At 42.0% G+C, this 144179-nt stretch overlaps 2 protein-coding genes across 3 annotated transcripts; both read left to right on the forward strand.

Annotated features, from left to right (window-relative positions):
* Nucleotides 1-9112: 9112 nt before the first annotated feature.
* On the forward strand, nucleotides 9113-19670 carry ARGLU1 (arginine and glutamate rich 1). 2 transcript variants are annotated; one of them, XR_008234908.1, is made up of 4 exons: nucleotides 9113-9750; nucleotides 13698-13923; nucleotides 15813-16381; nucleotides 17641-17878. XR_008234908.1 is itself a non-coding variant. In XM_052785664.1 (4 exons), the coding sequence occupies exons 1-4, from the start codon at nucleotides 9395-9397 to the stop codon at nucleotides 17803-17805; spliced, it is 831 nt and encodes a 276-aa protein (XP_052641624.1). In that variant the 5' UTR covers nucleotides 9120-9394; the 3' UTR covers nucleotides 17806-19670. The 2 variants fall into 2 exon arrangements, 1 of the variants encoding a protein (XP_052641624.1); XM_052785664.1 differs by having other exon boundaries at nucleotides 9120-9750; nucleotides 16298-16381; nucleotides 17641-19670.
* A 7062-nt stretch (nucleotides 19671-26732) lies between these two features.
* Nucleotides 26733-71496, forward strand: EFNB2 (ephrin B2). Its single transcript, XM_052785784.1, has 5 exons — nucleotides 26733-27001; nucleotides 48298-48581; nucleotides 65069-65161; nucleotides 65920-66033; nucleotides 67654-71496. The coding sequence occupies exons 1-5, from the start codon at nucleotides 26874-26876 to the stop codon at nucleotides 68034-68036; spliced, it is 1002 nt and encodes a 333-aa protein (XP_052641744.1). The 5' UTR covers nucleotides 26733-26873; the 3' UTR covers nucleotides 68037-71496.
* Nucleotides 71497-144179: the final 72683 nt, after the last annotated feature.

The following is a 144179-nucleotide window of genomic DNA, read 5'->3' on the forward strand; positions in this document are numbered from 1 at the left end:
TTTGTTTCCCACACTAATGAGATTATATCCCAAGAATTCATAAAGCTGCAATTAGCATCTGTTGTAGAAACCAGAAAACAACTTTATCAAACTTGTACACTATCAATGACTGGTAACCACATACACATTGATGATGTCAGCTATATCTCTAGAGAAGAAGTACATATAGGCATCAGGTATTCCATGCATTTAGAAGCCTATCCTGCTCTAACACATTGCCGCCTTAGACCCAGACCCAAATGAACCAGGCCCCAAGCCCATTTTGAAAACAACGCACAGCAGGGCTGATGGCAGATTAAATACACCGTGCACAGACTCTACAGGGTGCACAGCTGTGTACAGCACGACACTACACGACGTAAGCAGTGGGTTAGATGGCTGTGTGTGCTGAGGGTGCCCAGCGTTCAGAGCTTTGTGATCAATCAAGACAGCCCTGTTCTAACATTGCTGAAGTCATGGCTATAGCTCTGTGGCAGATCAGCTGGGACAACAAAGCCAGCCAGATCACTCACGAAAATACAATTCAGTTTGACCAGCACAATTGCTATCACTGCGGTTTAAAAGTTATCAAACCATCTGCAGACAAGTACTACTGATATAATTTAGGAATAAAAGACATGAGGAACAATAATAGAGTCAAACAACACATGCCACGATGCTTTCAATGCCTTCCAAAAAGAGTGAAGAGACATTCTAATGAAAATTCCCAGAAGGATGGACTTCAAAATGTCCCTTTTTCTCTAGTATTTTGTTTCTCTTCAGATCATTAGGGAAGACCTCTGCAAGTATAGTCTCTCAGCTTTTGCCATTTTAATGAGATTTTCACAAAAACTTCAAAAAAAAAGTTTAAAAGCTTCTGTTAAAATTAAACTATATAATAAAATTGCATCATGCCCAAATGCTTTATTCCTTCAACCTTTAACCTAGCTAGTCAGGGAAATGAATTAATGAATCTACTTGCAAAATGAAGCGCTACTTTTGTGAATACAGGAGGCAGGATCTGGCACACGGAAGACTTCCTGCTAAACTGGCTTGCCCATATAGACAGCATATTTGTCTTATACTTTTTAAAAAAACATTTTAGGAAAGTAGTAACTCCTATTTTCTGCCCGTTAATATGTGCAAATTTTAATTTTAAAGTTCATCAATTTGCATGGTGGTAAGAAAAAAAAGGTTTCATTCAACCTTTTTTTGATAAAATTTTAACAGAATAGCTGTTAACATTCAAAAATGCTTCAGGGTCAATTCTCATTAATTGTGGTAGCATTGATTTAATTATTAAGTGTAGGTAGGATGCTTTTCCCATACCTGCAACCCTATTTTTATCATAAACAAGTTACTTCTTGACTGCTTTTCAAAAAAAAAAAAAAAGTAACCGCTCCCAGTCATTTTCATATTCACATGGAAAAAAGTGGTACTGCTAGACATATTAGTGTGTTTAAAGAAATTGGGGGGAAAAAAACCAGGAAAAATTCTGCTTACAAATAAACTATGCAAAACATTCTGGATATAAAATTTCCACAGCCAGTACTTCATCCAAATAGTTTTTCAAAATTAAACAAGGATTAGGAACTCATAAAATACACATGCTAACTAGGAGTCACCAAGCCAAGCGGAAATGCTGCACAGGGAGGCATGGCTGTTGCCCCATTAAAGCCAAGGTGTCTGAGTCAGCACCGCAACAGTGGCATCTTCATCTATGTAGGAGCCAAAAACTGGAGTCCTCTCCTGAGGGCAGTGCCTACAGTAGCCTTTGAAGAACTGAGCACAGCTCACCCCTTTGGAAACGCAGCTGCCATGGGAGGGGGCATGTTATGCAAGACCCAGGCAGTTACAGCACCTGCCAAGTTTTGTGCTCTAGCTCTCAAGATTAGCCCTGTTTCTTTTCTCATGATTATTTAACAAAATTCAAACCCAGTATTTTGAATAGACTTCAAACCAGGACAACTTGCTCCCCCCTCTTCCAGAGTACCACAGTGTGGTGGGTTGACCCTGACTGGACACCAGGTGCCCACCAAAGCTGTTCTATCACTCCCCCCCTCAGCTAGACAGGGGAAAGAAAATACAACAAAAAGCTCGTGGGTCAACATAAGGACAGGGAGAGATCACTCAACCAATTACTGTCACAGGCGAAACAGACTCCACTTGGGGAAAATTAACTTAATTTATTGCCAATCAAACCAGAGTAGGGTAATGAGAAATAAAACCAAATCTCAGAACACCTTCCCTCCACCCCTCCCTTCTTCCCGCGCACAACTTCACTCCCGGATTCTCTACCTAACCCCCCCCAGCAGCGCAGGGGGACAGGAGACGGGGAATGGGGATTATGATCAGTTCATCACACATTGTCTCTGCTGGTTCATCCTCTTCAGGGGCAGGACTCCTCATACTCTTCCCCTGCTGCAGCATGGGGTCCCTCCCACAGGAAAGAGTTCTCCACAAACTCCTCCAATGTGGGTCCTTCCCACGGGCTGCAGTTCTTCGCAAACTGCTCCAGCGTGGGTCCCTTCCACAGGCTACAGTCCTTCACGCACAGACTGCTCCAATGTGGGTCCCCCATGGGGTCACAAGTCCTGCCAGAAAACCTGCTCCGTGGGCTCCTCTCTCCACAGATCCACAGGTCCTGCCAGGAGCCTGCTCCAGCGCGGGGTTCCCACGGGGTCACAGCCTCCTTCAGGAACCCACCTGCTCCGGCATGGGGTCCTCCCCGGGCTGCAGGTGGAGATCTGCTCCCCCGTGGACCTCCATGGACTGCAGGGGGACAGCCTGCCTCACCATGGTCTTCCCCACGGGCTGCAGGGGAATCTCTGCTCCGGCGCCTGGAGCACCTCCTCCCCCTCCTTCTTCAGTGACCTGGGGGTCTGCAGGGCTGTTTCTCTTACATGTTCTCACTCCTCTCTCTGGCTGCTGTTTCTGTGTCCGCCACAACTTTTTTTCCTTCTTAAATATGTTATCACAGAGGCGCTACCACTATCACTGATGGGCCCGGCCTTGGCCGGCGGCGGGTCCATCTTAGAGCCGGCTGGTATGGGCTCTGTCGGACACGGGGGAAGCTTCTAGCAGCTTCTCACAGAAGCCACCCCTGTAACGCCCCTGCTACCAAAACCTTGCCACGCAAACCCTATACACACAGTCATTACATTACAACCACATTGCCTCCTGCATCTGAACATGTCTATTTTGTATTTTGTGAAATCCACTTGGTTTCAACTGAGGAAGCAGAGGGGGACTTTGCCCCTAACTCCCTTCTCACCTTCCTCTAGCCTAGACACTGGCCTGGTGATTAACATACTGTCATGGGAAGGAAGAGACATTGATATGAATGAGGACACACCTGAATCCAATTTTCTCACTTGTCCAACTAGTCTAACCACTATGCTAACCACTGGATCATGAGCAACCTGGTTTTGAATAACAGTGTATGTTGCTACTCTGGTTTGTTTTGTTGTTGTTTTTTTTAAAGGAATTATCCAAGTATTCACATTGCATCAGTCCCTCATGAGGCTTAGATGACACTTCAACTCATTTCTGATTGGCTTAAGTCCCTAGTTACACATACCAAACACTACAATTGCTATGAAGTCTTTCAGATAAATCAGAATATGCGTACACAGTTAAAAGTAGCTCCATGATTATACAGCTGCTGAAGAAGGTTGGCTGGATTTTTATTAGTCAGTCTTCAATGAACCACTCTTAGGTCCAGATATAAATACTTATATGTGATATTAAATCTGCATACTCCATATAATGATTTTTAAAACGTATTCACTATGAGAAGAAGGCATATGGATACACAGCTTGTAGATCAGTGTTGCAAGTTGTGATCAAAACTTATATTCACCACTTCTAATAGTATTTGAGAGCTTTTGTTTAGGACCTAAATGGACTAGGCAATGTGAACAAAGCAAGCAAATGAATGTTCTTTTTCCCTTCTTCCATGTAGAAAGTAGTCCAAACATTAAAAAACTGGTAAGTGGATTCACGTAAAATAAAAATCGTAAAATGTCCTCTGACATTGATAATTAATGTTATTTTAAAATTCCCACTAAACTAAATCCACATAGGAATGAAAACAGATATTGTTTTAAATTAATTTGATTATCATATATCCACACACTAGTCCTGATTACTCAAGCTGTGCCTTTTTTCATATCCAAATTACAAAACACTTCCAACAGCATTCTGTACAGTATTGCTCATTTTCCAATGATATGATTATCATCTGAACATATGGAAAATAGGAGTACTTTGGCTAATAACTATACTTATGTATACAATCTACCCAGCCTTTCTGTGTAGGTACAATGCAAAAACCCTTTCCATTTATTTAATTTCTCATTGTATAGGGTTTCCCCTCCATTCTTTCAATTAAACTTCCCCCCCCCCCCTTTCAATAGAGTCCTTTGCAGCAGCAGTTTTAATGGCTTACTGTCTCAATTTTTAGAAAAGATACTTCCCTTTATGCCAACCGTTCCATGCTCCTTGCATGCCTTCCTCACAGCTGTTCTGCCGGTCTCCCAGATGCTTCATCTCCCCCTACCTCTACAGCTTAGCAGCTTGGAACTCCATAGCACTGCTAAAAGAGAAACAAAGCAGCTGACAGAAAAATGCATAAGCAAAACAAGCAACCTTGGCATCAGGTGTAAAAAAAAAAAAAGGCGATTAAGTAATACAACTTCTACACCTGCATGGCTTCTGTGATCACTGACTCATACTTTAAAAAAAAAAACCAAACCCAAACCTTGTACACGTAGTTTCTGACCTTGTAATAAACTCAGGCTGAAGTAGCTACTTTGAAAGAACCAACAGGCACACATTTAAACCCCTTTTTTTTTTTCCCTTCCAAGAACTTAGCTCTTCAGTGCTATTCCTGCCCTCTTACTGTTGTCAGCCAGACTACACCAGATCACAGTAAATTATATACCAAACACCTTATCCTAGTATGCTCTTGCTTTCCTTCTCTGCCTACCCTCCAGAGTTCTTTCATTTTAGACCCATTACAAAAATCTTGCATCCAGCTGTGCCACACTAACACAAACCAAAGTAAACAACCTTTAACGTCCCAAGATTCCTCTTGACCCAGCTAATGACAAAAGTGATGGTGTGAGACCAGGTATGATCTGGAGTTTATCTGAACACAGTATCTCCACAAGGCTACCCCCAAATGCCTACAGGTTGAGAGATTTCATGTGATGATAGTAGCCAAAGTAAAGAAGGGTGAGGTGCTTTAATTATGCCACCATTTGGCTGTCAAATAAGGTGTTTTCCAACTCTAAGGCAACCAGTTTAAGAAGCAAATTATGCATTTTAATATACTGAGATATATTAAAATGGAGAAAAATAATGCAAAAACACACGAGTGCATAGAAATGAAGTATGGCTACCAAACGATGAATAATACATGGATTTAAATGTGATTAAAAACTCAATAAATCTAATTTATTTAATCCAGAAAAAATTACACGAGTTTAATCAATTATTGAAAATTTTGAAATGGAACTGACATGGGAAATGACCATCTTTTCCAATTAACTGAAAACAAGAAATGAAATCATATAATGAAACAAGGTTCTTAAATCTAGAATTTATTAAAACTTCCTTTTGGCACTGTAATTCTGTATCAATTGTAATTACACTGGGGGGGGGAACCTAAATATTAATATTTTATTACTATTAACCTGGGAAAAATAAGGTGATACGATAAAAAAAAAAACAACCAAACTTCAAAGTAAAAAAGAAACCACAGATACAATGTTCTTCTACCAATTTGTCAGCTCTCAGGAATGTATCTTTTAAGAGGAAAAGAAGCTTTTTCCAGAATTAGCAGAGTTTAGTTCTCATAAATAACAAAGTAAATGGACTAATGACCTTAACCTAGTATAGGTAATAAAAATCTTGTGCTCTTATTAATTCAGGAGTTTTAAAAAAACTGAGATGGAGCAATACAATAATGGATTAGGGAAAGTTATTTCATTATAACGTATTATATAATTTCTTAATTCCACACAACCTATCATCATGAATTGTTCTCATAAAATATTGTATATGGCATTTTATACCTCTAATGAATCAATATTACTAAATAGGGATAGAATTCTGCAGTCCAAATTTATATTTCTTCAGACAAGCAAGGTGCTAAATATAGGTTCTGTTAATAGCGGCTTACCAAGGAGAAAACTCAGCTTATAGTGAATATTTTAAAACTCATTTATACTTATAACTGACTGCAAAACAATTCTCGATGTCCCTCTTTTTTTTTCCCCCTCCATTCCAGGTCAGGTTTGGTACATCCAATATGGAATGTAGTACTAATAAAATTATGATAGACCTTTTAACCAGAACCTGTTGCATCATATGAATTTAAAAGCTCTGGTACTCAATTGTAGCCAAGTTGCTGTAGAAATTATGCCAGCTGGAAACTCACCTACCCAGTCTGGAGCTAAAAGGTCTGATTGTCAACTTCCTTAGTTACCTCTTACCTGTTGCATGCACTTCCAGAAGCACTAGAGACAAACAAGTGCGCCCAGGGTCTGTAACTCTCAAACTCCTGCCATGCAAGTTTCACAATGTCCATTACTCTGCTGTTACTTGCAAAGTGGTGTGTCAGAAAGATGCTTCCATTTTATTTATTTTTCGTACTAATTAGAGTAAGTTTGAATTTCAAAATAAGGAAGTCCTCCCTTCAAGAAAAAAAGAGACAAGTCAGTCAGACAAAAGAATTAGATGACAAGACCTTAAGATGAGATTGGATTTTGTCCAGTGATCAAAGGAATGTTTTGCAAAGTTGTATTGGCTTTGTGTGGCAAGGCTTTGGTAGCGGGAGGCTGAAGGTGGGGGTATTTAAGAAGGAAAAAAAAGTTGCTGGGACAAACAAAACTGGCAGCCGGAGAGAGGAGTGAGAACATGTAAGAGAAACAGCCCTGCAGACCCCCAGGTCACTGAAGAAGGCGGGGGAGGAGACGCTCCAGGCGCCGGAGCAGAGATTCCCCTGCAGCCCGTGGGGAAGACCATGGTGAGGCAGGCTGTCCCCCTGCAGCCCAGGGAGGTCCACGGGGGAGCAGATCTCCACCTGCAGCCCAGGGAGGACCCCACACCGGAGCAGGTGGGTTCCCGAAGGAGGCTGTGACCCCATGGGAACCCCGCGCTGGAGCAGGCTCCTGGCAGGACCTGTGGATCTGTGGAGAGAAGAGCCCACAGAGCAGGTTTTCTGGCAGGACTTGTGACCCCGTGGGGGGCCCACGGTGGAGCAGTCTGTGCCTGAAGGACTGCACACCGTGGAAGGGACCCATGCTGGAGCAGTTCATGAAGAACTGCAGCCCGTGGGAAGGACCCACATTGGAGAAGTTTGTGGAGGACTGTCTCCTGTGGGAGGGACCCCACGCTGGAGCAGGGGAAGAGTGTGATGAGTCCTGCCCCTGAGGAGGATGAAGCAGCAGAAATAATGTGATGAACTGACCGTAAACCCCACTCCCCTGCACCGCGGGGGGGCGGGGGGGGGGTAGGCAGAGAATCCAGGGGTGAAGTTGTGCCCAGGAAGGAGGGGTGGAGGGAAGGTGTTCTGAGATTTGGTTTTATTTCTCATTACCCTACTCTGGTTGATTTGTAATAAATTGAGTTAATTTTCCCCAAGCTGAGTCTGTTTTGCCCATGACGGTAATTGGTGAGTGATCTCTCCTGTCCTTATCTCAGCCCATGATCCCTTTGTTATATTTTCTCTCCCTTGTCAGGCTGAGGGGGGAGGGGGAGTGATAGAACAGCTTTGGTGGGCACCTGGTGTTCAGCCAGGGTCAACCCGCCACAGAATTGTACTTAAAACTTACTAAAAATGTAGACCTATTTAAAAAAAAGAAACCACACACCACCAATTGTGAAAGATATCAAGGAGCTGATTTCCACTGAAAGTAGAGAGCAAGCTTAACTATCTATAGCTTGCACCAGTCCACCTGAAATCAAGAATAACATCAGTTGCAAATTTTGTTATGGCAGAAAAGACTAACAATTACATGGCAGAACAGGGACAAAAAAAAACTCATACAGAGATGCCTAGTGAACCACTAGTTCATACTCTCCGCTTGACCTGAGGCTGCTTGCTTTGCCTACATACCTGTTGTTAACGATAGTAACGTGTACAGGCAAACTCACCCTACATACAGTCCAAACTCACCCTACATACAGTCCAAACTCACCCTACATACAGTCCAAACTCACCCTACATACAGTCCAAACAGCCATTCACTGTGCCACGTTAGAGATTAGCTACAACAAAATAGACCCCGGTGCCTATGTGGTTCGACAGAGGACTCAGAAAAATTAATTTCCACAATTTATTGGGGGCTTTGTTTTTCGTAACTTCCCTTAAAATCTGCAGCGATAGATTCCCTCTCCCTCCTACATCAAAACAAAAAACCCAAACCCCAAAACCAATCAAAGCTTGAAAAAACTTCAGTTAAAGAAAGACACGGTAAGTTCTCCTCTGCGGGGCACCGGACACCGCTCAGGCAGGCTGCAGCTCCCCGGACAGCGCACCCCGGGGAAGCCGGCCGGGGTGGGGGGGGACCCCGCGGGCAGACCCTGCCCTGCAAACGGGCTGGGGGGGCGGGAGGGGAGAGCCGGGCAACACCCGCAGGCCCTTACACGCTTCCCGTCCTCGGCCGCTTCCCGAGGCGGCCCCCCTTACCTTTCCCTCCTCAGCGCCTCACACACACCCCCGCCCTCTCCCGCCCTGACTCCTGAGGAGCCTGCCCTCACCGCGGCCCAGCCGCCGCCCGACCGGCCCCGCGGCACTAACGGCAAGGACAGCACGGCTGCCGGGGACACCGGCGAGCGAAGCAGCTCCCCAGCGCACCGGCTGACCCCCGACGGCCCGGCCCCGCCGCCCTTAACCACCCCGGCCCGGCCCGGCCCCGCGTAACCTCCCGAACCGCCTCCTCCGCCGGCGGCAACGGCGGCGGCAACGCCGAGACTGGGCTGCGCGCATGCGCGGGGACACACGGTCTGCCTGAAGTGGGGGGGGGCGTTCCCTCCTGGAGCGACGCTCGCCATTGGTCGCCGAAGATTACCGAGTGCGTTCGTGCTCCTCCGGCGCGACGCCGAAGGCGGGGGAGCGAACGGCTCGGGCGCGGCGCAGCGCATTGTGGGGCGGAAGAGGAGAGTCACCGCTCTGCTAGGGCCGCCATCTTGCCTGCGTCCGGACTTGCTCCCGCTTTCGGGGCCTCCTCCTCCTCCTCCTCGCAGCGCGGAGCAGCGGGAAGGGAGAGGACGAGGGGCCCGCCCGGGCGGCGCCGATGCGTGCGGAGCCTCCCCGCACCTCTCCCGGGCGCCGCTAGCGGAAGGGGACGGGGGCGGCCGGGCGGTCGCCGGCGCGGCCTCTCCTCTCCTCCCCTCCTCTGCCGGGATGGGCCGGTCTCGCAGCCGGAGCTCGTCCCGCTCCAAGCACACCAAGAGCTCCAAGCACAACAAGAAGAACCGGAGCCGATCGCGGTCCCGCTCCCGGGAGAAGGAGCGGGCGCGGAAACGCTCCAAGTCCCGGGAGAGCAAGCGGAACCGGCGCCGGGAGTCGCGCTCCCGCTCCCGCTCCAACACGGCCCCCTCCTCCCGCCGCGACCGGGAGCGAGAGCGCGACCGCGCCTCCTCCCCGCCCGACCGCATCGACATCTTCGGGCGCACGGTGAGCAAGCGCAGCAGCCTGGACGAGAAGCAGAAGCGGGAGGAGGAGGAGAAAAAAGCGGAGTTCGAGCGGCAGCGGAAAATGTGAGCCCGGGGGCGGCCGCGGAGGGGGGGGGGGAGGGGGGAAGGGGGAAGGGGGGGTGCCCCGGCGCCCGTGCTCTGCGCGCCGTCCTCCCCCAGCCCGGGGCCGCCTGCGGCCGGGGTGACGGCCTTCAGGCCCTCGCCGAGGCCCGGCTTCTGCCCGCGCTCCCGCCGTCCCGCCTCCGCTTCCTAGAGGCCCGGTGCGGGAGAAGCCAGCCGCCGCCGCCGCTCTCCCACCCTGCGCGGAAACCGCGCTCCGCGGCAGCGGCCCCCGCGCCCCGCGGGCTTTGTGCCCCGGCCCCGGCCCCTCCCCTTGGCTGCGTGGAGCCGGTTCTGCGTCGAGCGGAGGCGGCCCGAGTTCCTCGGCGTGGGGTTTGGGGGACTACTGGGCGACGGTTGTCTTAACGGCTAGGGTTATCTTGTTTCTTTTGTTTTGTTTTCTTTCCATTTTCTTGCCAAACGGGGCGGTGAGATCCGGTGACTTGTTTCGTCTGAAACCTTTTTCCAGTTTTCCTTGTGGGGAATGTGGCTATTTATAAAGTCTACAGAGATAGATGAATTCTATTTTAATGAGCATTGGGTGCGCGTTAAGACGTTTAGCAATACTGTCGAGTTATGAAAGAGGCCTTTATGCAGCAGAGATAACGATGGTTTTAACAGTTGTGATAAAGTGGTTCTTGTTCTTTGACTGTTACCCTTGCTCGTTGGAGCACTGAATCCACAAATAGCACTACAGCCAAGTAGTTCTGTTAATTCTCAGGTGGAGCTTTGAGTTTTATTTCAGCGATGTTATTCTAATGAAATATTGATTGTAGTTCAGAAGGCTTGGTCACCCCGAGTTGTCGCTTTCGTTTTTGTTTGTCCATAATCTTCTTTGCTAACTTCGGAATGTGGCAGCGATGCCATCAAAAACTTGGCTAGTAACACAAACACACGTGAAAATGTTGAAGGCTTTTTGAGTTACTGATCCTAATTTTGTGGTTTATAATTTTAATCAGTACCTAAATTAGTAAAAAATACTCCATGCATGTCTGTGATGAAAAATTGGAACATGCTTAACAATTTGAGAATACAGTGAATTGTTTATCTTAGTCTTCTGGACTCGTGTGAGTTCATATGCAAGTACGTTTTCTATATAAGTTAGCTTTGAAATTTTAAAATGCTCCGTAAGTCTGTATAGGAGGAATATGACATTTGAGCGATATTGGCAACAGAATAGTAAACTTTTGAGGGTGAAACAATATTGGAAAAGATTGGGTATAGAATTTGGATGCTTCTAGAATACGCTTTAAATTTCAAAAAGATGAAGTAACAAAACTCAATAGAGTAGAAAACTATGGTATTTGAGTAAGTCATCTGTAAATCGTGTCATAGATGTTAGTATATACTCATGTTAAGGAAGGACGTACTTTCTTCCTGACTGAATTAACTAGTGGACAGTTCATGTATTGAAAATGACCTTCTTCTCGTGTCTGTTCAAATCTTAATACATAGCCTAACTTCTGCTTTTTCCTATAATGCTAGTCTTCTGTAAAGGCCTTGCAAGTACAACATTTTTTTTCCTCAGAAATCTGCTGAAATGTAAGCAGTTTCTTTTCTGCAGATTTTATAAAATTAGTCTTTTTAGAAGTAAGTGGAGCATACGAAAAAAACTTATCTGTTGCTCTCAAGTCGTGGCTCAGTAGGTCTGGATGATAAACTTGCACCTGTTCATAAAATACTGTAAGTTCATGCAATGTTAAAAAAATAATTAATGGTTGGTATTAACTACAGAACAAATCCTTGATATTTATATCTGTGTTTATAATTTGATTTTCTTGATAAACTCAAAGCCATTATATATATTATTATATATTTGTAATAATGTCATAGTCTATGATGTGAAAAGATATATTTGCTTGGTTTAATGAAATTCGAATGGAATTTGTTGGGGCGAGAAGAATGAAACGTGTGTGAGCACAGCGCTTAATTTGAGTACATCATCAGTTGCTGAGCATATTTGAAAACTTACTTGAGACATGAGTGTCAGGGGTTTTTTGGTAACTATGTACTATCTTTATTCAATTAGCTAACTTTTATTCTAGATTTCCCTGATGTTAAACGTAAAGTTAAAATAGTTCAATAAAACACGTGAATATGAGCTTTCTGAAAAATTATTTCTGTAGAACAGCCTCTTATGTATGCTAACCTGTATCAGTACAGGACAGTGAGAGTACTTGCAGCTGAATAAATACTCATAAGAGGGAAGAAAAGCCTTTAAAAATAAAAGGGTATTTGGTATACAAAGGATGTTTAAAAATCTGTCCAGAAAGGATTGTAGGTAGTGGCTTGGCAGCGACACGCTAACAGAATGGGGTTGATGCGTTTTTTCTGGATGGTGGTGGTGGTGGTCTAGTTTTTTTTGTTTTTCTGAAAAGACCACCTCAAGATCTTTTGTGTCGCTTTAGGAAAAGTGAATGCTGGCCTAATGCACCACGGGATAAGTTTGCTATCTGCCGAGGAACGTAAGAATAAAGTTTGTCTTCTGGGGCTGAATGTTTAAGTTGAGGGTTCCAGAACTTCTTACTGAAGGAGATAGACTATCCGTTTGGTTCAGTACACTTTTGAAAAGAAGATACATGAACAGGGGAAAGTGGGAGCCTTTCACCTCAGTATTTCACTTGTTTATCTAGGTCAGTAATCCTTACTTCATTATCTCCTATTGCATGTTTGCAAATTGTACCCTGGGAAATCTAAAAGTTAGTAAATCCTGTGACTTTTTTTTAAATGCGGCTTTTTTATGTCTCTCAATATAAATAAGAAAATGCAAACATTATGAAAATGACAGGATATTAGGATATTATAACAGTAGTTGCTATTCTAAATCGTGGATTTCTGGTGCTGACAGGCCAGAAGATATGTTTATAAAATTGTTCCGTTCTTCACAGAATACTTAAAATGAAAGTTCAGTTTCAAGGTTAAAAAGAACAACCTTCTCCCCAAAGCCCATAATGATTCTAAATAAACAGTACTATATGAACCATAGCTATACACTATTCACTTTTATTGGTCTTTGGATGTCTAATTGCGATATTGTACTAGTAATTAAGACCTGGAAGATTTTTTTTTCCTTCATTTGGTAATAAACCTGCGAATTGACCTAATCTTTTTGTATCCTTTTTAATGAAAACTTAAAACAGTGATCAGGCTAAGTGGTAATGCTGCTGCTAAACAAAAATAAAGAGAAGATGACATTTGAAAATGCTCCCAGAATTCGGAACATGGAAAACTGTAAAGTTTGCAAGGATTTATTTGGCGCTTGGTATTGGTATATTTTATTTTGGATAATTACAGTAGAAACAGAGTGCTGCAATAAATAAGTTAAGGAGAGCTGAGGTATTTGAAATTTGATAAGGTAAATGATTGGATAACTATATTACAGATACAACACCTGGAATTCTTGTTAAAATATTCAAATCACAAATTTTATTGCTTCTGTCTTCTATTTTAGTTATTAGAGATAAGTTTGATGCATCTGAGGTGGTGGCTTTAAGACAAGGTTTTGCAAAACATTATTGGTACATGTGGCTTAAAATTGAGAGTATTTAAATTCCTGAAGGGTGAAGGATGGCCAAAGTTGACTGGGGTCTCCCCCCCCCCCCCCCCCAAATGATGAAGAAGAAGTATGATAAGCAGTATTCTTAATCATCGTCTCTTGAGATATGGAGAGATGCTAAATATGGTACAGTTTGAATGGGTTCCTTGTGGCAGGAACACTGATTGCCTGAATATTCACTTTCCTTAAATGTAGGGCAAAACATTCTTTAAGTGTACGATCTGTGTGTATGAGGTGTAAAACTGTTTAAAAGTGATTCAGTAGCGTGGCTGATGCTGTGTATTTGAAAGAGTTTGTTTCAGTGCAACCATTTCTTATTGATTAAAAAGGTAATCCTTGTGTTTGCATTTCGTAGTCGTCAACAAGAAATTGAAGAGAAACTCATAGAGGAAGAAACTGCTCGAAGAGTGGAAGAGCTTGTGGCTAAACGTGTAGAAGAAGAGTTGGAGAAAAGGAAGGATGAGATTGAGCGAGAGGTTCTCCGCAGGGTGGAGGAGGCTAAGCGCATCATGGAAAAACAGTTGCTCGAAGAACTCGAGCGACAGCGACAAGCTGAACTTGCAGCACAAAAAGCCAGAGAGGTAACGCTCGGTCGTTTGGAAAGTAGAGACAGTCCATGGCAAAACTTTCAGTGTCGGTTTGTGCCTCCTGTTCGGTTCAGAAAGAGATGGAATACAGCAAATCTAATTCCCTTCTCGTATAAACTTGCATTGCTGCGAAACTTAATTTCTAGCCTATTCAGAGGAGCTCACTGATACTTAAACAGTTATTCTCCTAAAACCTGAACAAGGATACTTGATTTTTAATGGAACTGACCTACATATTTCAGAATTGTTTGAAACTTTTGCCATGGCTGCAGGATTTATCAGCGGTCCTTTCATTTTTGGGGAAGGGTATTGAAAATCTGTAATTATGTATCCTTCATTTGTTTCATTTTGTTTACATAGACTGTAAGAGGCTTTTGCCTTCAGTCAGGCAAAAAGCAGGGTCCAGCAGTGAGCTGCAGTACCTGTCTTTAACAAATAGGTTTCTTACTCTTCATTTAAAATGAACATTTTCCTTGAGCATACATTGGACTAATTCTGGGACTTCGAGCATAAGCCCATCCACGTCTTCACGAAGGATCTATGTCCAAATCATTATATCCATTTTTAATAACTACTAACAACTTTTTTTTTCCCTAGAAGTTATAAAAGAGCAGGTTGCCCTTGTCTGAAGTCAAGCTGAACATGTGACTTGGGTTTTTGTGGGGTTTTTTCCGTTTTGTTTTTTTTTTTTTTTTAATCAGCAGCTGGAGCAGAAGCTGAAAATGTCTTTCTGTGAGACAGTAATTTGCTACTAAAGGCTTTGACGCCTGCCTGCACCAATCATTCCAGGATCCAGAAAATTCAAGACAAACTTTAAACTGTAAAGGAAGTTTGTGCTAAATAGTCATAAGTCTCAAATGCCTTTTTCACTCTATACTTCCTGCACAATTTATTTTCAATTAATGTATTGATTGGCTTACAAAAGGAAAGACAGTAGCAATGAAGCTTTCCCCTTCATACTAGAAGTGACTTGTCTGTCACATAGTATCTTTAAATTAATAAAAAAAAACAAACAAAAAAACCACGGGAACACTGAGTTACAACAAATATTAAGAATATACATTACACTTGTCTTGCAAATTCAGACTTTACTATGAAAGAATTTAAGTTGAATTTAGACATCTGTAGTCAGCAAATGCTTCATGTATAGAGGTTTTCATTTGTTCAGATGGATGACTTTTTTTTTTTTTTTAAAAAGTATTTTTGCTATTGTCAGTGTGATGTGGAGAAGTCCCATCAGTTCTTTATAACGCAGAATAAACTTCCATGCCTGGAGTGAACTGTGCTAGCTAGTAGCTGGTTACTAGTCATAGTAAGAAGTTTTCTCTTCATATGCTTGCTTTGTTCGTATTAACTTTTTTTTCTTACACAGACACAAACCTCTGGCTAACTTTAAATCTTCCAAATACTAAAATAATTCGGATATATATATTACGTGAACTGAAACACCTCAAAAGCTTTCACGCAGTCTTCATATTTATGACTTGCATAACAGAGTTCCATAAAATTCACCAAGAAAACAACAATTACAAGGCTTTATTTCCTGATCTTGCCTTCCCTGGACTCCTGAATTCCAAGTTCAGACTGCAAATGACAGTTTCAGCTGTCTTAAAATTGTCAAAATATTGAATGTTAAGTCCATTCTCCCCATGAAAGAAGCCCATAGCTCCATGAAGTATGGATTACCATTTGTATTTTTCACTAACAGTAAATGTATTTTTCTTATTAATTGTTTGCCTTAGGAATGATTTACATATTTTTGTTCCTTCTTATCATAAACATCTGCATTCCTCAGCTCAGCCTTCCTTGTATGTTGTTTCTTTATAAATGGTTGAGCTGCTGATGCAGGTATTGCCAAGCTAACAGTACAAATCATTTTAAAGAGGAAGCTGGCGCGTATGGCAGCCGAGGAGCACACTCTGCAGGACACTGGACAAGACAGTAAATATTCAACTTTTAATGCTGATTAAAGGAGTATAGGTAAAGAATACGTAGGTATACTTAATTGGTGAGACAAACTATTCACTTTATTTATATTTTCTATTTTACTTTTTAATTTGGTAAATACTATCCAGTTTTTGTAGTTGTCCTTGTTGATTTGTGTGATATTAAAATTCTAGTAATAAATTGTCAGGATTCTATGATTAGGGAGGGTTTAGTTGGTTGCTGTTTGGACTGGGCGGGGTGATTTAAATTGAGTACTAGAAACCAGTTTTAGTGGCTGCACAATTTACCGTTGTGAGACAAAATAGGTGGCTGTAAAGCTGCCACTTTAAGTCAGTTCACAGAAGAATTCTGAGAAAGATTAGTGAACATGCAGAAATGAGTATTCTACTTTACTAACATCTTGCCCTGTCCTCCCCTTTAGGAAGAAGAGCGTGCAAAGCGTGAGGAACTAGAGCGAATACTAGAAGAGAATAACCGAAAAATTGCAGAAGCACAAGCTAAACTGGTATGTGAAGATGTAGTTAACCGTTCTGTAGGGGAATACAGGTCCCTCTGCCTGATTTGCAACACAATTAAACAAATTGACCCTTTCTAGAGTTGAACTCGGCTGTTGCCGGTTATGTCAGTACTGTTGCTCTCCTTCCCTTCAGCATGAGAGACCAGATCCTTAGCAATAAGACTAGTCTGAAAAAATAGTTCAGGAGCAGTTCATTTAGAGGAAGGTAGTTGCGTTCAGAACTTAGAAAGTACATTCATAAATGTATCTCACAGGGAAGGTTGAAGAAAGTTTGCAAACTCGTTCAGCTTCTAGAGCAGAAGTGACCAATTCTGTTTTGTTGAGCAGGACAAGTACAAACTGGATTTGAGACTAGTACAATGGTGATGTACAAGTGCTGAAAGGGGCTTTCAGCATAAGCTTAAGGTGTCTAACTTATGACAGTCTAGCTTGCGTTGGTACTCCAATCCTATTTAAGCAGGTGCCTGTCTCATGAGAACATTCAATATGATTTAGCCGATTCTAATCAATTAATGATAAGCCAAACAAAGCTGCTTCTAAATCCTGATTGAACTCTTATCAGCTTCAATTACCCAAGTAATTACACCATTTTCAGGTAAAGATGATGCTTCTTAAAACTGTTTGCTTGAACGACATCTGCTTTAGATCTCTTTCTGTTTTACCCTTTTCTCAACTTCGTATGGTGGAAATGGAACAAATAGAAACTGTAAAGTATTAACTGACGTAATGAACAAAATAAGCAGCTTTAGAAGACCACTGGAAGAGCTGTAAGAACCATAAGTCAATGTAAGAATTGACTTGTTACAAATCAAGTAAAGATGGTTTTGAATTAAGAGGGGTTTTTAGGTGGGTTTTGGAGTGGGGAGACCTCTGTTTGAAGGTCTGTTACTTCATTATATTGTGCCTTCATCTGACACATGACAGGTGTCGGGAATTTCTCTCTATACACTGACTTCCTTAATTAAAATGTAATGTGGTGTTTGCAAGGCAATGCTGAAAAACATTGCATGTGAGCACTCAAGATCTTGATACATTAGCTGTAGGAAGTTTTCAGTGTTTCTTCTAAACTCAATTCAAATAACCATTTTCTAAATAGCTTCCCTGAAACCAGCTATGGCATCTAGCTCAGGTAGGACTGCTTACATACCTGTGCAGGATTGGACGTGTTTGGAAGTTAATATGGACTTGTAAATTGCTTTTATGACTACAAAATATGCTGGCCTAAATTCTACCATTTTCATATATAGGCTGAAGAACAATTGAAAATTGTTGAAGAACAAAGAAAGATTCATGAGGAGAGGATGAAACTAGAACAAGAGAGACAACGTCAGCAAAAGGAAGAGCAAAAAATTATCCTGGGCAAAGGAAAGTCTAGGCCAAAACTGTCCTTCTCACTAAAAAGCCAGGATTAAATTGCAACTCTGAACTCTTAAAAGAAAAAAAAGAAACAAAAAAACCCAACAAAAAAGGAAAACAAAAAGAAACTTTGTATGGTAGCTTCATGTTGAAGTGTTTTTTGGTTTTTTTTTCTCTCAAAATTTTTTTTTTTGTCTTTTTTGAAAGTCTGGAAAGTTAGCTTGTTCTAATAGGGGCTGTGCTCTGCAATTCTTAATTTTTTTTAAACTTCCATTAAGTTAAACCCTTATCAGATCATTGTTGCCTTTTAGAGGGTAATCTGTTCTCATCAATTTTGTTTCCGTATTAGTGGTCTGAAGCAGATCAGGTCACTTTATGAATCGTGGATGATCTGATAAGGTTTTACTGACCTACGCATCAGAGTTTGACTCTGATAATTGACAGAAATTTATACTGGGTATTGCTGACTTTTAATTTTTTTTTTTTTTTAAAGTCAGTAAATACATGAGTAAATTGCCATAGTATTACTGGACCTCTGTGGTTTATTGTTAAATCAGTGTCCTATGATACTGTCCCATTGTTGCGCTTGATGTTCCTGATACAGGTAAGGAAATAGTTTGTCACTTCTGCTATGAATACATAGAGAGAGTTCAGTATTGTCTCTGTTAGATTTGTTTTTATTACATTGACAGCATTCAACCAGCGTTCCCCATTGTGTAAATAAACCAATTTGCTGAATAAAGTGAAAGTCTTAAATTCATATGTTTAAGTAAATTTTTTTAGTACACTTCTATAAACGGCTATAAGAGTGACAGTTCACATTATTAAATTCAAAACTATAGTGGTATTTTTTAAATTTTGCTTTAAACTATTGTGGCTTCTCCTACTTATAATGCAAAATTACACATAGTAAAAAAATCCCTGCAGTTGTGAATGTTTTTGATGGCTGCTGCTGTTTTCATGAATGTTGGTTTTTATTCTGACAGAGACTTACTTCAGCTGTAGTATCATGTTCAAGCAGCTGTTTGGCTTACTGCACCCAGACCAATACTTCCATATCTAATCCCCTTCAGTTCACCTCATAATATAGTATATTGTATAAATTAAGGTCGTTACCACATAATGAATCTGATGGATCCTAAAGGATTTAAAAATGGAACTTTTTTCCCAAAGGACTGGACCGGCTAGCATACTCGAAGTGAAAAACAGGAAGTGAAATTCTGTCTAAATGTATTGTTTTAGCCAGAAAGCAACTGTTATTCATATACAGATCTTGAATGTTATCCATTTATATATACAGGTTTTATTTTGAAAAATGAAACTACAGATTGAAAACTATATATAAAAGTCCCCTTTTGTATATAATTCTTCTAACAAAACCTGGATTACTATAGCTTGTCCAGTTCTAAAACTTTCTTTTTCCTGTCAGCGTGCAACATCTCTAGTAACCGTAAAATGAAAGTTACCGGTAGTTGCCTGAGCATTTGAATGTCACTGGACAAAGGTGGAAATAATTCCTGATATTCCCAAAGGATCTGTTTCTGTAGATTTGGCAAATTAAATGTGGGAGCAAGTTAAGTGTGCCACTGCAAGCAGTGTTCAACATGCTTTGTATGAAACCCGGGCTTGGGGGCCGACCGATATGTATTGCTTTGTCCAGTATGTCAAGAAAAATGTGAAGACAGTAAAATACCTACACTATTACTGTACTTAAATTTGTCTATATATTGTATTACAAAAGAAGGTTGAAGGTTGCTTAACGCATAGAAGCAAAAACTGAAGCCAAGTAAATCATGTACATGACCTGTTGGCAGGAGCAGGCTGTATTTAAAGCTCAACTGATACCTGTATTTCTAAAACAGAAAACATCCCCTGTTCCCTTATGAGAAACAAGCTATTAAAAGTCAATACTCAAAACAGACCTATGCATTTTTGTTTCCTCTCCTCTTCAAAAAGCAAGAAGCTAAGTTCTCATACACGCAGCTATGGTACCCAGCATTTTGTTCTACCTCACTCATTTGCTGCTAAATAATAACATTTGTTCTTTACGCTTAACATTGCGTAGGCTTAGACCCCGAGAGGTTTTTTTCAATCGCACCTTTAGGACTACTGTGTGGACAAAATCACAATTAGATGGCCCTTTCTGCCGTTCCACACCTCCCTACCTGTGTGTCCTTCCCTGCTGCCCTCGTAAAAGGAAAAGCAGCTAATATTATTTTTCTGTTGGGCAGAAGTTCAGTTGGTGGAAACCACTGCCTCTTTACTGTCCTAAAGCATGCTGCGTTTGTTCCATAGCTTTTTGTAGACCCGGTGCGGGTCGATGTCACATTTGCATTATTCTGGGCTTTGCTTTCTTTTTAAAATTACTGTAGGACTTCAGGGATACTATTGATTCCTAGGAAAATAGAGGTGCGTGCGGTTTGGGAGGGGGGTAAATGGACATTTGGTGGTAAGAACTTGAGATGTTCTTATATTCCCTTAGAACTTGATACCCGTCTAACGCAAAGCAGGTTAGAACATTGGCTGATGTTTAGGTAGTGATTAAACTGAATATGAGCTTGGGGGGGGGGGTGTCTACATGAGGATATTGACTTAACTAAAAAAATTGCTGTTAGAAATTGTGTTGGCTGTTTTAATTTTTCTTTCAGTACAGAGTTTGGAGTTTCAACTTCAAATTTTGGTTAGACAATTTTTGGATTGTTTTGGGGTTTTGTGTTGTGTGTTGGGTTTTTTTTCTTCCCCCTTCCCTCCCCAAGGAGGCAGGTAGGCATTTTTTGTTGCCACCTACCTCGAGCAGTATTCATTTCCCTTACGTCATGACAGAAGAGATCTTCGTTTTCCCAACCCCTGTTCATAAATGCCCTGGAGACTTGTTTTAATACTGAACAATGCATCTCTCCGGCAGAGGCAGGAGCGAGCGGAAGGCCTTAACGGCAGTATCCTAGCAGTGTGCTGTTACTTTGGAGATTTGTTAAACTGCCCTTTGAACTTCCCGTGTTCGTTACCATCATTTTTCCAAGCACAAGTGGAAAGCTGACTGCTGTGAAATGTATTGGAGAGCTGATGTCCTTGAAGCTTAGCAAAGCAGAGGCAATTAGGTTGGCGAGATGTCTGAGGTGCCAAGCAACTGCATACCTACGTATAGACAGATATGTCAGTCTTATCTTACTAAAGTATCAATACTTTATTCGCTCCTATCTTGTCTTGAAAAAGAAGGATCTATCTTCGTTGTCTCTCCTTTTCTCTTAAGCTTTGTGTCACCTCAGACACCTCAGCCTGCCTATCGCCCTTGCTGACGCAAAGATGGTAAAGCCCTCTTTCTGATGCTATCAACGTGCCCTCTTACCGTCATTTCGAGTTTCTGTGCTGTTTTCCGCACTTTCACCAAATGTGAAGGCACTGGTTGTGATTCACTCTTAACTGCGTGGAGGGTCTCGTTAAACATTTTCAGAGTATTTGGGGATGTGTTGTCCCTTTGGCAAGCAGGAGGAAAATGATTAGCTCTGTTGTTGCAGGGTCTCAACTCGGTGCAAGTTCAGGTGAAATTCAAGTTGATAAACACTCTTCAGTTCGCATTGCAGAGGTGATTTCTTTCTGAAGAGAACGGCGGAGCTGCCTGCGTGCCCGAGGCTCATTCCAAGGCAGGAGGATATGGTCCAAATGCCTGGGCTGGTACAGTTTCGGACCAACAGGCCCGTCCAGCTGGAGCAGAACCGCGGCTTTCACGCACCTCTGTTCCGATTCCATGCCAGCACCACCAAATGCGTCCACGTCAGGGTTATCCCCCTCTTCCCATCCCACTGTTTTGTTAGCCAACTGAAGAGTGCTGAGCCTCTGTTGACATTTCCGTCCTGAACAACCTAATGCTTCCGATCGTCTTTCCTGGACTGACATGTTGAAGCGAGGGTTACGCTGGCTCAGCAGTTAGCTCTGCATGGGGGGGACACAAACCCTTCTAAAGGTCGGTCGTGTAGCAGAAGTTTGATCCCCGGTCTTGTTTCCCATCCCATGTATCTCGTTGTAGACCACAAAATAACGCAAGAATTTTTGTTTTCACGGAGTGAAACTGAGGATCAGTATAAAAATAAGTCAAACAGAGTTAAAATGCACGGTTAGGCGGTACCAACTTTTTTTCTGATTTTGATTACAAGGCTGCTTGAATTTTGTGGCTGTATTTAGGAGGAGCCAAGCTCATTTTCTACGAAGCTACGGTTAACCAAAATTGCAGTTATAAAACAGACATGGAAGAGACCAGTTAACGTCTAGATAAATGCTCACTCTACCTGTAAGTGCAGAAAACGCATTGTTATATTGTGAATGGTATTTTAGGAGCTGTTTCAAGTATCCGGCATACTTGGCCTTTTGTACAAACAACAAAATCCCTTTAAATCAGTAAGTGTCAATCATGCAATCATTTGTCTTTATAAAATTTAGCAATAATTGTATCTATTGAGTTATCTCTTTTCAACTTCCAACATTGGTAAATTTTCCAGTAACGATGAACGATGGTGAGCTTTTCCACTTCACACAAAATTTCACGTGCCATGTATTCTCGTTGCGGCTGTTCAGGCTGATGTTTAAAAGAGAATTGGGGGTTGTGGGCCCAATCCTGATCCCGTTCAGATTAGCTGCCTTTTTGTTACAGATTCCGTAGGATCAGAGCCAATATCCATGTCCTTATTGCCCGCATCGCTGTCGGAAAGAAGCCGAAAGGGGTCATTCAGCGAGAAACCCGATTTTGGCCGTAAGGCCGGCTGGAGGACCAGAAATAAAAAAGGTTTCCGCGGTGCCGATGGCAGAGCCCCGTTTTTTTTCCCCTGAAGGGAAAGACGGGTCTCACCTGCTCGCTGGCCCCGCTCATCCACCCACGCACCCCCCACCCACGCCCGGGCGCAGGGGACGGCGGCCCCGCTCCCACGGCCCCGCGGCAGGATTTCCTCTCCCCCGGAGCCTGTCCCACGCGAGTTTGTCTGCCAGGAAACCGCGTTCTCCGCGGAACCCGAAATATCTGCCGGGCCCCTCCTCCCGAAGCACCCCCCCGAGAAGCCGCCGCTTCCTCGCTTCCTACTACTTGGGAGCTTTTCTTGGTTTTAAAGCCCCCGGCCCCGAGGCGTACCCTCACGTTTCCTCCGTGTCCGGGGCGATTCCCGCTGCTCCTCGGAAGGGAGACGGGAAAGTTGGAGGCCGATGGAGCGGGGGGACGGGGACGGGGACGGGGATGGGATGGGGATGGGGATGGGGATGGGGATGGGGAGGGACCGCGACCGCACCGCGGCTGCCCAGGGTCTCCGCGCTCCCGGTCCCGACCCCTTCTCGGACCCGCAAATAACTCCGCGGCGCAAAAAAAATAAATACATAAAAAAAAAAAAAAATAAAAAGAAAGCGGCCCCCAGCCCAGCCGCGGGGATCGGCCCCTCCGGCAGAAGAGGGTGACCGGAGCGGGGCGGTCACCGCGCCCGCGTTTCTTTGGCTGCCTTAACCTTTGTGGCTGGGGTTATCTCGGAGATAAGTTCCCGGGTTTCTCTAGGTTCTTGCTTAAAAAGTGACTTTATTAACGCGGGTTTCTGTACACCTACAGCGTGCATCAATAGGATGCTGGAGAGTAAACAGCTGTATTTACGTAAAATGATTAGCCGCTGGACAATAGAAGTCGAGCGATATATTTAGCTACAGGAGGATATTTTCAGACAATACCAGGGCTCTTCATTTCCTCTGGTTTACTTAAAGCAAGGATACGGGGAGTTAGAGGTCACAGTTTACTCACAGCTTTTACAAAACACCGCTCGTAACCTTTTGCTTCAAAACAAACAGCAGAAGCAGCAGCGCAAAATTGAGGTAAACCTATTTTACACGTCTCCGTCGCCAGAAGCGTTTATCAGGCTCGGTGTTTACACTGGCTCGCGACTGGATACCCAGCGTACATTTGCTTAAAAGTTTAATAATTAAGTGATTTCCTCCCCTCACGGGCGGAGCTCCCCTTTGATGCCCCTCGATGTGCATAGATACCCCAGCGCTGGCTCCCACTCGAGTGCTAAGTTTCCGTCCTGGGAATCGGATCCTTTTCCACCAAATTGCGTCGCCGGATCTGCAATTCCTTCCTCACTGCAAATTAAATTTAATTAAGCAGTTTACTTAAAACGTATTCGATGTTTTGTGTGGAAAAGCAAACTGATTTCCTCGTTTCCTTGAGCGGTAGATTTCATTAGAGAACTACCAAACACAATTAACACAAAATCTATGGGGCATCGAGCGCGCCTCAAATCTCCTTTTCCCTTCTGTAGCGAGGGAGAGGAGCGGGGGCGGGGGGGGGCTCAAACACCGGGTTAGTTAAAAAAAAAAAAAAAGAGGGTGGTGGGGGGGAAGCAATCATTTTCTTCCAAATTGATCAGGGAAATAAATTAAATAGATTACGGTGCCAGTCCTTTTCCTTATAAGGGCTTCTTCGCCTTCGTCCGAAAGCCGGAGGAGCACCACCACTGACCCGGTTTTTAAGTAATTTATTCCCGTACTTCTTCGGGAATAAAACTCTGCGAAACCGGCTTTTTTACGCTCTGCTGCAGCGTGCTCGGTGCGTGCCTCAGCTGAGGGGCAGGGAAACGGGGGAGCGCCGTCATTTCCTGGGATTTCGCTTTTAATCCCTTCTGCAGGTACGAGCTTGGCAAGAAATCCCCGCTGGAAGAAATTCGGTAATACCCCCCCCCCCTTCGTTTTACAGCAGCCGCTCCGACATCACACCCACCAGCCTTTAAGCCGGGGCACAGCTCTCGGCGCGGACCGTGTGCGTCCCGTCACCCCCCCGGGGCCACCCACCCGTGACCGGCCGGCATTCTTTCGGCGCGGGGAGGGGGGGGGGAACCGGCTGGGCAGTGCGGGAGGCGCGGGGGTGGCGGGGGGGGACACACACAGGGACGGGACAGCCGAGGGGGGACCGCTCCCCCCCCCCCACGCCCACGCCCCGCCGTGTGCTGCCGCCGGCCGCTAGTGGGAGCTGTGGCCCCGTGGAAGTGCCGCGGGAGCTGCCGTGCGCCGGGCACCCAGCGGCGACCCCCCCCCCCCCCCCCCGGGGGAAGCATCTCCAGCGCTACCCGCGGGTTGCTCCCCCCGGCCAGAGATGCACTAAAAGAGCCAGGGGCCGGTTTGATACGCGGGGTCCGGAAAAGAACGGGGTCCTAAAACTGACACCCCCCCCCCCGGAAAAAAAAAAAAAAAAAAAAAAAAAAGGTAAGGGACCCCGCAGCCGCCCCCAGTGCCGCTCCGCGTCCCCCTGAGGGGGCTCCGCGCCCCCGGCCCGGTGTCGCGCAGCCGGATGAACTGTGAAACCCGGGCGAAGCTGCGGGAAGGGCCAGGCGGGACCGAGCCGGGACACACACACACACGGAGCCCCCTTCCCCCGGCGGGACGCCCGCGGAAAGTTGCGCGGGGAGCTCCGCGCCCGCGGAGGGCCGGCAGGCGGGTTCTCCCGGGGGGGGGCCGCGCCCCGGGCGAGCGGGGAGGGTGCGGGAGAGCCCCGCGGCCCCGCCGCTCCCCCCCCCCCCCCCCCGGCTCTTCCAACAGCGGCGTGCTTGAAAACCGCTCAGGTTTAGCGAAGACGGGTGTTGGGGTGGGTTTTATTTCATTTTATCCCCCCCCCCCCCCCCGATTTCTCCCCGCGTGGGCCAGCCGCGCTCTCCCGCACAGCCCCAGCGGGACAAAGAGCGAGCGGGCTCTCCCCCACCACCCCGCCGGGGCCGGGGCCGGGTCCCGGGGTTCGGCTCCCGGGGTTCGGCTCCCGGTGCCGGTGCCGGTCCGGGGGGGTGTTACCTGCCGGCCCTGCTCGGCCGGCCCCGGCGCGGCCCCGCCCGCCCGCCGCGGCGGTTAAGTGACACACGCGGCGCCCAACCAGCGCGGCGGCCCGGCGGCGGCCCTATGAGCGGCGGCGGCGGGGCGGCGGGGCCGCGCTTATATGGCTACGGCGGCGCGCTGCCGCCGGCCGCGCTCCTGCGCCGGGGACTGGCCGCGGCGGCGGCAACAGCGGCGGCAACGGAGGCATCGCGGGTGGAAGGCGCCGCGGAGGGAACGGAACGGACCGGACCGGAGCGGAGCGGGCCGGCCGCGGCTGGTGTGCCGCTCCTCCTTCCGTCCTGCTCCTCCGCGCCGGGCTGCGCGGCGGCGCAAGTCCCACGCCCGGCTCTCCTCCTCATCCTCCTCCTCCTGCCGCGGCGCGCACTGCGGATCTCGCAAGGGGAGAGAGAGAGAGAGAGGGGGGGACGTTTTGGCGCTGCGACCCCCCCCCCCCCCCGCGTTTTGTTGGCTTTGTGTTGTTTTTTTTTTTTTTCCTAATTTTTTTTTAATTATTATTTTTCGCCCCCTCTTTCTTGCCCTGTTCCGCTCCGGGGGCTTTGCCGGAGACAAGGACAGCAGTGCCCCCCGGGGAAGCCGGAGCCCCGCCGATGCGCCTCCCCGGGACCGGGGGAGCTGACTCTCGGAGTGGATTTATTGACTCGCGGTTGGTTCCGAGCTCCCCGAAACAGCCCGGGCTGGTGCCTGTGCGGATTGCAAACTGCGGGGAGCAGTGAGAGACACGCAGGAGGAGCCTCCTGCCGAGGCTGTGTGCCTTTCCCCACCACCCCCCCCCCCGACCCCTCTCATTTCTCTCCCCGCCGCTTCTGTCCTTTTACCTTTTTTCACTCCTTTCCACGCGAGCCGTAGACACTGTGACCGCGTATGGCGCACTGGATCCAAATGGGAGTTGGCAGTTTGAGTGGCATCTTCCAAGGCAGCCGGGAGACCCCCGGTCAGAGGAAGGACTGAGGCGGCTGCGATTTTTTTGTCGTTCTTGCTGTTGTTACTTCGGAGGTAGCTTGGATCTTACCTCGCGGGAGAGTTTCCTACGTGCGAGTGGCAGACGTGACTCAGTAAATCTGCTTGCGGCTCTCACCGAGTGCATCGCCGACCCTTCGCGTGTGATTTTTAACTGTTTTTATTTTGTTGATTCTTTTATTTTTCGTTCTTTCTTCCCTACCGATCGTCCCGGCTGTTGGGATACCGCCCCCCCCCCCCCCCCCACGCCCCGCCGTTGCCGCTCAGGTGCCGGGGCAGCGGCGTTGGCGAGGCTCCGGGGAGGGACCCGGTGCCGCCCGCCACCATGGCAGCGCGGCGGCGCGACGCCTCCGCCTGGAAGTACTGCTGGGGAGTCGCGATGGTGTTGTGCAGAACCGCGCTGGCCAGGTCCATCGTTTTGGACCCCATCTACTGGAATTCCTCCAACCCCAAGTAAGTTCCCATCCCGCTCCCGCCCGCCGCCTCCCCCGGGGGCCGGCGGTGCGCGGAGTTGGGGCGGCGGGGGGGGGGGGGGGGGGCCGGTGCCGCGGCCGCCGGGAGCCGCGGGGACGGGGCGGGGGAAGGCTGCGAGCGGCGGCCACCGGGGACTTGGGCCCGGGCTTCCCGGGGCGGCTGGTCGGTGTCACGGCGGAGCTGCCCCGGGAGGGGGGGGGGGGGGGGGGCGGCGGCGGGCTGCCAGGGAAGGGGGGTGATCCTCTTCGACTTGTCCGTCTGCGGGTGCAGGCTCGTCCCGTTGACTCCCGCGAAGTTACATCTGCTTCTAGCAGGGCTAAATTTGGTTGTGGAGTTGATGGTATGGAGGCACATGGCAGTGAGTAATGAAGTAAGCATTACCCGTCACACAACCATTTAGTGTCATTCTTCATTAACAAACCCAGGCGAAAAAGTACATGCGTTCCCAGGACTTCACTCGCAAAGCACACTCTTAAAACAGAAGCGTATCCTTTAAAAAACTTCTTTACTTAAACATACAAAATTCTTGCTGTGGGGAAGAGGAACTCTTTGGGAAGTGGCCCGTCTTTCTAAAGAGAAATCCGAGTCGGTGACGAAAAAGTATTCCTACTTCTCTTTTTGTCCCCTTTCATTTTTGACACGCAAAATAAAAGTTGGCTTCGTTCAGTTGTGAAATCCTCTGAACTTCTGTGATTAGAACCACTGTTTTAGAGAACGCAGATCACGGGGGGGGGGGAAGAAGTGGTCTGTAATGAGTTTAGGGCGTTTTACACCAGAAATGGGTTAAAATAACTTCTTTTAACTCGTGCTGTGTCTTCACTTCTGTGTATTTGAAAGCAAACCGTATGCATTGTGTTCGCTGAATTTCGAATTTCCGATTAAACCCACGCCTTGTTTTCCCGGGGGACTTTTTAGAGGCAATGTTGGGTGGCGATGAGGCAAGGCGAGCAGAGTGAGTGTTTCCTGGCTCGGGGGGGTTAACGCTGGGGTGGGTGGCAGGGTCTGCGGGAGTGGGGTGGAGATTTCAAAGTTCGGAGCAGCATCTCCAGTTTATCAATGACGGCTGGAAAGCGAGACTAGTTACCTACCCTTGCTCCCACTGAAGGAAGAACTCACTGCAGATTTCTGCCAGTGTTTTTTCAATAATGGACGTATTTTCTGTAAAGAATCTTACAGAGATGCAGCAGTTTTCTGATCTCTTTTAAAAGAAAAAAAAAAAAAAAAATTCGTATGGAAACCGACAGGACTGCTGCGGACTGCTCAGTCCGGTGGTTTTATTCCTAGCACTGTGTGACAGATGATCGTTTTTATCTCTGCGCCAGGCGGGAAGCCAGTTAAAATAAAGTTTAGCTCCAGCCCCTGGCTCGGCGCTTTGCTGCTGCCGCCCAGCCAAAGCCTTCCTTTGCCGTGAGAACGGTACGACGGAGCGACCTGGCCGCTGCGTTCTCCACAGTCGGAGGCTGCGAGCCGGGGTCGCGTCGCCCGGGTCCGTGGGCCTGCCGGGCCGGCGGTCAAGGAGGAAGGAAGGAAGGAAGGGTCCCGGCGGGGAAAAGAAGGAGGAAGGGTCCCGGCGGGCGCCCGCCGCCGTCCCCGGCCCGGCCGGTGCCTCCAGAGGTCACTGTGCCAACGCGGGAGAGCCAGCCCGGGCTGCGCCGGGCGCTCCGGCGGCAGCTCGGCCGGTGGCTCTCGTCAGCCGGCAGGGAGGGGAGCCCGGCCGGCCGAGCCGCCGCGTTCAGCCCTCCGCGCGGGGCCCGGGGATATGCTTCCCGCATCAACTGCGAGCGGTGTTTGCATTTGGCTTAATTTTGAACGGCTTGATTACAAAAACGGGTTTGGATGTTGTTAATGGTAGATCTAATGATAGTACCTAATTACTTTTTCAACTTAAACGCGCGCTTAAAAATGGGCTGTGCTGTTGATGTAATTGAGTTTTCTTGAGTGATTCATCGAGGCTTAATCACCACGGTGAAGAAGTACACTATTAAAATTAGTCTTTTCAATTGCTGGGGCTAGTGATTTATAGGGCACTCGCAGGCCCGGAGTTCGAGGAAGCTTACAGACGCATTACTGATATTGCTGCCGGTGAGACGGCTCCGCTTCTGGGAGCAGGATTTCTTACTAATTCTCGTCACAACTGTTCGCCTGAAGGATACTGAATAATTTCCTCTTAGACGAGGTTGTCCTCGCTCTGGATTCAGGCTGGATGTTAGCTCGAGAAGTAAGCTGCTGAATGGGTCTTGGCGTAGTATAATAATAAAGCTCCTTCCTCAGTTTGAAGTAATAACTATCTTCGGTGCCAGTTAATTTATTCAGGGAAGTTGTGCATTTAACTCTATTGAAAGCCTCAACGCATAAATCTGCTGAACAGGTAGGCAATTAAATGCTGGGAGAAGTTGTTAGTCAGGTTAATATAAAGTATGAAATAATAAATTTTAGGTGAAGGTGAACGTATAAACTGAATTGGTTTTGCACAGAAGTTTAGAGGTTATAATTTCTAGCAGGTGGCTGGGATGGAGCGCACGCGGTAGCCATTTGAACACAGAGCTCCCTCCCCCTTTCCACCCCCACTCCCCCTTCCCTTCATAGAGATCTGCTTTTATTGCCTCAACCAAATCGTAAGATTTAAGTGACATACATAAAATAATTATACCTGCGACTTTATTGCTCGGGAGGTTGAACATCAGTGTTGCAGGATGGTTTTGGCAGACTTTACAGACTTGGCCTCTGAAGAACCTTAGATCTCATGATCCTGAAAACACAAGAGAAAAATTGCTCTGAGGACTTAACTCCTGTTGACACTTTTTAATGGGGGACTTTCTGCCTGTGTTGTTTCTGCCAAGACAAACGATGTATATAGATAGCACGGCTTACTTCAGTTTCACCTCACAAGGCCTCAGCACCGCCTTTGGCACACAGGACCGCGCACAGGGGTATATGGGGTGCCTTTTAGTCAGCCGGTGGAGAAATCTCATTGAAAAAACCATTGCTTGTGTCCCAGTGTCGCTACTCACTGCGTGCTATAGGCCGGTGAGCAAAGCGGTTCCCCTTGGTGACATGTGGAAGGTTATCCTCACAATTGGTGCCTTTGACACTGATTAAGTTAGATTATATAGCTGTTTTTCTCTCCCTCTGATAACCAGTTATATATGGGACATTTCACAGCCCGCCTCTGAATGAATGCTAACATGTCAGAAACTGATAAAATAAACTACAATTGATGACCCTGTTAAATGTTCTATTCAGTAGCATATAGACTAGTCTGCTTCTCATTGTATCTGAAATTCTTATTTTTGTAGGTAAACAAATGCGCATTCACTGCGGATTGAATAGCCCCTTGAACTATGCACTGCAGTCTGCATTTGGGTTAATCTTGTCGGTTTTAATATAGAGAGGGGGGAAAAAAGGAGAAAGCACCAGGGGTGGAATTGTTAGTGCTTTCACATCCACATTCCTCACATTTTGTCAGGATGATAAACTGTAGGTAATGGACAGCCGTTGTTTCACAGGACAGGCGAGCCAGCCGGAGCACAAAGAGCTTGCTGAAACGATATCTCACAACATGTTTGGGAGCCTCTCAGCTAGACGAGAATTTATTTGGGAGCCCTGTGTCGTGGGACCGCACTTTCTAACCTCGGCAATTACAGCTTCAAGCTGGAGAAACAGGAGTGGAAGGTTAAAATGATTTAAACACATGCTCCTAAATTGTACCCAAAACATAGCTGTTGACACTTGGCATGCTAATACAAGGAGTGAGTGGTGGCTTCCAGGCCATTTGATATCTCTGGCATTCGTAGCCAGGTCTCCGAAGCACAAATGAATTAGCAAAATGAATTCAGAACAAACTGAAGGCTGAATTCTTCAGCTGGTTATTTTCCTCTGCCATTTATACGTGGAGCGTAATTGCTATATTATTTATAGTAATTATCTTAAGGCATGTTATCTGTAAGCTGTGCTATGTTATTTCACTTTGTTTAATGAACTAATTGCCTTTAGAAAGGCAGTGACTAAAAGTCAAGTAAAATCACTCAAGTTCTCCCTCTTCCCACCCGCAAGAATGCCTCCCTCTTCCCCCCCCCTCCCTTTTTCCCCCCTTTTCCGGTTTCATTTTGAGCAAGTCCCATCACTTTAGGTGTGAGGGATGCTCTCGAATTCAGCCCAGGCTCCTGTATAATGGGAAGTCAGGGGAGGACCCGAGGTGGCTGCCCTGACATGCTGGCACAGAGAGAGACCTGCGCAGCAGCCAGGGCCAGGGTTGCTTTTGGGGCTTTTTTTTTTTTTTTTTTTTGAGGATCTGATCTTCGTGTGTTGCGCAACCTGCAGTACTTGAAATTGCTTGTTGCAAATGAGAAGAAAGTGTTCTTCTGAAAAAAAAAATAGTGATTAAAATGTTATTCATGTGTGGCTAATGTCTGCCTGCCTTGGCTGCTGACATAAAGAAACCTGTTTTTCTGGTCATTTATCATACATCTACATGGATTTGCTTATGAGCTCATTCTTTGCGAGGCGTTGTGGAAACTTAAATAGGAATGTTAAACTGCTCGAAATATTTTGATTAAAATACGCAGTGCCACAGAATACAGGCTTTTAAGTGGAACACTGTTGTCTTGAGTGAGGGGAGGATTTTTTGGGGGGGTGGGGAGGGAGTGGCAAGGGAGAAGAGTTTTGGGGGGGAGTTGCATGAAAAGCAGAGGAAGGGAGAGATGGCAAATGGACAGTGTCAGAAGAGCTTGGAAAAACTCCTGTGGCTTCATTGTCTCTTTAAAGCCAGAGAACACAAAGACAAACGCAGTTCAGCCTTTCTCCCATGATGGAAAATGTAAACCGTTGACACAGCTCCCATGTTTAACTTGTTTAATTCTCATTTTAAATTCAGTACTATACCAGCCGTGTGAACTCTGAAGATTTCTTTAGTAATCCATTTTGTAGTTCCGAATCAAAAACAAAGTGAAAAGGTCTGACACAATTTGCTTTTATTTTTAGGCAAATCAACCCTGGTCATAGTTAATAAGGGGATTACAACCCAGACTAGGTCTTTACAGATGTAATGTAAATCAAGGGCAGAGTATAAAGAAACTGATCCCTTTTGATTGAAGTATGGTAAAAAGGCATAGAGAAACTAGCAGCAGTAATCTGATTGTATGGCAATAAAACCACCATTTTCTGTCTTTCAGATAAAAATAATGTGGTAAATCCATGCAGTTCATAAGATGTAAAGGCAGATAAAGGGTGATGCCATGGCAACATATAGATTAGCTTGATGTTAGAAATGACACGTCTCTGAAAGGGGTGTTGGAGACGAAGGACCTTGCTCCGGGCTGTAAGGTATTATGTGAGAACCACACAAAACTTGGGGGCCGGGATTAGAAAGTATGAAAGGCCTACTTGTGGCTTGGGATGGTTAAAGCAGTAAAGAAAAGCTGCTCAGTTCTTGCTCATTGGTGGCGTATAATATGGTAAAGATAGATTTCATTTACTGCTTTCTGCCGAGATGGGGACCGATTAAAACTTGAGATGGCTGCAATTGTTAGGTGTGGAAGATTTTCCTTTTTAACTCCTGCCCTAGCAGCAGCCTTTCTGAAGAATTAGCTGCACTTGGGGTTTGTTGCCTTAATCTGTTTGGGCTTTGGGCAGGGGCATGCTGGCAAGGAACAGAGAGCAGAGGGGATAGGTAGGACCGGGGTTATCTGGAAAGAAAACAGACCTTTTGATTTCAGCTGTGTTTCAGGCTGGGGTCTCCATCTCGCACTCCACGGGAGCAGCAAAGATAAACATGCTGCATTGTCTCTGCCTTGGCCAGGTGATACTTCAGCATCTCTTGTGTTTCCCTTCCTGCAAAAATACAAAAGAAAAAAAAAACAACCAAAACCCAAACCACAAGCAAACCAGCATCCATTCCTATTTACCAATAAAGCTGCAGATAACCAAATTGATCTGGCTTAGTCTCTAGGTGGTATTTATTTCCGAAAGGCAGGCTGAAATCTAGAAATGAATGAGATAAGCATCTGCCTACCCCTCCGCCCCAACTTAAAATCATTGGGATGAGTTTGCCGTCAGCCCCTGGAGTTCAGCCGGCAGACAATTTAGCCATTGTTTTGTCATTTACTTAAGCGATCTGCGGCTGTAAAGGTAGTAAAATACCTCTCCTAGTGCAGCTGCTTGGATTTTTTTTTTCCCTTGCCTTTTCTCTTCAAGAGCCTTCTAAATAGTTAAGACTTGCTTTTCCACCCACCTGACAACCGTGAACAGCCACAACTTAAAGTCAGCATTACATTGCAAATCAGGGGCGCGATTCAAATGAGAGATATTTACTTTATTGCCTGCTCATTTCTCTGCTAAGGGGGGAAGGAAAGCACTCTGCATTTGTTAGGCAGAGTCTAGACATAAGGGGAAAAAACACCGAAGCCTACAATAACAGTTGTGTCTTTCTTTAGTGGGAATGAGCCTGGGATGAGCTCGGCAAAATGGAATTCATGCTGTTTCTTTGGCAGTGGCTCGGACACTTTTTAAGTTTGGGGTTTTTTTTTTTCTTCATTTTCTGGATTTTTTTTATAAAGATGTTGATTACATGCTTGAATTTGTCATTCTTAGCCTACCCTGTAGTAAGCTGGAAAGCTTCACAATTCTGACTGAAAAGGGAACCAGAACCAAAACTGTCAAGCTGCTGGTGCCGAACAAATGCAAAATAAACAAGTGCATATAGGGAGCCGAACAGATTGGCAGAATATACGGGGCCTGAAGAGCTGAGATACGTCTCCTCTCTTGCAGCTTAACCTTCACAAACGTATATCAAAAGACCCGATTCATTTGCTGAAATTCTCCAAAGCGCAGGGGCACTCTCATCTAATTTACAGGCCGGTCACATCCAAGCACCTTGCATTCTGCATTTGACAATGATTGCTAATGGGCCATTCAACTAAAGTATTTGCTTGTTAACAGGGAACAGAGCATGATAAATGTCCAGCAAGCTTGCGGCCTCCTTCAGCTTTTCAAATGCAGACTGGTGCATATTTATGGCAGGCAAATGACAAAGGGAGAAGCTGAATTACTCTGGCCTTATGCTTTCTGTTCGAACAAGGGTTAAAGTAATTAAAGAAATAATGCAAAAACCGATGTCCTTTGTTTGCCCACCATTATCCAACGTTTAGCTTTCGAACCTGCCTGTCACGTCACATTTCGGAGAGGTACCGGGTCGGGCTCGGTGGGTTTGGGAGAGCCAGAGCGGGGGTCGGGGGGTAATTCTTCTTCACGGGGCCCATCCCGGGCAGAGCAGGCCCGGGCTCCGTGGGCCCCTGCGGACGCCTCCGCAGGCTCCCCTCGCCTGACGCACACGTTTTTCACTGACATACATCAGCTCCGAGATGTACTTAAAACACAGAGGCTTTGCCACTTAAGCTCCTGTTCCCTAACTGGGGGGGAAAAAGACCCCAGCGCCAGCCCCAGAGCAGCGGAGGGGCTCTGGGGAAACAGGCCTCTGAGGGCCAGGCCTGCAGCCAAAATGGCGGAGCAGACCCCTCCGCCCCCGAGGGCAGCTGGACCTTCAAAACCGAAACTGGAAAGCGGGCGCACACAAGTTCCCCAAACCTGAAGTGTCTTCGGGGTCACTCTGAATTATTTGTTACTTTTTGTCATTTTTTTTGGTGCTGGTAAATGCGCGCCTTTAATCTTAGCCTGATTTTCGACAGTCTGCGAGCAGACTTAGATGCAGCGTTACAAGAGATAATTTTAAATTCCGTATTCAAACGTGTCATTTAGTACTTCATGTTTCTAGTTGCAAGTAGATAAATATGTTCAAGGCTTCTGTCTAGCTCCTGTCCAACTCCATCAAAATACCTCCAGTGATTTCAGTGAGTATTACATGAGCCTACAAGGGCTTTACATTATAATTGTTTTTTCGTTATAGGCCAAATTTTAATTTTCTTGTAATGAACAAAATCTATCATTTTACTCAAGGAAAGAGAACATCCAGATTTCCGCCCCCCCCCGTTAACTGTGCTGCAGAGAACTTTCCTTTGATGTGATTGTATACTTTGTCAAAGACAGCAAATAAGAGCAAGACCTCTATCTTTTTTGGCAATCCTAGCCAGCCAACACCCAGTGTTTATTGCGGTATCAGCATGATAATTATAATGCAGCTGATTTAAACTTTGATGTAATAGTCTATGCTTTCTTCTGGTCTTAAATGTAGGTTCCGAGCCAAAAAAGATAAAGGCTGGTCAAGGATTATGTTGCTAGGTGAATCATTCCTGATGTATGGCATATACATAACTATAAGATGGGTTTTCTACCTATAGTGTTCTTTTGAAATGTCTCGTGGTTAATGGCTAAAATAGGATTTACAAGACTTAATTTAGTAGGATTCAGAGCTGTGTACACTTTAAAGCATAATCAAGTTTTACACATCGTCAACAGAAAATGAGAAATTGTATGGCTTGTCTTATGCGGGAGGATAGGTTAGGTGGTGGAATGATACGTTAGGCTGAAAAATCCGTGATGCTGCAAATTACTTCTCACCGTTTTGTTAGCTTTTGTTTGAACAGTGCATTTACTCTGGTACCCAAATCAAAGAACAGCGGTGGGGAAGGTGAACAATGCACTGTAAAGGGAAGTGCATGTTAAAGCTAATAAGAGGGATTTAAAATTTATTATTATTATTAGTTAAAGCCCATTCGCAATTGAATGCTATTTTATTTTGGATTGGGAGTTCTGCCAGACTCCAGCCTGTCAGAGCTCAGAAGACTCAAATCAAGTCCAGGCCTATTTCTGCAGCAAACGGGAATCCTGGCTCCTTGCCTGTGGATTCATTCAGGAAGACCCATCTGGCTTTTGATGTTCTGCAAGTTTGAAGCAGTTTGTTTAAGGAACCTATGCAGCGAGCACTGATGAAAGCACACATAACTGCACTTCTGACTCTTCGAGTGGTGCATCGTTTCACATTTTCATTTTTGCTGGTGCTTGCCATCTGCTTACCTACTGCCTGAGCAGCAGTTGGTTTCTATACCTGACTGGATAAAAGTGTAAATTTGGAGTTGGGAACATCTTGACTCCTTTTGAGGATTTGCAATCCCATAGCATTCACTTTCCACACTTTGGTTGGTTTCTTGATGTTTAATTAATTTCAGTTTAGTTCATAAGCAGGCTAGCTTAATCGCTGCACAACACCTGACCTTTAGGTTTTGGGGGGTTTTCTTTTTCCAAGGTATTTCCAAGCTATATAGATGAGCTGAACAGGGAAGGTCACGTTGGCAGGCAAGATTACTAGTCTGCGTGATAAATATTTTGAAAGAGACGATTTTTAGTGGTAATCGTTCCTTCTGTCAGACAGTTTTCAAGCACTTTTTGAAGAAAAACAAAAGCCGAATCTTCATAAATTTGTTGCTTATTACAATCTTTTCCATTCTGTGGATTGGTCTGTGACAGCAAGGCGAGCAAGATGGCACTGACGGCTGACTCGGGAAACCGTCCTTATTGAGAAAATCTCGTGTTAAGCATGTGCTGAATGCTGAATATTTTTGCTGAAGCGGGACGAATTTAAGCATGAGCTGTCTTGAACCAAGGCCAGACTGAAAAGGTTTTTTGGGGTTGGACAAATACAGATCTCTCTGAAGCTTCATTACGGTTTTTTTAGTATCAGAAAATGATGTCAGAAGCTACAGCCCTGTCTGCATTTGGACAGAGTCTTAATTTTCATGTGGCTTGCCAGTAGTCAGCGTAGCCGTACCAGTGGCGATCCCTTGTGCCGGCTGGGACAGCTCGAGCGGGTCCACCAGCTTTGCTCCTGGAGGTCTGGCTGCAGCAGTAGCTCTGCTGGAACCCAGTTTTCTGTGCTTTTGCTTGCAGTTCAGTGTAATGCCAGCAGCACATTTCCACTGATGACTGATTGCTGAGAGCGACCTAGCTGTTCCCAGGAGCCCGGGTGACCCCCTGAGAGAGAACCCAGTTTGCACGGAGTGCACAGGCTGAGCATTTTGTTTAAAATGCCAGTGTCTGGCAATTTCAAATTTCAGTCAGTGGGTTCAAATGGAGTCGCTGGAGCTCCCGCTGTCCCCAGCCGTCTGCTGAACCCCTCTGATGGACTCTTCTACCTGGGGTGGGGATGACTGATCTAGTCTTGAATGCACTTCTGGACCTTTACAGGAGTTTTTAAACTACTCCAGTGTCAGTTTAGCTTAGTTTGAGAGGCTCGGACCTGCAGTGGGCCAAAAACTGGTTCTTGGGAGGTCATATATTACTGTTGTCTTGGAGGTGGCAGCGGCCACCCAGTTTTATGCTGCTTCTGCAAGTCAGTCAAACTTTGGACAAGCTGGTATTTAATGTAATAATGTGGGATCTCCACACTTGTGAGTGGCTGAATCTTGGGTTTAATGTGAGATGCAAGTGCAGGCTGATTGTAATCTCCCATTTGGATTTTTGCTCAAGGTCATTTTCTCTCACCTGAAAACTGTCTTTTTAATATAAAGAGGAAAAGGTTGCGGTATAGGACTGATAGAGAGTTGTAACTGGATTCTGAAAATCTTTGCATAACAATGATTTGCCAAAATAGCTTTGGTTTGTCATACAATGCTGTTATTGATTTGGCATAACTTTTCCTGAAAGTTGTGAGCTAACGACTTCTGCTGCTTCCAGTGTTTACTTATGCAGGCAAATGGTATGCAATAATATATTTTCTAACAACTGCAAAGCAGCTGAAATTTTTTCTTTGAATTTGAGATCTAATCACTGATTATTAATGTCTCATCAAGTAACAAGACAGTCCCCGCCCTCTTTTATAGACTTTGCTCGGAGCATGTCTTGGAACAAGACCGTACAGGTGTGAACAAATTGTAGTCAAGAGAAGGAAGACTGCAAACTTTGGTTGGTATCCTTGTATCATGGCTGACATAAGACATTTGTTTTTGTAATAGGAGTGGTGGAGAAGAGCACAGAATAGCACAGCAGTGGAACAATTTGGTTTTATTGTTTCTCTCTTGTGATTTACAGTGCCCTTTTTGAAAAGTAGTTCTTTGGCAAATGCCGGCTGCTCTCTGTCAGCTTTGTAAAAGCAAAGACTTTAGTGACTTGTGTAAGAAGCACACACGGTTTGGTTTGACTTTCCATTCCATGCTAACTACTGCTCTGCAGCTTTTCAGTAAAGCACCATCTTTCTTGGGTTTGGCACACCCCGCCTCTGTGAGCACAGGTCAAGTAGAGCAGTGGGTTTGTGTAACGCTGAATTCATGGCACAGATTCCCCCCCCCCCCCAAAAAAAAAATCCAAGCCATATAAATACCTGATTATCTTTGCTGCAAGAGGAAAGAACTACTTTAATATTCCCAGTAGCATATTTTGAACAACAATTCTTTAATTAAAACAACATTGGTTTCTTCCTGTACTTCATGGCTAGCAAATGAGAGAAAACACCAGTGTTAGTATCAAAGGGAGTCAGTTTTCATTACAGTAATGGTTCAATTGTGCAATGCTGTAGGCAGTGAAATTTAATATTATTGTGACTTGTAATTGTAAGATGACAGAGGAAAATGGATTAAGTTTAAATATAAGTGTACACAGCAGCACATGGACTTTGTCAAATGGAAGCTGAGGGTTGAGGCAGGACAGGTCCCCCTCTGGCTCTGTCATAATGAATTAGTGTTTTGTAAATAACTGGCCACTAGACTATAGATTTATTACCTTTTGTAGATACAGGTGGACACAAGCAGACATACGTGGATTCCGTACTGACTGTAATTGCAGTGCGGAGTTGCAGAACGGGTTTATGCCTGTAGGCTTGCAGGGTATTTGAATGTCTAGGCTTCTTGTCTTCACCTTTCATGAAAATATTCTTGCCTGCCAGTTTGTGAAGTTTTCTTCTGAAGGGTACACCCATCCTTTCAGCTAAGGGATCGCTAACACATGAACGGCCTCCGACTGGAAAGCCCTTTGTCATTCTTTTCTTCCTGATGAAGAAAACCAAATTCGAGCTGCAGATGAGCTTTGCTTTAGAAAACTCTCCTAGAGAGACAACTACTGTTAATGAGCAATATCCCCTTCTTTCCGGGTTGCCCATGTACATGCAGATTAAAATGGGAGACGGTGATTTAGACCACCCATTCCTGATCTCCTCCATGGAAGATGAGGGACTGGGAAGGGTCGGCGTTTTATTTATTCACAGCGCAGGCGAGCAGAAGGTGTCCCCGAGCAGGGCCCGCCGGTGCGGTGGTGTGTAAGGGGGGTTCCCGGTGCTGTACCCCGAGCCCGTACCCCGAGACCCGCCGTGCTGCTCGGGGGGGTCGTGCTGAAACCTGTCCTAATGGGGAAGTGCCAAAGGGGGCAGTCACGGGCTGTCCAAAAACCAGGGGTTTTTTAAGGGTCCTTTTTGTGGCAAAAGTTGCATTTCTCGATAGGCTTCTAAGCTCCCCTGTTTAAAATAATGATCGCATGAATATCTTCGGTTCGAAAGGCTGACAGATGTGGCCAGAGCATATCGTTAAGCATTGCCGGAACGGTGTTTCGCTGTGTGTATTTCCACGTTCTGTCCCTTAACCCAGTCCTGAAACATGCTACGTATTTGGAAGGAATCGAAGGCAGGAAGCTTTCGTCGGATATATTTAGGACATAGTTATACGAAGCACTTCTGAAAGAATTCCAACTTTGCTACTCATGTCTGGTTCTCAAGTTGTGCATTACCAGCACCGTGTTTCTGGAAAAACAAAAGAATGCTGAGGCTAGGGGTTTCAGCTTGAAGTACTAAAGTGTGTAGTGGTGGCATGGGTCAAGAGTTGGGCTCTCATCCAGACCCGCATGCATCATTTGTCAAGAGGTAACTAGAAAGAGCGACTAATTACAATGCACCTACTGAGTGTTTTCTCTTTCAGAAATTCCTCAGAATAAGCCATTTATACAGATTGGCTGCTTCTCTCCACTGCAGCCACTTGCAGTTTTTAAACTCTATGTAGAAAGCATGTTTCTGCTGAAATGCAATAAAAAGGAGAATGTGCCTGGGTGTGTTTCCATGCTTGTGTAGGAGAAAGAGCGAGCAGTGATTTGAGGAGTGATTCCCTGTTTGCTGAAGCTGAGAAAGTCCAGCACTGTTGCGAGGGCTCATATTTCTGTAAATGCTGATGAAATGTTAATATAATACACTTTAAAATAGAACATTGGTCATATCCATCCTTTTTTTTTTTTTTCCCCCCTTAGTTAGAAGACTGTCCTGAAGCACATTAGCGGTTCTTTTGTGGTAACCGGAATTGATTTAGTAAATGGATCAGAATTCTCTAGTGCTTTAAGTACTTTTAGCAGAGCAGTAATTGCTTTCTGCACAATAATACAAAAAGTTAATTGCTATTAATAGTGCTTTATGTGGAGGTCATGTATGAAAACTGAATATAAAATCTAGATTTTTTTGAAAAAATACCTGTGTCAACTTTGGTAAAAAAACAAATTGTACATCTTCTCAGCATTTCAAGCATTACCCATGTGGTAAATGTTCTAAGCCAGGCTACATGTCCTTGTGCAAAAAGCCTGGATCTCGGTTCTCATTGTAGAGGAAAAACCAAACAGATAGATGTTTGCTCTCAGAGGGTTTTTTTTAAGGCAGAGGAAAATGTGCTTCCCTTTTACGGAAGGAAAAACCGTGCATCCATTTTCGCACCCTGGATTTACGTTGGGGACGGAAGGGTAAAGCACAAGTTGGTCTGAAGGTTTTAGTTATGCGAGTGGGTTTTTTTGCTTTGTTCTGCGAGTGAGAGCCAAGCGGCGAGGGAAAGGGCAGCTTTCCAGAAAAACTAAACCATCTCTTGCAGGCGGCGGCGGTGTCCAGTTGAACCAGACAAGGCCATCTTACAGCAAAACCCTCCAGGCAGCCGCGCGCTGGCGGGCTGAAGGCAGGGAGGGCACTGCCTCTGCTTGGCTGGGTGGGCTGGGGAGAGGGGGCTCCCGGCACCCCCGAGTCCGTGGCCACCCTGAGATGCCCTGGTCCCCTGGGCAGGAACGGCAGAGTCAGCTGCCTCTGCCGGAGCCCAGGATCTGCGGCACCTCCTTCGGCTCATTCCCTTTTTCCACGGGATGAGATCACATCCGTAACCTCGTACATCACAGCTTTTAAGGAACCAGGTTTTCTTTTAGAGTGTCTCCAAGAGGATGTCTTTGGTGCCGGCTTGCAGGTGACCTTCCGTGTCTGTGAAGGGTGACAGGGGTACGGTTCTTGCCAAGTGTCACGTCTTGGCTGCAGGTTTTGGGCTCTCTCGAGCGCAAGGCGCCTTTAGACTTCTGACCGTCCTAAGCTGGATGGAGCAAAGAAGTGAGTGTCTGTATCTCTGCAACAGCAATAGTCACACCAGTTATTTGGTGAAGGAAGCTCATGACACATCTTTCTAGGAGACCGGTCAGGGCATTTTCTGACACGTTTGAAGAGGGATGGCGTCTGTGGGTGTCTCTCTGTACACTGGAAGCTCTGTGCCTTTAAGACTGTGATGAGATGGTACAATTTGACTGTCAAATCCTGCGGGTCCATGCAAAAAAATGTTTTCTTTGGGGAGAAGTGTATGCACTTTCAGCCCATCCTTGTTTTACGCCTGTTAGAAATCCTTTGTTGTATTTTAAATGCGTTCCTCTAGTATTCTTCAAAAGGTAGTGCAATGACTTGTTAAATGAAACAGCTAAAATTTCATACGTGCTCCTCATTCCCTGTCCACTTAAAATTTTGAGAAAACGTAATAATGCTGCAGAATCATTCTTGTATAGGTTATTAAGATTTCAGTTGTAAACATATTGCATTGTTTTGCCCTACTGGAGTCAATGGAAGTTTTGCAACTGATTTCAGTAAGAATGGGTCCAGGAAAAGGCACCAAGAACAGCATCCGTTGGCATGGCTACTCGAGCTGCACGAGATGGTGGCACCACTACCTTTTTGTGTCCAGGGTGGTGATTAAAAGAAAACAAACCCTTGACCATTCCCTTTCTCAGTGCCCTGCAAGCATTTCCCCCAGGTAGTCCCAAAGCAGATGGGCTCCGTCGGAGGTGAGGAAGGGGGAGGACAAGGAGGTGCCACAAACCCCGGGATGGAGGTGAGCTACAGTTTCAGGGGACTCTTTCAAAGCATTTATGGGCTTGATGCAGGATTTTATTGCAGGAGAGCCCGAGCCCCGAGAAGAGGTTCTTCCCTTCCAGTGGAAGTGAGGAATACAAGTGCTGCAGCTTTAGAAACTTGTGTTATGGTATTTTATAATCTGGTTTTGTATAATGTGGTACTCACCATTAAAGATCTTAAGGGATGAGCGTGAATGTATTTGTTTATTTATTTGTTTGAATTCCATTTAGTTTCTAGCCTGCAAGTCCTATTAATGCAAGTAACCATTGCTTACATTAATAGTTTCATTAACTGTGTGGAAAAATGTTACATATAAGTAAAGGTCAGCAGATTAAACTTCTTAAATTTATTTAAATTCAAAACTGTCCCTATTTAGCATGTTCTGTAAAACTTTGTTATAGTATTAAAATAATCTAATAATACTGCACTGGCAAAGAAAAGTAGCTTCCAAAACTCACTTTAAAAATTTAATAATATGAAATGCTGTACTTGCTTTGTTTTCAAAGTTTCATTCATTAGTCTGTGTATAAAACCAGTCTGTCATCTTGCTGTGTCACACTATGGGAATTTTTCTTGCAGAGACTTCACCCAAGAGTGGTGCCTTTCTTTTTAACGAAATTCCATACCCATTTTGAGGCAGTGACTCCACATTAATCTTTTTTGATGAAGCTTTTTTTCCTGTCTGTTCCACAGCAGTTACTGATCCTCTTCTCATTGAATTCACATTTACTTAATCCATTTAAACTGGAGTGAGATCAGTCCTATAAAATCACTGCTTCTGCAAAAAAGCATTTTGGGTTTACGGCTGGGTGTATACCTTATATCCACATGGCATATCTTTGTATATGATGTTGAATATGACAGAAACTAATGTGAAGGCTCTGTATGGATCAAAGGACTCTCACAGAGAGCTCTGGTCTATGTTTTTGGATTTTAGTCAGTTCAGAGTCTTTGGGAATCGGTAAACTGGTTTTCATCTAGTTCAGCAGGCTGTGATTAGGACACTGCTACTTCACTGAAATCACTAGGACCTTTTCTTGGAACTTTTATTTGCTTTGCATCAAGCTGGTAGGACTTCTGCCTTGCTTAAATATTTCTCCTGTGGACAAAATGATATTTAAAATGTGAATGTTGTTATTTTCTCAAAAGCCAGATGATGAATACATACACTGTTTAATAACCATTCTTTTTAAATAGTAAGGACTTGTATGTGGAATGCTGTTCTGTATTCTGTTTCGGTTTGCACTTGTACAAGTAACGGGCTAACGTACTGTGTTATTAGTATTCATGACATTTCCTTAATAAAACTTTTCAATGAATAACTTTATAGTCAGGCTGGTAGTTAAACTTCATAAAGTTAAGTGGGTAGGATTCCCCAACAGAAGGTTTCAGGCTGCATTTTAAGAAGCGTCTTGATTGTTCGCATTTTTAGGGTTATTTTTTTTTACATTAATTTAAAGCTAACTGCCTACACCAATTAGTTCAGGTAAGGTATTAAAGCACAGAAATTTGGCATTGTTTCCCCAGTTAAATAGACAAGACTAGCAACGAGTACTAACACGCTTTCTAAAATTGCATTTATTTTATAATTACTAGGATATAGTTAAAGCTAAGAGTGCACATATATATTTATAGTATGTGTATATATATAGTTTTACAAGTTGGGAAAAGCATGACAACACATTTGTTACATCAGTCAATACTGATTAACAAAATCTCTTTAAGAATTTATTTCTCTAAGAATTTTAACTGTCGATAATCTTAGTTTCAGAAATGTCTGTGTAGTAAGGAATAGTAGATATTTTCAGTGAAAAAGTGCTGACAAGTAAAGTTCTAATTTTTTTGGAGAATTTACTATGATGAAATTAGGCAGGTTTGAGTGGTTATCATTAAGGAAAACCCCTTTATAATTTAATATGGTTGAATGTGCTAACTTTCTCTAAACAAGAAGCAGATTCTTAAGAAATTAGTTGGAAACTGTGCATAATATAAATTTTATTTTTGGTAACATTTCAAAATCAAATTTAACTTCTCCAGGACTTTGAACGGTAAAGGTACATTAGTGCCAGGAACTGCTGGGCTTTAAAGTAAGTGTGGTACAGAAAATTATTGTAACATTGGTGGGAGTGGGGAACGGACTGCTCTGTTCCTATTTTCTGTTTGTGTCTCGTGACTTTTTGGTCTAATATAGTACTTATTTTTAAAAAGGTTTGGGAACTCTGCATGTTGCTGTTATTTGATAAGCGGCCTGACTAGTTGGACGTGGGGGAGGGATTCACATCCATGGGTTTTGTACAGATGTCAAATGTCGCCCACAATACACCAGTTTTGGGCTGACAGTAAAAAATGCCCTCTGTATCCAAAAGTGCAAGACAGAAAGTGCACTAATTTCATCGTACAGCTTTTACTGTACTTAACATACTTTTCTGTGCTTTCTCATGGTAAGCACTAGGTTATTACTTGCGAGCAAGATTCTTCGAATGCTTTAGTATGACTATATCTGACTGCCGACAGAAATGAGTCAGGAAACTTGCTAAGCTTTTCTCCTAAGTTTCTGAAGTTGGGGTACAGGGGCCTGTATTGGGATGTAGGTTTCTCAGTAAAGAACAGTGAGAGCTGAAAAACAGAAAGTTAGAAGGTTAGCTTTTTATAGAAAGCAATGGTTCCAGTGCTGTCTCTATCCCAGCTGCTCAAAGAGCGCGTCACTGTCCCAAGTGACCGCTGGAGTAAAGCAGCTTCCTTGGGATCAGTCACAGGATTCTGAAAACCTCTTGCTCCGTCTTTATTATATTTCTGTTTGGGAAAAAAAAAAAAGTTTTTTAATTAGTTGAAGGCACATTCTGATCAGACTTTAAAAGCCAGTTCATTAACTTTATTTTTAGAGGTGCCATCCTGCAAACATTCGTAAGTGTTGATGCTACCTCAGAATGCTTAAGGCTACCTCAGCACTTGCAGAAATAAAGATTCAGAAGTAATCCTGAAGTTTTTGTTAACCTCTACCAAGGCTGAATGTACATTGTCCTTTTTTTTTTTTTTTCCCCCAGGTATAAGGTTTTCAAAAATAGGATCATAAAACAGTAATCGTAATCCTCCTGACATTTAATAAATAGCTTCAGAAAATGCTTAGTACCCAGCAAATGACTTATTTAAAGTCTTCATGAAAATACAATAGCAAAAGTACTATACTAATGCAGGGATAATAATCATGCCTACTACTAATAGGCCACTGTAAGTTTTGTGGTTGAACTGAAATGCATGAGGTGCAACTTTTTTATTCTCTCATCCATATTTGTGCTTTATTGTTGTAAGAAAATCAGGAAAGTAAATTGGAAAAATATCTTTCTCGCAAAGGTCATGATCAAAACTGCAAACTGTGGAAAAAATTTCAATACAATCAAGTTCTCAGATTAATCCTTTCATTTTCAGCCTTTTTTCTTTACTAATCCCACCAGCCTTAGATCCTACAAATTCAGACCCTCAAGTGGAAGGAGATTTACCAAGTTTAGTTCTCAAACTGTACAGACTTCAGAGCCATAGCGAGAATATTCCCCTGCCATAAAGTCTAACAACGAGTGCGTCGGTTTAAAGCTCTTGTAAAATGTGTTTTAGCTGTCTGTTGGGGGTGGTTCTGTCCTCTACCTTTTATGGGGCAATTCCTGGCTGCTTCACCAGGGCACAGGAGGGTGCTGTCTGTCCGGTAGCCGTTTCTGAGGATGGCCTGGCACGCCGTCTCTGAACCCGTCCTGTTGGCACTCGGAGTTTGCATGGAGAGCGTGTACCGCTGCTGCTTCATTACACACACCTATATATACACCAAATCTAAAATGAGAATCGGTGGGGTTTTGTTTTTCAGGGCGGCATTTAGGTCATATTATTGATAATGACAGACAGGTGCACGTTTCTGACCATATGAATTTCATATTTATTATGCATGGGAATCTAAATTGATTAATCTAAAAGCGAAGCTCCGGTCCTCTGAAATGTCATGTGTTTCGTATTACACATTCCCATTACGTGAAGAAGAATTACTAGCAAGAAGAAATATTTGCAGCGGTGGGATCACAGGGTGACCGGCCTTTGTCCTGGCATGCGGATGGGGGAATCCAAGTAATTTTCTTCTTTCTGGTACAACACCGCCACACAGCAGCGAAGTAAATTGGGGCTGTGGTCAGATAAGGTGGTAGAGTCAGTCGCAGGTGATGGAGATCAGCTCAGAAACTCTGTCCTTTTGCCTTTGCCCGGTCGGAGTCAACCCCTGAGGAGAGCCCAAGTCCGGATCCGTGCTGCTCCCTCGGGAACGTTTGCTGCCCGGGGTCTGCCGCCCCTGCAGAGCTGGGCTCCCCTCCGTCGTCCCTCCCCAGGGTGCTGGCTCCGCAGAGGATGCCTTTCCACCTTTCCATTTGTTTCACCCTTTTGGCTTTCGGGAGGTGGCGGTCACTGCATTCCTTCGGCGTCTCCCAAAACTGGAGGAGGAGGCACGGCTTGGCCCCGTCTCCAGCGCGTCTCGGTCTGAACAGCCGTGGCCAGGCCTTGTTTCTGTAGTCTGGAAATTACACCGCACAACCCAGAAGAGCGCAGTGATTTATACATCAACAGTCGCTTTTCTTGCCGTAACATTTCATTGTTCTTTTTCCCTAAATCTGTAATTATGTGTATTTGTCCTGCTACATGTTGCTTCACAACAAATATAGTTCTTACACAGGTTTTGTGAGTGAAAATAACCCGCTCAATTAGCACAGATGATAAACTTGCCTTGTGTGGGAGCAAGCAGTTGTAAATGATGGATTTGAAATTTGGGGCGTCACATCATCCTTTTCTCTAATTTAGCAAGTTCTCCACCAGCACTACTACATGCTGGTGGGCTCCTTTAGCCAAGCCAGAGGCTGGAGGTCACCGATGCCTACAGCTTTGTTCTTCTTGGGCCTTAATACTCTAATTTAGAGTTTCCAGGAAGGCTGCCTGTGAATAAGCTAGATTTACTATGTGTGCTGTTTAAATGCTAGCACTTGGAGAAGGGTGTTCATTAGGCGGCAATTGTTTCAGTTGGTTTTTCAGGCCGATTCTCCATTAAGGAAGATCTTTGGAAAAGGCTGGCAGGCAGGAGAAAGAGGAAAGAAAGTCAGTCTTTTAGGTCTGTGCATTGGAGGATGTTGTGTCATTGGCTGTAGTTCTAAAACACGCACTTCTTGGCCTTAATTGGAACAAATCCATCTTACGGAGAAAGAAACAAACCTGCTGTGGCTTTCGTCCTTGTGAGAACAAGGCTCCTCATTTTGTGGATGAATCAATACTATAAGTAATTATTTATATTTTTCTTTCCTGGACAAGTGGTGAAGTTTGGCTGTTAATTAACACGAGTAGGAAAGATACAATATTGAGTCTAACCCCAAACATTAAAGCTCACTGCCAGTTTGTGCAAGAAGTCTTCATCTATACTAAAGTGGCAGAAGCACACCCATGTTTCGCTTGTAGCACAAGAAATTTAAAAAGCTAAAATAATGACGGTAATGCTGGAGTTTATGAAGAGAAGAAATCACTGTACTGTAGCAGTCACACTGTCTCAGAGGAGCGTTTTATCAGAAGCATGTGTGGTCCTTGGGTCAGGTAGATCTCTGTCCACCCCAGGTCTGTAAGCTTGATCCTGGTGAGTGACTGATGTTCCTTTGTGTTGTACTAGTAATATCAATCAGCATCTTAATATGTTGTGAACTCTTAAAGTCTAAGTTGTTTCCTTCCCCGCATGGCTGCTCAGGGGGTTTGAAAGATTATTCTTGTCATTCTCCCATGTCCAAAATTAGCAAAATACGTGCAAGAATAGTAGAAATGTTACCAAAGCAGAAAAACAGGATTGTAGCCCAGCAGAGGTTGTACTAGCTGCTGTAAATGGCCAAATGTGGAAGAAACAGCACTGCCTGCCAGAGATGTAAAACCTACCAGAGTTCCCCAAACCAGGGTAAGGACTATAAGACTCAATCCATCTGTAATTTCGAAGATCTAAGTAAACATCTTGTTGATACTAAATTGAGTCAGGCCCAAACTATTAAGATCTGGTTTGCTCAGTCTGTCATTTTGGTTTTGGAAACTGTGTGTTTGTTCCTTTCTGTCCACTGCAATTGCTACTTTTCTGGATGGGATTTTATCAAGTGTCTCACATTTTCCTTTTTTTTTTTTTTTCCTCTCCCTCTCTCTTTTTTCTCCTGTTTTCCTGGTTTAGATTCCTTCCTGGACAAGGATTGGTACTGTATCCACAGATAGGAGACAAACTGGATATTATATGCCCAAAAGTGGACTCAAAAACTGTTGGCCAGTATGAATATTATAAGGTCTACATGGTTGATAAAGACCAAGCAGATAGCTGTGCTATTAAAAAGGACAATACACCTCTACTCAACTGTGCCAAGCCAGATCAAGATGTTAAGTTTACCATCAAGTTTCAAGAGTTCAGTCCTAATCTCTGGGGCCTGGAATTTCAGAAGAACAAAGATTATTACGTCATATGTAAGTTCAAAATTCCAATTGTTCATTCTTTTAAATGTAATTGTTCGTTCATATGTTGCCTTGTACATTATAAGCAAACAAAGAATATGAATGGGTTTGTATTTTTTTCTCTGAAAATATTTTCTTGCCAGCGTATTTTTTACATTGTTGCTGACTTCCATGGGGCCTCTGTCTCTTTGGTCCTTGGTTTGTGTAAACCAAATTAGACTGTACTTCTATGCCCGTAAAGGGCTTCTCCTTTTGCGCACCATATTGTCTCCTGTATTCACACCGAAAGTTGCACGCAGCTAAACCATGATGTTTCCCGCTCGCCGCTCCGGCAGTGTGCCATGCGACTGGCCTTGCCCTCGGGTGCTCTTACACCAGGAGTAGCGGTGGGGTGGCCCGCTGTTCTGAGCTGAGGCATCCTATGTGAGGTGGCTGGCCATTGCTCCAAGTGGTCCAGGGATTCTCGCAGGAAACACCTTGTCGGTGCCAGCTTTGACAGTACAATTTCCCCAGAAATTGCTGGTGGGCTTTAGCTGAGCATGCCTAGCCGCAATACATACCTACTGTGTCCATACAGTAGCTAGGAGCGTTCTTGGGCAAAACCTAGACTGGGATGATCTTGAATTTCCTCCTTTTTCATGGTCCTGGACTTGTAAAAAGAATGTGGGTGATACAGGCCCATGTCCAACAATATAAAAGTTGTGTGAGTTTTAGTCTGATCAGGGGTTTATGGCTGAAAGCGAGTCTGGAGGTAACCGCTGTGTTTAGTGATTCAGATTAGTTATGATGTGTAAAGTTAATGATGTGAATCAGGAGTTAGCATAAGCTGAGACCTCAGCAGTGCAACAACAATTTACATTCATTTAGGTTTTGCCATTGTAATACTGTGGTCTGTGGATCTTGTTTGGCCCCATGGGGACTTTTGAAGTCTTGAGCAAGGATCACCAGTTAGTAGGAGATGGACGAATTCCGTGCATTGGCTTTTCTGCAGTTATGAGGAAGTTAGGTACTGGTGTGTCTTACTTCATAGAATCATAGAATGGTTTGGGTTGGAAGGGACCTTTAACGATCATTTAGTCCAACCCACCCTGCCATGGGCAGGGACATCTTCAACTCGATCAGGTTGCTCAGAGCCCCGTCCAACCTGACCTGGAATGTTCCAGGGATGGGGCATCTACCACCTCTCTGGGCACCCTGATCTTAAAAAATGTCTTCCTAATGCCTAGTCTAAATCTACCCTCTTTTAGTTTAAACCCATTACCCCTTGTCCTATTGCAACAGGCCCTGCTAAAAAGTTTGTCCCCAAACACATTTCTGCCACCTGCTTGAAAACTGGAGGGCTGATAACTATTTCATGTAAAGTCTGCCACTCTAAATATTTCTTAATTTCTTAATTAAAATTATTGGTAATTTTACAAGTGCTCTGAGCAAGTACTTTTAAAATGGAAATGGCATTTAATACAAATTAATGCTTCCTTCCCAGTTACATCCATAATGGTACACACTGTATAAAACAGGTTGGATGTCACAGAAACTAAGAATTCACTGTATTAAATATTAAATATAGAAATTACTAAATAACAGTTGTGGGGGATATAAAATACCATTCTTTGGATTTTCAGGTTTGACAAAAAGATCAGTTAATATAGGCTCTTTCTCTGTTTAGTCGGGGGTATATAAAAACCTGATCCCACTTACACAGCATTTAACTTTGACAAACTTCCCACTGAATTCCAGTGAGATTTACTGGGGTAAAAGCTGCAAGTTTAGATGTTGAGAGACAGTTGTCTGTAACTCCAGTGAAAATGTATAGCATAAAAATGACCACACTCAAATAGTTGGCTTTAATGATGAAATATGTTCAGTCTTTAATGCTGCTTTTAAAAACATCCACAGCAGACCAGCTGTAGTGGAACAAATGGCACTGTTACAATTATTACCTGAAAATCATGGGCACAAATGGAGCTTTCTGATACCCAGTCAGTTCTGTCATATCTATGTCATGGATTTACCCAGAGAATTATTAAATACGTCTCATTTTCATTAGTTTTGTATAATTGTTTCATTATAGCAATAAGACATAATAGACGTTGCATTTCCTGGAAGATTACAGTATAGTTCGGTTGAAAGAACTTGCTCAGCCTTCAGCCTAATGCCTCAAAAATCACACTGGCCTTGCAGTAATACTGGAGTGCCTTAGGATATTACTTTCCCTGCTCGTTCTGGCATAAACAAATGGCTAATTTATCACTATATTGCTAGCATACTAACTGAGCTGCAGCAGGGGTACCCGTACATTTTAATAGGTTGGACAAAAAAAAAAACACAACCCTGAAAACCCAGCCATCCTGAAGCTAAAATTCTCGCTTTTCTATCATTCAGGGAGAAAACAATGAACTCAGTGATGTCGGTCTCAGAAACACTAAGAGGGGTAGAAAACTAGGCCAGGGCTCAGCTAGGACACCATTTTACAGAGATACCGGAGCTAGATAGGATTTTAACAGTTTGTGTTCAAAAGCTCATGACCCGACACAGCCTTGTCAGATGCAAGTTCTGGTAGTCAGGGCATTTACTGTCATTTTTATAAGTAATATAATACATCTTAATCATGTACGCAAATCAGGCCGCGAATCGTTTGCATACATCCCTATTCCCAGACCTGTAATTTAACAGGTGTGCTTGGGCCCCAAAGGGGAATGCACTGGGTCTCTCACCAACTCCAATACTGCTCGGTCTTTCTCTTTCTTTCTTTTCTCTTTTTCTTTTTCTTTCTTTCTTTTTCTTTCTTTCTTTCTTTCTTTCTTTTCTGTTTGTTCAGGAGTTTTGAGTTTTGTCTTAATTTGTTGGGCCTTTTTTGTGGGGTGGGAGTGCTGTGAAGTGAAAGCAATGACGCATTTTATGTGCCAGCTTTTGATTTTGAAGTACTTTAGGATCTTGTATTCCCTCGACTAAGGGGCATCAAACAAACCTGACACAAGAGTTTTCTGAGCCCAGCATCTTTGCAGTGCTTGCTATGGCTGCGTCTACAGCCTAATCTCACGCTGTTTATGCTGGCAAGCTGTTGTCAGCCCTTTAAGTGTTTAGTGCATTGTCATGTACCTCTATCAACTTGCCATTATTTGAAAACACAGTTTGTTTTCCTGAGGTAATAGTGTGTGGTTTGTGGAGCTGTATTAAACAGTAAAATCTCCATTCAGATTAGGGGGTTAGTCATTTTGGGATGAGGAGTTGTAACACAGGGTGAAGCAGCTTCCTGAACCCTGTGTACTTTTAGGGAAATATGATTGTACAGGAATTCTTCAAGCCATAATTTTTATATCATCCAGATGTATTCGTGATAGGTGTAGCAGAAAGAGATCTTTTCTACTCAATACTCCCTCGGTCTAAGCATATAAAAGATGCAACTTTTCTCATTCCACAATTCACATTTTTTAAAAAAGTAGAAATGTAGATGGGTTTCTGATACATTTAATGGCTCTTTAATCCAAAAATAATCTAATCCACTTCTTGGCAAGATATTCCTCAACATGAGTATCAGGATCCAAAGAGTTAATTCTGTGAACAGCAGTACTTGGTAAGATGATACTGAATGGTATTGTGAAAGTGAATAAATGATATTACAGAGTGTCCTTGCTTTTCTTTTCTTTGCTATCATCGATTTTTGGTTACTGGGAAATTAATAGATTCATTTTCTTACAGTTACCTGATTTCTTTTCAGCAGAACTGGAGAAGGTCAAATGTACTCGAGATCTCAGAAGTATTAATGTTAGATTATCCTAAAATATGCGACCATTTAGCTAACATATCGTAAGTCTCTAAGGAAATCCTTAATCAGATGCATGAAGGAAGATACATCATGCCCAACAACATAAATATCTTTGCGAAGGGCGAAGTTAAGCAGAAGAAGGGGGTGCAGATTTGCAACTCTGATGTTTGCATTAAAAAGTCTTTTTGTGTCTCTGCATGGTTAGGGAATGAAGTGTAATTTTCTGCTGTTGTGGATGGCTCAGAACGAGCAATGAGTGTCTTCTCAGTACTAGGGGACTGACCTGCAAGTACTTGGGTGGTGGTGTAAGTAAGCGCTTCAGTACCTCTCTCAGACGCAGCGTTTCTCGTACGGGAGGGAGACGTGTTAGCATAGTACCAGCATACACGGTATGCCAAAGATGTTTACTTTTGGCCAACAGGAGTTGCCCTGAACCCTTCCCGACAAATTTGGCCGTCAGTCAGAGGGCAGGGAGAGCGCGGCGGTCCCCTGGGCGTGCAGGGAGGGAGCGCCGGGGAAGCCTGCGGGAAGCTGCGCCCGAGGGAAGGGAGCGGTGCCGCTCGCCTTCCAGCCGCCCTCACGCTCCTGAGATCGTTTGGCCGAGCGAGCACGTTCCCTGCTCTCTTCATCTCTTCTTTTGCATAAGTAAAATGAAGGTTACGGGCTGGCATCATCAGCGTTAAAAAATAAGTCGCCTGCGATGAAGTCTTCGCCTGTTCAAAATTTGTGAAAGAATGGCTTGAGACTTGGGAAGAGGCTGCAGGGTGGTCCGAGGAAAGGTTCCTCTCAAGTGCTTGCTCTTCTGCGACCTTGTTAGCCAAGCTTGCCAAGCTAACGATGCTCGTTGGCTTTGACATTGGCAAAACGGAGTACGCGGCTTCCCTTAAATGTTTTTTGTCAACTTTTTTCAAGTGACCCACTTACATAATTGGCCTCTGGCTTAAATTAAAAAACATATATATATATATATATATATATATTTGATCCCTGACTGATTTAAAGGTTTATACTGGCTAGTAGCGCTACGTTTTGGATAACTGCTTTAATGGTACTGTGGCTTTTAAAATTGGAACAGTCATTCTGAAACTTTAGCATTAGCTGGGTTTGAAAAAATCACAAGGCTTTTTATGTTTTCACTTTGTCATTCTGTTACAATTAAAGGGCAATAACTGTCTGAGGAAGAACACATTAAAGGACAGTATAGATTGTGCCCTGAAATACGGCCCGGCTGGGAAGGATAAATCTCTTTGCGTGGCCAAATAGATTTACATTAAAATGTTATTTTAGTATTCTGACCAAACAGTTTAAGCGCTGGTTGATCTGGCTGGCTGGGCATTCTGACACCTCTCTGAGGCAGGTTTCAGTCTGCAGCCCCCTGCAACCTCCCGAACACCTAGTGAGAGCTACCCGAAGGCAAACAGTAGGTTTTCCTTTGTTTGGAGGTTAATTCCAAACTAGCCAAAGAGGGAACAAAAACTGTATCAGAATTTGAATTCCATTTCTTTTGCAACAAAGACATTTTTCATGCTTTTTGTTAAAGACTCTGTGGTCCAGGAATCTATTGTTCTTTATTTTTTGGTGGTGGTGGCGGTGTTGATGAAAGCCTATGTGATAATAGCCGCCCCGATTCCGGTTGTAGAAAGATCACATTTTTTTCTTTCCTTTCTCCTCCTCCTGCCTCAGAAAATTAGATAAATGATTTCTTCTTAGTGCAAAATGATATCCAGAGGTCAGTCTCTGACTTTGCTGAGAGTCTTTTAAGTGATATATCAGCAATACCACTTAGCTCTTGTTGAATTAAATATAAATACAGCTCATACAAATAATATTATTGGAGAAAAAAATCAGTCTGTGCAGCTTCAGATTTCTAACAGAGTCTAGGACCTACAGGATTAATGGAGTCATGGTCCTTTGGGGTTTTGTCCCAGACCACACAGGTCTTGTAAGAGAATAAGGCTATTTTAGATTGATGGACTTTGTTCGTATTTGGTGCCATTACCTAGGCAATACCGACCGTTTATCTCCTTTAAAGTAGACAGAGATAGTTCAGCAGGAAATCTTTTATTATTTCTCTATTCCTAAGGGAAGGAAATGACAGATAGGAAGGCTCAGTTTGTTAATTGATGGCATCTTGTGAAAAAATACATTTATTCTCCCCCACACCACCCTAGGTATTCCAGATAGATATGGAATCAGATGAAAATGAAGAATAATTATTCAGACTGGAAGAAAGAATTATTCAGGAAATGCTTAGGAATTAAACAGGTTTTAAAAATTCATAGGAAGCTGTTTAATATTTTTAGTCACTATTTATTTTTCTCATTTTTTTTAGTTCCTCATAAACAATTTATAAATACTGGAAATACGGTACATTCACAAAGAAAGATACAATATTCTCACTTAGAAGTCTTTATATATATAGTATACATATCAACAATAAGGGTCACTTGAAGTGCTTTGCAAAAACCAGCTTAAACCCTGATCTTCTACACGTTGTATATGTTCTTAGATTTACATATACATCCTTAATAGGACTACATCCAGAAGAAGGTTGTGTTGAGTGTGTATTTTATGCTTTATATGCAGGGTATGAGTAACTGTTTAAATCAAGAGGGCGTGTATTGGGGAGACATGCCATGCTATGAGGAAAGTACCTGTCTAAACTGAAACTTAGAAGTGCACTAGCATAGTGAAACACATTTAATTTTTGTTTTGTACCTAAGTTTGGTGATGAGCATTTATGTCCTCAAGTGGGATGATCAGTCTTTATTTTATACAGGTGCTTTTATTATATCTGTTACATATCGTGTCCTAAAATAAAAGACCAGGAACTGCATAAGTGTTTATAAAGGCTTTAATGAAATTTAAATACTTTGTTTGCCTCATTAAAGTCTGCACATAGCTGGATTGGAAGGAAATATGTACTTTTGCCAGAGACCTGCATTAGCTAAAACACAGGGTTGAAATGGTTGAAAACCGGAGTTAAATGTCAGTTCAGACTCTCTTTCCTGACTTTAGTCAATCCTGGAAACTTTGGAGGACGATTATTTCAGGATTTATTTCTGATAAATCAGACTGTAAAACTAAGCCCTAGTAGGCAGTCTTCCAGTTGCTTTTTTTCAGTCTCAAGGAAATGATGCAAATATTTCTGTGAGTAAAAGCAGGATTAGGCTTAAGGTAGTCTTAGCAGTTCTTGGAGAAGAGTCCGTATTAAGCTGATAAGGCTGGTTTTAAAAAGCACGTTCGGATCTTTGTTAGCATGATTCATCTGTTTTCCGTTCACCAGATAAAGACAGCAAAAATAACTAAACCGCAGCAGCAGACTAGTCTTTTGTGCGCTCGCCGAGCTGCCGTGAGAGAAGCAGAGGTCTGAATCCAAATCCTGCCAGGGAAACCGAGGGGCATCTGTTTTTTCAAGTATTTCACGTTAGCACGTAACCGCGCTCGACCGCAACGGTGCGGTTGATGGCGGAATCACGGAATGGCCGCGTTGGGACGGCACCCTGGAGATCCCCTAGTCCCGGCTCAAGCCCTTGCTCGAGCAGGCTGGGCTGCGGCCGGTTGCCCGGGACCGTGTCCAGCCGCCTGAGTGCCGTAAGTCCGGCTCCGTGGCGTTCCGGGGAGCCCGTGCCTGCACCCAGCGCCCCCGGGGCGGCCTCGGGGGCGCGGAGCGGAGGGAAGGATCCCTTCCCTCCCTCGGCCGGCTGGCAGCGCTCCGCCGAACGCGGACCGGGGGCCGCCGGCCGCCTTCGCCGCCAGGGCACGTCGCTGGCTGGTGGTCGGCGTGGGGTCCACCAGGACCCCCGCCGCCTTTTCTGCCAAGCTGCTTTGGGGGTGTTTGGCCCCAGCCCGTGCTGGAACTCGAGTCCAGCTGCCGTCCAGGGGCTGCCGCAGCAGATCTGGTAGCAGAATCAAGGTGTTAATTAAATAATCTGTGTCGCAAAAGAAAAAAAAAAAAAAAAAGGACTTACTAATGTTACACTATTGAAACTCTAGTGAAATATTAAAATCTGTATGAACCTAACTATTAAAAGTATCGGTTCTCCTCTCTAGCTACGACTTTTCAAAATTCCGAACGCTGGAGGATTAACATATCCCTCCCATCAGAGTTTCTTAAAAAGAACCGAGATGTGCCTGTGTAATGATTTCTGAAGAAGCTAAACCCCTTAATTTCTTATGGCGAGTATTTGAACTAGAGGTCCTGTAGCACTTTGGAAATTCAGATTGCTTTATTTCAGCAATGTTCCCTCATTAAGTTTTACTCTGGGGGTATTTTAAAGTTCTAAACACAAACATAAGCATGCTGCAATCAAAACAGTGCTTAGCTTCTGATCTTTGCCAAATGCACAGTCATCCAATGGTATCATAATTGATCTTGGTACTGAGATGCCAAACTCTGTGTTGCTGAAGGATAGTGAGATGATGTAAATAGCCTTTTGTGTTTTGCAATAAAGCACACTTTTATTGTGCTTGATGTAAAAGCAGGAGATGAAGGTATTCTTTTATTGAAGCAAACATGTGGAAAATTGCTCTAGATTGTTATAGTACAGAGCATCTCCCCTGAAAGGAATGAGGTTCATCTATAGGGCAAACTCTGACTGTGGCACTTTATTGGGGTTACTCCTGGACTCTGTGTGGTCAAAGCAAATAACATCACGTCCATCTAAACTGTTATAACCATGAGACTGGCACATTTTCTCCTCTATAGTGTTATATTCTAAACTGTCACTAGGCATTAACTCAGCCACTGGTGAAGTCCTACCACCTAGAGATGAACTCTGCCTCAAAATGATGTTTTCCACTTCAGTGCTACTCGTATAGCAATTACTGGGTCATTAATATCATTGCATGCAATTAGTGACAGTAGAATGAGCAAGAGGTTTGTTATTTATTTAATATGAACTTTCACTATAACCCTTTCTTATCCAAGTGCTACAGACAGAAACCAGAGAGATTTTCAAGGCAGATGAACATCCTTGAAGAGTGGTGTTGCGTTTGTATGATACAGAAAAGAGGTCCTCATTTAATGTTAAAGCTTCTGCTTTTGTTTCCAGCAAGCCTGCTTGTCATTAGCAACAATCAGTGTAACCTGAATGCTAACTAATTCTATTAGTTATGTTCAGCTGAACTGTTAAGCAAAGCTTGCTGTGGCAGTGGGGAGATGTTTCTCCCCATCCGTGAGAGGCTTTTGCCAGTAGTGTGCAGGGAGAAAGGATAGACTCATGTAAAATACCTGTTTGTGGTTGGTGAAGTTAACTGGGTAGTGATCTGTTTTAGATGCATACTTTCTGATATATGCTGAATACATCATAATTAGTGGGCTTACATCTGCCACAGTTACTTCAGTGCTCACCAATGTATAATTTGTTTATGTAAACTAGAAGCAACCATGTGTGCAGGAGATCATTATCTGACAACATTTCTCAGAGTATGTGAAATATAGAACTGAAATACTTTCAGAAATGCTTAACTGTCATGAAAGACTTAAATTGTCATTCATGGTGATACAGTATTGAGATGCTTTTATTTCTTCTTTTTTTTTATATAATCTCTAAACCATTCCAAGAGAATTTTGCAAAGGGACACTTGACAGCAGTGAAGCAAGCAGGATTTTGTTGTGGGTGGGTAGATGCTGTGACCTTCTGTAATGGATAATAATTCAGCAAATAGTTTACTGTTTAGTACGCTTCAGCTGTGGTGTTCCTTAACCCAGAGATAAAGTGGTGCTGTTTTTAAAATGATAGGCAGCAGAAACCAGTCGGAGCTCACAGCTTTTTTGATACTTTCCAACTCCGTCTTGCTCCCTGTCTCTTTTTCCCTTTATGGAAAGACTTTGTTGACATAAAGGGCCTTTTTTTTTTACCACCTGTATTCTTGTTGTATGATGCCGTGTCTCCCTGGAATTAATAGAATCATTCTGAATGTAGGAAACTTCACAAGAACTCTCTCCCTGTTTTGTGCTTAATGCTTGGGCGGTCATTCCCAGTTGGACGACGTGAGATGCGGGAAAGAGAGTCTATGGATTTCCAGAGGTGTGCCAGGAGTTAAGCAGTTGGTATATACCAAGGTATATTACACTACAGAACAGATTGGCTCTGTCTTGTTTGTGTCCTCCATGTTGCATCCCCCCCAAAAAATTGAAACAGTAATAAAATCTGTCCCTGTCTTAACATACGAGTACCAGCGGGGACTTTTATGGGGAACTATATAAAGACCCCTATATCATGAGTCCCATCTAAGTACCACAAGTCACGCCATTCGCATTTGGACAAGATACATTTTAGAGCAGTGGTTAGAAAAGTGAATCACTCTAGTTTCACTGCAGAGCCTTTGTCTTCTTCCAGGCAAGAAGAGGCCTGTTTTTTATTTTACTTCATTTTGTTCTGGTTTTAGCTTGACTGGGGAGAGCATTGCTGCTTACTTGCTGTGCAGAATATAACTTGTGGATCCTGTTTAGATATAAATCCTGAGACATACGACATAGGACTTAATTTAAAAAACAACAAGGATGAGAAGCGGAAGAGAAGAAGGGAGAATTCTTGTCCTTTCCTTCGCATAGAAGTTTTGCCTTGTGGGTGGATAGAGGGAAAAAAAGACTGGCTTCAAGAGTATTTATAAACACTCCGTAAGCTCTAGTTTAAGAAAAAAAAATCTATCTTAATTTGAAGAAATGTGTGGAATAAGATTGAGAGAATGAGTTGCTGAATGGCCTTTGGGTTGAGAAACTCCTCAAAATTCTGCTGCCACCTTGGCTTTGCAAGTAGGACAAATAAAAAAGCACATGTTAGGAAAATGCAAAATTATTGGTAAACCATTTTTATACATTTTTCATTACAGTCTCGCTGTCCTAAATCGTATTAATTGAGCAAATTCAGCAGGTTTTTATCTTTTTTTATTAAGGATCCTTTTTTGTCTCTATAAGATCAGTAGAAAAGTTAGGATATGGGTTTTTTTGTCTGTAGATAGAAACACAGACAACATGTTGACACTAGTCAGTGCAACTATTCCTAATGCATTTCAGTTTTAGCACTTGTGGTCCAGGTTTGGGACTGCTGTTAGTTAAATTTTGGAAGACAATTCCATTTTTTTAAAAAGTGAAGATTTCAGTGTCAGTCTCATTTTTTGTCACTACAAGCAAGGGTAAACCGTTAGTTGCTAGTAGTTGAAATTAGTATATTTATCTTCTCTTCAAACTTTATGCAGCTCACCCAATGTAGTGTTTGCCAAGCTACCTGTTCTTTGGTGAGTGGCCTGAACAATTTCTTTTGGTTGTTTCAGATCTCCATGCAGATCTGGCATTGCTACTAAGTGGGAGGAAAAAAAAAAAAGAATTTAATTTCATTTAATTAAAACACTCTTTCTATTACCTCAGCTGCCTTGTTCTTCATCCCTGGCTGGTCTAGAAACAACCTCCGTGTTGTGATCTGTGATTTGTGGTTTCGCAGTGTGTGATTTCTGGTGTTCTTAAACCTGTCCCATAAATTTAGATAATTTATGGGAAAGAAGAATTATTTATTCGGTGCTTTACTAAGAGAGTCATTAAAAGGACCAAAAGCAGATGAAAGCAGCCAGAGCACAAACACACGATGCCTGGCCAAAATAGTGTTCTATTACTTAATAAAATAAAAAACCCTCAAAAGCTTTACATGCGCTTAGTAATCCTGTGAGTGCATATGAGATCAAGTGCAGCTTTGCTTTAAGAATAACTTCTTACTACTGTTGGATCTAAAGCTTTCGTGGATTTTTGCTGCTGTTTAGGCTTTTCCATTCCATTTCTAAGCATAGCTGGGGAAAAGTGGAGATGGGTAGGGTTATTTGATTTTATTTAGCTCTTGATTTTGAGAAACCTGTTTTCTGATGCTGAGTTCAAGCAGTATTTAAGAAAAAAAATGGTGAAAATTACTACCATTGGACAGTAGTGATCTACCCCAAAGAAACCTGTAATTCTCATTTTTCTATTAACAGATCCACACCAGCAGCAATTAATTCTTGATGACCTTGTCTTTGATACACTGCCAAATGGCTTGTATCATCCAGCACGTGGAGGGGGGACAAAACCAATTTTGCCCTCACCCATCAGTTGACATCACTACTCATTCATTCCTATAGTCTGTGGTTTAAGGTCCATTTAGTTTTCACAGGAAAATTAAGTACGACAACCACAATTTCTCTCTGCAGCTATGTAGTCCATTTCATATTCAAGCTCTAGAAAGAAATGTGTTATAAAGTTGTGTTGGTTCAAAGGATGTGACATTTAATTTGCAAGTAGGTAGTGTTTTTCATAATCCTAAAACATAAAAGTAGGGGTAGTAATTGTGGCAGAATTAAGAGGCTGAGATTTTTGTCTGCTGGTGTTTTCTTTAAAGTAATAGTCATGGCATTTTTTCATTTTGTAATGTGTTTTTAGGAGCGAAGGAAGCTGAATTTTTGTGACTGTGCCTTCATTTCTAATCTCTTTGTGAATGAAAAGCTATATACAGGCACAAATCCAGCAGCTTAATTCTCCATCTGATTAGAGCAATGTTACCAACCTGATAGATTGAAAACAGCCAAGATCCATGCAGTGGCTTAGCCTGCTGGGAGGTAGAGTAATAACAATCAAATGAAGATATATTAAAATGTAATATTACTTCCCCTCCACGGGGACTGTATAAGAATCATAGCCAGGAACTATTCTTGTCAGCTGACTCTCTTTCGCTCACTGATTCCCTGCCTCTGCATTTATGACTAATGCATTTTGTACAATAAATACTTGTGAAGTTTTAAAAGCAAATAAATGTAGAACATCATACATTGATTTATGTGAGTTCCGGGGGTTTTGTTTGTTTGTTTGTTTGTTTTTTAATAATTTATATATTTCGAAGAAGGGAAGGGAGAGCTGGAATGAAATTCTTTGGTCTGAATAATTTCATTTCCTCTTGTGTAAGGAAGAGGATATGTTAAGGCAGTGGTTTACGAAACTGAAAATGTATACTAGCTTCTCCAAAGTGAGTATGTATCAACAGACTCTTAACTATAATTTTGTAAGAAGTCAGTTTTTTCTGAAAGTTGAAAACCCAAACTGATACTCCTTATAAAATGGCAGCTGCTGTTATATTCAAGGAATGCAGACACACAGTGTTCATATGGAGCTCGAACATCATTTTTGACTGACTCCTGTAAACGTTGCCTATAAATTATGACGGTTTTGTCAGAAAGTCTTAAAATTAATAGAGATTTTAGGGCAATTATATGTGTTTATTTATAGATGTGGATAAACTGCTGACTGAATAATTTAGTGCGCTTTTGACTATAATTATTAGTTTTGCAATTGACACCAGCAGAACAGGACAGGTCTTAGAAAATCAGAGGTACCTATCCATCAAAAAGATGTAAAAACGTTTTGCTGCCTGTTTAGCAACATTGTACTTACTTTTAGTTTCCTATGTCTTGCTGTATTAAGTGAAGTGTGGCATCCTGAGAACATTTAATACTCATGAGAAACTTCATATTAATCATTAATTATGTTTATTAATGTTAATATTTAAGTAGTATCTAGTCTTCTTAGCACAGGGCTGTGTATGGTAGTTTGTGTGTGAGTAATGGCCTCTAAAATATACCCATATTTAGACCTAAATATAAAAAAACCCAAACCTGTTCTTTTTTATATATATGTATATAAAAATAAACTGGATGGAGGGCCTAGAATTTGATCATATAAACACACCAGAGGGTAGTAGCATTTCCATTTTACGTGCAAGGAATTTGTGTTACGTTTCTGTGTTTATACCCACAACTCTTTGTCACCTACGCTTTTTTTTTTTGGCAATACCCTTTCAGTGTGAGCAGAGCTCCAGGTACGGGGTCCCATTCCTGCTGAAGCGTGAGTACGGTGGGGGAGCTTACATGATAGCGGGTATAATTTTCGTTTGGAGATCAGTATAGAAAGGCAGTGGCAAGTGTTTGAGGAATGTTTTGTACCCACTCCCTTGTTTGACTTCTGCACACTAAACTGTCAAGGGACATTAGCAGTATGAAACTGTTTTCTCCGATGTCCCGGGTTACTTCTTTTTCTCCGTGCAGCTCTTCAAAGCTTGAAACTATGTGTTTAAAACTACCCACTTTCTTCCTGGTACGCTAGGGATATATGAGGTTATATTTCGATAGCCTTAATGAATTTTGAAAAATAATTTCCTCCAGTGGCCTTGGGTAATTGTCAGTTTAATTACAGGGAGAAGCTGAGATGGAAACTTTGCTTTGTCACTGAAATGCTCCTCTTTGAAAATTCCCCGGTTCTCGGGACGTAGCAGTCTCTACTCTGAGCTATAACATAGGCTTTTCGAAAACCCCTTGAAGAACTGTGGAAAAATTGAATACTTCTGCAAATTCATTCATCTGACATCAAAGCTATAAAGCATTCTTTCAGCAAGCAGGCGAGGCAGATTGCGCTCACATAGGCACACAACCAGACTCATTGTGCATCTGGGCCTTCCCGTTTGGAGACTGTATTTGAAGTAATTTTGCATTCTTTTTGCCATGTTACTTTCTTATTCTGTACTGTGGTCAGACTGCATCCTCTGCATCTTATTGAGGTCTCCTGCTCTGTGGGTTAAATGGATAGGCCTTTAAAGAATAAAAAGGCATTGATGTTCAGAAGAAGCAGCACTCTATTCAATTAAAATCAAGTAGAAGGTGCTTAAGGAGATGTGAGCCCCCATCGCCTCGATTGAAAAACAAACGAAGAATATCAAAAAATGCAAGACAAAGTCAGTATTTATTAGTTGTACTTTCAGTTGATGCTCAGCTTTGGTATTTCTATTTACTGCTTTTTTTCCCTTGTCCTTGTGCTGGTACATTGGCAAATAGGTCATAAAAACCACTTTCAGCAAAGACACATTTGATTTATGTCCAGAACTGGTTCTTAGTATTGATTTTTTTTCCCTCTGGAAAAAACCAAAAGAAAACAAAACTATATGTCTCCATTATTTTCTGAGCCTGGCAATGCAGTGGCACATTTCAGATCAGCTTTTATCTTAAATTACTCATTGTGCTCTTTTATATTTTAAAAAGTCTTTTTTGCAAGTTGGAAAAAAAAGAAGTAGTTGCATGTACGGCCTTTGTCACGTTTTTACAGGGGGAGGGAACAAGAGGAGGAACTGGGAGGGACCAAGTACGAGGAGAAGGGAATTTTGGGAAAAGAAAGCACAATATAGGGAGTTTTTATGGTGGCTGTAATTTGAGTTAGTCACAAAAGAGGCAGAAGTGGAACAAAACCAAGAAGTAGATCAAAGGCAAGGAAGCAGGGTTCAGCGGTATGGGGTTTATATCTTTACGGCTAGAGAGAAGATTAGAGCAAGAAAAATACTGCCATGGGGCTAGGAGGACATTGTGAAGGAAAAAGGAAATACACGTAGGCTGCGTTTGAAAGAAAATCCCCAAGGAAGGCGAAAGAGAAGGAGTGAGAATTAAAAACAAAGATCTGAACAGTGTGAAGCCCTGGCTGAATTAGATCCCGAGCTGAAAGGAGAGGGGCAGAGGCAGGAAAGTGCTGGTTAAGCAGTCCACCGCAGCCACGACAAGCAGCGAGCTCCGTTACATCCCATTTTCTGTTTGTTTTCTCCAGCCGGCGGTCTGGCGCGGGTGCCTGCGCGCGCACCCGCCCGCACGTGCGTCCTGGGCCTTGGATGAAACGGCTCCAAGAAACGACGGTGAAATTCCCACCCCCAGGACAACCGGGGTGGGAAAAGCCCCGCTGCCTTCCCCACGCAGCGAAGCCGGAGCCCGCCGTCGGCGGCCGCGTCCGCTTTGCCACCCGTGGCCCGGGGCAGCAGCCCACACGCCGACGTGGCCGGTGCTTGGCACGGCGCGGGGCGGCCGCGATGCCCAGGGCTGAGGAGCTCTCGAGTAGTTTTCCAGCAGCTCTGGGGGGTTTGCAAGCGACAGCCGGCTCGGGCGGCAGCGGAGGGGAACCCCTAGACCGTGACTCAACGTTTTGGGTCCTCCGAGGCAGTCGCGCTTGGCGCGTAAATCGCCCGGCAGGGTCGGCTGGCGGTGGGGTTGCGCGGTTCCAGCCGGCGCCTAGATAAGCGAGAACAATATAAACGCAGGGGAAAGCACCCGTTCGTTTGTAACGAGCTAAAAGGTTTCCGTGAGAATAGAGCGTACTCCCCTCCGCCCCCGCGGAGGCTCCTCAATGCTGAGGAAAGTGAGATTGTACTTTAAAATATTAAATGGTTTTCCAGTCGGCACAGAATCTCAGCTTTCACCTGGGTCTTTTGTATGCGTTCACTTCTTCCAGCAGGAGATTTGTAATAGAGGAAGCAGGTGTAACGTGGTGATTATAAAGATATTGTTGGGAAAAAAAAAAGGGTAAATTTTCAGTGCTTTGCTCCTCTGAGGCTGCCAGGGCTTCCTTTTCAGCTAAGTGCCTCACCTTTTAGCAAGGTGCAGTGTTTTCGGCCAAGTCAGTCAGTCAGTCAGTCAATTGTGCATAGAAAAAAAGGGTTGCTGGGTAAATTTGAAACCTTGATAACACATTCCTCCATTTGTATATATTGTACGGCTTACCAATGTATTCATTCCTTCGGCTTTCAACATTTCACAACTTTCCATAGGTCAGCCCGAGCAACAAGAACAGGTCCTGGTAGATTGAAAGATTTCCGCTTTCAGACACTCATGTTCACATCACTTTGCCTGTTGATTTTCCGATTTTTATTTATTTTTATTTTTTTATTTTTCTTTTATTTTTAATCAGCAACATCAAATGGGTCTTTGGAGGGCCTGGATAACCAGGAGGGAGGGGTGTGCCAGACAAAAACCATGAAGATCCTCATGAAAGTTGGACAAGGTAAAGACCATCTGCTGTTTCATGAACTCACTTTGATCAGTCTCAATGTCCTTTTAGTTTTCAGGCTTCTTTTAGTGGTGTAGAGCAGAGAGCCAGCCGACTCCAGTGTGGTCATTCCTCCTCGATAGTCTGAAAGCAAAGCCTATTTTCTCTTCCTCGGCTACTGACAGATTTCTACAGAAGAAGGGTTAGCGTAATAAGATCTCTTCACTGGAGAGATCCCTAGAAGGAAAGGTCACCTGGGAGTAGTGTGTTTTAGTAATTTTTATTTTTATTTTAAAAACAAAAGCCACAACTCTGCTGCTCAAAATTATTTAAAATACATGAAAGGAGGGAAGCTAATATTGCTATAGTTTGCTTGTTATGAATTCTGATGACAGAGAGGTTTTTGTTCATTGTCTCTTTTCACACATAGATAACCTATTGTGCAGGAAGAAAGAATTATTCTTCTAAGTAGAAGTTGGTTTAATAGTCAATCAGCATCCTCAGTTAAACCCAAATGTCATCTGCAAAGCTTTTCTTGCCAATTACAGGAGTCCCTATAGTTTCTGCAGATGGCCTCACAATTTAAACCTCTGAAATAACTAATATAACCATTTCGCTTTAAAAGGGAAATGACGTTCTTATATCTCCCAGTCCTTTGCATAAAGATTCTTCTGTTCAAAACCATTCGTGTCTCACGAGGTACCTAGAGCCGGCTTATAAGGCTCCATACCATCAAGCGCCGAAGCTGCATGAGTTCCCTTTCTCTCCCCCAGATCCCAACTCGGCGGGGCTGCCCCGGCACACGGATCCCACCAAGCGCCCCGAGCAGGAAGCTGGCACCAACGGGAAGAGTTCCACCACCAGCCCCTTTGTGAAGGACCACTCAGGTAGGTGTGGTGGGGCTTGTGCCTGCCATCGGGCTCTGGCGGAGTCTTCTCCTTTTTCCCCAAATGCCTTTTATTTTACCGTTAAAGTGCCAAAAACCCGAATGTTTTCGTACTGAGAGGAAGCAAAAGGCAGTTCTGATGCTCTGGTGGATAGTGTCTGGGAGCTGCAAGTTTTGGCAACAGCCGCTCTCTCCCCTCTTCCGCTCTGCAGTAGAAGTTAATTACATCTTGGGAGAATATCACTCATTTACAGGAAACTTTTTGGATAGGACATGCGCTAGGCAGCTTTACGATGGTAAATGCTGCCTTACATTTAGTAGTCTGGCAGACGAACGAGTCTTTCTGTCTATCTCTTCCCGTATAATACATTATCAAGTGGTTCTCGACAGCCATTTATAAAGTTTATTTCAAGGCATCTATAATTAATGTCCTGATCTTTTAACTGACCCTATAACGTCTACACATGAATGGCTGGTCTTTCACTAAATTTAAAGATTTATTTATTTTTTATTTATTATCTAAACAAGATAAACAAGATGGTTCCAAACCAATATCTTCAGGATGCATTTCAGACATTAGGTGAACAAGAAAAAAACTCTTACGACCCAAGGTCTCCGGTCAAAAAATTTGGTGAATTGGGAATGCTACAAAGCAGAACTTGCTGACGCTTGATTCTGGGGGTTCCCGAAAATGGCTGCAAGTTTTCCTCGCTAGCTCTGTCATTAGTTACTGGTCTAATGAATCTTTGATATGGCGGTCACTGGGCAGGCTTCAGCCATTTCCTGCGGAGGTTCCGGTGGGAAAAGTTCACAGTTATGTGGACGTAGCATCTGCAGCATTATTCCACCTGTGAGCGAGCATCAAGAGAGGGAAGTCAGTTCAAATTTTCAAGTGAGAAAGTGTCAAGTGAGTGTTCATTTAATTTTTGTGACAAATAATACTACAGTGTGATGGCACCAAATATTCAACAGGCTGTTCAGCACCTGAGCTTTTCCTGACTACCAAAGGCGTGGTGTTGTTTTCTTATAAGTAATTATAAGTTAATACAAACAGATACATGCCATAGGCATTTTGCCTATTTATCTCCCGCACTGCCTCAAGCTCCTGTGTTTCACGTGTAAGCAAGAGGATTCCACTTAAAGAGGCACTAAGGACGGTTTAACTTACATCGATATGTGAAAGATAAAATAGCAGAAGAATGGTGTGACACTGAACAGTACCAGTTGTCCTGAGAATTGTCATTTCCCTGGGTTATTTTCCCCTTGCAGTCCTATCCCACCCCTCTCCGCTGCCCGGGGCTGGCCGGCATCTGTTAAAAGATGCAGTGTGCATCAAAGGCTGCCTTGTCAGTGCCAGTCCTCGCCGCTGATGGATGATGATGTATGAAACGGGGTGGTTTGGGAGCAGCACAAAAGTGAGACCAACAGACACAAAGTCTTGTTTAATATTGATTGCTGACTTCGGCTGTTTGCATTTAGCTATCTAACAGGGTAATTGGTTTGTCAAAGTTTAGCTGTCAGTTAATTCTTCCAGTCTTGCTTACTCTACACATTTTTAAGCAGCGTAAACGGGTCGCAGGATGGCAATAACTTCTGTCTGTTGTATTTCCGTTCTTTCCAGGATCTAGCACAGATGGCAGTAAGGCTGGGCATTCCAGTATACTGGGTTCAGAGGTGGCCTTATTTGCAGGGATTGCATCAGGGTGCATCATTTTCATCGTCATCATCATCACTTTGGTGGTTCTTTTGTTGAAGTACCGGAGAAGACACAGGAAGCATTCCCCGCAACACACGACAACTCTCTCACTTAGTACGTTAGCCACCCCAAAACGCAGTGGGAACAACAATGGTTCTGAGCCCAGTGACATTATCATTCCTCTAAGGACTGCAGACAGTGTCTTTTGCCCCCACTATGAAAAGGTCAGCGGCGACTATGGACATCCAGTGTACATAGTTCAAGAGATGCCTCCTCAGAGTCCAGCAAACATTTATTACAAGGTCTGAGAAACACACAATCAACTCTGTGGTACAGTTGAGTCGTAGAGGAAACTCACTGGTCAAATGCTTTCTGTTGGGGTTTGTGATGACGCCTTGTGCGCTAGCATTGACTCAAGCACAGGGGGGAGAAGGCGACAGCTCTTTTGCTGGGAGCCAACGCGAGCTGGACAGCTTACCTAGTCTGTAGAATTCCTATCTCAGTGAATAAGTATTCACTAAAAGCTGGAAGACTTTTATGTAGAAGATGCCCATTCTGATTGCTGTACTCTTGTTACATTCATCATCCTCAAAGCCATGTGCTGCGGGCGTTCAGGCATGTACAAAAGCCAAGGGAAGACGGAGTGATCCGTGGATGTTAATAGCTCTAGGCATCCTGGGAAGGTGCTCTAGGATATATCAAGCTTGAAATGCAATCTTCTGACTTTTGTGTGTCTCTCAGTGCGTACTGGATTTGTCACACAGACCTTAGTGTCTAAGTAAGACTTGTTAAAGTTCTCTTGCTTTTAGTCGGTCACTGTTCCATTTGTTTCTGTTATCCGGGGCTCTGCCATCCTTCACATAAGATTTCCTTTCACTCCACCTCCTGAATCACTAATGGAACATTAATGTTTGGAGATCCGCACTCCATCCATCTGCTACAGCAGCCTCACTTGAATGGGTAATGCATTTATAGAAATTGTGTTTGATAGTAAGGAGCCTTCCAGCCAAAAAGTTAGGCTGTCAACAAAGTCAAGAGCAGGACTGGGTGGTGGAGGGAAGGGCTGACTGCAGTTGCAGTTCAAATACTGCTGCCTCAAAAATAGAAGCTGGGAAGAAAAAAGACAAAAAAAACCCATTTAGGTAGCACAGCACTTTGGTACGCTAAGTTTTAAGAGACAAGTAGGAGACACAGTAACACGTGCAGTGGATTAGGGCTGCATTTGAAGGAATTCATGGTTATCAAATACCAGTGTGCAGAAAAAAAATAGTACCTTCAATACAGTAGAACAAAGGGGTATTGTTAGTGAACAAGCTTGGAGAGAACAAGACAATAGCAGGCCGCCGAGGATACATTAGGGCAGGGCTGTTGTGGTACTGGCAATAAAATACACAGCTTTGAAGCTGTAGCGAGAACGTAGTCTGCTTTGGATGACTTTTAAGCAGACTCAGCTGCTATACTATCACATTGTAGTAAACACAGGGAAAGCATTTAAGAAAATAGCAGAGAGCCAAATCTGACCAAGATGATTATAAGCCAACAGGTGAAATGAATTGTAATTCTGTCACTGGTAAAGTTGTGGAAGAAAATAAAATTAAAAAAAAAAACCAAACAAAAAACCCTTTCTCATCTCTAAAAGTAAGACAGAATTTCTTTCTGACTGAGCCTTTTGACACTTTGGTTTATCATAGTGCTGTCCCTGCACAGTGAGGGTAGGTACTGTGACTGACACAGCCATTCATTGGTGCTCTGTTGCAAAGTTAAAGCACATATGGCAAACCTCTTGCAGTCCGTAAGAATCAAATAAATTATGACACTGAGATGGAAGAGGAAGATATGTCTTATTTATAATAGGTGTATAGAACACAAGGGATATAAAGTGAGAGTTTTTCTTTCGTTTGTTCTTTCTTACTTTTTTGGTTTGGTTTGCTTTTTCTACTAATATATATTTTGAGATTGCACAGTATCTACACCAGAAGATGTGAAATTCATTTGCGGCAATTAGATAGTCTTAACTTGTCATCATTTTACATATGTATGTGTGTGTTTATATATGTGTATACAAACATATGTATGTTTATATATGCATATATATGCATATATATATGTATACTCACATTAAAAAAAAAAAGAAACTGCTTCTGGGAAAAACATCAGCCATCCAAAAATAACAATGGGAGCATATTAAAAAAAAAATAAATCCAAAGCATCTCATAAGAGAAAACTAGGAAATATAAGGCCCAGAATACCAGGAAGTCAATGTTACTGCATCACGGATTTAACAATGACAAGGTGTGCCGGCATTTATTTTCTGTGTTGTGTTTTCCCTTGCCTTACGGGCTGATGTGTTCTGTAGATTTCGTTGAGGTTCATGGGGGGGGGTTCAGGTTAAAGTTTTGGTTTTAGCGTGGCTGTTCCCCTAAAGCTCCCACCCTGGGGAGGAAATAAAAAACCTCTACTTTTATATGTGCTATGCAAATAGACATTTCTAACATAGTCATGTTACTATGGTAACACTTTGCTTTCTGATTTGGAAAGAAAATGTAGCAACAGCATTTTGGGGTTCTCAGACCTCTGGTGAGCACCTGCAAGAAAAAAAAAAGGAAAAAAAAAAATCTGTCATAGAAATGATCACTCTCTCTGTTTCCTGAACCTGAAAATGATGTTGGGATGTTGGTCCAAAAGAGAGAAACAAAACAAAAAAAAAAATCCCAACCCATGGTTCTGTGGAAGGTTACCATGGTGACTAACTACAGTACATATGTAATTCTTTTCAACAACCCTTCCTTTCTGTGAATCCATCCATACAAGGTTCTCTTGTAAGTCATTAAGGTTTTATTTTGGGGGAGGGGGAGGAAGGGAAAAGATGGGTTTACTGATACTGATTTTTATTAAATCAAATTATGCTTCATCAGTTGGCTACATTCTAGTTATGTACTAAACTGTGAAAAAAAAATCAGACGAATTGCTCAAGAGCAACCTGCAACCAATTGAAAAAAAAAAAATGTATTGTGCGTCTGTTTTGTGTCTGGTGCAAAATTATGACAATCTACCAACTGTTCCTTTATTTGACGTTGGTCCAGCTTTGAAAAGTTACTGTGAATGCCTTGCTTGTATGATCATCCCTAGTCACCTGACTTGGAATTTGCACCATCATGTCTAAGTGAAGATGCTGTAAATAGGTTCAGATTTACTGTATATGGATTTGGGGTGTTACAGTAGCCTTATTCACCTTTTTAAATAATAAAAAAAACCCACATGAAAACAAGACAAAAATGGCTTTTCTTAACCAGATTGTGTATATAGAGCAATGTTGGTTTTTTATAAAGTCCGAGCAAGATGTTTTGTATAAAATTTGAATTTTGCAATGTATTTAGCTACAGCTTGTTTAAAGGCAGTGTCATTCCCCTTTGCACTGTATTGAGGAAAAAAATGGTAAAAAAGGTTGCCAAATTGCCGCATATTTGTGCTGAAATTGTGTACCATGAATATTTATTTAAGAATTTCTTTGTCCAGTTTGTAAGTAACACAGTATTATGCTTGAGTTATAAATAATTTCTTCTTTTTTTTTTTTATTTTGTTTTGTTTTGTTTTGTTTGTTTGTTTGTTTTGTTCTGTTTTAAAACTAGCCGGTCATAAGTTTGAAATCTGCTTTAGTTCCACATTACAATTAGTTCCCAGAAAATGAAAATTATGAAAATCACATTCCACGTCTGTTTCAAACTGAATTTGTTCTTAAAAAAATAAAATATTTTTTTCCTATGGAAACCTTGCCTTCTAAGTATTTTCTTCTTTTGTTTGGGGATTTTTTTTCTGTTTTAAAAGATGAAAATAAAGCAAGCCACCAAGCCTGTCTCCCTCCCTCCCTCCTTCTCTCTCTTTCTCCTCTCTCCCATCTCTCCACCCTGATTGCTAGTGGTTTATAGGAAAGAAAGCACCTTATAGTACACTGGCTTCTGTTAACCTACTTCTTTCCCAGGCTTTCTCTTACATGTATCAGCAGATTTTAAAAACCACATGGAGGTCTTAAGCCCTTGGAAGTCCGTGAGCTTCAGCCAGGTGCAGTAGCCAGGTTGCCCGGATGATCTGGGAGGTGAGATTATAACCACACAAATAATTCCCAGACATTATGGAGTTGAATTATACTGTGGGCAGAGTCAGGGAAAAAAATATATATACCTGGCGCCGGGTGCTGTTGCTGTCCGTGCTGCTCCTGAGGAGGAGGAGCGGCAAGCCTGGGGTGGCAGGGCTGAGCAAGAAGGGACGGGAGATGGAGGCCCTTGGGAGAATGGCGAAGGGTTAGAAATGCTGCAGAGTCACAACATCTCTGCGTGGTTCTCTCCGTGGGGCCGTGCACCGTCCCGTCCCTGCTTTACTGTGCCTCGAGTTACGGGAGGTGGGGGCCGGTGTGTGTGCAGGTGACACAAGCCTTAATGCAAGAGCTGTGGCGGTGTTGCTCTAATTTTCATTAAGATAGCCGATTCTCTCATTTAGTAAATAACACCTTCATTTTTTGACAAAGCCCAGTCACCTGGAAAGCGAAGCACCGTTCAGTTTGTTAGCAGCGCATAAATGGTGTGATCATCCAGGGAGTAACAGGTGGGGAGGTCTGCAGAGGGGAAAGATGCATTTCTCACTTTGACAACAGATGCCAATTTGTCACAGAATTTTCACTGAAGAAAGGTGGCTGGTTATTCATAGCATTGGTCACGCAATTCCCATTTGTCAAATTATTTTTTCTTTTCGGAATAATCGGGGGAAAAAAACGACTCTATGGCAGAGGCGCTGTATGTGTGTGTTGGAATGGCACAAGTATTCCAAAACTGGACATACAGAAAGCCCTAGAGACTGTGGAACGGTTGGGCGAGCGTGGCTTCTTGCTGATGGAGCTCATTTTGCAGGTCCAGTTTACCGAATCTGGGCTGGAAGCTGACCTTAGAGGGAACGTCACGGAGCGGCACTTAGGTTCACCCCCCGGCTCTGCTGCGGATGTCCGCGGGCGAGTTCGTTGCTCCAGCAGCAGACAGTAAGTGTCCGTGGGGCAGCGTGTGAGCATCCACTGGCTTCCCAGGAGGTGACGTGGGCCCCATCCTGCGCCGAGGGCTGGGAGTCGCTCCCGAGGAGGTGGTCTCGCGTACTGGGAGGCACAGGCGTACTTGGCTGGGCTGAGACTCCGCTCCCTGCTCCGGGCTGGCACACGGGGGGGTTCTCCTGCTCGTCCCGGAGGGTTGTCGTGAGGGTCCCCGCACGGTGAACGGCTGTGAGGTGCTCAGCTCCGCTCTGTGCTGAATGCTGGTGGGGTAGAGCCGGCTGTTAGGGCTGTGACTCTGGCTTAGTTAAGGCCAAGGCTGTTGGTTTTGGTTTAGGCCTTGGTAAATGCTGGGAGATGGTGCTAAGAAAAATGATTTGATTGTGTCGAGTTTACATGGCATTTTCATTTCTGAGCCTCTTTTTTCCATCTATGATAAACATGTATGATTATGTACGTATTTATAACTACCGTGTATACTGACACCCACACGCCCCTATTTTTGTCGCTGTTTTAGCAATAAGGGAAAAGCAGTGTTGCTATAAACGGTGTCTCCACTTGGAGGTGGGAGATGGTTGGCAGCGTAACTATCTGTATAGGTACGCCTGGGGACAAGGCTGCCGGGTTAACGGGAGGGCCTTGCACACCTACCTTTACCAACGTAACGGAACCTCCGCCGAGTCTGCTGAACTCATTTTCGTAAATGATACGTGCCTTAGACGCTCAGCATAAAGTCATTGACTTATAACCCATCTTTTATAACTTGCAGAGGGGGAAAAAAAATCATACTTGCATTTTGCACTGCTGCTGACACTGCACTATTAATTATCAAACAAGCACAAAATCAGAATTTACTGCCTTTATTATGAAACCGGTTCCCCGGCAAGAACTAGTCCAAGTCAATAGGCTCCGCTAAGTGGAAAATAAAATTATAATTCACAGTTGTTATCCATCTAGAGTGGAATAAGGATCCGTTACATAAAATAGCACCTCACAAAGTAAGCATAACAGTCTTACTGCCTAGGTTTAAAACGTTATACCTCTTTCTTTAGCCTTTCTCTTTAGCTTTGCCGTGATGCATTGATCAAATGCTCAGTCAGCAGCATGCTCGTTTTGAATCTATATCGGCACCGTAGATTTTCTTTTTGCAGAAAAGCTTAGAATTGTGTAGTGGTGAGCAAAATAAAGGAAAATGAAAACTCGGTCTTTCTAAGAGACGCTCTCCACCTTTGTAGCCACAATAGAAATTTTGGTGGGGAAAAAGCCCAGGGTTTAAAACCACCAAACATACTCGTTACACAGTTGGCATGTCGTTACATGAAGCGTCAGATCAGAAATCAATTAATATTTGTTTTGGAAGAAGACGAGTGTTGGAGGGTATACCACAGTGTATTCATGATTGTGCCATTCCTAATCCGAATGGTGCTGGATTCAGCTGGCCGAGCTATCGTCTAGGAAATAAAACAGTATCTGCCTGTCACATGACTCACAGAAACACTTTGACGCTTAATTAAGGCATAACGCAACCCGCAGGAGTGACCCCACAGACAAAATCACGGGGCTGACGGTGGAACTGGAGTTCCTGGGGGAGAGATCCGACGAAGATGATGGGCCCAGCTGTGGAGGTGGTTGGAGAGACGGGGTCTTCACAGCTCTGGTAAAGGCTTCGGTGGAAAACGGGTAACAGCAAGCAGAAGAAAAATGTTGACAGATGAAAGGCAGATAAGCGTAGTGACTTGGTCGGTGTTGGCTGTTGTTTCGAGCAGGTGAGGAGATCAGGCTCAGGCCAGGTTGTTCTGCCAGACACTGAGAGGAGAAAGAGCCTACGTGGGATGGAGAGCCACCATCAGAACTCCGTGGTTTTTGCAAGCTGGGTGCCTGTGAAAAAGAGACCAAAGATCTGCAAGAACTGAATAGCCGTAGGACTATTAAAAGTCTAAAGACCAGAGAACCTTGTGCATAGCTGTCATAACCTCTGGAACAGGACTTGAGTTTTCCTAAGTGCATGCATTGACAGAGCCTCATGTGCTTAGGCTGCTGAAGAAGTGCAATTAATTTAATATGGGCAAGCCGTTGAGTGTGGGAGAATGGTTGCTTCTAGATCAGACCTTCAGTGGATATAAATTAGTGTAGTTCAGTTTGATATCTGATCCTGCTTATCACAGTTCAGAATTGCACATGCATAAGCAATAGTCATACAGATTTTATTATACCTCTTAGCTATGAGAAAGTGCTTTATAAGAGTGTTGTCCTGAATATTACGAAGACTGTACTCAAAAACATACCAACAATGACATGCTTTTATAAAAGACTGCTATTAAATGCCATAAAAATTGTAATTTGCATTTTATTGAACATCTTCAGCAAGTTGTTGTATCTGTTCATTAAAAGAAGGTTGGATTACTAGCAAATGTATAATAAAAATTGTTCGAATTTTATTGTGTCTTTTTGTCCGCTCTTCTAATATTTAAACTCATTCCTTCCTATTCCTGCATTCAATTCATTCCATACGCATGACCAGCAGGTCAGCTGTCCGCTGTTATTACATTATCTGTTAATCCCCACACGCCGTGTTCCCAGTGTTTCCAAATCCTGAAATTCGATCAAAATACCGAATCTTGGCTTTGTTTAAACTCAGCTGTTGGAAGTATATGGTCACGTTAACAATTTAGTAATTACTCAGAAGCAATAGCATTTTAGCCTTCATCACCGTGAGGATTACTGGGGGACATGAGGCCAGAAGGCAGAAGAAGATGCAAAAGAATTCTTTGTGGGTCATTCCAAAAAAATCTCAAGATTTGGGGAAACCCAAGTGATGATGTAAGAGTTAAAAATAGTTGCATCTGCTGCTTTTGCTTCACACTCTTTCCTTCATTACGCGCTATGTTTTCTTTTTGTACATAACCAACAAAGCACATGTGAATTTTCCAGGCCTCAAAACAGTGTTCAAGCTGTAGAGATTCATACTGGAGGTCTTCTTTCTCATTTCCACTACTGAGAACGTGGTGGCTGCTTTCCTTCAGGCTGTTTATCCCATACTCCGATGCCATGCCCTGGTCACCTGCCTGCTCAGTACACCAGCCCTGTCAGTCCCAAAGCCCTCTCTGGGGCTTCCTATCTTCCCAGATAAGGTTTAACTTCTGGACAAAGCTTTTGTTGCTCACCCTGAAAGTTTCTTTTCAAACATTGCCCTAGGCTTTCCTCCTTTTATATGACCGGCTCTGGATTTCAGCTGGTGACAACTTTTTCCTGGGAAAAAAAAAAAAAAGTTCTGATGGAACACAGGAACAGTCCTTGTACCGAGTGTGTTTTCTTCTAAGCCCCTTATTTTCCAATCAGCTTTAGTTTGAATTTTTATGTGGCTTTATCTCTTCCTTCTGTATTTATTCAATTGCATCTGAAGGAAAGCAGCGTGCAGTAAAATTCCTAAATACAATTTAAATATAGCTCATTTCAGTCCAGTTGGTTTTACGTCTCCATTCATCAATACCTTAAGCTAAAAATATCTCAGATTATTTTGTCTTGTTTCTTGTAAATTTAAAGAAAAAAAAAATCTATTAAAATGTCTTCAAAAAAGTGCAAGCAGTTCACTTTGGAAGGCATCATTTGAGCAGAATTAAGAAACAGTGATTGGTGTGCAGCTCCAAATTGAGTGAGCATATTTGAAAGACAGAATGACTTTTGGCAATAGCCCATATTTGGTTTTGTTTTGTTTCCTTAAGCCAGCGCAATACTGAGAAGAAGAAAGTGCTGTTGGTTTTCCTGTCTGTGCACCAGCCTGGTGGCAGCCAGCTTGGGGCTTATTTACGTAGCTTTGTCCTTTCAGTCTCTTATGACGAGCAGTGATAAAACTAAAGTCTGGATGCTTTGGCCACCGGTAGGTGTAACCTATGTGATTACACACAATACAAGGGATTTATTCTAAGACATTGTTCCTGCAGGAGAAAAGTAAATCCCTTCTGCCAGCTCCCCTTCGCCCCCTTCTAGTGCTGCCTTTTAAAACAGCAGACGTTTTTCCTTGGGATTTTTCACCCAGTCTAAATATTTCAAAGATAGCATCAGAACTATATTTATCAAGTTATACAACACTCTTGGTTTTTCTGTGTAGCTGGCTGCTTGCGACGTTTCCACAGCGTCCCGTCACTCAAGCCACCATTAACAGACCGCTGCCTACGAACGTGCAGATGAGAGTCAGGAGACTTATTTTTGCATCGTTTTTTTGAGAGAGATCTTACCGTCGCGTTTTACTTGGGTCACGTTACTGACAGATCGGTACACCTCGGTCCCGAAAGGCCTCATCCCTGCTCACAAAAGTTATCGGAACCGGTGATGTTTTCTCTCTTTCAGCCGCCAGCAGCGCGGGATCACCCTGGGCTGTTGGGGAGGCGGCGAGGAGGCGGCGAGGCCTCGGTCCCCGGCGCTTCGATCGTTCCTTCTCCAAGGGAAGAGCCGCTCCGCCGTGCACAAGACGGGGGTTTCGCCGGGCCCCCGCCGCAGCACCCAGCGCCTGGTAAGCGCGGGGCCGAGGCGCCGAGCCGCGGGGCTCCGTCACTCAGCGTTCCGCACGCGGCCGCGACGGCAGCCGCTGGGAAATGGAAAGATTTCTGGGAAGCGAGCTGGTCACCTGAGGAAGGCACGTGGGGAACGATCCAGGGCTTTTGGCGTGCCTCCGCGCATCTGCTGCACCGCTGCCGAGCGCTCCGCCAGCCGTGCTTTGCAAGAAACGAGCGGCGAGGAGGATCCGGCTTAATTAAACCCTTGGAAGCTGCACGGGTGGCGAGAATCACGGAGGCAGGGAGAAACAAGTGCAACTGTCACGGCAGCATCTTCTGCAGACCCGGAGGTGGGCTTCTCAGGAGAGGCTGTTTCTGGGTCGCAGAAGGAGGTCTGGGAAGGCTCCTACTCTCTATTTATTATTTGACGGCTCCGCTTAACGTTACTGCCGGCTCCTAGAACAGCGTTTGACCTAAACGAGCTTTCTTAAACCTGAAGTGGAGTTTTTCATTGATGCAGTTGACTGATTTCAGCGCCCTGAAGAAATTGGTCCCAGATTACTAACCAATTGACACCCATGAATCGGGTGGCAATTAAAGCACTGTAAAATATAAGACCCATTTAGTAACATTTCCAAGTCTTAGAAATAATGGCTCTTGCAAAAATCCTACCCATTGCCAGCTATTTTAAGATAAACATAATCGTTGAGTGTACCAAGCTCTTCTTCTTTAAAAACAATGAACATCAGAACTCTCAGCACTCTTAATCAGTGTTCAAATTCTGGTTTTTTTAGTCTTCCTAAATTCTAGGCCTGAGTGGCTTTCTGTGGAGGTGAGTTTTATAGTTGAGTCACACATCATATAAAAGAGTGTTTTCTTTGATCAATTTTTAGCTTTCCACCTTTGAAACTCTCTCTATTCATTTCTTCTGAGACAGAGAAATCAACTCCTAAGTTCTATCACTTCTTAGCATATTTCTACCTTTAAAAAAAAATTGTTCGTCTCATTCTCATTCTTATGGTACCCATGCTCCTCAGTCTATTTCCATTTAGTGAATTTTCCATGCCCCAAACAATTTCCATGCCCACAAACAATACAAAACTATATTTTGAACTCTCCCTTAGTCCTGCTTTATCCTTAAAAAAAAAAAGAGAGAGGGAATATATATAGTTTGCTAGCTGAGACTGCATGGCTTTTTCCTATAGTGTAATCTTAGAAGAGCTGAAGAGGAACTGCGTATGGAAGAGTTTGGATGTCATCATGGCCAATTATTGTGTTCACAGCATTGTGGGAAACTGCTCCTGTAAAACATCTTGGATGGTGATAAGCACTTTAAGCTTGCGTTAATAGTAGTAGGATTTGAAACTGCTCAGCACCTCTTAGGCATCCTATCCAGAAAGAGAGGATTATATTTTTGGCTGCAGTCACAAAGCTTAAGAGGTTTCTACCTATGTTTCTCTAGAGCAAAATCAGGATGTTTCCTTCATAATACATTAACGGGAAACGTTTCTCTGAATACTCTGTCATTGTATCTTCCAACCTGGTGCATAAAACTCCATTTTCAAATAGGCCTCTTAATCCATTTTTTTCCTTACAAACCACGTGAATCTCCCCTGTACTAACAATTTGCCTTATTTCTCAATCCATCTTTTGCAGACAGACCACACTTTGAGCAAAGGCTGGGTCCTTTCCCATGTACTAAGGGTCCCTGCTAGCAGCCAGGCTGTCACCGCCTCCATCGCCTCCAAAACCATCCATTTGCCTTCCAGTTCAGGTCATTCGCCAGGCGTGTAGGAGCCCCGGGTTTATATACACGGCCAGCGTGACTCGGGACAGAGAGATGGATATATGATCTCAGGTTAGTGCCCTGCCGGGTGTTTTGAGCATCGTTCTTTTCTGGAGGAGTTCTATCACTTTTGGCAGCTGAACCGCTCGGAAGAGCCTCCAACGTACTAAAATTCACAAACCAGTGGTCCAGGGAGTCAGGCTCTAACCCTGCTCGGCCAGCCGTGCCAGCGAGGTGCAGTGGCATTACCCTGTGGCCGTTCGGTAAGAGAGGCGGATCAAGGATATCCCCAAACCTGACATTTAGGGAATTCCCCTTTAACGCGGAGGGCTGGCTCATGTTGCAGAAGAGACTGCAAGCCCGTCTACACAGCCTAAATCTTGTCTGAGGGCTCTGACCCTGACGTTGTCCCGATTCGGCACGTGTCCCAAGTGGGAGATTGGGTCTTACTGGCAGTGTGCCTGTTTGTAAGCTCTCCCCTGAGCTTTTGGCTTGGGCTGAGACCCCCCACACTTCATTAATGGTGGAGGGTTTTTTTCAGAAATCAAGGCACCTGCTGGGTCCAATGTTGGGGGGGGGGGGGTGTCAGCAGTGCCTGTCTGAAGGATTTAGATGAGGAAAGGCACAGCAAACAGCCTGACCGCTTCTGAAGATCCAAAAAAGATGAATCTGTCAATTTTTGCTCTAAATGGGAAGCTGAACTTCAAGTCATGGCTTAACCAAAGGGCAGCATATGGCAGCACTACAGCTGTTTGAAACCCGCTCGCACTTCACACTGGCACTTTGACAAACGCTATTGTGTTACAAATTCTGGATGACACAGTAAATCTAGGGCCGTACTCAGCTCTGGCGTACGCAGGCATAATTCCTGCTGACTTTGTACATGTCTACACCCAAAAAATGTAGGGAAGTGCGTAGGACCGAAACAAATATATGGTGCTGGTAGGCAATCCTTCTGGCAGGCTGCGAAACAATTTCATGCAGTTAGACCCCTGTAGCAGGAAGCGTGAATGCTGTAATGTGGAAATGGAGAAAAATTAGGGAATCCATGAGGTCTAGGAGACACCTGGTGATTTTAAAGACCAAACTTGAATTTCTGCATTGGAGCAACAGGCAGGCTGGCTGGTCTTTATACGGGGAAAGGGGCTCCCCCCGCCGGGATCCATTTGCCATCCTTCATACTTTGTTTCTCATCTCTCTGCCAGTTTCTATAAGGAAAGAAAGAACTCAGAGGGATTGTTTTCTGGAGTGAGGGCCTGCAGGAGGCCTAAAAAGAGCATTAAACAAATATAGGAGAGAAGAGATCGTGTTGCAGGGGAGCTGCGGCTGCCAGTGATGAGATCTTCGGTTTCTTAGTCACTTCAGGTCAGGAACCAGGTGTTTCGTTGTTGATCCCACGGCTGTTTGCCATCCCCTGCCTCCTCCGGTAACGAACAGCCTCAGCCGTACAGCTTTCGCAGCTCCAGATGTTTAAAAATACACTTTTCGAGTACTTGAACAATAAAGTGCTCTTTTCAAAGTACTGCTTTCTATGTTCAGTGGCTGAGCCAGTGCTGATGCCTATATGCTGATTTTTTAGAATGCATTTTGAAAGCTTCAACAAGTCTGGACACACATTTTCTTTGCTTAGAAACCTACTTAACCCCTTCAGCACTGCGGTTTTAGATCCCCTGAGGTTCATATAACTGCAAAGGGCTTAAAATCAGAACAGTGGAAAATAAATAATAGGAAATCAATAGCCTTCTTTTTCTCAACAAGAGTAAAGGCAGGAGGGAAGACTGCTGTAAACATATCTTATGAATTCAACTTACTTGTGCATTTTCTACCACTAAGAGCCAGAACAAGCTGGCTTATACCGAATGGTCAGGCAGCAGGGACAATTCGGCAAAGTGTACAATAACTGAAGAAAATACCATCCCACTGGAACATTTGGGGGACTTTATTTTATAACAGTCACAACCCCGAATTTATTAAAAGAAATTACATTACAAACACTTGGAAAAACAAAGCAAGAGAAAAACATTGTTTAGGGTTCAATAAATAAAACCTATCCTCATGTCAAAGACACTTACTTTATCCTAAAAGAGGCAGAGCTGGTGCTGGCATCAAAGACAAGGATGTCAGCGGGAAGTGCCGAGGAAACAGCTGAGGCCTTGCGCTTCAAAAAGCTTGGCTCTGGGTGAGAGATGTTCCCACCAACAGTCAAGATTCACAGATGACAATTTCAGATGTCTGCAGTACTTTGCAGCCAGGCAATCGCATGATGTATCCTACGCCGCACGTCTCTTCCACGGGCTTCAGTTGCTTAGGTGTCTACAGCTGCTTTCAGTTCTCCACTACAAGGTGGAAAAGAAGTGTATGAAAGCCTCCCCTGTTTGTCTTGTTATTTTAGAATTAGTTCCCCGAGATTTGGACGGATTCCTATCTCTCTTCCATTAGCAGAGATGACAATTTTTCACTGCTTAATGCAGTGTTAACCATTTTCTCCGACAAGGACATGGCCGACCCATCAGATTCCTGACAAATGACTGATTTAACCTAGAAATGTCGATATACAAGCTAATGCAAAAAAATATTAAGGATGAGTGAACTAATTAATGAGCAGTGTATTCCCCATGGCAACACGAATAAAATTACTGCTAGGTCAACAGAGAATTTAACATTGCTCCATATGCTTCTTTTAGTGGTGTTCCAATAGTACAGGTATAAACTTTGGGTCACCTTATTGTTTCATATTTAAGTGAGTCATTAAAGGAAGCTGTCCCCTATTGAACTGGTTTTTTAATTCCTTCCTGCTGCCATGAAGAGGAATAATAAACTTCTTATCTTGCTAATACATCTAGAGTTCTTATCAAACTCCTGCTTTTAGAAAAACTCTGTATCCCTGGAAGTGAGGCTGAATTTCCCCTAAAATCAGAGGCACCATCTTAAACATTTGTAATCTGAAAGAGGGAAAGGGAGACTCTGTGTCTTTAATGCCCTTCATCCATTTATTTGCTAAGGTGGGGCAGAAAACCTCAGTCTGAAGGGCTGTGGGAGGGAAAAGCAGCCTTAGGCGCAGCTGATGTAGGTCTCCGTGCCCCAGATACTGAAAGACTTGTAGGCATGGCAATGCTCAAACCTGTGCTCAAACCTAAACTTTAGGTGTCTGACTTCTGCCAGAGACCCAAATGTGGTGCGTGAATTCCGCATCTAGTGCCTGGGGAGAAGAACTAGGTGAATCATAATCTGCCCAACTAAATTCAGCTATTAGGTACAGGCTCTGAAGTCGGTGGGGTTAAATTAAAAACTAAATGGAGACCACTTGGCCTGTGGTTTACTTGAAAGAGAAGAAAAAAAGAGTAAAAGTGTGTATTTCTTTAAATTTTCTGCTGACAGACCAGAGATAATTAGCCTACAGCTGCAAACTGGGGAGAACTGCTCTTTTTTCTGCCTTGAAGCAGCAGGTGAAAGCCTAGAGAGAGAAGCTGGGTGCCATTGACTTAATTTAGTTGCTTGAATTGAAGGCAGCGTATAACACCGCAGAGAAACAGGGAAGCGGCAAATCTTCAAGACCAGGATTTCTAAAGAGTGGCAGTTAATAAACAGAGATGACAATATGGCTAGGGAGAAGGAAGGATTAAAAATATGTACTTATGACACCCCTGTAGTATCTTAGATACCTTGGAGATGGATCAGCTAGACACAAGCCTGGTCTCAGAAGTATTGCAGTCTGATGAGAAACATGATATAGCGATGGAGAATTGTAAACAATAGAAGACAGAGGAGAGTTACCAAAAACATCATGCACTTATATACTGCTACAGACATATCTTATGTAAAAAACCTTTCCCCAGTTTTCGGGTGTGCTCCCACACATCGCTCTGCACCCTACCAAGGCCTGCTGTTTTGCAGGCACTCCTGGTGACAGCCAGATACTCGCTCCTGTTGTGAGCCCAAACACGCAGCCATGCCTTGTTTGCAACGCTTCTTGTATTGTGAGAACCTCTATTTTAGAAATCTGTTAACGTGAAGATTATTTGACGCGTGTTAAGGGGGAAATTATTTGTCTGTCTTAATAGGCAATAGTTTAGGAATAAGAAAAGGCAGTAATAATCGTAATAAATTAACGTAATTATCTGCCCACATAATTTTGTATGATACCTGTTCTATTGGGCATTTGTTTGAAGAAGTTTTTTATCTGTATGAGATGATAACATTTATAGACACAAAATTGCTCCATCTTTTTTCAGGAAGGATCTTCAAAGTAGCCTGATCACTGCACGCTGACATTTTAATAACATCAATGGGAGGACTTGTGGAGTAAGTTTAAGTAAGTCTGGCAAAGTAAGGCACAAGGTTAAAATGTATTAAAATGAATGGCTAGAAGTTGTCTTTCCAGCGCTTTCATTTGAAGATGAGAGAGCAGTGTCAAAAGACTACTGTGCTGCTTTGTGAATCAGGAGATAAGGTTTCTGTTAACAGTACTGGCCATCGCCAGTCTCTCCTTCTTCCCATGGGCCACGCACGCACGAGGTCAGGTCTGGAGAGGTGAAAGGAAACCTCGGTCTGAGACCTCGGTAGGTACATTCGAACGTGAGTACAGCCGCGATGTAAAGCCAGGTATGGCTCCACCGAAGCAATACAGATCTGGCCATACTTATTAGACCAGGTATCATGTGGCATGAATCCTTGGAGCCGTTGTCCAGAAACGATAAAGCTGCATTTGACCAGAATTTACCCAAGATGAATATTCTAGCATTCTAATATCTCTAGTTAGAAGAGGGCTCACTAAGTAGGGCGCAGATCCAGGTGAAAAAAAAGCCGCAGTACCTCGTGGACCGAGCTGGCTCTTGTTATGTCAGGATATGGAGAATTTATTTCTGAGATGCAATAATGAAGCATGCACATCCTCTAGTGCAGTATATGCGCGAGGTACTACAGAATGTTGTGGGTTTTCTTTAAAGCCTGCTCTAGCAGCTGTTGTGTTTGATACACCGTCACATCAGCAAATCTATATGCTCTTGATTAAACTTTTTGTTTTAGAGTGACACCTCATATTAACACATACGAGCAGAGCCAAGTAGAAGAGCAAACGGAAGGAGGAAGAACGCTGGGGGAAAAAACCTGCAGGTCTTGGATAGCTGCTTAGAGATTTTGTGCTAAAACCTGTGAAGATTTCTTCTGTCACTGAGCAAAAAAAGATTGTTTTAGAGGTTTATAAGAAGTGTTAACAACTGCATATTAGGCATTATTTTCCCCTTGTTAAGCATGATAAATCATTAATGTACCAAGGCTTTTCAAAGACTGTACTAAGTGGCAAGTGCCAGCTTTTTGTTTATTTATTTACTTTTATAAATTAGTGGTATATTGGATGCAAAATCATTTGAAGGACTGCATATTTATCCAGTGAGCATCAATTGTAAGGCCTGTGTTAGATTTCTGGTAGCGCAGCGAGACTCAGCCTTGCCCACACACCTGCATGAAGTGGGTGGTTTTGTTCCTTGGATCATGTGGATTATCTCCATTGTAAACTATGCATTAATAAAAAGCAGACCAGGCACTTACCATATTCCCTTTTGGAATTAAGAAGTAAAAGGGAACTTGCATACTTGGCTGCCTTTGAGGAAACTTTTAGAAAAGAAAGTTCAGAAGGAAAACGCCAGGAGTACAATGACTAGTAAAATAAGGAAAAACACCATGCCATTTTAAGTGTAAATTTATCTTGGAAATACCAAGACACAAATAAATACAAATTTGCAAAATGCTACTGAGTAGCCAAGGAAGACGTCCATGTTCTAGGTGCTCTTTTGCTGGCCATTTAAAAAACAACAAAAAAGCAAACAATGAAATCACCAAACCTAAAAATCCTCTTTTGCAGTGAAATCATATATAAACTACAACTGCTGATGAGTCTTACACCTGAAAATTTGTATTTATAGATAATAAGAAATGTCATGACAATCCCTTTGATTTTTCCACCGATGCTGGCCTCAGGAAAGGAAACAGAAGCCAGAAAAACAGTCACGCCTGACAACTATTTCATCATCAGTTATCATAGTGCAATGCTGGGGCAAGGAACAGTTGCATCGGGAGATTAGGAGTGTGCAGAGCTGGGAGTGCAGAGGGGAGGTATTCCCGGAGAAGGATGGGCAGGGAGACTGGGATGCAGGCTGGGGTGGATTCGGTAAGCGAGGGCAACGCTGTACAGATCCAGCAGAACACATGCTGGTAGGCAGGGAGCAATGCTTTGTAGAAACCCGCTTCATGTCCTCTTAGTTCCTTATTCCCTGTACTGGCAGCTTGAGATCGGCATGGCGTTCACAGGGTGCGGCACGTAGATATTAAAATCTGGTCTCGACTAATCGGAAATATCGTGAAGCTTTTGACCACTAAGATCCGGGGCACTGGGAAAGTGGAAAGTAGTCCTATTCTATTGGCTATGTTTGATTCCTTGCTCATTTTGTAGTAGCATATACACCTGGTATGGAACAGATCAATATTTCTTTCTTTTTTTTTTTTTTTGTTATTCTATTACATTTTTTGTTATTCTATTTTCTAAAAATATTTTCTTTTTTTGGTACCAAAAATGTCACAGTAGTATATATTAGTGCCACCTTGTTTCAAGGAAATGCATATGCATTACCACAAGACTAATCATGTGATTCAAACGCCCTTCAGTGCTTCGTGGCTGTAGGCTTACATTACCTTCCTCTTATGGAGGATCGTGGCTACTGTTTCTTGTTCATTTGTTTTGTGCAATATCTGTTATTTTTCTTAAGGCAATATGCAACTATTGTGGATAGGCACAGAACCGCTCTCTTCCCTTTGTCTCTTCATTTTTAAGGTGTGCTCACGCTGTAAAACTGTGTAATTTCACAAGGATATAAATGAAAGAACGGATTGAAAAATAAGTAACTTCATGTATGTCTCATACTTTAAACTTGTATCTTTCATGCACAGCCAAAAATTAGATGATGGTATATAATTTTTTCCTCTTTAGTTTTGTACTTGAACATTTTTTTCAAAAAATCAAGTCCAAACTAATCAAGTCCGCACCTTTGTGCATATACCCATTGCCTGAGGCAGAACTATTAGGCAGATTGTTGTATTACTGTTTTATTAAAAAAAAAAAAATTGCCATATTTTTCAGGGGTTTTTTTGCAGATCGGTCAGGATAAATTCCATCTCTTCTCACGTGTTTGGCTATTCAGTCTCATCTGATTTAGCTCAATGAGTGTTCGCGCCCATTAACGCATGGGCCAACTTCGCAAAGCAAAGTGCTAATTGAAAGAAGCCGCCATTGCCCAGGGCTGTCAGTTTTGTGGCTAGGACAGCTGATTTTACTGACACCATTATCAGCTGATGTTTCCAACCCAGATGATGAAAATGGGATGATACGAACTGGGTCATCATTTTGATATGATTAAAATGAAAATGTTTGTTGAGTTGCCAGGGTTTGGTAATCTGCCAGCGGCCGCTGCAACTTTTAGACCGGAGCGTATCTGTGTCTGATTCAGTTCAGATAATCACGGGTCGGCTTAAACACTACAGCTGTAATCTTGATCTCTTTTTGTAATAGAGCTCATTTAGGCACACGGGTTCATTGACACCGGGCTCTTGTGCAAGAATTTAGGAAGGCAGAAAAGGTTCCTGGATTACTTCATAATTGCGAAGGCCTTGTTCAGCTTTTAAAAGGACAGTTTACAAAAGCTCCTCAAAGTGAAAGCCTGGAGGTATCCTAGCCGCACACAGCGAAGGTGCCAGTCAGTCACTGGCGTGGGTCACAGAGGTTACGGCAGATAAAGGAGTTCTGCAAACCCTGCATAGACGCTGCGTGACTCAACGCACCGCGAGGGGAATGCGCTCCCTCCACTGAGCAACTCCATGTCCCGGAGGAACGAAATGAGAAGTCTGCTTCACGCAGCGGGCCTGTCAAAAACCAATAATAATGACAATGGGATTCCCTTAGGAGAACTCTGGAGAGTTTTACTTGGAAGATTTAAAATCGTTAATTTTTGTGATGCAAAGTCATGATTAAATCCAATAAGCTCCTGTGGCATATGGCGAAATCAAGTTAAGCACTAACATTCAGAAATACCGATTCAGCCATTTTTATCCATTGCAAGTGGCTGAAATAGTTAACTCCTGTTATCCCTGTGGAGCTTTATGGTTTGCTGGAGAGGAAAAGACAGCTTGGTCCAGGAAGTGCGTACTTAATTTTACCTCAACTTACGTTTCATTTACTTATTGGTTTAGCTTCAAATTAAATGGAAATTAGAACCCTCAAATTAGACCTTATCACTCACTCGCAGGTGTACTGAGCCTCTCTTAAAAATAATGTGTACACATGCATGAGCCACAGTATGTGCTTTCATGTCCGTGCTCCTGTAATCTTCATATGCTTGTATTTAATTAAAACTTATTAAATTAATACTTAGGGAAAAAAGGAGGACAATATGTCACAACTGCTGCTTTTCAGAACAATAACCATTTATAAAAAGCATGCAGAATATTTAAAAACAAGTAAAAACTGGTAGCCTATTATAATTTTTTTCACGTTATGCATTCACACTCTGCAGAAGGACTGTACACTTAGTCTGTGATAGGTTGCAACCATTTTTTTCTAGTTAGAGCTCATTTTTACAAGCTTTGCTCAGGTACAGCAGGATGAAGGATGACTCCGTTTCTATCTAATGAACACTACTCCAATTACGCCCTCAAAATATTGCTTTAAATTTAAGCAATAAGATGGAGCCTCTAAAAGTGTGAATAAAGGCATTTTATTATCACTGCTGATAGCATATAAGCTTTAGATAATTAATTAGCTCAGTTTTTTCTTGCATCACACATCGAGTTTTGCTTTGGTTAACCACAAATTTAGGGCAAGCTTGTCACTAGCACAGCAAATACATGAATAACAGCCATTTAATATTCAGCAGTAACTGGGCTTTATTATATTCAGTAATATCCAGCACACAATGACTTGGAATGAAGCCATTTCTAGAGTGCAGCTTTGAAACTAGTTTCAGAAATCATGCATAATAGGGGAATGAAATACAGTTGCCATACAGGAGTAATGTTTGGACAGTTATATTGTAATTGTATGCTGTATTTCCCAAAGTGAAATCCGTATTTGAGTACCTGCAAATGTGAACCTAAGTTCCAAAATCTGCAGACCTTCTACCAAGAGTTCCCGTCTGCTTTCTATTCTACTTGGCTCTAGTGTTATGTCAGAATATCTCATGTCACTGTAAAACAAAAGGAAGGTCATTCAAAAGCATATATATTACCTTGTTAAGCTAAATTGCATTTCCCACTGAAAGATGAAGTTTTAAAGAAACCCCTCAACATTCCCAAGTTTCATAAAGGATTTTACAAACTGTGTTACCTCTATCCTGACTTAAGGATAAAGCATCTTTATCACCTGACTTAGCAAATGAATTGGTTGATTACTTGATTATTTCTCTCTCTATAAAACCCTTAACATTGTGCTTTGAAATACGCATTTCTAAGTGCAGTGCTAGCCTGTGGAAGGCCTGGTAACAGCTCAGGGGCCCAGATAAATATGGTAATTCCTTTAACCTTTACGTCAAAACCACTTATTTGTTACAGGCACCAATCAGGTGTAAAAGCTTGAAGATGAATGTACAACCTTGTCGTGGTTTAACCCCAGCCGGCAGCTAAGGACCACGCGGCCGCTCGCTACTCTCCCCGGTGGGATGGAGGAGAGAATCAGAAGGGTGAAAATGAGAAAACTCATGGGCTGAGGTAAAGACCATTTAACAGGTAAAGCAAAAGCCATACATGCAAGCAAAGCAAAACCAGGAATTCACTCCCCACGGGCAGGCAGGTGTTCAGCCATCTCCAGGACAGCAGGGCTCCGTCATCCCTAACGGTGACTTGGGAAGACAAACGCCATCGCTCCGAACGTCCCCCCTTCCTCCTTCTTCCCCCAGCGTTATATTACTGATCATGACGTCCTATGGTGTGGGATGTCCCTTGGGTCAGTTTGGGTCGTCTGTCCCGGCTGTGTCCCCCCCCAGCTCCTTGTGCCCCCCCAGCCTGCTCGCTGGTGGGGTGGGGGGAGAAGCAGAAAAGGTCCTGGCTCTGTGTGAGCCCTGCTCAGCAACAGCTAAAACATCCCTGTGATCAACACTGTTTTCAGCACAAATCCAAAACACAGCCTCATACTACCTACTGCGAAGAAAATTAACTCTGTCCTGGCCAAAACCAGCACAAACCTGCATTTGGATGTGTAGTTTGTGTGGTCAGGTGCATAAACACATAAAGTACTCGTGTTGTGTAAGCAGATAAATCCCTGCAGAAGTTGGCAGCGCAGACAAGGTGTGAAATAGCAGCCTTGCAGCTTGAATACTAGACCAATGAAGCCTTTTAAAGTTGGTTTTATATATCTGCTACTAGATTGTTAATGCCTGCATTAAATATTTGCTGTTTTTATAGTTATTAATCTGTTCGGTTGGCTCATACAACTCAACATTTTTAGTTTTCTTCAGCTATAGCCCTTTTTATTTTGTGCTCTATATCACAGAGATACCATGTCAAACTATATTTTTCTAATCCTGTTAGAGCTGTATCTGTTATGATATTAATTGGTGGAAAATAATATTTAATAGTTATCCTATTATACAGTCTTTTCCTTTATCACTGGTTTGTTTTGTATCTCTAGAGCTCAGATTTTCCTCTGGCTTTGATTCAGTACGTTTGAAAATTCAGAGCCTCAATAAAGGCATGAATGGAAGAACGATATCCTCACTCCTTCTTGGCTAACACAAAGAAAGTGTAGTATGTCTCTTCTTTGTTTCTAGGTAAGGATTTAGAATGGCTTTTAAAATATCTCAGATTACTTTTCTCACATTGTTTATCCAATATGACCAATCATAGCAGGCTCTCTGCCAATCCTCTTGTTTAACTTATCAGCTTGCTTAGTTCTGTGGAATCTTTCTCATACATTTTTTTCCCTTCACACAACACTCACCACAGGTGAAATTCATTCCTGGGTCTAGAGCCAGATCAAGGCTCATGTGATAAGTTATTGTTTAAATTTATAGCAATATTATGAGGGCTTAAATTTATTTTAAGGACCTGGCATGGTCATCTGGACAGGTGTGAGTTTTAGCTATTAAGATAAAGTTCTCTTCAGCTGGAAAACTTGCAACTTTGGCTGTACTTTCAAACAATTTAAAATTTCAGTCTCTTTTACTATAAATGCAACTTGCAGGGAGTGAAGACCACGGTAATGTGATGCTTAAGCTTCATTTGTATGGAAGACAAACAATGGCTGATACAGAGTTTCAGCATGGTGTGGGGGACCAAATTATCCAGTAGTTTCAGTATGAGCGATTCAATGAAAACATTTAGAAATTTCAGAAAAGTCAATTGACACCTGCATGCTTGGCATTATCTACAGCTGAATTAACTTTGAGAAGCAGCTACCAATAACGATATGAAAAAGGATGAGCTAATTTCACTGCTTGCCTTCTTATTTTTGTAGATTAATAACTCCGTACTAGATCTAGTTTAAATTAGATCAAGAAAATACTTTTCTTTAAAAAATTTTTTTTCTTTTTTTAGTTTAGAGAGGAAGGAAAAAGAGTAAGACAAAAAAACTTACATAAGTCTAACATTTTTTTTACTTTCAACCAAGAATCAACTTCTCTCTTGGAAAACCAAACATTCTCATGTCGACATTTTCTGTTTTATATCTTAGTCAAAAATTCAATAAGATTGATTCATGGATGATATGATATTTTTGATTTCATTCTATATATACAGGGTTATGGTTTCTGATGCATTTAATTATAGCTCTTTGCGTAATGATAAAGTCAGGATCTGTGCTGGAGACAAGGTCTTGTATTAGACCTTAAGCTGGAAATAGAACTTTTCTTGTGGGGCACCCTCCTTCCCCTGCAATGCAAGGCCCATCACATCCATAAAGATCAGACTGCTTTGTATTCTCGGAAGTTCACTAAGAGGGATAATAGGAAAAAAAGTCTTGGTGCACCTTTCACATCTCACGTGTTGAGCAAACTGTTCGGTCACACTCTGCAGTTTGTAGCTGGCGCAATGGCACCCACAGCAGTTGTGCTGTCGTCCTGAGACACTGAGGGTTACTGATGTGGGGTGCAAGTACAGAGGGAGTGTGTCTTCTCATCAGGCTCCCTGGGAGAAGGACTGCCACTAGAAGACATATTCCCTGGCTATGGCTTTGTGGAACAGGCCCTCCTCCATGACGTGTCTTCTACTTCTTCCTCTTGAGTACGTCTCCTTTCATTTTCAGTGACACAACTCTGCCATGAAGGTGTCTTTTGGTGGGAATGGTGTCTTGGTGGGAATGGTGTGTCACACAGTGGAGTGTTTACCTGGTCAGACTTGTCCTTTGCTGAGATTGTGCAGTCCTACCCGCCCGTGGGAGGCTGATACCGAGGGGTAAATTTGGTACTGAGGGTACCTGCTAACAAAGGTAGTCTTTGCGAAATGCTTCCCAGCAGCAATGTGCCTGTGAAACAAAAGCAGCTATTAACTGAACAGCTTTGTAATAATCATAGTAAAAACCCCAATACAGTAAAGAAAATAAAATTCAGTTACAAGCAGCAGCTATTGCTGACTGAGACAAAAGAATAAAGATGAACTTTAATTAAAGGAAAAAATTCACAATGTTTTTTGCTTCTGTATTTTTTCTTCTTTGACATGCCTCTCCCTTTCTCAGTGTTCCCTTCTATGCTTTCATTTTGCCTCTAGCGAAAAATATTCTAGCCTGGATTACATTGTTTTCTCACTTCTTTTCTTATTTATTTTCAAGTGTTGTATTAAAACTTCTGATTCACCATCTATGATATCCAGCACTTGATATATTAGACCGTGTTACTGCATTGACCGTTTTTGCCATGCTTCCTTCCTGTCTTAATATCTGTCTTCACAATTAATCAATCATTATCTTTTATATTATCCTGTTTCTCTTGTGCCTTATCTCTGTTTCACTCATCTTTTCCATCCCTGCAGCTGGCCTCCCTCTCCTGTCACCTCTTTGGAGTCTAAAACTAGGCATGTGTCATTAAAGAAATATCTCATATGCATTGATTTTTTTCCTAAGTGCATCTGCTTGTCCCTTTAGTTCTGCTACTTGATCTTTCAGTACCATGAATGATAACATTTGTAAATGTTCAGTTTTGCTTCACCCTTCATGGGCAAAAAAAAAGTTTTATTGCATACCTGAAAACCTGTCACCACTTGAAAAATCCCCAGTATATTACACGAATGCAAATGATGATTTACTGTGCCCACATTAAAAGCTAACTTTAAGAAGAGGTTGTACACCATGTCTACAGAAACTGGCAATTTCTTATTCTAAGACTACCTCCACCAAAGTTGGAGCAATTTGCTCTGTTGAGGAGGAGAAATTAGCTCGGACTGCTGCCACTGGAGTGGTAATGATGTCTGAGCTAACTAGGTTAAGTTAGTCCAGATAGCTCTGTGCTTCAGGGGACTCACTTCTCAGCAGCCATATCCTAGGAACACTGAGATAATTGGGGAGCAGTCTCAGATAACCGATGGTAGAACTTCACTTTTTTAAGGTATTGCTGTCTATGCTAGAAAATTGAGATTTTTTTTGAATTAGTGGTTTCAAATGCCTCAGCTCCATCCTTTAAAAATCAAGCCTTTTAAACTCAGGATGGTTACACGAAGTCAGGGCAATCAAAGTCATACATCAATGTTAAACACAGTGGTAGTATAAGTATTCTAAAGGGCATGTTTGGAATTACATTACCTCCTGATTAACAGTGACTTTTCTGGCTTCCTTCACTGCGAGGATGACAAAAACTTTTCTATCTTCTTGGCTGTTTTGCAAATCCCTTTGGGTAGCCAAACCTCAACAGTAACTTCATTGTTGACTTCTGGTCGTGAGATCCTTTTCTGGTTATTGTGTTCGGGAGGGTGGGAAAAATTTATTTTTCCTTTCTTTGCATCTCAGAAAGCCTAATGGGGTGTCCAAGGAATCCCTAGAGACATAAATCTGGATCTTCAGCACCTCTTCATTTTGTCTCTTCCAGGACCCTATTGAATATCTGAAATGACGATCAGTGAACGCTTAAAATAAATGGAGATTGTTGTATCAGTCTGTACCATATTAATCAATGACGTTTCTTTAAGCTCTGTTTCGCAGCTATTAAACAATGACTTTCTGGTGAGTGAGACAGGATTTTCATAAACAGCATATGGAGCTGACTGTGACCCAGATTTACTTTTTACTTTTTTAAAAAATAATTAACCTGACTCTGCCAATGTTAGGTGAAGTTGGTCATCTCCATGAGATCCTTCTGGAACAAACAATAGCATACTCTTCTGACTGGTTTTTTTTCTCCATTTTCTTCACAGCAGGATTTTTTTCTCCTTAAACATCACACGGTCGTATTTTTACATTCATTAAAAATAAACAAAAAGAAAAAAAAATGTGGGGAAGACCTACCCAGCCTATTTTGAAAGCATGTCATTTGAGGGGTTTCATCTGTACCCTGCCATTAAAGGAACGGCAGAGATGAAAAGATGGGGAGCGCAATCATTGACCCTCTGGAGCCTGAGGAGGCAGAGGGAAATTCGGAGCCCTCTGCAGTGTGGTGAAGAGGTTTTTTTTTTGGCGAAGGTAAGACTTCAGTAGGGAATATCAGAAACTCTCTTCTCGCAGCAGCTGTTGATAGCCAAATCCCCACTCTGAGGTGCTTTGGTTGCATGAGACACAAGCCAGCGCTTGCCCCGAGAGCCACGTGTGACAGGGACACGTGGGGAACTCTGGATTTTGTTTTGATTTTCTGTTTTGAAGTGAGGAACGTGACAAAATGTCACAGAAGTCACGCAGATCCGTGTTAAGCAAAGCACATCTTTTTCAGTGCAAACTCCACCAGGAATAACTAAAACCTATCAAGGTTTTTCCACCTGAAACCAGGACAGAAAGGCTGCACTGATCTAAGGGGTAAAGGGGCTTCCATACCCCTTCTATACCCCATATCTGCATATACCGTGAAGAGAAATGCTTCCTCACTCCTGTTTCAGGGTGCTGTACCTAAAGTGAAACTATATAAATGCAGAACAGCGAAACCTGGAAGAACAAAAATCCCGTTGCCTCGCGTGGGAGCAGCGACCGTCTCTTCTGCTGCGCACTGTTGCAAAACACGGCAGCCTCTTGAAGAGGGACAGAGTTCTTACGGGTATAAAGGGGCAAACGACGGCATAACAGTTTACAGCTCCTTCCACATCTTTTTATTATTCTTTTCCCCTCCTTTTCCTTTTAGTGGGAGGTACTATACAGTCTATCAGATTTTAATGTGAAACATTTGTGCACACATTAAATCTTGTGATTGCTACTTGCCCGGCACTATTGGGTAATGATTTGGATGATGGCTATCTGCATATTCTGTACTCTAAAATTATAATAAAAACCCTGAATACTACGTTTTGCTGTCATTCTCCCCACTCTCTGAGTAAATATATATTGAAATGAGGTAGAGTTCAAAAACATTACATTGGACTGTGATGGAATCAAGATGTAAGGACATCTGTCAGAAACAACCTCATGGCTAATATTTTCACAGTAAAGTTTCTCTTTATTTATATATAGACTGAGAAAATGATTCTCATATATGATTTCCCCTTGTCTCAACTACAGGCTTTTCCTGGGGAAAGGCAGTTGGCTCAGATTTTAACCCTTTGTCCCCTTTCTTTGTTTTCTTTGGCTACTTGTATAGCAAAAATTATTATTTTTTAAATTAGAGCCAATTACGTTACTGGCTGCACATGTCTGACAGACCATCAAGATTTAATTGCCACAAACATTGCTTGCAAAAAATCAAAGTTACCTACATAGCCTGCAAGATAAAGACTCACTCTGATTCTGCAAGCCTATTTGATAACAACAGGGTACAAAATAGGGAAAATGTGAGGAAACTGGAGATGATAATTATTTTTTATTGGTGCACCAGCACCAGCGTTCTTGTAAATCCTCCTTCACAGATTAAAACAAGAATGTCAGCTCTAAAGATCTTACAGTTTAATAGGAATCTGATTTATTTATGATTTGTTCTTCCCAGAACCAACGCTTACATACAAAACTAAGCTATACATAAACCTATGAAAATATAGAACACGTAAAAAAAGATTAGGATCTATCTGTGCGAGAGAACTATGCAGTATGAAGTATATTTATTACGCCAGTTTATTGGCAAGTGGTTTATATATTTGTCAATGCCTTTGAATGAATAGAATTAGTAGACAACTTAATGTAAATGTTTCCAGCTCCTTCTATCAACATTATCAGAATTAGAATGGTATCACGGGGACTGGCTAAAAAAAAAGTAAAATGAATGATAAACATGAAGTTATTTAGTCATAAGAATATTTTCCAGCTTTTCAGCTGATAAAATAATGGAGCCTGGAAAGTAGATAAAACAATCAAATAATATAAATATTCCCTCCCTACCTCACATATGTGAAGAATTAAAATCCACGATTAAAAATACATTCAAAAATACCTACAGAAGTCTCTTGTTTTAACACAAAACTGGCAAGAGGCAACTCGTCATTTTGCAGATAAATTGCTTTTGTTGTTATTTCACTCTTGCAAAACAAAGATTAGGGGTTGATTGCAGTGGAATTCTGACACCTGTGAAGCCCATTTTGTTTATTAACTAAAGTAGGTCATAGCTTCAGCCTTAAGCTTGGCTGGTGGGGCTTATGTTCTTTTTAGCTCTAACCTGCCTTGACTCAATGGGTCTTTGATGTGTTCGGTGGACATTAATAGAAAGAACGAGGTATGCCACTGAAAACAAGAGGAAACGATGTCGCTGCAGTACATGAGCCTGTTTAGGGCTGGATCAAACATCCTCTGAGCTTAATGGCAAAGTTCCTCCTGATGCCAGCAGAGCAGGAAACATAAGGGGAACAGACATAACAATTAGTTTTGCTTGCTTTTCACACAGAATACTACTCGTAACAGGGAAGGGGACCTCTGTGAAAACAGAAAAACTTGCATAGACGAAGAATCATCCATAAAATAAGCTGTATCCACTGAAAATAGTTTAACCCTCATGGGACATTTTGTGACTAATTTTATTTCGGGTAAAGAAAATAAAGTTTATGAGTTGCCGGTTGCAGACTATATGAATCGGTAGCAAGAAGCAGTAGATCTTCAGAACTGACCTGCATTTGGAAGGAGTGGAGGTGGGAAGTGTTTCTTAATTTAGGTGTTCCTGCTGCCTCTGAATCCCCAGTACGAGAGTCTGTGCTTGACCTCCTGCATGAGTGCAAGCGTGTGTGTACGTGTGTGTGTACCCAGGGATATGAGAAAGCTAAATGGATGAGTAATTCCCAGCAGATTGGAAGGAAAATCTGAAGTACAGGGAGATAATTGAAATAAATGGCAGACAGATGAGCTTGGAAAACTGAAATCCCAATCTTACGTGCTACACAGCGAAATGAAGACTGTTAAGGACTGCCTCAGATCATCTCAGCTGAGGAAACAAAAAAGCTAAATGCTTTCTTGAACTGGAAGTCCACACAAGAAAGGATCTAGGCAAGTGTTTAAATCTCCCTGGTTGTATCTCTATTTTAGTTAGAGGTGTCCTTGCCTTTGAGGAAAACCCAGGCACATGAGCAGGGAAGGTGCCGACACCCCCCCCGACAGGTCCCCCCGGTTTGGGTGGTTAGGGGACCCTCTCCATAGGGTGTACGGTGGAGAGTGACAGCCCTGTGGTCAGGGGTGGGCAGCCACCCGAGATTAGGGATCACGCTTCGCATCACACCTGCCCCGCAGGCCAGAACGACCATTATCGACGGCTGGGCGCTTCGACGCTTTCTTCGGTAGCATCCCTCACGGATGAGATGCAGGACTCGCTCACTGTCCTTTCTATGGTGGAAGGGGATGCTCGAAAATGAAGCACTACTAACCCCCCCCCCCCGATCTAACCCTAAAAGAAACTTCCTGCTTTCCCAACAATGTCATAATTTCATTTAATACAATGTTCTACCTGGACCCTATAGAAATGTAGAGTCAAAGTGAAGGAAAGAGGTTGTTGAGGGAGTTTCTATTTTAACTCTGAAACTGACCCCACTGGAAGAGGTATTGTTGTAATTACAGGTAATGGACATAGAAAATTCTTTTTTTTCTGTAAACAGATCTCCCAGAAGATTTTCCTATATTACCGGCTAGAGGACATAATTGTATAATTCAGCAGGGAGACCAAGGCTGTGAATATCTTACCTTTTTTTTTCCCAAAAAAAGAAGATATATATATTCAATTCTGTGCCCCTGAGTTTGCAGCTGGATTTCACAAGCAGTTTAAAACTGGTGTCAGCATTAGAATTTCAGCCTTAAAATCAAATTCTTTTGCTGACTTGTTTCAATTAGTTTACAAAGATAATCTGTGTTTCCAGTGAAACTTCTGTGGCAGATAACTATAGGAATGTTAGATCTGGTTGAGTAATAATGATTTTTTAAAATAAAGTACTGGGGTTTTTTTAGCTTTTAGTTGAAAAAGAAAATACTATATTGTTTTGTTTTCAGGAGCCATAAATATGAAGGGTAGTTGATTAAAAGCAGAAGTGCTTCTAGAAGTGCATGATCAGTTTTCATATGTTTAGTCAAAAAGTGAGTGATTAGATAAAATACATATTTTGTCACATAATAGCCTCAAAATACCCCAGAAAAGAAATTGAAAAATAACATTCTTGGTTTGCAGTGATCATCTGTATGGCCATTCAAAGAGCATATACCAACTCATTCCTTTCTATCTAAGAACCGGACCACTGTTGTTTGAATTTGTGATTAGTATGAGCGTCTCTTTGAACTTTCTGTATCAAAAAGTCATCTTTAAAGATGCAGATGTTAGTAAGGTTAATATTTTGGACCAACGTACTTTTAAAATCTCCTATGGAGGCAGAATGTCTCCAGCATAATATGTGCAGTAGAGCATAGCACCACAAGCTATTAATATACAGGCAAAACTTTCAGAGAAAGACACTCCTCATTGACTAGCATGTACTAACAAAAGAATCAAATTACAGGAGCCATCAAACCTTGTGCTTGCGTAAATACGTAGATCACCATCTGTACTTTGGCAGAAATGTTGCTTTATGGTATAGAAATCTATGGTTGCATACAATGTGAGGGTTTTACAGCTTCTTCTGAAATATCCAGCTTTGATTATTGTTAAACAGAGGAAAAAAACTGTATGAAATTGATTAGTGTAAGTCCTTCTGATCCTGCCAAAAAATTTCCCGCATTGTGCTGTGTAGCTACTGAGCCTATTACACGTACGTGTAGCGCAATCCAACCATTCCGTGAGACATACTTAAGCTTACTGCAAAGTTATATTAATAAACAAATGTTGTGAGGGTTGAGCAACAAGAACTTTTTTCTAATGAATAGAACTTTTGTCCTCAGATTGTTTTGTTGTGCTCTTGATAAAACATAGCCTTTTAAAAATTGCTGGTAGTTCAGCCTCTGTGTTGGTGTATTTTATGCGTAGTTCTTTATGTTTATGGTTAAAAGCTATAACATGCCATTTATGCTTTTTTTCCTGAAGCATATTGTGGTCAAAAATAATTTTTCTTTGTCAGATAGTATAATTTAATGTTACCAGCTTATCTGTTGTATTTGTGAACATCCATGTAAATTACATGCTGGTTGGATGGATGTACACTAACCCAAGGAAAGATGAGCTTGTAGACCTGGCAAAACGAAACTTTGTATACAATATCCTGAACAAGTCCCTCTCATTCACACAGCACTGATTACGGTTGTATCTTCTTCTCCATTTAATTTAGGAATAACTTTATGGGATTAGATCAAGTGTACCTGATTGCCTACTACATCTAGATGAGAGAAGAAAGCTCGAGAGAACGAAAACATTGAGGAAAGATGCACACGATTTGAGGATAATTGTCTTAAGCGCCCAACATTTGACCAGAACACTAATACGTCCAGTAAGGTTGGCTTGCCTTCCAGTTATTTTGACGGTGTCACAGCACGACGATCCCTGTTCATTTCAGACCTATCCCATGTAATTTGTATACAATATATCAATCATTTAATAAATCTGCGTTAGGAAGCTATTTGTAATTTTGCATCTCGTGGAAGTATGACATCAGATTTCATGGTCTTATCCTATTTTACGACGTGTTCCCCGGTTGCTGTAGCAACGCTGTTGCTATGGTTTACACAGCGGGAGTCAGTAGGGTCAGCAAAGATCAGAGCCCCGCCATTCTTCATTCAAAGGCAATTGTCCCTGAAAAATGTGACTTACTTCAATATTTAAGGCCTGGGTACTGATATTAAACCAGAATGATACTTCTGTTAAAAACCCATAATTAACCTTGTCTTCAACTCTAGGTCACACACTAATAGCAATTTCATAAAGTGGACATTCCTCTGTCTTTCATTCTCGAAAGCCTAGACAGGTTTTAAATAATATGTCTCTTGGAAAAATACATGGGTAATCGTTGCAATTTATTTTATGTCATTATCTAAGCCCTTGAGACCTCACATTCCCAGCTCCTCTCCCTGAGGTAATTGCATACATCTTGGGAATGTGTGAAATGGTGTTAATATTCAGTACACCGTGCCTTTTCGGAGGATCTGCAGCCTACAATGGTGCACTGTCTAGATGTTTCTTTGCGGAAACTATTTTTGGGCAAGTGTAATATGAAGCAGTTCTTTACAGAACCAGGGTCCCAGGATGTTTAATGATTCCCTGGATCCCAACAAAGTTTTTAACGATTTCAGTTGTAAAGATATACCCTGCAATTTGGTGGTGCAACTAACATCAACTGATACATTCCACCACTATTTTTTTGCTTTCCTCAAACAAGAATCAGCAACACCATTTCTATCTGTAAGTCATTCTTCTGTTTAATGCCTGTTTATTAATATTTATGTCCTCTCTGAATTTTCTGGGAGAGAAATTTGCTTATAGAGAGACTGTTTCAGATTGAAAGCTTTAGGATGCAATGACTGAAATATTTACACTCTCGTATCTTGCATTGTCATTACCTTGTACAAACTGCATTCAAAAAATACCCTCGCTCAAGGGCAAGGCAATGAACAATCAAGTTCCAGGTGCTTAAATGCATTAGAATTGAATTTATTTTCTGTAGAATTTAACTTGAAAAATAGTATGAGTGACCTAATTTCCTGCTTACTTCACAGTATCAGTTGTAACTACATAAGATACAACGACTTCTTGAAAAAGGTAGAGCAAACATTGTCTTCACAGTATTTTTCTTTGTTGCTCCTTGATTAGAGTTTCTGATAAAGAATACATTCTCATCTCTTAAAGACACAGCAGTCAATAACATTTCTCTCCAAAGTATTTAATTACTTTACAAACTTACTGTGTAAGTGAGCCTTGAACAGCCCTGTGAAGCCTTCAGGTACAACCATTCAACAGAGAAGACAGCTGATGCATGCCACGGATACAATTTTTTTTAAAGAGTAATCTACTTTTCGAGTAATCAAACACATATTCCGCACAAGAAAACGAGTACTTTCACACCTTTGTTTGATCAAGTTGAAGCTTTGACTGTTTTCCAAAAATTCCACCTAATAGACTCTTTAAAAACAAACCTATTCTCCTATCCTTCATAGATCCTGAGCAGCTACCTGAACGTTGGTGACTTGCTGCAAAACCCCCCCAAAAGAGCACAGAGCACTCAGGATTCATCTCATCACCCATCAGCTGTGTGGAAGTGAGGAGTCTAGTTTAAGTTTACTACCTAAAATCTCTCTGTAGCAATGGAGAGAGATATGGCGTTCATTCTGTCCCGACGAGGTGTTTAGGATGGATAGGTTTTGGAGGGGAACTCCCACTCCTATTGCCTACCTGTACTCCAAAGTGCTATGTAATTTGTTGAGGAAGAAAATTTTATTCATCCTATGTTCGTGGAATTATCCAGTCTCCATAGGCTGAAATCTTGTTGTAGGTTTCAGTGGAGATCTCCTTCTTTTGAGCAACCCTGTGTATACTCCTTTCTCCTTTGCATTTACCTTACCTGATTATTTTAGGTATCTTAAATGTTAAGCTGTGAGTGTTCTTATTACAGCAATGCTTTGTGTTATGTCTGAAAAGAGAAGGCTCCCTTTCCTCTGAAAAGGTAACGGTGGTACAGGATGGTCAATTCTGTAAATCTTAATCACAGGTGTGGCTTCTGTGAGGTCTGTAGTGCTATTCAAGCAGTATTTGCCCATGACAAGTTAAAGCAAGCATACTATTTGTTCCTCTGATGACATTAGCTATGCAGATGGAATATGAAAAACAGTGACTTTCTCCAGCTGCAATTTTTATTCTAATTCAATTTAAAAGGGCTATCAGTGATGTGACGTGCTCAATTCAGAAATCACATGAAGCATATGAGTGACGTTGGCAAATGTGATGATTCCACGCTTGTTTGGTTATTAGAAACATTGATTTCTAAACAGCCAATTACTTTCTTGGGTAATTCATACTCAGAAACTCAAATGTAATTTTGAAAAATGTAAGTTATTTCAACATCTCACAGTGAAATGAAAGTTGATATAACTGAGGGACTTGTTAATGTCATAACATCACACAAACTAATGCACATGGGAAAACAAATTGTTACACATTTTCTTTGACTCTGAACTTGGATCCAAACTTCAGTCATATGTCAACTCATCTTTTCCAATTAACAACACTGTTTGGAATGACTTTCTGTTTTTTCATGTAATCATTTTTAATGAACCTTCTGATCAAATACACCTCATTATCTTTCATGAAGAGCTGAGACAGTCAAGCTGATTACTTAAAACAGTTAAAACTGCTTTACATTCATTTAGCTTTGATGGGGTAAAAAAAAAAAAAGAAGGAAAATAGAAATATTTACTTCGTTAAATTCTTAAAGACCTTTAAATGTAAGTTCAAGTCAGACTATCTTTTGCACCATAGGTAGCAGAATATAAATAATAATTTTTATCTTCAGTTTGCAACTTACAAAAGGTCTTTGTTAAAGGTGATGCACTTAAATATAACAATTTTTTTTTCCAATCTATTTTCATGTCATATCCAAACAGGAAGCTATTTAGAAATGTATAGAGAAAATCAGGAGCCAAAGTCAAAGTGTATCACTATTTGATACGATAGTGTTATCATGTCTAAATTCTTCTACTATATTTCCTTGTCAGCCAAGACTCTTTTTGTTTGGTTGGGTTTTCTTGGCTTTGTAGCAGCCAGCTAGGGTAATTACTGATCTTTCTATTTGGCGAATGTCACCTGTAACTCCAAATTAATGTATACCATTGTAATTAGATTTGAAATACATTTCTTCTAAAAGGGTGAAATGACCAGTTCTTACTAGATAAATCATCACAGTGCTGTTAACAGTCAGTTTAACCTCTCCTGCACCTTTGTGGTTTTTGAGAGGAATATTTTGCAAGCAGACCCATTCACTGAAATCAACGGGGCTACCCTAGGTGGAAGAGTAATTCAGAATAAGTAGGCATAGCAGAATTTAGCCCTGTGAAATATGTGTTATAAATAGGATCTAATTTCTTCTCTCTTTTTTTTTTTTTTCTGTTCCCATTTTCCCCATCTCTTTTGTAATTATCTCTGTTTAATTAGAAATAATATAAAACTGAGTCACAGCTTTCCTTTCACCCCACAGGTCACTTAATACCGTCCTCCCTCTTTCTGTGTCAAGGGAAGCTGAATGGTATTTCCTGAATGACATTTCAATAGAAACCTACAAATACAGTTTAACAAAGAGATCAAGGGATACTGTAAGGACAAGGCAGATGCTTTTTTCTTTTTTGAAGGTGTGAATAGCCCCACTAATTACACACCTACACACTCGCGCACCCACTTTTTTCCTGGCCGCCTCCGCCTGGCTCTTCCCTCCATCCTGCCCTCTGCGCCGAGGGGGCTCGAAGCCCGTCGAGGCACAAAGCAGGTACGCGGTTTATTCCTCCTGTAAACAAAACGTGGGTCCCCGTCCTCTGCCAGCTCACTGTTGAGTGAGATAAGCGGACCTCCTATTGCTGAATTATGATCTTTCTTTCAGGCTTATGCCCCCAGGATCTATAGCAATCCCTCTAACAGCTTGAAAAATGGAAGCATTTTCAAAGACAAGCTTGCTGGTACTGTGACTGACAGACTGTGGAACCTTGTTGTTATTCACACTCTGAGAAAGGACCATTCGTTTGATTTCGGCTCGTCTTTTCATCGAATTGTTTCCCAAGCAGTTATTTAAGTGATGATAACAATTTTTTAATTGCAGGTTTAATTACAGGGAAAAGTCAATTATCTCATAGGTACAGCATTTTACATAACGAAGGAGCCAATTTAAAAACAACAACGACGACAGCAACTAAATTATGGCGCTCTCAAATATTTAAGTTCTTGAAATTTCATAGTGTGATTTTTTCCAAGTAATCTTTGTTTGGTACGGCTATTAGAAATGATTTATCATATTTATATAATATCAGGAGTTTCTTATGAAAGTAGCGGCCGCTTCTCAGAAAAATATTTTGGATGCATTTAAATGATTTCTTAATAAATTTACTGATCTCGAATGCCGGATCAAAGCTTCCACTGGTGTAAATCAAGCCAGCTGTGGTGAGGGCTGTGAAGGCCCCTTTATATCAGAGCAACGTTTGGCTACTTTTGTCAGGCATATGTCTCGAGTTGGGTAAAATTTGTGAACAATAGGTGAGAATCCTGAAATGTCTGTCCAAACAAAAGTCACATTGACCCTTCACATTAAAAATACAGTGCTTCGCTGGAAGTTTTGCCTAAATAAAGGTCGACCCCATATTTTGTGCAATATTGGACCATAAGTATATTCAGTTACAGCTTTTGATGTCGGTCTCACAGGGAAAATCCCAGTCATTTTTCAAAATTTTTTCCAGATCACTACTACAATAGCTGTCTGTTTTTCAATACAGTAAATATTTATAAGGAAAACTGCCTGTCCGAAATAATATACCAGCTGTCTGCTCCAACATCCCCCTAGTGATTCCATCTATTACTGTACTGCTGTTCTAGTCAATCACTCCAGTTTCTTGATTCAGCAAAGTCTTCAAAGTCTCTCATTCACACAGCCGGATATGGAGAAACCTGTTGAGTTCACAGCAGATCCAATCCGAAGAGAAAAGGAAGAAAGAATGATCTCAAAAGATGTTTAATGCTAGCAGAATAGAAAAATGCCTTAAAAGCAATATCAGCACAAGAGCCGTGTTAGGCAACGAGGCACTGTTGGTGGAAACACAGGGACAGATTGAGCGAATGTGTATAATCTGCATCTACCCAAACAGGAGTAGGAGGGAGCCTTCTCCTCTCGTCTAAACCTCAAATGCAAGTACAGTCTGGCTATGGTTTTGATGGCACTAATCCCTGATATTATATCATGTGATGGGTGTGAGGTTCAGCTGTGGCTTTCCTGTTGCGGGGCCAGTCATACCATAGGCAGTCTGCTACCACCGCCCAAGGCTGATGGAGCGGGCACGCTTCTGTTTCCTACCATCCTCTGTCATAAGCCATGCGCAATGCCGGCAAGATCTACGCTGATGACACCGGCCATAAAAAAATGCCTCTACAGCGACCTCACTGCTAGCCTCAGCTACTGCCCCTTTTGTGCGTTCAGAGTCCGGAGCAGCCGAAGGCACTGCGGAGCAGCCGGGAGGCTGGGCACGCGCGGGCATCGCTGGGCACGCTCCTGCAGCCCTTTCCAGGCTGAGCGTAGAGCGGACCAGCAGTGGGATGTAGAGTATTCTGCGAGACCACGCCAAGGTAGTGTTGTGCCTTTGCATCCCCTCGGGGGGAAACTCTCAGTGCCCTTTCTTCACGCAGGCCCACGAAGAAGGGGGGTACGCTGGTGCCTTCTAAGAGTGGGCAAGGTGGAACATTAGGTTTTCTTAAATTAGAGTTCAGAGGTTCACATTTAATATCAGTCTTTGAGTGTAATAAAGCTCTCCTTCTCTCACAAAGAGATATATGTGCTGAGTTTAACCTGAGGTGCTAGAGAAAGGAGCCCAGACATGGAGTATCTTTAGTGCTCCTGATTTCTGACCATAGCTGTTTAGAAGAAGGCTGGGTGCATTTCAAGGCTTATCACCTGGAATGCAGTACTTCGCTGCCTACTTATGCATCTGTTTAACACCAGGATCTCTTAATACCCATTAGACTTCTTGTTATATGGGCTCCCTAAGCAGCCCTGAAAAAGGAAACAAGATGGAGTCTGAAAGGTCTGAGCACGCTACCTTACAAAGACTGAAAACAAATATTCTTCAGTTTTTACATGGTTGTCTTTACAGGGCAAATATGCACCTTCCAGCCATGCATTAAGCAACGTGCATAACGACTGTTACTTGCGGTTGTTCTCTCTCTCACACAAGATGGAACTGTGTAGGCAATGCTATGGGCCAGGAATGGTACATCCCCTGTGGCGTGTTTTTTTTCAGTGAAAGCCACAAGGTTGGTCACTGTTGGCTTTTGATAAAAGAAATTAAACCACTCATTTTTTACCACTGCTTGCTTTCTGTTGCCATTGACCATGAAGATCATGTAGAGCTCTTCTCTTAAGCTGTGTCATGTTCAGAGGAGTAGGTATGGTGTAAGTATGCGACTGATATACTGTATGAATCTAAGCAAGAAGGATGATATTATGCCCACTAGAGATTTCAGGGCATAATGGATATCCTCTTTGTTTTTTGGAGTGAGTTTAGGGCTTTGAATAGTCTCTCCAAGTTATTTCCATGAAGAAATTAACCTCAAGAAGGGCTAAAGGAGTAGTTGTCCTATTTATACTGTATATATTTGGACAAAATGCAAAAAAAGGCTTAAAGTATAAAATTCTTTTCTTCAGAGCATGTCTGAAACTCTCTGCAGCAACTTTGGACTGCCTTGATAGTTCTGCCAGAGCTGATGGTAAAACATGGGAAATATAGTCAAAGGGAGAGAATATAATTTCAGCTGTGACAGCCAAACGTATCTAGAAGTAGTATCTGAAAACAATTAATATCTATATAATTGTATGTGTGTGTGGTTTTCCACTGTGAGTGTTTTTGGAAATTCACTCCAAAAATTGTCTCAAATTAATATTCTAATAAATTCTTGACTAAGAAGTACATATTATACACAGTATTGTCTTTGCTTGGACTTAAGAAGTCAAGTGTAAAGAATTTTACAAGTCTTTCAAAAGCTTCCCCTGATCCATTGAACTTAAATAGATTAGTCTCAAGGGAAAGTCAACTTTCCAGACACTGCAATTACAGTGAATGATAGCAAGCCAGAGACATCTATTTAATGGAAACCTACAGACCAATACAGCTAACTACATAATTCTCTTTTTCTTCCTCCCTACACCAGGGATTCTGTCATGTGCTGCTGATCTGATCTACTCAATACCAACATCTCTGCCCCATCCAAAAGTCCAAAAAATGAGTAGTAAGAGATATTTGGCATGCAGTGGGAAAATGTAAAATTACAGGTGATTGAAATTAGCCATTCACTCACTAGAGAGACAGACAACAGAACACTAGGAAGAGATATTTTACTCTGTTTCTGGAGGTACTAATCCAGATATTAATAAAACTGCTATGCAGAACATTGAGGACTCAACATCATAACTTTCACAGGGCAACTTGCTGAAGAGAATAATTATATGCAAAGCATGTATTCCTCTATACAGCCTGTTAAGCAGTGGGATTAAAAGTGCTAAGCACAAGAAAGCTCCAAATATAAGCAATTCCAGGGGATAAACATAACGTTAAGAACTCCAAACCCCACCTATGCAATGACTACAGCTCTGCAGCCACGCTATTTTGTGCTATACTCCTTTCAGCTGTCAGAAAAAGCATGGTTTTGGGCTTAGGTCTAAAGGAGCATGACTGCTACTTGGAAGAGATGTTAAAATAGGCCAGAAACTGCTTATAGTGTAGGAAGCAACAGTGCTGGTTCAGTGAGCCATAGCCTGTCCTTTCAGCCAGTGCTGGTATATGGGAACTCATTAGCATTATGTTTTTGTTGAGCTACAGCATAGCACTAATGAAAAATGACAAAAGGGGGAGTGAAGGTGGTGTTATCTGGGGGAATTCCCCAAACAGGAGGGAGATTCTGAAAGGCAAACCCTACTGTCTCACTGCAAACACCAGCTGCTGGCAAAGTTTCTCAGGCTATTGTGGGTAGATGTAATGTGGAGAGGTGCTGAGAGTGCTAAAATTATCCAGGAGTCAAAACTCAATTTTTGTTCGTTAGAGGACCACAGAATGGACACAGAGGAATCTTTGTCACCTATTTCCCATTTCTCGTGTCTGGTATAGCTTGGCCAAAGTTAGAACATCTAATTCAGATTGCCAAAGCATGTTGAGAAAGACATCACAACTGTATTTGGCTTAACACAGGGTTTTAAAATGGGCATAGAAAATGGTTTCCCTGAACAGTTTCAAGTGTGGCTCATTTTGGGGCCTTCTGTGTAGTTTTATACTTGTTTTACATGATGGTATTTTTCACTTCTGTCCTAGCATTGGCTGGGATAGAGTCAATTTTCTTTCTAGTAGTTGGTATAGTATTATGTTTTGGGTTCAGTATGAGAAGAACGTTGATAACACACTGAGGTTTTCAGTTGTTGCTAAGTAGTGTTTAGACTAAGTCAAGGATTTTTCAGCTTCTCATGCCCAGCCAGCGAGAAGGCTGGAGGGGCACAAGAAGTTGGGAGGGGACACAGCCAGGGCAGCTGACCCAAACTGGCCAAAGGAATATTCCATACCATGTGACGTCATGTCCAGTATATAAACTGGGGGGAGTTGGCTCGGAAGGGTGGATCGCTGGTCAGGGACCAGCTGAGCATCGGTCAGCAGGTGGTGAGCAATTGCATTGCGCATCACTTATCTTTCTTGGGTTATATTTCACTCTCTTTTTTTTATCTTCCTTTTCATTACTATTATTAGTATTATATTTAAATTTTTATTTCAATTATTAAACTGTTCTTATCTAAACCCACCAGTTGTTTTCAATTCTCCTCCCCATCCCACCGGGCAGGGGGGAGGAGTGAGTGAACAGCTGGGTGGTGCTTAGTTGCTGGCTGGGCTTAATCCGCCACATCCCTTCATCTTCTCATAGGGAGGGTGCAGAATTTAGCACCATCTGAAGATTCTACAGTAGCAACTTGACCATCTCTTGCTGACGGATAACTCTCAAAACCCCCACTGTTTTGGTCCCCTTCATTTGTTAGAGGAGTGTATCCTGAAAAGATCTGAAGCAACTGGAAATTTGTAAAATAAATAATAGAAGAAAGATGATTCTGGGTGGTTTTTTGCAGCTATCTATCACAAGAAAAATTGTATAAGCAAGCAATTGTCCATTGGAAAACTCTTGAACAAGCTTATGATGTGAAGCTACGGTTTCTGGAATATAAATGCTCACCTGTAGCAGCTGCTAGTACATAAATTTTGTTATGTCAGTGGCTGCTCATAAACCCTCGTCATGGTTTAGCCTACTCCTCTCTCCCTTATGCAGTAGCCCTTTCCTGCTGAATCCTTAAAATAACTTTTTAAGAATATAAAGATAAGCAATTTGCTGAGAAGTATTAGGGAGCCTCCATATTAATACACAGTCCAGTTAACTTACATCCATAAAAAATTAGGAAATGAAAACTTATTTACTAGCATATCAGTCTCTTGTTGCCTTCTCCAGAGGCCCATGCCATTTCATGGCCATTTCATGCATACCAGAAACTACGATCATCAACCATACCCTGGCTTTCTGGACTACCTCTTCTCAAAACAGGGCATTAATCTGAACACAAGCAGCAAAGAAAGGGAATCAGAAATAATGTTCCTGTGCTTGGCTGTTGATTTTCAGGACTTGTGATATTACTAGGTTACTGAGTTTTATATGACTGAATGGCTTAATGTATTGCCTTGCTTTTTACAATTTTGAGCGAGATATTTGTAGTCAGGAAGAAATCTAGTTACAATGAATCCTCTGCAGTCCTGAAAATCAAGTTGGGGTGATCTGGCTGCCCAGCATGAACACTGGGTTTGTGGTGCTAACAGGGGCATGTGTTACTGGCCCTGTGATACCTCCTTAATGATTTTAGATATTTCAGAAGCTGAGCTATTTTACCAGCATTTAAATTTAGATATTTAAGTTGGAGGTAAAAGAGGCTGATGTTTGAGCTGCAACTGGACCATATATTTTCTCTTTCTTATAATAACCTTTAAATAAAAACTTTAAATTATCCATCATCACTTTGTGTTCCTTGAAGCATGCATTTAATGACAAACTTGTAATGCTACATAACAATCTATTGTATAGCTTATATCTAATGCATTTTCTTTTTCGTCAGAGCCACTAAATATCTTTTCTAAATCTTCCCAACCTATTTTCTTCCCCAACCTATATCTTATCAATCTTTGATCCTAACGGTTTCTCACACCTCTGTTGCTTAATCAGAATCTGTCTGGATGAGGCAGTAGCATTGCTTCAAAGCTCTTTAATCATTGTATTGAATTAATGCAATTACATGCCTGATGCATTAGAAATCTCACCTCTGGTCTCCATATTTGCAGCTCCTTTTGAGTCCTTTATAGCCTTTTTTTTACCATCCTGGAGGCAGGATTTCAGCCTCCACACGCTTATCTGTTAATGTTACTAAACAGAGCAGTACATAGAGAGATGTTTGCAGTAGAAAGAAGGAGAAGGAAGAATAAATAGTGCACTAGAAAATAAAATAAGTGTTGCTTTACTTTCTTAACTAAACGGAGTCACTATAGGTATAATTGAAAAGGGTTATGTATTCAAGAAGGAACTTTTACTGTTCTAAATACCGTACTCTCGAGGTTTGAAATCCAAGTGCTTAGTTATACATGTAAATTGCATAAAGTTATTGTTCCTTGCAATAATGAAACACTGAGCCCCTTGCATTTCAAAGGGAAAAGGCTCCAAGGGAGTTGAAGGTAACTCAAAGAGAAATAGTCACAGGAATAAAATTTAATATAAAGTTACAAAGAAATAACATTCTTTTGTAAGCAAAGTGGATTCTGATAAGGGGCAGGTGTAGGTTTTTCAGTATTCCTTCTGCCTGCGAGATGCGGTAGCACTTTTCAGCATATTCTCAGCAGGGTTGGATCAATACAACCTTAATGACATCAGTGGAACAGCAATAACAATTTATGTTATCTGAGGATCTGCCCCTTCATATTTAATGCTTAACCTATTCAGTTTTGTCCTCAATTTGTAATGGTTACTATCCCCAAAGAGTATTTCACCATTCTGCTATGATCCATGCTTGCTTTAACCTGTTTTAAACCAAAATACATGAAACACTGGCAGGTATCTCTATAGAAAAAAATATTTCAACCCTGTCACTCGTAGACCAGTACTGACAAACGGATCGGCAAGGTCTAATTAGAAATGCAACACTGATGCAAACCAGATGCAGAATGATATGGGCACTCTATCAATGGGGGTTTAGCTGACATCTTATTGTAAAGCTGATTGCCTGCTGATTTCCAAATTTCATCAGAACTACATACTTTTTTCAAAAATTCTTTATTCTAAATTTAATTCTGAATAGCTAGGTAAAACTCAGATTAAAATTATTATTGCTATGATATTTGGTTATGGTTTAGTTTTAATGAAAAATGCCTTTTCAGTTCATGACATCAGTAATAAACATAACTTTGCTTTGGCTTTGTTCTGTGGACTTTGGTAAGGAAGACCTTTCAGTATTTTCAAGGGGATTTAATTAGGGACATTTCTGAGAGATTCAACGAGTAGTTGTTAAACATATGATATTTACAATTGGAGGTTTTCAATTAGAAACTGTTCCTTTTCTGGTTCCAGCTGTTTGGCCTAAAATGTGAGAGGGAGGATTTTGGAAATCACGGAAATGTGTGAGGAGACTGAGAAGATGTTTGGCTGGGGGACAACAAAGAATAGTGGGGTCAGGACATTGCGAGGATGTAAAGTGAGCATGAGGGAACCCGGGTCAGTGGGGGACGTAGTAGTAGAAGAGGTTGCAGGCAAAGGGGAGACATCAACAAGGTCAGAGAGACAGAAGGTGGTGGGTGCGTGCAATGGTTAGGGAGATAGGGAACCGAGGTAACAGGAAGAAAAAAGAAATAGAAAAATGATAATTATTTCCCCCATGTATTCTAACCATATCCTGTATAGACTTAACTCCCACACTCAAAAAACTCCTTTTGCTTGGCTACCATCTGCAGCACATGAGCTTTGGTTGGGTCAGGCTTGTACAAAATATGCTGGGGTTTAACCTTTCTCCAGCAGACATTATGATTAGCCCAGCTTAAACTGGTGTTCGTTAAAAAAAATCATAAGCAGAAACTGCTGCCAATAGGGAGTTAATGTTGAAAGTATGCTTCAGTGGAGTCCAGCCAACAAAATACCCTTTTCCACGCAAGAATTCATCACCTTTTGAAAACCCAAATGTTAGGGAAACTGGTAATGAATGGTTCAAGAGATGCAGCCAGTTCACAACTGAAATTTAATCCTTCCCTACTCTTTGCTACTCTACTCAGCATATGCCCACCCATCCCAGCTTAAACGGTCCCAGAGAAAAGCTTGCAACAAATGTATGCAAAGGACAGAATAGCAAATTGGTATAAAAGGTCCACTGTGGGAATCAAGTATGACAGGTGATCAGTGTTAAGGAAACAAAGAATGTACTGTAAAGGCATTACCCTCTCTCCCTGCCCCAAATGGCCTTGAAATGCTCTAGCTCAATAAGAAAATCTAATAATGTTCAGCCTTATTAATAAACACACCATTTTTATATTTCAATAGATTTCATTAGGACACTAGATTTGGCTTTCTCAATGTTAGTGCAGGCTGCATATCAAATTGCTTCATATTTTTTGCCCATCCTGCAATGAAAAAGCGATGTTCAGCCTATTATAATAAGGGCACGAGGAAGGCAGAGGATGATGAAATTATCTTCTTTGATGTTACACATGTAGGTAAAGGGACCTTTTCCAAATCTGTTCTCTTCTTAGGGAGGATCTTCCAGATCTCCTAAGACTGAACATGTTTTATGCTGTTCTTCTCTGGACAGAAATCAGACAAATCAGAGCAGACTATTTTTTTTTTTTTAAACTGAAAAGCAAATGCCTCTGGCCAGCAGTAATTGCATTTGCAGCTCTGAAGTTGCCTTCGGCTCTGTCATGCATCTAACTAAATATCCTTTTTCTCAGTGAATCACAGGGTTTCTTTGTTTTCAGCTAGTTACAAATGTCTTGTGCAATGCCTGTCCTGAAAAGCTATGAAAAATACTTCATACATTGTGAATAAGGATGGCAAATTTAACGCTCATGCAGCCAGGTGCAGGCTGCCCACTTTATGCACCTCATTTAGGAAATGCAATCCATTTTTCTATTAATTGTTGCCAGGTGACTCTCTGTTTAGTCTGTACAGTCAATGGAGAGAAGGAGACACCTCATTTACACATCTTGAGTTGCTCTTAATAGTGGACTCTACCCAAAGCAGCTGGTTTTGGAGGTCATATATAGATTTTGGATTCATTTCTTGGAGTCATGAATCACAAAATTACAGAAAGCCCTTCCTATTTGGGTCCCAGTTCTAACTTTAAATACTCAAGGAGAGAGGATCCTGTGGTGATTCTGGCTGAAGCCTCCTGAGAGTTTGTCCTATCCTGCTGTGGAAGAGGTTGCTCTTCCCTGAATGTAGAGGGGCCCACAAAATAGCCCTTTGGCCTGAAGGAAAAAATCAAGTGATCTCCTTGTGCTTGTTGGGGCACCACCAAAATGAATGATAGCTGCCCCAGATTTTGATTTCATGGGCCTCTAAGTCTCAGGAAGGAGAGGCAGAAATGGTTCCACACCTCCGGAGGAAGAATGTTTCCTGGAACGAATTGCTCATCTGCGGTGTCCCTTCTGAACAAAGCCAAGGAACAAAACAACCTCTTAGCGCCAACCACAAGCAGAAAACTGCTTTTAAAAAAAAAAAAAAAAAAAAAAAAGAATTAATTCTTTAACTGTGAATATCTGGAAAACTCTGATGGTCTGGAACTTCTCAAAACTTTCAGTCTTTTAGGTAGACAAAACCATTCACTGAGCACTATCCACGTAGTGTCACCCAGTAGCACTTCATTGTCTTTTATGTGAAGAGTGAAGAGTGATTTACAGTAATTACATACAGTTGTCAGGAGAAAGAAAATTTAAGACTGTTGATATAAATTTAACCCATTTTCTCATTTGATAAAGAAGTCACCTCTGTTGAATAGGATTCAGTCTTCAACACAAAGAGTTTTCATTTTGTATAAAAAAGATATTTAATGATCCAGCATGCCAGTTCTTAGAATTCACGATAGAGCATTTGTCAACTGCTTGATATAAATGACAGATGTTTATATGTAACAGAGCAGTGGAACAAATTTTACTAAGAAGGGTATGAACCAGATGTTCACAATATTGGCTTTTTGAGAGGAAAATGTCTTTTTACATTGTCTGTGACTCATGAGCCAAAAGAAAATGTATTTATCACAGGAACTCACACTTGAGACCTTATCCTTTCAGCAGCAACATAAAAATGATAAAGTATCGGGTATAAGAAAGTATCTAAACAGCACTTACATTTTACGAATACTTGTGGGACCATGGTATGAAATCTTTCACACTTCCTTTATCTGCATTATTTCAGATTTAAATCTAAGCACAAAGGGTTTAAAAACATTACTGCCTGTAACATCTGCTCAATTATTTTTAATCAATCATAATGAAATCTGAAGGATTTTGAGGAGTAAAAAATGACACAGTACTTTGTTTTTTCTTCAACTTTATTATTGTGTGCAGTGCAACTGAAGCATTTTAAATTGCCTGCGTTCCTCCAAGAGATACCTGCTTACTATGCTGAGAAAGAGTTAAAAGACTTCATTTTCCTTAGTCCTTGTGGTACTTCTGGCAAAGTTTTCCTCCTCTGTTAATCGAAATGTGAATGGTAATCCAGAAGCTGCAGATTTTACCCCAATTAACACTCAGGGTAGCTTGAAAAACAACAACCAAAACCACTTTAATTTCGACTTGCAGAATGTTGGATTTAATCCCCTGCTTTATAGATTGAATTGGGGCCATAGAATAGGGAGAGGGTCTCTTGTTAAAATAGATTAATTCTTTGAAAGTATGCAAGAGTTGGATGGAATGGAAGAGAGTCCCCTTTGATAAACATTCAGCATTCAGTTCCTCATTAGTCTGTTAGGGTTATGCATTTTGAGAGTCAAATGAATGTTGTTGGGCTAGGGAGACTTATTAACAGATGTCCATGACAACCTCAAGACTGAGCATATTAGTCCAAGGCCAGCAGTGTACCTAAAAATGTTCAGAAAATTGGCTGTATTTTGTGATCTTTTCACAATATTCTTTATGTCTTCTCTACCCCCATTATACACTGTGTTGCTTATGGTCACATTCCACACCAAAAATAGGATTCTAAAACCTCTGAGAACACTTATTTTGGCAAAAACATTGATATGAAAGCTGAATTTGTCTTCCAACACACTTGACAAATGGAAAACATTTGTGTGTGCACTTAAGACGGCTTTCACAGGTGCTTAAAGGAATCTTAACCCCGAAATAGTGGCAAGACCAATTCATACTTTTTGATTCTTGTGTCCAAGGTTTAATATGATAGATTAAGAAAAAAAAAAAAAAGAGAAATGTCTTGTTAATTGCAACAATACCTTTTTTATATAGCTAAATACATCCTTCCTAGGATATATGATTATTTTAGTAAATTGATGCTACTCTGTAATGCTTAAGAAAAATCAGTGATGTAAATGCCAAGACAGAGTGCAGGCCCTTTATAATGTCCTTTCCAATCTGCAGGAAACAAAAATGAATTATCAGTGATGGTGATAGTCCATGTGATGAAAAACAATAAAAGAACAAGTTATAGCTCAACACTGTTCATTCAAATATTTAAGGTCCTTATGAAAGTATAAGAAATGGGAAGAACATATGATTTTCTTAGATCACTTTCACTGCATGAGGCATTGGCACTGCACTTCACTGGAGTGCAAAAATGCCAGCAAAGCTATAAGTCAGGTATTTGTAGTTTATTTTATTAGTACTAGGCTGAACCACAAAATAGATAAAACAGTTTTATGGCTTACATCTGGTTGAATAATAAAACATATGGCTCTGGAGTAAAGCATGTGCAGCTGTAATTTACTGTAAATATCCAACTCAAGATAGCTATGGAGATAAAAAACTTACGGCATGCACTCAGGGTTTATCCCACTATCCATCACTACTTGAATATTTATGATACTCCGACATTTGTGGTTTATATGTTAATTAACCACTTTTTAGGCGTTTTCTTTAGGGCATTCTCTTCTATGTACAACAGATATGAGTTCACAAGGAACGGACACTACTGGACTTATTTTTTTCTCCTAATATATCTGTTTAGCAAGTCCTTAATTACAGAGTGATTAGAATAAAGGAGCTACTTTTGATATTGTAGGACATTTTCCAATATAGACTAAAACGTGACATTTTTCTCATGTTTTTTTAAAATGCTTTCCTTAATCAGATTTTCTATGAACATGGGCAAAGAGTTTCTTCTCTTGTTTTTATTCTTTTGGGTAGTTCTGATAATAATAGGAGATTAAATAAACCAAGCTTGCTTTCTTTGGGGGCAATACAACTAAAAGTGATATTCTGAATTTTTTTTGAATGTTTTGCATTCACAAATCTAGAATACTGAAGGAAAGCTTGTTGGACTGTTTTATATAACACTCTGGAGTTGGACTGATAGGTAGGGTTTTTTGTCAAACTTAAGCATAAAAGTTTGGATTGGTGTTTCCCTAATCATTTGATCAATTAGGCGGGGTGTGCCTGAATTATTCCATCAGCTTGAGTTCTAGCCAGACTGTGAGACGAAAACTCAGTTCTGAATTTGACATCTTAGATTCACAATTTAGTTCTCTGACTTTGGACAGGGACCTCTGTCACAACTGAAATTAGAGAGGACTTTATTCCTGGTTCCAATCTGGATGTGGCCAAAGGGGATGAAACACCAGGGATAATACAACCACTCTGTAAGGACTGCAGTAAAATGTGGCACCAGGTCTTGAAATTTGTGTTGACATTGATCAGCTTTGATGCTAAAAGCTAGCCTGAACCCCAGTTAGCGCTGAACCTAGAAGATGACTTTATTACTCCACATATTGTCAGATATGGTTTGTGTTCCTTACCACCTTACAGTCCAGACCCTGAGGCAGTGGCCTGCTATTGTTGTTGCATTGACATCTGATAGGTATTTCTTGCTTTACTCTGAGAAAGTGCAAACAACCTTCCAAGCTCTTCTCTGCCTGCTGAACACGTTCATTTTCTAACCATGGTTGTGTTGGAACATATATCTGTCAGAAAAAGTACTGTGGCCTTAACCCCCCACAGGCCTTCAAAACAAAAGCCAGGTGGTTCATGGCGGATGGTATTCTCTGAAAGACAGTGCAAAGACCAAACCATTTACCTTCTTCCTGGACAGATAGGAAAAGATGGGACCAAAGAACTCCCTGCTGCACTTTTCTCAGTTCACTATCCCCTCCCAAGGGCCTCTGTCAGACCTTTGCTGTGCACTTAAGTCTCCTTTCAAATCCTTGAAGGATCCCCTTGAAGGATTTCTGCTAGCGGAGAGTATCTCTTGCAGGTACGTGTCATACCTGAGAATAAAGGAATGCCATACACACGTAGATGGACCTCTTCTGCTCTTTCCTCTAATGGAAATTGTTTTCTTCATTTTCCATACCCTTGGGTGAGAGATGCCATGGCATTGAGTGGGGAACTGAGTTCGACAGTTTCCACCTTTCCAGACGCAGTAGAGAGTGGTGAGATCTTCTGAAGGTTTCCTCCGTGTACAAGATTTTTGGTTGAGAATACAGTTCTGCCTACGGAAACTGAGTTTGCTGATCCATTAGTGAAATGCGAGTGTCAGAAGGAATGTTGGTGAGCGAAGTAGTGAAACTAATCACAAGAGAAGGCTCAAACAACTGAAAGATGAAACCCTGTATTTATCCAGAGAAGATTCCTGTAGTCACAATGAATCAAGGATGCAAATGCCACCTCTTAGTCTGTCTGAAAAAAGGTTCAAGGGTATGTGATTGCTCCTGCAGAGAAAATAAACAAAGAGAAATCAGAAGCGTTTATGAGACCTGGAGATACTGGGTTTGCCATTGTAACTTATTTTTCCTTTTTCTGCTCTGCTAAGTGTTTGGCCCAAGACCTTACTTCAATCAAAAGCAGTGTGGCTTTGATCCATACCTGCGGGATAGTTCATTATATAGTGCTGTCTTTTGGAGCTGTCTCTGAAAAGCAGTTGCAGTTTTCAGGCAATGCAAAATGCAGTGCTGATCCTGTAAGTCAGGCAAAGGGTAATAACAAATACATACTTCTAGAGGAATCCCAGCTGCATAACCAAGGACTAGTTGCCTGCCTGTTTTGAAGGACATTTAACGATATTGTCTATGAAGTCTAATCAATTTGTGTCCTGGCTATTTCATGTATCAGTTCTTCGCTTCTGTTACTCTAAGGGGTTTGCAACATCCTACATTTTAGATGGACTGTGATCTAGCCGAGGATATACTGATGCTTGGCCCCAGTGAGTTGCAAGAAGCTGTGTAAGAAATGCTTGGTTTAGCTTTAGATTCTCCTATGCACTGATGTATTCGAGTTAGCAATGGGGCTGAAGTTGTTACTATGCAAGAAGTTTTTTGTTGCTGAGTGTCTAAGTCATGATGCAAATATTCTTCTGCTTCAAAAGTGATTGTTTTTAATTCGGTGGGGTGCCTGGCCAGAGAAGCGATGGGCACATTTCAGGGTTTATGACATTGCTTTTGCTATTTTTCTTCAGCAGCTGGGGGGAGCAAGAGAGCCGGATTCTCCCCCTGGCCCCATATTAGAATTCTCACCCCAATCATTTGCTATAAAAGAAAATAAGGAAATCAAGAGGATGAAAATTAATCAAACAAAGAAGAAAGACTTTAAAAAAATCACTGAGAGAGGCTTATCTTAAAGCAATTTCACAAGAAAGTAAGATCAAAACCAAAGCAAATTGCATGCAACCTATGAACCCAGAAAAGCAACAATTACACAACAAGAGACTACACAAAAGACTATGCCCTATCATTAACTCTTCTTACTCTGCTACGTACTCAGTCACTAATTATGATGGAGTCACGGACAGAAAACAGATTGATCAATGCAGAATCTCTTGGAAGACAAAGGAAAAAAACCCACAAACCCAAACCAAACAATAAAAAAACCCCTTTATCAATAAAATTTCTGCCAAGCTACAGAAACAAATGAAATGCAAATTTAACAAATTAACCATGTGATTAACACACAGTAGGATCACTTCAGGCATTTTGCTTTGCTTCTTGCCAGGATGTAATCCTACTGAGAGTTATTGCTGCCTCAACATTTCCACAGTTGTATCATGAAAAGAATTCAGTGACATTATAGAATCTGCAGCCCCCTACTTTCAAAGCTGTAGTTTGAAACAAATCTGTGTTTTAAACATTAAGGCACTTTTACTACTACTTGTTACATACCTTAAAGGGGAGAAGAAAAAAATAGGCAGTCTTCTGGAGCTGATTGTGGGCTTGAATTTGACATCACTTTCATTCTGTTCCTTTTGAAAGCTGTCTTTGAGTCAGTGTTTGGCTCAACCTCCTCAGAATGATAAAAGCCTTCCATCAGTATTGATGGGTCTGTAGGTTGGGATGCTAAAGCTTAAATGATGTAAAATGAAGGCTATATAACCAAAGTGTATACAGAATCCAGAATTAAACAAAAAATTCCCTCTTTGATGCATGCAGTTGTGCCCAGTATTAAATAATCCAGCTTTTGATTCCTTTAATTTGTGGGAGGAAGAGAAGTCTTCAGTGCGCATCTCGGATTTTAGGAAACAGAAATTCATTTCCCTCCTTTGTGACCCCAGACATTTAAAAAGGGTTTGTCATGGTTTAACACCAGGAAGCAACTAAGGACCACGCAGCCGCTCGCTCACTCCTCCCTGGTGGGATGCGGGAGAGAATCAGAAGGGTGAAAATGAGAAAACTCATGGGCTGAGGTAAAGACAGTTTAACAGGTAAAGCAAAAGCCATACATGCAAGCAAAGCAAAACCAGGAATTCATTCCCCACTCCCCACGGGCAGGCAGGTGTTCAGCCATCTCCAGGACAGCAGGGCTCCGTCATCCCTAACGGTGACTTGGGAAGACAAACGCCATCGCTCCGAACGTCCCCCCTTCCTCCTTCTTCCCCCAGCGTTATATTACTGATCGTGACGTCGTATGGTGTGGGATGTCCCTTGGGTCAGTTTGGGTCGTCTGTCCCGGCTGTGTCCCCCCCCAGCTCCTTGTGCCCCCCCAGCCTGCTCGCTGGTGGGGTGGGGGGAGAAGCAGAAAAGGTCCTGACTCTGTGTGAGCCCTGCTCAGCAACAGCTAAAACATCCCTGTGTTATCAACACTGTTTTCAGCACAAATCCAAAACACAGTCTCATTCTGGCTATTATGAAGAAAATTAACTCTACCCCAGCCAAAACCAGCAGAGGGTTGAACAGCAATCTATATTTAAATCATTGTCACCAATGCCATTTAATCACATATGGGCTTATTATTTTCAAATAAATGAACAATGAGTTTTGTTAGTAATAGACACTTACACTACCTTTTTTTTTTCTTACTTCAGTTAGATGTAGGTTTGTGTCCTAGAAGTTTTTGCATGTAGATGTAAGGAAAACGTAGTGTTTACTCAAGCCAGTGGGGGTGATGGCTTAGACATTTTTGTGGCTGGTGTCAGGATTGCAAAACGTCTTTAGTGGCACTTCACAGGAGGCTTCACATCTTTTTTCAGCCTTTCCCTACATAACGTCCAGTTATTAGGTTTTATGTGAGTGAAGCGATTTTCACTCTGAATGCATATTAAAGAGAACACATGTTTTCATTTTATGGACCTGTAACACTGAATCTTTACTAAAAGAGAATAAAATACTTATGAAATGTTGTTACAGAGAGTGCACAGAAAAAGCAGTCTGTGTCTTATTGCCAATTCCTTTGAGCAGTTATATTCCTACTCCCATGAAAGTATCAATACGCACGAATTTTCCCTCATCAGAGTTGCACTAAAAATTGCTGCTACACTGATAATCAGTATATAACCTTAATGTAGATGGAAAGAGGAGAAAAGACCACACTCGCAGCCATGGTGAAATACTGCAGCATATGACAGCTAGAGAGGGGGTTCTTGTACCCGAAGCTGAGGAAGGCTGCTGCCAGCATAGGTGTAATTCAGCACAAGGACATGGCTTGCATGCACTGTGCTAGCTGGTGCTCACCATTTTGGCTTCTTCTGTAGCAGCAGTAAATTAAACATGTCTGGGACTGTTCTCTGGCCAGCTGACAGGGAACAGCTAATGCCGATGCCATTAAACTCTCTCTCCTGCTAGGAATGGTCCCTGGCCAGTGCTAACTCCCGAGCCATGCCCAAGAGTTGCTTGGGAGGGTACTGATTGGCATAGGCCAAAAACATGTCACAGGCTGCTGTGACTCTGGTACTCACTTAACAGTCTTTACCGTTGATTTTCAGTGCCTAGGTATGTCTCTTGGTAGGTGTCCTGGGCCAATTGATTTTATTAGTGGGAACGTAGCCTAAACACTGTACACAAGAAAAGAATGGGCTGGTGTCTTGACGTTCAACCTTGAGTTTATTAGGTGAAAATCTCTTACGTTTATTTCTTATCTATGAAATGAACAAAAGCATTTCTGTACTCCACAGGGTATCAGGCGAATAAACATAGTAAAGGCTAGGCATGATATGATAGTGAGGCCTGTGATTTCTCTAATTAGAGAGAATAACCGCATCCCTTCCTGTCATACACTGTTTGTTCCATTCCAGAAGTTGCAGGGAATGAAGCAGAGTAAAGTAGGATAACAGGCTGCCAGCTCTGAGTATTCCTTTGCCATCTGGGGAAATGTGACAATTTTTCAGCTCTGCTTTCTCTACCAGATTGTGGTTACTGTTTTGGATCAATATGTGTAATATAGAAAAACATGCCCTGCCTTTCCCCCATACTGAAAAGCCAACATTTTATTAGTCCTACAATTCTTTTAATACAATTTGTAAAGGAAAATTCTACTCTTTTTAATAATCAGCCGGCCTAAATTCCAGCCTGGAATGCAGTCTCATAGCCAAGGCACAAGTATAAAACCACTGAAAAGGAGGGAAGAGATTTACAATGGAAATTCTGACAATCACTTTGCAATAATAGGGCTTGGAGACACCTGCTTTAATCAAGATGGTGTGAATATTTAAAGTGGTCTACTTCTTGATTTTCGGTTCAGCTGATAAAATCATAATTTCCAGTGAAATAATTTTTTTCTTAGGGATGCATGAGAAAGAGAGAAAGTGAAAGATCCTAATTTTCTATTCACTTGGTAGAAATAAATTATAGCTTCTTTAACCCTCTTGATTCCAGGGCTGGCAGATGGAGCTGAAGGAATTACTTTTGGTTAGGAGTGGTTTTTTTAAGTGATAGTGCAGTGTAGAAATATGGCTGGTTTGGGATGACAGTAAGTTGGGTAGTATGATCATGGCATGGTTTCTCGGTGACATGGGAATGATTTACTAAACTTTCTTTGGATTTGGTAGCCCCTGGTGTGCTGTAAATAACACAGAGTAATTTGGACTTCTGAAGAAAGACGGTTGTTGACTGGGGAGGCTGACTCACACTACTTCGGACTTTATTTCCGTCAGTAGTGGAGTGGTCTTACTGATTTTCAGGTGCTGTATGCTGATTGTTGCCATGCTGAATGAAGATATGTTACTAAGGGTAACATATCCATAAGAATCCATAAGGACAGGGGTACCTTTTCAAACACTGAGTTACATCTTCATGCAGGATAGATCAGGAAGCTCCACTGGCATCCACAGTGCTGTGTCACTTAGTTCAGCCAAGGATCATCTTCAGCACTGCAAAATAGTTGACTTACTTATTTAGTGAGCTGTTATAGAGGAGATATGACTGACAAAAATGTGAAGACTGAATGCATTGTGAAGTACATCTCATGTCCTGTGAAGAAAATAGGGAAAAATGTATGACTGGGATAAAGGGTGATGAAGCAAAAATAAGACTCCATAGAGAGTTAAAGTTATCTAACGTACCAACACCATCAATAGGATAGGATATATACCATAATCATAATTATAATATCAAAAGATTAAAATGCAAAGAGTATAGAGCAAAGGGAATGCTACTTTAGCTGTCTTGGTAGCTTAAAAATTAAATTTTTTTCAGTACTACTCTGTTTTAGTGCTGTGGTGCATTCTTTATTTCTCTAGTCTCTTGGTGAATTAGCATCAATATGGAAAGACCCACCGGTGTCCAACTTTCAAGTTTATCTGAGCTTTAATATAAATTATAATGTTATAATATTTAGCCAAGTGGCTTTTTAGCTGCTTTTTCCCAATTCATTCCCAGTTGCTTCGCTGGCTAGTATCTATTATTTAGATAATAATGTACAGTTCCAAGAAATAACATGCAATCTCTACTGGATGGAAAAGTAATTACTTTTTGACTATGGCCTAATTGTACTGTTCAGTTCTGCCCTGCTTTATTTGATCTGATTTGACCTTCTTATTCTGTGACCATAGAAACAACTTGAAACACATGAGGCACAGTTAAGGATGTCTTTCTTTAATCCCCTCTGTTGCTTTCTTGCTATTATTTCACTAGATTTTCCTCCTGTTCAGGTCTTCAAGTTTCTTGCCAGGGTTTGAAGTTACCTTTCTTGCAGTGGCTTTTATCTTTCCTCATGCTTTTCCTTACTCAGTGGCTCTTGACTCTTTAATTGGTGCAAACATAACTCTTCCAAACAACGATGGTCAATGACCATTAACTCTTCTTCGATGCCTCAAACTGTCATACTAAACATTCTTTTCTGCTTTGATATTTGCAAGTAATACTTGTTATCTAGGTAAACAATAATGACTTGTCTGTCCTAGACTTGGCTCAGCTTCATGGTTTAGTTAAGAACTTGGATTTAAGAGGAAATTTGATAGTGACATAAGCTGACAAATGTGCAAACTCTGGACGACAGAAGTAGAGTTCAAGATGGTCATGATAAACTGTGAAAAGAAATTTGCGAAGTAAAACCAATATAGATAAGCATAAAGTGCTATGCCGAGGAAGAGGAAAAAAAAACAGGAAAAAAAAAAAGAACAAATATGAAAAAGGGATTAAATAGGTGGTGATTAATATTCAAAAAAGAAGGCAGGAGACTACCTTGGATCATATCTATTGTACCTTAATAAGACTTAGTAACATTTATGTCTATACTACTGCAGTCAGGAGAAATTCTGTGGGTTCTGGGCTGTATGCCAGCCACCTGCAAAGCCACACTAGGATGGGACCCACATGCACACAAGCATCTACCTCCCAAGAGCTCTGGCTCTATCCATAGAAAGTGTGTTAGTGCCACACTGCTCTTTCTTTGAAGAATGATGACGGCAGGACCCTGTGGTGTCTTACAGCAAGCACTCATCAAATACAAAATCTCGAAGCATCTGTTGTGCGGCTACTGCAAAAGAAGAAAGGAAATCCTGTTCAGGAATATACTGATTGGAGTACTGTACGCATGAAAGGGGAGGTAATTTTTTACTTCCCATTAGTATTTAAGTTTCATCAGCCCAAGCTTCACCTTCACATGCAGCTATCACACTTCAAGAAAAAGTGGTGAGAGTCCCCAAGAGGTTAGATGATAGATGTCCTGTGATGACGGGGATTGGTTTTTCTTAGTCTAAAATAGGAAAGACTAAGTAAGGACATGATTACATTTTCTTCTAATGTGTAAAAAATGCTGTAAAGAGGGCGGTGATTAATTGGTCACAATCACCCACTGATGGAAAGATGTGAAACATATTCCTTCACCATTTCCGAGGGAAAAGAATGACTACAAGAACCAAAAGAGGCTGGAATAGGCTTCCTAGAGAGACCATGGACTCTAGCGTATAGGGTTTATGACAACACACACCATCATGTAGATCTTGTCCCACTGCAGTTGGATGTACTAACAAAGTCTCTTCCAGCTCAATAAATGAAGAAAGTGACAGTATGAGACAATACCAAGATATTGTATTACTTGGCACTAGGACTGCATTATTTGTCTTCCGGGCAAGAAGACAATACAGTGGCTGGAGCAGTGGTTTTATGGATGTTTCTGACCAAAACATTACAGAAAAGCAGTGATGGGAAGGACCTCAAAGTACCCTTTGCTCCAACCCTTTAAACTGTAATTGAAGATTGATTCATTCTTAGTGTTGAGTTTGAACATTATTGTAACTTCCTTTTGCTGCTATTTTGTTCTTCAATAAAAACCCCACCTTTATTTAACTTTAAGAATAATTTACACCTCTGGGGAAGCTACATTACTATAGTAATAATTAACCTTGGGCCTGCACTTCTGATTTTTGTCATAACTTCAGTAAAAATATTTCAAAGGATGTAATTTTGACACAATTTTTTGACACCCCCCAATAAAAGGTATATTATTTTAGTGAAATTTTTTTGAAGCTTTATGAAATATTTTGGCCAGATATTTTGCTAGTAGAAAAAATTTGAAAGGAGAAATTTCTACTAAAAAACCAGTAAAATCACAGAAGCTTTTCATTAAAATTATGTCTTCTTTTTCACACTCTGCACTTTTTTCTGTTTCTGCAGTAATTTATGTTGTTGTAAACAAGTCCATCAAGTTTAGTGCCTAGATTGTACCACCATAATGACTGAAGATCATGAAAATAAAATCTTTTAAACTTATCGAAAAGCAAAGGTAATGTGCCCTCCAGGATCTGCTGGTAGTTGAACACTATGTTAAAGGATTTGATTTTATGAGTATTTCTGTGAGATAAGTGAGGATATGGATTTATACCAAGTTACTCTGAAAAAACTGCCTTTGCACGCACCCTTCCCCTAAGCAAAAGGAAAGTGGTTTACTGCAATCATCATCATCAGCAACTTTCCTTATATTTACCGTGGCCTGTGAATGTTTAGAAGGGCTGTTTTCAGACAATTCCTGCCCCCAAACCCATATTATAAATGCACACTCTGGCTCGGTTTGCAACAAACTCTTTATGTAACTATGCTTTAAGAAAAGCAGTTTATCTATAGGGAGCATCTCTGAATTAAACCGGTGGAGCAATAGCACTGTTTTTGATGCCATTGAGAGCCCTTGGTGCTTTTTGCCATTAAAGTATGGAGTGGTGTTCTCTGGAGAAGCGGCGTGTGTTTGTGTGTGTGTTTGTGCCTGCGTGAGAGAGAGAGAGAGAAACACAGAAAAAGAGAGAAAGGGCAAGAAAGAGAGAGAGGGAGGAAGAAAGAAAAAGCAAAAGAGAGAAGAGAGAAAGAAGGAAATGAAAGAAAGACAAGGAAAAAGAAAGAAAAAAGGAAGGAAAGAAAAGAAGAAAGAAAAAAAAGTGGAGAAGGAAAGAGAAAGCAAGCAAAAAAGGAACAAAAGGAAAAAGAAAAAGAAACCCTCGTGTTTAGGAACGTTTCACAGGTCTGCTGGTTCCAGCAGTGCTATTAGAACCCACACCAAGAGCTGTTTTGGGTCCTGGGGCAAAGAGGCTCCTCTCCCCCTCCCTCCTCACCCGGAGAAGTACCTGGGTGGTCCCGTCACGCCGCTCCTCTCTCCCCAGTGCCCTCCTCCCTCCCTTCTTGCACTGTAGCCCAGAAACCTTAAATACGGAGCAGCGGCGGCTGCCAAGGCTTGAGGGAGGCTGAGCCAAGCGGAGGAGAGGGCTGCCGCCGGAGGACGAGCGGCGTCCCCCGGGCCCCCCATTCCCCCCGCGACGGGGAGCCCCTCCGGTGTCGTTCAGCCCCGCCGCGTCTCGCCTTGGCTGGCCCCACGCAGCCGTTTTCGTTAGTTCTCCGCCCGCCATCGGCACGGCTTCACCAGCGCGGTGGGAGACGGCCTTGCGTTCCCACCGTGCTCGCCTCGCGGCGGGCCCGAAGATAAGGGCTCGGTCTAATTACCGCGGCTTCATCACGGGTTGCTGGGCGCCCGCCCGGGCCAGAGCCCGGCGTGTCCGTGTTTCGCCAGCGTTGCCGCCCGGGAGGCCCAGGGCGGCCCGGCAGAGCGCCTGGGGAAATCACGGAGCGTTTGTGTTTCTTCCCCGCTCTCGTTCTTTGGCAGGAAACAAAATGGCGCCCCTCCTGGCTTATACGAGCTTTCCAGGATGGAATCCCCTCTCCCCTGGAGGTTGTGATCTTAAAGTCGAAATTAAATTTTTAAATCCACAGAGATCCGTTAGGCTGGAGCAGGTTTCATACGGTCCCATTTTAGTAAGTTGCAGATAATGATTTATGTGACTGAAAAAAAGCCGTTTTGTTCAACGAGGTTTCATTACCCTGCAGAAACACTGATCATGATAGTGCCATTAGCCTAGTCACACTGGAAAAGCTTGAGAATTGTGCCTGCGAGGGAGAACACTGAAAACACCCTCCTACTTTTCCTAAAGCATGAAGGGTATATTGATTTGTTTTTTTTAAATGAAACTCTGCCATATTCTACAAAACATCTGCTTCTCCAAGACAAGATGTTAATCTATATCTAATACATGTATAAGGTTAAATATGGCGTGAGAGGCAATAGAGATTACTGCAGTTCTCTGGTTCACCGCTTTAAGGGAGGGAAACCTAGCACAAATCTAATTTTACAAGGAAATTGCTGAAAGAAGGGATGTAATAGAATGGATATAATAGAACAAGGTATTTAAAAATTCTACGCTCAGGTGGATAATAAGCACTTCAAATTTGTATCTGGCCACTGAGAAATGTGCACTTACTCCAGAGCAACTCCTGCTCTTTAACAGTCACTAGCCAGAGCATTTAATATCTGACAATTTGATTTTTAGTATTAAGGTGACTTTGGTTTGAATATATCCAATACTGAATGTTCTAACAGAATTTTTAAAAATAAAACTCTGTGTATTTCTGACTTGAAAGAAGGCAAATACTAGACTTTTCCTGAGCTGTATTAGAATAATCATCTTTTGAGGATGGTGAAGGAAATACCTTAATACCCAAACAGTATGGCTGAAAAGCAAATAATCATGCTTTCTGGCAAGCCGGATATAAAATGAAAGACAAAACAGATCTCTATTGCACTGTGTCTCAAGGATTTTTACAAGCCTGACAGAGGGCTGATTTGCTGTTTAAAGCACAAGCCGACAATCATTACAAAAAAGGGGAAAAGGCAGCTCATTTGCTTTGCTGAGAAGATCAGCATAACATGAGAAGAAAAGTTGCTAAATGGTTAAAAGTAATCCGTGGTGCAGTGGGACCAGGTTAACAAGTAAGCTTGTGTCTGTTGACCTGACCTGAACTGGTGCTTGAGGGTGACTCAGCTGTTGCTTGAGAGGTGACTTGATCAAACACGATAGTAAAACCCGAGATTTCAGAGAGACACGAAGGCCAGCGGTCCCCCAGTGCTACTGTCGTTTGATTCAGTGGCAAAACTCCCACTGACAGGAGGCCTGGCGCGTGCGGGACGAGGCAGTGACAAAAGGACCCACCTTTTGCAATTTTAGGACAGACGTTTGCTATGTAGGAGAAGTTTGAGTTGCTAGTTAAATTGTTGCAGGGGGATTTGAATTCACTAGCTGAAAAAAAATGATAAATGTATTAAGTTGTTTTGCACGCTGTGACAGATTAAGGGTAATCTTTTGAAAAGCTCCTACATCTTATTTTCAAGAGAGTCACCGAGGTGTTTAAAGGGGCTTTGGATCAGTGCCTCAGTTAACTGGTGTCTGATTTTCCCTGTCAGTTGCTCCAACAGAGTCATATGGCATTCTGCAAGCTGTCTTGCTGTTCCTTGAGGAATCGCTTTCTGACTCGCATCTTAGCAGCTATGCATAATAGGGGAGGATTGTACTCTGCGCCCTGGGGGCTAAACTGTGGCATTTGTGCCGCTAGTCTGTGCAAGTGGTATTAAGTCAGTACGGTCTACAACAGGTCCTCTTAGGCCACGTGAGATACCAGGGGTCTGCAAGTACTGAGGTTGGAACAGGAGCTCCCGCAGCGTGCCAGCCCTGTTGCACGAAATGTAGTGGGCGCCGCGTTAACAGCGAAGTCACGGCAGTGCTCCTTCTCTGCTCCTCGTCTTCCTTACGGCCCCTCTTTCATTGGCTTGTTCAGGTGTCTTCAGAGAAATGCAAAGATATTCTGCAAGAGTAACATACGCGATGAAACTGCGTAAAGCAGTTTTTCACAGGCTAGCACGCACAGAAGATAGCTGGAATCGATAAGTGTTAGGCTGTCGTGGTTTAACCCCAGCCAGCAACTAAACACCACGCAGCCGCTCACTCACTCCCCCAACACCCAGTGGGATGGGGGAGAAAATCGGGAAAAGAAGCAAAACCCGTGGGTTGAGATAAGAATGGTTTAATAGAACAGAAAAGAAGAAACTAATAATGATAATGATAACACTAATAAAATGACAACAGTAATAATGAAAGGATTGGAATGTACAAATGATGCGCAGTGCAATTGCTCACCACCCGCCGACCGACACCCAGCCAGTCCCCGAACGGCGATTCCCCCACCCCCCCTTCCCAGTTCCTATACTAGATGGGACGTCCCATGGTATGGAATACCCCGTTGGCCAGTTTGGGTCAGGTGCCCTGGCTGTGTCCTGTGCCAACTTCTTGTGCCCCTCCAGCTTTCTCGCTGGCTGGGCATGAGAAGCTGAAAAATCCTTGAGTCTAAACACTACTGAGCAACAACTGAAGACATCAGTGTTATCAACATTCTTCGCATACTGAACTCAAAACACAGCACCGTACCAGCTACTAGGAAGACAGTTAACTCTATCCCAGCTGAAACCAGGACATAGGCTAAGCACTTGCGTGCTCATCACCCTGATGAACGAGGCAAGCAAAAAGCTGCTGCCGCCCGGACCAGTGTTCGCCAGGAAGGGGCAGGGCTGGCCCTCACGGCTCTCCCAGAGGCCCCACAGCACCCGGGAGGTCCCACTGTCTCCAGCGACGACACTGAAGCTCGGCTTGAGATTCCTGCCTGGGACCTCACCGCCCTAACTCCCACCGCACCTGGCTTCGTCCTTTCCTCTCTACGCTTGTGTTTTCCCTCCTGAATCCTTGAGTTATAGATGGTCCCACCTAAGCAATCTCAACTTTGTAATTTTGGCCTTTCTCTTCTCTGTGCAGTCATTCTCACAGCTCTTTCTCAGCAGAACAAGCCCAGATTGGGGCAGGGGAAAGCTTGCTGTAGGAGCTACAGACTAGAGCATAAACCCTCGAGCACAGAAAACAGAAACTGCTGCAAAACCAGAAGTTGCTGCAATGGGATAAGTGTACTAAAAGGGTGGAGATCCTAGTATTTTTTTCTGCTTCTGCACTCTTTATGCATTATACCACATTCTTGGGATCTCTTTTTTAGTGCCAGCCTTTATTTTGACCATTGTCCTTAGATGACAAAGACGAATTCTTATTTCTGTTCATTTGTAAAAAGTATACCAAAGGTGTGCTTTCCAAACAGGGTCGAAATTGAGCAGGTAGCAGCTTCCTTGCTCCATATTCTAAGCATTGTTTCCAATTATATTCCCCCTGCAAACACTCTCCCAAGGTCATACCTCAACTGTTTGCCCATAGTTTTCTGAGTGTTTATATTTCTGGCTCCGAGCATAACTCAAACAGCACTACCAATCCTATCTAAAAAACCCTTTCTTGGTCTAGAGTTCACCCCAGTTTACTACAGGCCAGCTGATTTGTGGTAACTCGTACGGCTAATGTGATGTAATTCATATTAGCACAGCTGTCGGTGAAAGAGGAGAAATCAACCTATGTCAGTGGAAAGTGGCTGACCTAAGTCATATTTGTATTAGGGGTTAAAAATACATACCTGGACTGTTACTGGAGATTCACCAATGTCTGTAATATTTTTATCCAAACCAGTTTTTTAATGTGCTTATGCTTTTAGCTACTTACCAGCCTCTGTGTTGAGTGGCACTATCCAAATCTTCAGCTTTGCTCTAGAGTCATAATTCCTTCCACAGTTTTCGTGCGTGAAGAGTAGCCATCTTTGTCAACATTTTGCTCTATCTAAGCCTAACTTATCAGGCTTAGTTATCAGTACTAATAGTACTTATGCAAATAGAAAGACTGAATCACAGAGGTAATGGCTTGTGCAACTTATATACAATTTACTGTGGACAGTATCAGTAAAATCAGATCCGTATAAAGCACATATTAATGCACTTGTTATGTGTGCTGTCAAAATTTTTTTTGAAGACAGATTTTCTGAAGCAGTCTTTGCATTGCGGATGAAAATGTGATATGCAAGCCTGCTGAAAAGAAGAGCACAAGAGTGCAAAAGAATTCATTATATCTATTGAGAGGAAGGGAATAAACTGAAATAAAAAGCATACCACTGATGCTTCTCATGACAGGCAATCAGATAGGGAGGCTGAGTCCATCTGAAACTTCTAGGTGCCTCAGGAATTGAGCCAGTGCAATTCTCTACAGGTCAGCAGGGGATAATAAGAAAATCTGTCAAAGTTGAGAGAAGAGTCAACTTTCTAGACCACAAACCTGATCCGAGCAGAGTCGAGAGACAAAGAGTTCAAAAGGTTAATGCTGCTATGCTTATTTAAGTGAACATTAACACTGTTGTGAGAGAACAGATGGAGAAGAACTGGGGGAATTATTTGACTGGTTAGGTTGATAAAACAGTGAACAGAACGACAGACATCTCACGCAAAGAAGCTTGTCACAGTGAAAGTGTAAGCTGAGGTCTTCTTTTTCTTTTGCTTACAAGTAGTTTGAATCAATGGCCTCCCAATCATCACAATTATGTGCTCCTATTTAAGAAATCAGTGGGGAAACATCTGGGTTGTACATAACATTCACCATCATGTCTTTCGCCAGATAAATTAACAGCTTTGTTTTGCAGTGGCTGTAGAAAGAGACAAAAACGTTGGAGCACAATGGTGCTTACCATTTTTCTGTCAAGATGGAGCCACTATTAAGGATGCTACTATCAGTGATGATCAATGTGAAGCAGACATATTTACTGGGAGTCTGTTGGAACACAATACAAGGGAACAAATGGCAAGGTGGGGCCATTTTGTGGATAGATTACAACCTATTGCTCATGACCTGCCTTTATTACATCCCTTTCTTTCCATCTGAAGAGAAGAGAAACCCAAATAACAGCGGGTTCTGTTGCTCTGATGACAGCTTGAGAAAAAGTAATAAGGAATTCCTACAGCTATAAAAACAGAGTGAGGAAAGGGAGCCAAGTTACCCTTGGAGCTGTCACTCTTTGCAAGGCTCTTTTCTTTTCACTTACTTTTGTATAATACTTTATGGCTAAACAGCTATTTTTATAGCCAGATGAGGACATAACTCATTCTTTGAGGAGTCTTGGAGAATCAGCAAAGAATTTCTGGTAAACCTTCAGATGGCAAGTGTTATTTCTTGTCTGCTTTGATACTGTGTATCTCGAATTTTCAGGCATCTGAAATTATGGATTACCTCATGCTTATTGGGTCTGTTGTTTGGGCTTGAGCTATGTCCAATTTGAACAAACAATGAATCCCCAAAAGTGTTTTAACATAATTTATTTTTTGTAATCTTTTGTCTTTCAAATACAGGGCAACAACCTGAAAAGTACTACACCAGAATACATGAACTGGTTTGGAAAGCACAACTATTTCATAGTCTTCATTCCTTTACATCCTATTTTAACTTTTTGTTTTCTTTTCCATAATGCAGGAAAAGCCAGAACTGGTTGAATATTGTGCAACAGTATTCATGAACATTTGCAGGAATTTGAAATGGCTGTTTGATCTATCCATATCAAGGCCCCTTGTTATCTGCTGCTCCTGCAGTTTCAGACAGAAAGGTTTTTGTTCCTGAGGAGGTTTGAGGAATGGCTGATTTGTGTGAATACCCGTATTTGCATGCGAACGAGGCTATTCCTTTACAAACAAGAGCGTTCATTATTCCTCTGTTTAAAAGGATACACTAACCCAATTAGTGAGCTGGAAGAATATCCCGTGACTTAGCTAACCAATAACATGCTCCAAATAGGAGGCAGTGAATACTTAAACTGCACAGTATCTGAACCCCCAGGTTGGCATTTCCCAAACCTTTGAAAGTTGAACCCTCCCATTAGGAAAATAAGAACACTTGCACTCTTCATCCCTCCCACGTGTTATTAAAAGCATACCAAAATGAACAGACACTCGGAGACGGCTGTGTGGATCTGCATGTTCCGATACTTCCTCTCCTTCCAAAACATGCTTTGAACAGTGTAGAATGAAACTTACCGTTGATGTTTAAAACAACTTACTTAACTCCTCTTGAAACAAAGAATGCCATCACACCTCTAGAGCCACTGCTTCAGGCTTTCTGCAAACTCAGGCAGTTATCAGTTACAGTAGAGCAACATTTACTGTAGAGCCTATGAAAGAAAAGCTGAAATTAGAGAGCAGCTGCAAGACTGAGACTGTACCTTTACATATTTCCTCATGTTCCGCTTATAGTCAAATATAGTCCACATTTGATGGTGCTGAGACAAGTTAGAGTCTACTCACCTAACTTGTGCAAAATGCTAATGTCAGACAGTGACTACATTAAAAAAAAAAAAAAAAGCTCAGAGGAATCAACAGGATCAAGAGGCATTTCACATTTTGGAGATCAGGCTCAAAGCCTATTCACAAATGATTCTCAAACAGAAAAAAGGTTGTATTTGCTATGAGTATTACTGAGGATGAATAATCCATCCAGCTGTGCTAAGTAGCATGAGAAAAAATGAGTTCTTAAGTTATTTCTGGCTAAGATATAAGGAGGTTTATATGATTTAGGTAAGATCTGGAAAAGTATCCAAACTTCTGAATTTATACTCAAGCTTCCACACCTCTGGGTTCAGGGTAACAGGGAAGATTTATAGAGCCTGGCACAAAATGAAAAAGCATGCATCGGCTGCCCAATCATCAGCACTCCCAACCCTTTCCACAGCTGCTATTTACCTCCTCCTCATCTTCTTTTTCTTTTTTTTCTTTTTTTTTTTTTTTACTCCAGGCATTTCTTTCCCCCCTCCTCCAGCCTAACCCCTAGGACATTTAATTAATTTTCAAAATTACGCTCTTTTTATCTCAGCTTCTTTAAAAACTATTATTTCTTTACCCCACACTGTTCACTTTATCTTATCATGTGGCTTCTTACATCTACTCTGCAGATGCGTTTTCAGGGCTCTTTGCAGCTCTGCCCCAGCACCTCATCTTTCATCACTCCACCTCTTTGCTACTCTTTATAGTGCCTCCTCTTCATACCTTGTTGCTGCAGCTGAACCTATGACACTTCCACACCGTTGCCTGGGCCTAGGAGAAAAGCAAATATAAACCAGTTGAATTCCAGGAGGTGATGTTGGCATGAGAATGTATACAGGCACTGTAGTAAAGCACTGGTAAAACAAGACCTCCGTGTTAGCTATAGAAATACAACACATAGGCCCCATTCAAGATAGGATTATACTCTGTTGCTGGAATTTGAACTTTTGATTTTTTGGCCTTGACATCTATCTTCAACCAGTATTTGTTCTGGGTTTAAATCAGAGAAAACCCACCTATCTTATGGAAGTACTTTGATGACAAAATGACCTATCATAGCACTGTAAAATATTCAATGACTGTGGTAGAAAATTTTCCTGATTTTACAAGCTGCCTACCAAAATCTTCAGATAACTGAGAACTAGCTACAAGACAGACACCATATAGCTCAGGGAAATAGAGGAAAAGTGTCTCTGGAGCTGTTTAATGGATAAGAAAAAAATAATGGAGGTTCCATATGTCCTTTCCAGGGTGTTGTGTTGCCGGGATATGTGATGTTGTCCCCAGAAGTCCCTCCTGACTTGCTTTCTTCCACAGCCCATGGTCTGATCACTCAGTTGTCCTGAAGCATCACCAATTGCTTGCAGTTAAGCTTGAGCTTAAAGACCCTTCTTAGGACAAACAGAAAAGTATGGCTATTAGGAAGCAAATAATCTGATCTTATTTCCTCTTCCTTGTGTTCTCTTATCTTCTGCCTTTATTCTTTTAAAAAATAGCCAGGGTTTATAAGCACAGTGTATTGGCTTTAAATGACTTATGCTGTTTGTATGTATTCCAGAATTCCTTCTTTTTTTGACTAGTTTCAGTTTCTCTGCTGAAATAACGTACCTGCATACTTTGCAGGTCAGTCTTGTCTTTAGCTCCACAAAATGCCTTTCAAATAGCTTTCCTTAATAAACACTAATGATACATATTCCAGTGTACGAAGCACTTATATATCCAGTTTACCATAGTGTCCCTGTATCTTTCAATCTTTTAAATGAAGCGAGGAGGTTTAAGATTTACAAGCTAACCACAAGCAGTCATTCAGTTGCTAAAGAAAATAGCACATAGAACTGCTGTGCTCTTCTAGCTTCATTCGTTCAATTTGCTTTCTCAAAAACACACAGAGAAGATTCCTGTTGCTGGATGATCCCATCCCTCAGAGTCAAAGTGGAATCAAGATGGGAGCGTTGGCCATATTCTCTCCAGTCCCCAAAGTCTCCAGACAAGAAGAAAAGGCTTGTTCTTTGTCACTTCTTGAGCTTGGAAGAAAGGCTTAAAATCTCCCCTTCCTCACCCTTGATGTGAATGAGGTTGCTTGAGCACTTCATCCAGACCAGACATGGTATTAAAGAGCAAATTGTTTATACTTTTGCCTCCTTCTTCTCCTAGGTCTTTCTGGAAGTTTTGGAAAATTTGGCATGTCTTCTTAGGAAAGCCTGTCCCAGCATAGTGGAAGACACTTGTGTACGTGTCGTCTATACCTGCCTCATGTAAAGCCCCAGAACTGCAGAGCAAAAAAGCAGGATCGGATTGCCTCACTGAAGACTGTTCCCATCTTTTCTGTTAATGTTTATGTAAATTCCTGTGTAAGCGATTTCAGCTACTGAATGGACAAGGCTGTGTGTAGTCACTGTAAAACTCCTTTACCAGCTAAGTAGAAAGATTCTGAGCTGCCTTTCCCCAGCTCCCAGACTCTCTGTATCACCTCCGTGCTTCTGCCAGCTACAGCACACATCTGTATCTGTCCCTTTTGCACACCCAAAGTTCCAGTATTTCAGGCTGAGAGAAATATCTCCTCCCTTGGTGTCAGTGTTTCCACAATAAAGTGGCTCTTGTAAAGCAAATGGAGGCTTTTAACTGAGGGTGAATTGCGTTGCCTATCTAAAGAAAATGAAGATGCACAAGAAACAGACACAGCTGTAATTAATGAGCAAGTTGCACTATTATGCTCTTTAAAAAAATGGTTGAAATAGCAACAACAGAAATTCCCCAAGTACTAGCTTAATTGAAATCTCCAGGTCAGCTTTAAATCAAGTAGCCATCAAGTTACGGAGGACACTGCTAAAGGAATTCAGAAATCCCAAACAATTAGTTCTGTGCCTACAAACCTGGACATTCCAGTTCTTTCACTGGAAATACACCCAAAATGAGCAACTCCTCCCAAAACACTTGATCCTGCATTCTGATTTATGATCTTATGGAGACGGGGGTATAGGAGCAAGCCCTAGTATTTCTTTTGAAACAGCCCTTTCCACTTCGTTTCATTTAACTTACAGCAGAACTGGGCACTGCTCCTGACTGAAACCTTAGGGCATTTCTGAAGCACTGATAAGTAACTTAATTAACAACAACGGACATTCTCTGAACATTCAGAACTGAAGCATAATGCTAATTTCAATAAAAGAAATGAAATATTTTATTTTTTACTGCACTCAGTGAAGTACTAGCTTTGCTGGTACTATGTTAATAGCAAAACTACTGTTGATGCCAGTGTAGGCAGGACTTTACCCATTTTTCTTACCACAGCATGTTCTCAAATGTTAGTTTAGCTTGGGCAATAATAATCTAGAAGTTAGAGCTGTCATTAGTACTTGGAAGGTGGCCCTAATATGTGTGGAAGCCTTGCTGAGGTCCATGGAAAGTGGGTATTGATGATTCGGTCCAGGGTGATTACATTTTGATCCATGTTCTTAACCCCAAATAAGTACCTTTTGCACAACTGTAGCAAAAAGAGCTTAAAGCAATTTACAGCAACAGTGAAAGACTCCACTGGGGAACAGCAAGACATCTATCCACTTTCTACCTCTGTTCCCAGAGGGCCAACTTGAAATGCCTTGGGGGAAGGACAGGCTGTTCTGGCTATGCCAGCTGTTCTCTGTAGCATCATTATTTGCTGGTGCAGCTAAGAGTGGTTCTGAAAATGCTCTAACTTGCACAAGGAATTGATTTGTATGTAGGAGCTTCCATGACCAGAGGATTGGGGGGTGATGGGGGGCTGGTGGAAAAGTCATCCTTCTAACGTTCACTAAACACTTCTCTGACACTCTGGGGGACTAGTCTTTAATGTATCACTGAAAATTAAATGAAGAATTTTATTTCCACTCCCTTTTATCAATCATTCTGGTTTCCTGTGCAAATACAGACATTTTTGTCATTAGGCTAAAAATAAAACCTTTTGAGAACTCAAGCAACTGGTCTGTCTAGTTCTTTTCATGTGATGTTTTTGCTGGTACTAGCAATAACAGGATGTGCTGACCATTTCTCAGTGTAATAATCTGTTCTAGTCACTGATATAAACAACTTGCTCTTTGACCTTACAATTTATTCACAGCAGGCCTAGCCCAAGACAGTTTAAGTAACAAAAATATTAATAAACAATTAGTGATAGGTGTCTTTCATAGACCTAAGGTAATATTGTTATTGCTGTTGCCTTTCCAATTATATTTCACTTAAAAAGCCAAGCATGGTTATAGCTCTTTCTCCAGTGCATGAGCCTAGGGAGCCTAAAGTGTTGTGCAAAAGGCATGTCCACATTTGGGGCAACTAAATCCTTCTTTGCAAATTGGTCATGCTAATAACTACAATGTATGCATACGAAGGAGAACTAAAAAAGAATTTGTATGGGATTGAGGGTCCACTGTCATTTCCCTTGTCCCTCCCTTATTTCCTCTTTATTCACCAAGCTCTCATCAAGCCTTTCATTGCCCTTCTCCCCTGCTGACTTGAGGAAATGTTTGTGAATGGTGCTCTCAGAGTTAATTTTAGGGTTTAGGTCGGAAGGGTCCGTGTTTCTGTTTCCATCCTGATCAGGAAATACAAAGCTATGGTTCATATTCATGCTCAGGTTTGCAAAGAACCATTTCCCCAGCACTTATTTTAAATCTTGTTCTTCTGGGAGGAAAACCCCCTTGGTTTGGAATCAAGCCAAATTAGTTTCCCTTTCCTGAAGTATTTCTTGTGTTTCCAGAAAAAAAAAAGAAAAAAAAAGAAGAAAGCTGAAAGTCAGGAAAACATATTAATCCTATGTGCAGACTTATATGGATGCGCATTTTTTGTTGAGAAAAATAATCAGATTACAAATAAAGTTTCCGAACCTTATCTCATACACATTAGATCCACAAAGGGAATTTTAGTTCTACTGGAAAACTTTTCCCTGAATTATAGGAATATATCTTTAAAGTGATTCATTACTATAATGAGTTATAACAAAGAGTGTGACTGTAACGAACTGCTGCTTTACTCAGCTACTCTAGCCATCCTGTGGGCTGAGTATTCACTGCATTTATAAGGGTTGTGCCATTTATATTATACTCAGGGAGTTGTAGTTAGACTATTTAAAGCAGAAGCCGATGTCTATGGGGAGACTGGGTATGAGACAATGTTTTATGCTGCACAAGCCAAAGGCTTGTAAGAATTTCTTGTTCACACGCATTCCTTCCGTGCTAATGCATTAACAAACTGTGGTGAAATATTCATCATTTATAAATAAATGTTACAAATAGTCCCACAGAATATATAAAGGAAGCCTGAAATTACAGCCAGAAGTAGGGTTTTGTGTCCCACCAGCCCAGTGCAGATACAGTCTCTGAGGGATCTTGTTGGAGCTGCAGCCCTGGTAGCCCATGCCAGGGTCCGTCAGGCACCACCTACAAGCTGGCTGGTCGTTGCCAGAGCATGCTCGCCTCATCCTTCTGATCTGAACATGTCAGAGGGAGAAAAATCTTCATACAACTTCAGTCTGGGGGTGAAAGATGGTGGCTTTGATTCTTTGTGCTCACACCAATCCCACGACTGTTATTTTCTGGGAGATGCTAACTTCAGTGGAGTTGCCTGAGCCCAAAGCCTGGAAAATCAGGTCTGGTGCCCCCATGAGAGCTGGAATAGACGACTAACCTTCTTTAGCTTATATCTCTTGAGGGAACAATTTATGGAATACGGGATATGGGAGATTTATTTGGAAACCATATGGAAACATTTATGTGTTGTTTTGGTGGGTCTGGGATTAATGTAAGAAAATATGATCCTAAATATTTGTTGGCAGGATGGTGTTGGAGTGGAGGGTTCATCTTTCTGTGGGTTCATTCAAAAGTGTTTGGGCTCTTTTTCCAGTACTAGAGTGTACTGGGGACCAAACATTTACAAGATAAATGGACATATATACAGCTCAGTTGAAAAGGCTGGTTTTCATAAAAAGAGCAAACGACAACAACAAAGTAAAGACTTTGGCCTGGAATACAGCATATGAAATGGCTTAATCATTTCAGTTAGTGCTGTCATGCCCTACTGAAGTAATTTTTCCAGGAATCACTCGTAACTGGTAATTCTGGTAAACAGTTGCCTTATGTCCATGTAGCCTCTTTCCTTTACTGTATCAGAAGCACTAGACTGATGTGACGATGTCAGATTAGATCTGACTTTCCAATCTTGCTCTGTCTGCTCAGCTTGAGGGGAGATTTAAGCACTGATGGAATAACCCAAGGAAGATTCCAGTCCGTGGTCTCACCCAGAGCCTCTGGAAGTGCACAGGGAAAAGCCAGCCCCCCTTCCCACCGAGTTTGCATCACACACCTCTCTCTGCTGCTAGAGCTATTTGGGTTTCAGTCTACTGCAGCACACAAGTTCCTGTGTGAAGGCTCACAGTAGCTTTGCCTTTAGGTAAAAGCAATGTCAGTTTTCTTTGTAGGGATTGCAGCTGAGTTCGCTGCAGAGATTTAATAAAGAATGATGATCTGTGAGGCTTCTTCTCTTCTTTGAGCACCTGTAAAAGATGATTAATTGTTCCCCCCAGAAATATTTTTAAAAAATGTTTTCTCGCCTTCCTTTTTCTACCTGTCTCCTCTGAGACTACATCCAAACTTAGAATTTGTCAAAAAATGTAGGTGGTGGAAACGCCTTACCTGCTGCCACACAATTGTATATTATTTGGAAGAGGAAAGTGGAAACAACTTACATAGCAAAATAAAGTGTGTTCAGACCCGTACCATAAATTGTATCAATCTTTCTCTAGATTCTTCCTTTATCTTTAATATTACAGAAATGAATGTAATCAGATAATATTCTCAGACACCTTTAATGAGCACAGGAGATAGACAGAAGGGCCAGTTTGGACAGTGTTGCCAAAACTTCAGCTATACAGAACCCCGAGGCCACAGGGGCTTAATTTTTCCCGGAACGGGAGGAAAAGTTAGTGTGATATTTGCTGAGAATAGCATACATGTGGATTCATGCTAACGAGGAGCCCCGTGGTGATAGTGATATGAGTCTTCTAGGGAAGACAGATTAGAAAGGGCCAGTTGTTTTAAGGCCAGGTGGCCCCAGGCCAACAAGGACTACACGATCAGCATCCCCAGGGCACCTGTAGCTTGCACTTCAGCTGGAAAGTACCTGTCTTCTGCTGGGAAGAATGAATTCAGAATAAAGAGGAGGATGCTAGAAATAGTGAAAAGCTCTTGGGGGAGGGAAGAGAACATCAAGTAAAAGAGAAAATGAGGCTTATGAAGGGCTAGTGTTTCCTCATACAGTCTGGGTTACTTGGGATAATCTGTGGTGGTGAGCAGCTGACGTTCAGCTCTCAGTCTTTCCTGCTAAGGGACTCCACGGAGGAAGTCTAGGTCCTGCTGTTCCAGTAAAAAAAAGCGTAAGCGACTCCAGGATCCTAGAAAGCACGGAGCTAGTCGTGACCTGGAACAGTGACTCACAAGAGAGGAAGGTGCCAATGCTCAGGCAGCATGTCGGGCATGTCAGCTGGTGAAAGAACTTGTTGGCATTGCACCCCAGCTGGTGCAGATAGTTGGCCTTTTAAAATTTGATGGAGGTGCTGTAACACCTAATGTATGCTGCACCTCCAAAATTGCTGGGGTCTGCATTTTTCCTGCAAATAGCAGCACTTGCCCTGAAAGTGGGTAAAAGATTCTGTTTTATGAAAGTGTTTCTGACACATAGCAACCTGGGGATAACTCAAAGGATGGCATGCTTAGGCAACGAGAGTCCTGAGGAAGCTACTATAGCTAATATCATTGCCTGGGGAAGTATTCAAAACACATGTCCTAAAATAAACACTGCCTGCTTACACACGATCATCTCTACTGCTCCAGTTCTTTGACAGGAACACTGGCTTCTAGGTTTAATCCCTTAAGACTTCAATATTATTATTTTTTTTATTATTATTTTTTCTTTCCTGTTTTCCACAGCTTTTCAAGAGCATCTTCTTTAGTCTTTTGTTGCCTTTTATAGCAGAAGCCAGGTGCTTTCTATTAATTGTTAACTGGTTACAAATGAACCAGTCTTATTAATTGTCTGGGCCTCACTAGTCCTAGGTGTCCTGCTACTAGAAGGAGCAGGCTGGTTTGTTGTGTCCATCTTTATCATGATTTTGGCTGCTTTCCAGTATATGCTGTAAATAAAATGGTAGGCATATGTGCTTATTTGCCTTATGAATCATGGAAGAACATGTGTGCATTGAATATGCTGCTATTGGCAATTTTTATGCAATGTGCTCTATTTATTTTCTTTATTAGAGCAAGATATATCTTATACTAGATTGCAATACACAGTCGTTTATCTATGTACAGATAGTGGTCTCTAGGTATTCAAATCTTTCTACAAGCTTTTTGGTAGGTCACTTTTTGTATGGGACAGACTTTAATTCTAAGCCAAAGAATAAAATCCTCCAAATGTTACTTAACAGAATCAATAATCCTTGTTTCTCCAATGATGCTGACTTTACAATCCTTCATTAAATAGATCAATGCATTTCCATCACATTGTTATTCTTACTTTACTGAGAAATTAATCGTGTGTCTACCTCTTCGGGAAGTTGCATAAACAGGTAAAGAAAAATCAAACTTGGCCTTTATGTTTCTTTCATATCTGAAGGAAAGTACCTTATAGAATTTCTGTTAAGATCTGCAATAAATATTAAAAATTCAAATGCTTCTACTGTAAGAGGAGCTCTAAGAGGTCTTTCTTCCAGAGAGACCAAGTTTCTCTGAGCCACAGAAGGCTCCAGGATTATTACTGAGTAACTACAAAATCCAGTTATTTCAACTGAATTGCAGTTCTTGGGGCTTGACCTCAACTGTGACTGAATGTTAAAAATCATATGGTATGCACAATGGAAGCAGAAAAAAAAACCCCAGTAACAGTGAGATGGAAAAGACCTCAGAGAAGTAAATTTCTATGAACAGGCTGGTGTTCATAGTGCTATCCAAATTAGCTTTCTGAGTGCTGCCCTTTACTGCTATGAAAAAAACCAACATTCCCACAAAAACTTCAGTATAAACTCCCCTTATTAACCTGGCTGCCACTAACATTTCCTCCCTGGGTCTTTTTTGCTCTAACCCACTAGAGAATGGCTCCCACTGTAATCATCAGCAGTGGGGAATTAAGCCACAATGAATCAGGTGAACTTCAACAGGTTTCTAGCACTTACGAACATAAAAGGTCACCAAAAGAATTGCTAATGCTTAATCCGGCCTTATCAACAGGGAAAGCAGCATGTTTTGAAGTGAAGCACTAAAGAAATAGTCTGGAAAAACCTTACAAGAATAGTAATATTCAAAAAGGGAAAGTATCTGTTAACTCATCTTATTCTATGGCTGAAAATCTTTGATAGAAGATGTCCTTTTTTTACTAGATGTAGCCTGTGTTTGATTCTGTTATTCATCTGAATTAGCCTTAGCAAGCCTGTTCTTTTTCCTTGCTTGTAAAATTGATAAAAGAAGTTTTATTTGTGAAAAGCAGCTGTTGGGATTAATTGTTGCATCTAACTGGTCGGATCTTTAAGATTTGGTATAACCTAATCTGCAAAGAAACTTCATTATCTGGGAAGTTTCCTGATGTTAAATGTCTCTTGCACTTTTGTTAACAGTCCTTGGATAAAGAACCATAGTTACTTACCCATGACACTTATAAAACACTAATTCTGTCCTCTTCTTTCATATAAAATTTCAATTCTTTTCACTAATTACAGAGCTTTTATAAATTCTTCATAATAAGTAGAAATAAGTAAAACAACCGAGCAACTTGTTATTCTAGCTTTTATACCCTAAATTATGTAGAAATTGATCAATCAAGTGAAAAATATTTACTTTTGAACATATTTGTCATTCTTTTGCTTAACTTATAAACAACTTATACTTAAAGAGAATTAGAAAGAGGAAAAAGAATTGGAAAGATAATTGGAGGAGGAAGTGATTTCTCAGATCAGTTTTTTGTTGTATATATGGAATGTAAATTGAGAAACGTAGGGGCTTATAATGGCTTGGATTACAGGAGCCTCTCCCTCTTTCTGCTGAGCCCTGTGTGTTTAAGGCACTTGCTGGTCTTTTATGGTGTCTAGGAGTTGCTAAATGAGTATAAAAAACTGTAAAAACCTTCCATCAAACTACCTTGGTTATTTGCAAAGATCAAAGAAGGATTTTGTTTGTTTATTTTTTGGAGAGATGGATTGAAAGATTTTAAAGGTGACAAGCCAGTCAGGAGGGTTTGGAGGACTGAAGAGATCCCTGATAGCTGATAATTCAAGAAAATACTTCATCAAACGGGGCTGGCAGGCATCTCTTCACTCCTTTGAACCTTCAGTGTTGATAAGGAGGTTTTATAAGATGTCATTTGTAAGAAAATTTGTTTTTCAGATATCTGATTTATAGGTAGTGGATTTTCAGAATGAGGGACATAACAAAAAGTGACCATGTCTTCATTTGAACGAAGGACTAATATCAATGTCACACAGATCTGCCTTTCAGCAATTTTATTCACAAATCCAGTGGCAAAAAAAAAATCTCTGGAGTCACTCAGAAACTCTGTCAGTAGTAGATTGCATGTGTATGTGTGAAACCAATGGACTATTCATAGGAACTTTGTAATTAATGACCAAATATTTTGAAAGATCTTGTTAGTAGCAACACAAGGAGAAATGGGGAAAAGGATGGTGTATCCATATTTCCCCAGCAAGGCAGATAGTGACTTTACAGAGCATTAAGATGTTTCAAGTCCTTTCTAAGATTTTTCTTGGCTGAAGCAAACAACTGGATCCTGGAATACTTCACTGAAGGCTGCTTTTGTCAAACAGAGAAGAAACAAGAGAAGACTGACCTCCCTCTTGGCTTACAGAAAGTTTTATATTTGCTAGGATTATGTATTTAAAACACTTTCTATAACAAGCCAGGCACTAATGTTATGAAGTCACTGAGTGTACATGTATTGAAGAGATTATACAAAGCTTCCAGCCAGCAGCAAGAGGTGGACTGAAGTTTTTCTGGAGACCAAAACAGTCATTATGAGACAACTGAAAATTGATCTTTCCCTGCTTGAAAATGGCAGAGGGTCTGCTGGTTGGAGGCAGGAACCCCCAAACAAACTGATGTTAGCTGATAGAAAGAACTGGAAAAAATACAATTCTATCTCGTAACATACAAACCCAACATACCTCACTCATTTAGTCACTCACTTCTTCCATCACACTCTTATCTCTGTTTTATTATGCTTTATCTTTTTCACAAGCTATTCTGGGTCTAAGTCTGTGACATATTTACATTGGGTTAGTTTTTAACAAGATTTTTTTTTTCCCTGCAAGTACCTGCACAGTACAGCTTATGCTTCTGGTGTGACAATATTTATAAATAAAAAATAATAAAGGAAAAGATTTTTCCTTAATAAATAGATCCATAAAATTTAGGCTGCAGCCTTCTCATCCACGTGCTAAACATATCTATT

The sequence above is a fragment of the Harpia harpyja genome, chromosome 4 (genome assembly GCF_026419915.1).
Source record: "Harpia harpyja isolate bHarHar1 chromosome 4, bHarHar1 primary haplotype, whole genome shotgun sequence".
Taxonomy (NCBI): Eukaryota; Metazoa; Chordata; class Aves; order Accipitriformes; family Accipitridae; genus Harpia; species Harpia harpyja.

Coding starts and splice junctions, on each gene's coding strand:
- ARGLU1 (XM_052785664.1), top strand. CDS start 9,395: ATGGGCCGGTCTCGCAGCCGGAGCTCGTCCCGCTCCAAGCACACCAAG. Junction 13,924..16,297: donor CAGCACAAAAAGCCAGAGAG/GTAACGCTCGGT, acceptor CCTCCCCTTTAG/GAAGAAGAGCGTGCAAAGCG. Junction 16,382..17,640: donor CAGAAGCACAAGCTAAACTG/GTATGTGAAGAT, acceptor TTTCATATATAG/GCTGAAGAACAATTGAAAAT.
- EFNB2 (XM_052785784.1), top strand. CDS start 26,874: ATGGCAGCGCGGCGGCGCGACGCCTCCGCCTGGAAGTACTGCTGGGGA. Junction 27,002..48,297: donor TGGAATTCCTCCAACCCCAA/GTAAGTTCCCAT, acceptor TTCCTGGTTTAG/ATTCCTTCCTGGACAAGGAT. Junction 48,582..65,068: donor CAAAGATTATTACGTCATAT/GTAAGTTCAAAA, acceptor ATTTTTAATCAG/CAACATCAAATGGGTCTTTG.